Source organism: Rhinoraja longicauda, chromosome 25, assembly GCF_053455715.1.
Source record: "Rhinoraja longicauda isolate Sanriku21f chromosome 25, sRhiLon1.1, whole genome shotgun sequence".
Taxonomy (NCBI): Eukaryota; Metazoa; Chordata; class Chondrichthyes; order Rajiformes; family Arhynchobatidae; genus Rhinoraja; species Rhinoraja longicauda.
In genome coordinates this window covers 28,369,218-28,513,396 of record NC_135977.1, presented here as the reverse complement: position 1 = coordinate 28,513,396, position 144,179 = coordinate 28,369,218, and the positions used below count along the sequence as shown (strand labels likewise).

General features: G+C 43.0%; 1 protein-coding gene and 1 long non-coding RNA gene across 3 annotated transcripts; one reads left to right on the top strand and one right to left on the bottom strand.

Annotated features, from left to right (window-relative positions):
- Positions 1–40,957: 40,957 nt before the first annotated feature.
- Positions 40,958–120,231, bottom strand: LOC144605851 (uncharacterized). 2 transcript variants are annotated; one of them, XR_013548895.1, is made up of 3 exons: positions 120,105–120,231; positions 117,565–117,673; positions 40,958–41,409 (listed from the first exon to the last, which is right to left on the bottom strand). It is a non-coding gene; the product is annotated as an uncharacterized LOC144605851 (long non-coding RNA). The 2 variants fall into 2 exon arrangements; XR_013548894.1 differs by lacking the exon at positions 120,105–120,231 and adding an exon at positions 119,851–119,918.
- An 803-nt stretch (positions 120,232–121,034) lies between these two features.
- On the top strand, positions 121,035–129,734 carry tbx3a (T-box transcription factor 3a). Its single transcript, XM_078421735.1, has 7 exons — positions 121,035–121,696; positions 122,899–123,166; positions 124,290–124,436; positions 125,965–126,041; positions 126,432–126,595; positions 127,119–127,780; positions 128,529–129,734. The coding sequence occupies exons 1-7, from the start codon at positions 121,305–121,307 to the stop codon at positions 128,988–128,990; spliced, it is 2,172 nt and encodes a 723-aa protein (XP_078277861.1). The 5' UTR covers positions 121,035–121,304; the 3' UTR covers positions 128,991–129,734.
- Positions 129,735–144,179: the final 14,445 nt, after the last annotated feature.

Genomic DNA, 144,179 nt, shown 5'->3' with positions numbered 1-144,179 from the left:
ATTTTGGTCCTCTTACCCCAAAGCTATACTCTCCAGTCTTTGACTTTCCCACCCTGGGGAAAAAGGTTCCAACTCTCTACTCTATCTATACATCTCATAATTTGAGATACTACTGTCAGGTCTCCCCTCAGCTCCCGTCAATGCAGAGAAAACCATCCAAGTTTGTCCAATTTCACCTTATATCTGATACCCTCTAACTTCTGATAAACCTCTTCACCCCTTGCAAAGCTTCCACTTCCTCCCTTTAATCGGGAGATCAGAACTGGGCGGCACAGTGGTGCAGAGGTAGAGTTGCTGCCATACAGCCCCAGAGACCCGGGTTCGATCCCGACCATGGGTGCTGTTTGTACGGAGTTTGTATGATCTCCCCGTGACCACGTGGGTTTTCCCCAGGTGCTCCGGTTTCCTCCCACATTCTGAAGAAGTACAGGTTTGTAGGTTAAATTGGCTGCGGTGAAAAATGTAAATTGTCCCCAGTGTGTAGGATGGAACTAGTGTACGGGTGATCAATGATTGGCGCAGACCCGAGCTTCTTCACGGCATGGGGTGCGGCTCGGCCGCAGGGCCTTCCATCACCCGGTGCGGCTCGGCAGCTGGACTTTACACCGCTGGTGCGGCTCGGCCGCGGGGCCTTCCATCGCCCGGTGCAGCTAGGCCGCGGGACTTAACTGTGCCCGGTGCGCCTCGGCCGCGGGACTTTACATCGCTGGCGCGGCTCGGCCGCGGGACTTTACATCGCTGGCGCGGCTCGGCCGCGGGACTTTACATCGCCCGGTGCGGCTCGGCCGCGGGACCTAACATCGCCCGGTGCGGCTCGGCCGCGGGACCTAACATCGCCCGGTGCGGCTCGGCCGCGGGACTTAGCAGCGCACGGTACGGCCGCGGGACCTTCCATCGCCCGGCTCGGCCACGGGACGTTTCAGCACCCGGTACGGCTCGGCCGCGGGACCTTCCATCGCCCGGCTCGGCCACGGGACGTTTCGGCGCCTGGTACGGCTCGGCCGCGGGGACTTCCATCCCCTTGCGGGGACTGTGTGGGTCGGTCGGGGACGAGCTGTCTGTCCGTGGGCGTGGGGAAGAGAGTGGAAGTTTTGTTGCCTCCATCACAGTGAGGGGGTGTTTGGAGTCACTGTGATGGACGTTTGTGTTGGGGTCATGTGTCTTGTGTTCTTTTTTTTGTGTGACTGCTATGTAATTTCGTTCGGTACCTCGGTACCGAATGACAAATAAAGCTCTGTATTCTGAAGGGCTTGTTTCCGCACTGTCTCTCCAAACTAAACTAAACTGCACATAATACTCCAAAGATAGACACAAAATGCTGGAGTAACTCAGCGGGACAGGCAGCATCTCTGGAGAGAAGGAATGGGTGACGTTTCGTGTCGAGACCCTTCTTCAGACTTTCTGAAAAAAGGCCTCCTCCATTGTCAGAGTGACAACGCCTCACTCTGACAATGGAGGAGGCCGAGGACAGAAAGTCTGAAGGGTCTCTTCTCTCATTCCTTCTCTCCAGAGATGCTGCCTGCCCCGCTGAGTTACTCCAGCATTTTGAGTCTATCTTCGGTTTAAACCAGCAATTCCTTCCTACACATGATACCCCTAATGTTGCCCAACCGAAGTCCTATAAAAGCTGCATAAAGACGTATGGTATTGATCCCTCTGTTACTCTAAAATAGTTATTAGCCACCCAAAAGGAGGAAGTTGACAGGAGAAATTGCAAAGGAGATTTACCAGAACGCCACTAGGAGTGATAACTCAGCTGGAGAAGCTGGGAATGCTTTGCATGGGCAGGAGATTCAATAAAAATGTCCAATGTTATAAAAACTTTTCATTAAATAAGTAAATCAAAACTACTTCTGCTCATAGGGGAGTCGGTAACCGAAGAGCATAAGTTCAAAACAGCGGTAACAAATCTCAGGGATGGGAGCGAGTGTTATTAAGATGTGATAGAATGGATGAGGCAGATTCGAGATAGATGCAACAAGCTGGATTAACTCAGCGGGTCAGACAGCATCTCTGGAGAAAAGGAATTGGTGGCGTTTCGGGTCGAGACCCTTCTTCAGACGCAATAACGTCGTTCATAATCATATATCATCATATATCATATATCATATATATACAGCCGGAAACAGGCCTTTTCGGCCCTCCAAGTCCGTGCCGCCCAGTGATCCCCGCACATTAACACTATCCTACACCCACTAGGGACAATTTTTACATTTACCCAGCCAATTAACCTACATACCTGTACGTCTTTGGAGTGTGGGAGGAAACCGAAGATCTCGGAGAAAACCCACGCAGGTCACGGGGAGAACGTACAAACTCCTTACAGTGCAGCACCCGTAGTCAGGATCGAACCTGAGTCTCCGGCGCTGCATTCGCTGTAAAGCAGCAACTCTACCGCTGCGCTACCGTGCTACCCATGTTTGCATGACTACTGGTAAAGATTAGGGCATTAAACTAATTTACAGCTTTTTTTGGAGAGAGAGAGCTGGCACTTGGACAAGTGCATGTTTAATGTTGTCCCTTCCATGTTTAATGTTGTCCATGATTCTATGATTAAGGCAGCAAACAAAACAATGCTTTGAGATCGGCTGTTAATTTCACCCTGGTCAAATTCTAGCTTCCAGTTATTTCAATCCAAGGCTGAGGTGAATAAATTGTGGAAGGTTTTAGTGCAGAGTCACCAGGATTCCTGAAAAAGTTCAGCATGCGTCTGTCGCATTTCGCGATACAACTCTGCAATTTCAGAGCCTGTAAACGCTGTGCCGCATGTCGCTAAAGGTTCCCTTTCGTAATTGACATAACAAGGGGAATGAAGGCGGAATGAAAATGGATTCCAGTGGATGATTAGTGAAATTGGTCCACAGCGCCGTTCGCTTCTCGGGAGCATGACTGCTGTAAGCAATATCGAGAGAGCTCTGGGGAGCCGTTTAGAGTTTAATTTCTGGGAGACCCTCTGAGCAGGTGCCGGTGACAGGTAGTGAATGGGGATTTCTGCCAAAAACAGAAGTGGCCCTGTGGAGAGGTTCAACGGGCGAGGTCAGAGAGCAGCTTCACGGGTCAGCAAGCCAGAAGCCTCCGCTGTGGGAAGAAGAAGGGAAAGGTGTGTCATTGCCCTCGTGTGAAATACCGAATAAGGATGGGAGCAGCGGACTGCATCAGAGGGGGACTGGAGGACTGCAGGCCGCGGAGACCAGAGGTCACGGGAAGAGCAATTTGTAACAGAATTTCCTGGTATAATTGAGATATTACTTGTAAGAATTGACAGGTCCAGGATTGAAAGGCCAGTCGGAAAAACTGAGAAATGCAGAATTCAGAATAGATTCTGATGACTGAGGTTGAAAGATTTTTGTTCATCGTTATCCAAGATATAATGCGATAATGAAGTCTGAGATACTTACTTATCCCTCATTTTCCTTCAAGTATTTTCATTAATCCCTTTAAATCTCTTTTGATTTTCATGACGTATTAAACTCCGGGATCAAGCTGTTGGTAATACCTTCGATTCAACTGATGAGCATGGCAGTTAAAAGTGGTTTTATCCATGCTGTGCGTAGCCATATTTTGCACTCAATAATTGACCCTGATGGAAATTAGTATAATCCAGATCAATTTCTTCCATTAGCCTGCTATCCTCAGTCCTCTGACAAAGTAAAAGCACAGACATTTGATTTCCAGATGCGTAAAACCATCCTAATCTGGGTCCTACCTATTAAGATTTGTGACTAGCCAAAACCATGCCATTTCTCAATGCTGGTACAGATCCAGCACCAATTTTCCGGCAACTGATGGTCCTCTAATCTGGCCAAAATTACGAGAGCGCACTTGAAATCCCCTCCCAGAAATCCCCCTGAAAATGTGGCCCCCGGGCTGGGTGAGGTGGCCGATCTTGACCTCATCGGGATTTCTGCGCCGATCGGCGGGTCGAATTTGCTCCCTGCGGCCGGGCCTCTGGAACTCCGGCCCGGCCTGAGCTGGCAGATCCGTTGCCATGGTGGATTTAAGGGGCTGACTCTGCGAGCCAGCATCCCGGCTCTCGGCAGCCTAGGCGGAACATTCTAGTCGTGTTGGAGTCCTCCCCGAGGCCACAACCTTCTGTTGGTCTGGAAGCAAGGGTGCCGGAAATTCAGCGGTAGACCCGTATTAGAGAGCCATTGCACAGCATATCAAAGACCATTTCATTCGGGGCCTGCAGTATGAAGGATACTTTAAGAAGATAACTGCAGATGCTGGTACAAATCGAAGGTTTTTATTCACAAAATGCTGGAGTAATTCAGCAGGTCAGGCAGCATCTCGGGAGAGAAGGAATGGGTGACGTTTCGGGTCGAGACCCTTCTTCAGTCTGAAGAAGGGTCTCGACCCGAAACGTCACCCATTCCTTCTCTCCCGAGATGCTGCCTGACCTGCTGAGTTACTCCAGCATTTTGTGAATGAAGGATACTTTATTGTCACATGTACAGTACCTCTCTACAGTGAAAGTCATTGTTTTGCACAAAGTGTGCAAAGTGTAAGGCGTCGACGAAGTTACAAAAGTATTCATCACATTCCCGATAGTCTCTCTTTGTCCTCCCACGCACCCCCACGCCCGGATCTGTCTTTGTGTCGGTGGGAACTGCAGATGCTGGTTTAAATCGAAGATAGTCACAAAATGCTGGATTAACTCAGCGGGACAGGCAGCATCTCTGGAGAGAAGGAATGGGTGACGTTTCGGCTCAAGACCCCCCTTCAGACCGTTGTCAGGGGAGAGGGAGGTACAGAGATAAGGAAGTGCAAGGTGTGAAAATAGGACAAAGGGAATGGCGTTCAATAATGTGCCAGCCCACTAATTGAAAAAAACTAGGCATGTGAATTTAGACAATAGACAATGGACAATAGGTGCAGGAGGAGGCCATTCGGCCCTTCGAGCCAGGACCGCCATTCAATGTGATCATGGCTGATCATTCTCAAACAGTACTCCGTTCCTTCCTGTAGCATAAGAAAATAACTGCAGATGCTGGTACAAATCGATTTATTCACAAAATGCTGGAGTAACTCAGCAGGTCAGGCAGCATCTCGGGAGAGAAGGAATGGGGTACTCCGTTCCTGCCTTCTCCCCATACCCCCTGACTCTGCTATCCTTAAGAGCTCTATCTAGCTCTCTCTTGAATGCATTCAGTGAATTGGCCTCCACTGCCTTCTGAGGCAGAGAATTCCACAGATTCACAACTCTCTGACTGAAAAAGTTTTTCCTCATTTCTCGGACAAAGCGCTCACTTTCAGTTCCTTTTCCACTTTAACATGCTGAAGTGCATTAATAGCAGTCCCTTTACTTAGTCCAGTTGATTTAAGTGAGATACGTTAGTGCTGAGAAATGAAATATTTCCCATTTCGGATATGTCAGCTTTGGCAGCAAGCACTCGACTAAAAGATAAACCATGGCGAGAAGTCAATAAAAGCTCTCCTCCCTCTGCAGCAACCAACAATTTATAGTTCTTTGAACAGACGCACTGTGAAAATAAGTTTGAGAATGGGCTGCTCAACTCCCTCCTTCAATGGGTTTCCAGACACGGAGAGCAGGATAATCCCAGCTGCACTTCCCAGAATGTGCTGACTCGGGTGATTGACACCAGGATATCAGCAACAGTCTCACACGGTCTCCACAAATCATTCAATGAGTTCATCAAAGAGTAGGGAATAGTTCTGTAGCAAGGGGTGATTTGTTGAAACATTGTCACATGTTAACCACCTGCAGATCTGCCTCCCGTTGCACAAGGCAATGACAATATAGGCAGGGCTAAATACAGCAGTTCCTGCTAATGGGTGCGAGGAGTGCAATGTGCAGATTAACCCTTGACTGGTCAATGAAGTGTAGTCCAGCCTGCAACCTCAAGCTTCCAGCTAAAGAAAGACACGTGAAGAGGAAAAGATCAGTGAAGAATGAGAAGGCAGATTATTATCTGAATGGTGTCAAGTCCTATTCCATCAGTCACTGAAAGGAAGCATGCAGGTACAGCAGGCAGTGAAGAAAGCCAATGGAATGTTGGCCTTCATAACGAGAGGAGTTCAGTATAGGAGCAAAGAGGTCCTTCTGCAGTTGTACAGGGCTCTAGTGAGACCGCACCTGCAGTACTGTGTGCAGTTTTGGTCTCCAAATTTGAGGAAGGATATTCTTGCTATTGAGGGCGTGCAGCGTAGGTTTACTAGGTTAATTCCCGGAATGGCGGGACTGTCATATGTTGAAAGACTGGAGCGGCTAGGCTTGTATACACTGGAATTTAGAAGGATGAGAGGGGATCTTATCGATACATATAAGATTATTAAGGGGTTGGACACGTTAGAAGCAGGAAACATGTTCCCAATGTTGGGGGATTCCAGAACCAGGGGGCCACAGTTTAAAAATAAGGGGTAGGCCATTTAGAATGGAGATGAGAAAAAACTTTTTCAGTCAGAGAGTTGTAAATTTGTGGAATTCACTGCCTCAGAAGGCAGTGGAGGCCAATTCTCTGAATGCATTCAAGAGAGAGCTAGATAGAGCTCTTAAGGATAACGGAGTCAGGGGGTATGGGGAGAAGGCAGGAACGGGGTACTGATTGAGAATGATCAGCCATGATCACATTGAATGGTGGTGCTGGCTCGAAGGGCCGAATGGCCTACTCCTGCACCTATTGTCTATTGTCTATAAATGTAGGTCCCTTACAGTCAGAAACAGGTGAATTTATAATGGGAAACAAGGAAATGGCAGACCAGTTAAAAAAATACTAGAGGACTGAGGATCTAGTGGGAGGGAGGAACCGAAGGGAATCCACATTAGTCAGGAAATGGTGTTGGGTAAACTGTTGGGACTGAAGGCAGATAAATCCCCAGGGCCTGATGGTCTGCATCCCAGAGTGCTCAAGGAGGTGGCCCTATAAATCGCAGATGCATTGGTGATCATTTTCCAATGTGCCATAGAGACTCTGGATCAGTTCCTGTGACCTGCAGGGTAGCTAATGTTACCCCACTTTTTAAGAAAGGAGGGGGAGAGAAAACAGGGAATTATAGACGAGTTAGCCTTTCATCGGTAGTGGGGAAGATGCTTTAGTCGATTATTAAAGATATAATAGAACAGTGACAGGATTGGTCAAAGTCAGCATGGATTTATGAAGTGGAAATCATGCTTGACTAAGCTTCTGGAATTTTTTGAGGATATAACAAGTGGAATGGATAAGGGAGAGCCAGCGGATGTGGTGTATCTGGACTTTCAAAAAGTCTTTGACAAGGTCCCACACAAGAGATTAGTGTGCAAAATTACAGCACATGGTATTGGGGGTAGAGTATTGACATGGATAGAGAACTGGTTGGCAGACAGAAAGCAAAGAGTAGGAAAAGTAACTATTCATTTTCAGAATGGTGGCTAGTGGGGTGCCGCAAGGCTCAGTGCTGGGACCCCAGTTATTTTTACAATATATATTAATGATTTAGATGAGGGAATGAAATGTAACATCCCCAAGTTTGTGAATGACACAAAGCTGGGTGGCAGTGTGAGCTGCGAGGAGGATGCTATGAGACTGCAGGGTGACTTGGATAGGTTGGGTGAGTGGGCAGATGCATGGCAGATGCAGTATAATGGGCATAAATGTGAGGTAATCCACTTTAGTGGCAAGAACAGGAAGTCAGATTATTATCTGAATGGTGTCAGATTAGGAAAAGGGGAGGTACAATGAGACCTGGGTGTGCTTGTACATCAGTCACTAAAGGTAAGCCAGCAGGTATAGCAGGCAGTGAAGAATGCTCATGACATGTTGGCCTTCATTGCAAGAGGATTTGGGTTTAGGAGCAAGGAGGTCCTACTGCAGTTGAACAGGGCCCTGGCGAGACCACAACTGGAGTATTGTGTGCAGTTTTGGTCTTATTTGAGGAAGGATATTCTTACTATTGAGGGAATGCAACGTAGGTTCATCATGTTAATTCCTAGGATTGCGGGACTGACATATGATGAAAGAATGGTTCGACTGGGCATGTATTCATTGGAATTTAGAAGGATGAGAGGGGATCTTATAGAAACATGTAACATTCTTAAGGGATAGGACAGGCTAGATGCAGGAAAAAGATGTTGGGTGAGTCCAGAACCAAGGGTCATGGTTTAAGAATAAGATATAGGCTTTTTAGGACTGAGATGAGGAAAATCTTTATCAGCCAGAGATACTCCCGTGATGCTGCATGACCCGCTGAGTTACTCCTTGTGTCTATCTTTGGTATAAACCCACATCTGCAGTTCTTTGCTTCTACATACTGTGATGTCTTGAGAGGTCAGGAGCTTTTCTCTTGAAGGTTGGGAGGTGTGAATGCCGGAAATGAAGACAGAAAAGTTATTGTTTTCAAACTTAAATTCCATATATTTAGTCTTTTCCAAAAACAGGTAAACTTAATTGTTTGCACACAGGTACACAAAACCAAAACAGGTAGTTAAATCAAAACTGTAGCTTGCTGCCTTCTTACAAAATATAACTCAAACACTGCTTCTCTCCCTGTCTGCTCCAGTCGTTGTCTCCCTTTTTAAATACACTGCTCCCTTCCCTTTTAGCTCTCTCACTGAGGCAATCAGCTCATCTGGTTCAGCTGGGCAGCAATCAGTGTCAGCAGCAATCAGTATCAGCAGCAATCAGTGTCAGCAGCAATCAGTGTCAGCAGGGCAGGCAGCCCTGCTGACTATGGGTTTTGTAGTCTTTTGCTGGCAGCCATGATGGTTTGTAGTCCTTGTTGCATCCACCGGGAGGAAATGTATTTCCCCTCTATGACTCTACCTCTCATGATATCACAATACCTGGTAATTATAGTTTAGTTTAGTTTCGCTATGCAGGATGGAATCGGGATCGTCGACTCACCGAGTCCACATTGATCATCGGTCACCCATTCAATCTATGTTAACCCACTTCCTCGTCCTCTGTATACATTATGGATGATTTCACAGGGGCCGATTAAGCTACAAACACGCAGGTTTTTGTAAAGTAGGAGGAAATTGGAGCATCCAGAGGAACCCCACACGGTCACAGGGGGAATGTGCAAACTCCGCACCGATTGCTCCCAAGGTCAGGATCGAACCTGGGTCACTGGCGCAGTGAAGCAGCAGCTCTACCAGCTGCACTACCTTGCCATGCCTCTAAGAAAATGGAGGCTTGCGGCAACCTAATCATATTTCATTCCCGTCTGGAGACTGGAGCGACTAGGCTTGTATACACTGGAATTTAGAAGGATGAGAGGAGATCTTATCAAAACGTATAAGATTATTAAGGGGTTGGACACGTTAGAGGCAGGAAACATGTTCCCAATGTAGGGGGAGTCCAGAACAAGGGGCCACAGTTTAAGAATAAGGGGTAGGCCATTTAGAACTGAGATGAGGAAAAACGTTTTCAGTCAGAGAGTTGTGAATCTGTGGAATTCTCTGCCCCAGAAGGCAGTGGAGGCCAATTCTCTGAATGCATTCAAGAGAGAGCTGGATAGAGCTCTTAAGGATAGCGGAGTCAGGGGGTATGGGGAGAAGGCAGGAACGGGGTACTGATTGAGAATGATCAGCCATGATCACATTGAAAGGCGGTGCTGGCTCGAAGGGCCGAATGGCCTCCTCCTGCACCTATTGTCTATTGCCTATTGTCTCCAAACATTAATGAATAACGACCTCACAATACTGCTCATTGCTTTCTGTCCTTTGGATGGTAAACAGGCAGGAAGGACAGAATGCAGCAGATAGAAGCAATGCCACTGTTCCAAAAGCTGCACGAGGGAAGGTGGTGAGGAGATACCTAACGCCGGCAAGAGGCCGGGATACTTTCCAAACATACACCTGAAAGACAGTGTATTTCAAGTGCATGATGGTCCATGGCAGCTGATAACCATGGAGGTTGATACCAGGTAACATGTCCTGAGGGCCGGAGTACATCGCACAAGACGTTCGTTGATTTGGCAGGCATGGTCGAGGTCAGTGCACGTGATATGAAATGTCACATTGCACGTCTGTCCTCTCCACCTCCTCTGTGCCACACTTCGATGCGCAACCATTTCTCTCAAAATCCTGCCCAACTTTCTCCTCCCCCCCCCCCCCCCCCCCCCCCGCCCCCCATCTCCTTCCATGTATGTCCCTTCCTCTGGCTTCACATTTCATACAGAGAGTCATAGAGTCGTACAGTGTGGAAACAGGCACTTTGGTCCAACTTGCCCACACTGACCAACATGTCCCCATCTACACTAGTCCCACTTGCCTGCATTTGGCCCATATCCCTCTAAACTTGTCCTAACCAATGTAACTGACTAATTACTACTTAAAAGTTGCTATAGTCGCTGCCTCAACTACCTCCTCCGGCTGCTCGTTCCATACATCCACCACCCTTTGCATGAAAAAGTCACCCCTCTGACTCTGATAAAATCTTTCCCCCTTCACCTTAAACCTATGCCCTCTGGTTCTCGATTCCTCCACTCTGGGCAAGAGACTCTGCGCTTTCCTTTAACATAGTGCCCAGAACTGAACACAATTCACCAAATGCAACCTCACCAACGTCTTGTATAACTGCAACATGACCTCCCAACTTCTATACTCAATGCTCAGACTGATGAAGACCAATGTGCCGAAAGCCTTTATAACCACCCCACCTGCCTGTGATGCCAACTTCAAGGAACCATGTGCCTACACTCCCAGATCCCTCTGTTCTACAACACTGCCAGAGGCTGTCTAACACCTCACATTTCGCTGCTTTAAATTCCATCAACCATTCCTCAGCCCACCTGCCCAACAGATCAAGATCCTGCTGCAATTTTTGACAACCGTCTTCACTATCTGCAATGCCATCCAGTTTTGCAACATCTGCAAAACCTGTTAATCTTGCCATGTAAAATCCCATCCAAATAATTGATGATATATCATCTTCTCATCGGCTTAATTCTCAGACTTTTGTCTTTGGCCCTTTATTCACCCATCAGCCAAACTTGTACCCATCGATCACTTGCATGACTTTGTTTCGCCCCCTCCTCTCTTCCAGCTTTCCCGTCCCTACTACAATCAGACTGAAGAAGGCTCCTGACCCAAAATGTCGCGTATTCATATCCTCCAGGGATGCCGCCTGACCCGCTGAGTTACTCCAGCACTTCACGTCTTCTGTGTCTCACGTCTCATGCCTAGTGCAAACAGGTATCTACAGCCCCGTGTGCCTCTACGTGAAATGTCATTGTCAACTACTCCTCCGTTCTCAGGCATTGCTGAATGACCACATCCTCATAAACCAACAATCACCAACAATGAGGAATCCTGCGTACATTTGTATTCCCACCATTTCAAAACCAGAGGCCAAAATTACGTGAATTGTTTCAGTTGTCGCCGACGCGGTCGTAGCTTGTCGCAGGTAGACGTACGTTGACTTCAGTTGATGTAGGTTGTCGCCTGCGTAGTCGTAGGTTGTCGTAGGCGCGGTCGTAGGTGGATGTCCTAAGTCACGATAATTGGTTCGCCGGTTGTCGGTAGCTTGCCGTAGCTTGACATCGACTAGGTGGTAGGTTGTTGTAGCTTGTCGTAGACATTGCCGTAGGGGGGTCCAGTCACCGTTTTTTCGCCAACCTGCTACGACTATGACAGTCGCCGGCAGTCACCTAAAAAATCGCCCAAGTAGGACAGGCCCTTACTTTACTAACTATTATTCCTCCTCATGTTTGGGGAAATTAAGGATTATGCAGATATTAAGTAAAAATATTCCTCACATTTTTGTGCGTATTCTGCTTAACAATTGTTCAGGATTCATTCAAACAGAAAGATTGGATTGGTGAGGGACAAATGTTATTAAAGTATAGCTTGCTGGTTACACTCAATGTGAAATGCTTTCATTTTTTTGTTAGATGTTATTTAAGAAGAGTTGATAACCATGCTATTGCTTTTCAGCACGATCCGTGTGCCCATACTTCACATTCACAATGTCATGCTTGGGTGAATTCAACAGTGCATCCCTCCCCTCCTGTTCTCAACACACACCATCTGGCTTCTGAATTGCCTGGGTTGCTTCGGCCAAGGTTACGTGAAGAGGCATGTAAATCCTGACAACTCCACTATGCTGGAGCAGCTTAGAGGTCAGTGCGAGGCATGAAATCAGTTGAATCCTTTCAGACATCATTTCAAAAGCTGTAGGCGATGTCATGCTTATGCCATTATTTGTCATCCGCCGATGTGACTCAGATACATTCTCAGCAAGAGAACAGACTGGGATCTGAAGAGTTATGTCGAATGATACCCTCATCTATTTTTCAAAGATAGGTGTCGTTTTCATCTTAGTTAAGAAATCAAATTCACTTAATTTTCAAGTTGGTTATTAACATCAGTGGAGAAGCAGAAGACATTTGGAGGGCTTACAGCTAATTTAGAGAAAGTTAACAATGAGAAAACTCCGTTAAAAAGCTGAGGTAGGAAGAGCACACAAGTGCACTCAAGACTCAGGTTTTAACATTCCCAGTGTTAACATTCAGCTTTATATAAGGATTCTCTTTTTTTTGATACACAAAAGATTTATTCTCATCCTTTGAGCACAGCAACCTAGAATTAACGATCAAGAATTAATTGGCAGAATCACATCTCCCAATAAATATGTTACAAATATTGCAATGTAAATTATTCTTTCTTAATATTTTCTACGCTAGTAATGGGGAATTTCAACTTCCCCCTCACACATGCAATATGAGACAAAGGGGGTCGATCGGGGAATGGTTGAAGGCATAACTTATGTCTGTGGGAACGTCTATTAAGTGACTAAAGGTAAAATCACACTCATGCATGTCTTCTTAAACGACTTCCCTTTTATCTAACAAAGTGGAGAATGATAGGCCCATACCTTCCAGACAGTTTCATCTTTGTGGTCCCTGTGAATCATTTAACACCAGCTTCTTTCCACGATGTTAAATTCCTCGTGAAAACGTCCACGATTATTTTTCTGCATTTCATTATCATTCGAAGGAGGGAGGTGAATCCATGCTTCCTCTACTTTTGAAACGATTGTTCAGGTAATATAAAGCAACCTCAAAATGTACTTAATAATTATATTTACAAAATGATCACAGCATTTCAACCCTCATTATTGATGGATGTGATTCTGCCACTTAATTGTACTTGTTGGAAACACAAGAATCCATTTGTACATTTTGGATATTTCAAGATACGATAATACCTATATTATTAGTTTAGTTTATTGTCACGTGTACCGAGGTAATGTGAAAAGTTTTTTGTTGACTGCCATCCTGTGAGCGGAAAGACAATACATGATTACAATCAAGCCGTCCACAGTGCACAGATACAGGATAAAGGAAATGATTATCTCATGTTCTGTCCTTGAAATAGTAATAAGTATTGTGGAATAATTTACATTAATGCAGCCTAGACTGGTATCATAAACAAACATTATAGGTTGGCAATAATTGTATTCTGGAATACATTCTTCTCTGTTGAAAGAAGAAAGATTAAAGATTTTCAAAAATGGTGGTCATGGTGAACAAGAAAGCTCAGGTGAATTAAACATTTAAAATTATTAATTTGAAACTAAATCATCAAAGGGTGAGCTTTCAAATCATGGGTTAACTCTATGGTCAAACGCCCATGCATTAGTTGGGAAGTTCCATTTGTTTAGGACATTTTTCATTTCAAAAAGAAACTTTACTTGTAATAAAACCTATACACAAAGTATAGGAACCATGCAAAACTCTTAATGCATCCCTTGTGCCTATACATTCAATATTGTTAGTGTCCTGCTCAGTGGTGTCAGCACTTCCCCTTTTCTTTACATATAACACCATTGCCATTGATGTGGCCTTTGTGAGATGGTAGCCCTTCCCTGTTTAAGGGGTGTCCCCACTGGACTCACGCCCCTCAATACCCAGTAGTAGAAGGACCCTAGACTGTGTATCTCCCCGCAGAGCCTTCACGTTGGCTGTGCCGAACTTCAGTACGTCCCTCAGCACAGGCTCCACGTTTAATTCACCCGAGCTTTCTAGTTCACGTTGAACACCAATTTTGATTACCTTTCCACTTTCAACGGAGAAGAATGAATCCAGAATACAATTATTGCCAACCTATAATTTTTGTAAAAATAATAGGCTGCATTAATGTAAATTATTCCACAATACTTTTCACTGCACGTAACAATAAAATGTTTTATTACGAATAACGTTTATTTTTTAAATGAAAAAGTCCTAAACAAATGGAACTGAAACCAAAGGTCTGGAACGGGCAAGTCAGCAGCACTTCCTCACAGACATCTCGTTGTGCTGGTGGATCAGCGAGTTTCGGGCAGACCAAAGAGCATTTGTTCAGGACATCAATACAATACAATATAATACAATATATCTTTATTGTCATTGTACAGGGGTACAACGAGATTGGGAATGCGCCTCCCATACGATGCAATCAATTAATTAGCTAGTCAGTATTGATTTGAACAACCCAATGAAACAAATTGTAACAGTTTTAAAACAGAATAAAGTGCAAGTAGATCTGTGCCGGTTCACTGTGCGATGTGACCATCCGGCTCAACAGGACCGGTTCATAGCAGCTGTTTTGACATTCCTTGGTTACTGTGTGCAGCTGAGCACTGGATACCAATTGACTGCAGGCATATCTTACAGCTCACGGCAGAGGCAGAGATTAACCTGTTTTTGTGGTTTATATGGACTACAGGGAAAAGACTGTTTTGAAACATTTGTGAGCATTTTCTCCTTGCATTTTAATCTAACCTGTAGCTTGGATTTGTGTTTTCCTTATATATCACTGATCATAAAAGCTCTCTATAAACAAGTTTACACCCCAGCGGTATGAACATTGACTTTTCCAACTTCAGATAGTTCCTCTGTCCCTCTCTATCCCCTCCCCCTTCCAGTTCTCCCACTGTCTTCCTGTCTCCTACTACATCCCATCTTTGTCCCACCCCCTCCCCTGACATCAGTCTAAAGAAGGGTCTCGACCCGAAACGTCTCCCATTCCTTCTCTCCCGAGATGCTGCCTGACCCGCTGAGTTACTCCAGCATTTTGTGTCGACCTTCAATTTGAATCAGCATCTGCAGGTATTTTCCTACACATCACAAAATCCATTATCATTTGAGTACTGCACCATTCACCATAGTGCTGGCGTTGAGGCATAGTTGATAGAGCTATGCTTCACAGCTTTAGTAACCCAGGTTCAATGCTGATCCTGAGTGCATCCGTGTGGAGTTTACACAATCTCCTGTAAAGTTTCCTCTGGGTGTCTCAGTTTTCTTCGCGTGTTCCTAAGACATGTGGGAAAGGAAAGAAAATGGGAATTTATGTAGGATCAGTGCAAGTGGCTGCTTGATGGTTGGCAAGGACTCAGTGGGCCGAAGGGCCTGTCTACATACTGTGCAGCTCCAGCTCCCTGTAAACAAGTGCAGACCTTGAAATACCCCTGCTCCATTCAGTGGGTTGATTAGGTTTGACATCCGGTTGCAATCACTGAGTTTCCCGTGTACCCATCTGCCTTATCCAGTGAGGGTGGACGGGATATCATTTGCCAAAGAATTTTGTGAAATGTTAAATCTATATACTAAAACTCTTGTTTGTTTGTTTATTTGTGATCGAACTACAGCCAAAAATGTACACGATAGCTTGACAATTTTAGGCCCACCTTACTCACCGTTGCCGCTTTAATGGTAAAGCAAGTAGTTTTATTGAAATCGGTGTTATATTTTTAAAGTTATTCACATTTTAAAGTTTAATCTATCTCCTAGGGAGGGAGGGGGAGGGAGGGAGGTGGATAAAGGGGGGTTGAGGAGGATGGAGAGGGGGAAGGGGAAGTGGGGAGGGGAGGGGGAGGGGGAGGGGGGAGGGGAGGGGGGGAGGGGGAGGGGAGGGGGAGGGGGAGGGAGGGAGGTGGATAAAGGGGGGGTTGAGGAGGATGGAGAGGGGAAGGGGAAGTGGGGAGGGGGGGGGAGGGAGGGGGGGAGGGGAGGGGGAGGGGGAGGGGGGAGGGGGAGGGGAGGGGGAGGGGGAGGGAGGGAGATGGATAAAGGGGGGTTGAGGAGGATGGAGAGGGGGAAGGGGAAGTGGGGAGGGGAGGGGGAGGGGGGGGGGGAGGGGGAGGGGGGAGGGGGAGGGGAGGGGGAGGGGGAGGGAGGGAGGTGGATAAAGGGGGGTTGAAGGAGATGGAGAGGGGGAAGGGGAAGTGGAGGGGGGAGGGGGAGGGGAGGGGGGAGGGGGAGGAGGGAGGGGATAAAGGGGGGTTGAGGAGGATGGAGAGGGGGAAGGGGAAGTGGGGAGGGGAGGGGGGAGGGGGAGGGGGAGGGGAGGGGGGAGGGGGAGGGGGAGGGGGAGGGGGAGGGGAGGAGGAGGGGGAGGGGAGGGGGAGGGGTAGGGAGAGGGTGCAGCACCAATGCAGGAGAGGTTTGGGTCTAACGGTCCACTTGATCTTAGTACCTTCTAAATGGTACCTTCTAAATGGTGTTGGTGATTAAATGATCTCTTTAGTTGAGTTTATAGATACAGTAGAGAAACAGGCCCTTAGGCCCACCGTGTCCGTGCTGGCCAACGATCCCTGTGCACTTGCATTATCCTACACACCAGGGGACAATTTTTACCAGGGCCGATTAACCCTACAAACTTGTACGTCTTTGGAGTGTGGGGGGAAACCGGAGCACCTGGAGAAAACGCAAGCACTCACGGAGAGAACGTCCAAACTTCCTGCAGACAGCACCCCGCAGTCAGGTGCTGTAAGGCAGCAACACCACCTCTGCGCCACCATGCTATCTCTGGGACTAGTGTAGATGGGCCATGTTGGCCGTTTGGGCAAGTTGGGCTGAAGGACCCTGTTTCCATGCTATCTCTTGTTGAAGGTAGTCTTTTTTTGGCACTTGTGTGTTCTCCAGTCACAAAGATGGTGCAAAAGTGGTACGACACCAAGATCCTGTGCGATTCTTTTATCATGCTTCTTGTGGCAATTTGAAAGAGTAGTTTTTCAACAGCTTTCAGTCCAACAGCTGATTGCTGTGTATCCGTCTCCTAATTTATGGCACAGACTGACAATTTTCTCTGTGTTATTGGCACTTTGATGAGGATTTGTCCAGTTGCTCCATTGTTCTGTTTATCCTCATCGACACTCATTTGGATCCTTTTGAAATTGCTTTATTAGAATAAATGTATCTCTTCTGAAGGTCTAAATGCATTTCATCTGTAAGTTTATAAAGCCAGCTTCAATTCTCATTTGAATCTGTCATCACTGCAGACAGCCAGATCTGATCACAGATTTATTATCACAGTTTTAACACAACAGCATGGATGTAGATAGCATCAACATCTCTATTTCAAACTCCTTAAATTATAAATGTGTTTGACACAAATTGTGGGCCCTGGAGCAGTAACCACGAAAAGAAAATGATTGTTATCTTAGAACTCTGAGATAAAAATTGGCAATAATACATTGTCCTGCTAATCATAAAATACCATATTTATAAATATTTATTTTATTGGATCAATTAACATTAACTGATATGTTTATCAAAAACACTGGGTGATTTTAACACATAACGTGATTTTGTTTCAAAGTAGTTTCTGTCAAGATTCTGTGTTGTATAAGATAGGACCGACCACCCTGCATGGAGTTCCTGGGAAGTGGGACAGCTGATTGTGTGGTTTGGAAATGAAAACACCATTGATCTTTCCTGGAACAACATTAGTTGCATATGATGCATGTTCCAACCCGTATACATGTCTTTGATAAGATGAGATTTCCGCAGGAGTGGAAAAGCCATGACGAAAGTACCTTCCAGTTGCGCTTTCTAAATATTTTTTAAAAGAAAACCGAGAGTAATTGAACTAAAACGTCACGACTTAAGATTTATACTTTGAGTTGTAAATTCATTCGGCACAGAATGGTTCCTCCATACCCATTGCGTCATGCTGATCATTTTTGCCCATCTATACCAAATCCTTATGGGCGCACGGTGACGCAGCGGTAGAAATTACTACCTTGCAGCACCGGAGACACGGGTTTGATCCTGACTACGGGTGCTGCCTGTACACAGTTTGTACGTTCTCCCCGTGACCGCTTGGGTTTTCTCCGAGATCGTCAGTTTTCTCCCCACACTCCAAAGACGTACAGGTTTGTAGGTTGATTGGCTTGGGTTTGTGTATACTTAGTATAAAGTGTAATTTGTGTAGGATAGTGTAATGTGTGGGGATCACTGGTCGGCGCGGACTCGTGGGGCGAAGCGGCCTGATTCGGCGCTGTATCTCTAAAACTAAAGCAAACTAAAACTATTTGCCCCACATTAGGACCATATCTTTATAATCCTTGCCTAGTACAGTGCTGTCTAAATACATCTTGGTTGCAGCAATTGTATCTGATACCACTACCTCTTCTGGCAGTGCGTTCTAGATATGAGCCACTTTCTGTGTGAAAGAATTTACCCCTCAGATCGCCTTTTTAAAACTCTTTCCTCTCATCTTATTTTTGATACCCACCACTATGGTAAAAATATTTTGACTATCTACCCTATCTATGTTTCTTGTAAACAAGCCCAGTCTGTCCAATCTCTCTCCATACCTAAAGTACTCTCACCAGTGCAAGTACATCCTTCGAAGAAAAGGGAATAGGTGATGTTTTCAGATTTAGATTTTTTAGAGATACAGCGCGGAAACAGGCCCTTCGGCCCACCGAGTCAGTGCCGCCCAGTGATCCCCGCACATTAACACTATCCTACACACACTAGGGACAATTTTTACATTTACCCAGTCCAATTAACCTAATACCTGTACGTCTTTGGAGTGTGGGAGGAAACCGAAGATCTCGGAGGAAAACCCACGCAGGTCACAGGGAGAACGTATAAACTCCGTACAGATGGCGCCCATAGTCAGGGATCGAACCTGAGTCTCCGGCGCTGCATTCGCTGTAAGGCAGCAACTCTACCGCTGCGCCACCGTTTTGGGTCGAGAGCCTTCTTCAGACCTGAAATGTCACCTATTCCTTTTCTCCAGAGTTGCTTCTTGACCCGCTGAGTTACTCCAGCCTTTTGTGTCTGCCTTCGGTTTAAGCCAGCATCTGCAGTTCCTTCCCTACACAAGTACATCCTTCCTGGATGTGTGCGACCAGAACTGCGCACAATACTCCAAATGTGGCCGAACCAGTGTTTGTAAAATTGCAAAATAACATCCCAACTCTAAAGCTCTATGCTCACCCTATGAAGCCAAGCATTACATCTGACCTCTTCATGAACTTGAGTTTCGTTTCGTTTCGTTCAGAGATACAGTGTCGGGAACAGGCCCTTCGGCCGGCCGAGTCGCTGATCGCCACACACTACCACTATCCAACACACACTAGGGACAATTTACAATTTACCAAGTCAATTAACCTGCAAACCTGTACGCCTTTGGAGTGTGGAAGAAAAACCAGAGCTCCCAGAGAAAACTTATGTAGATCACAGGGAGGACGTACAAACTCCGTACAGACAGTGCCTGTAGTCAGGATCGAAAGCTGGGTCTCTGGCGCTGTAAGGCAGCAACTCTATCGCTACGCCACCATGCTGCTTTTATCCTCATAACTCTTATCCTATGTTGCCACTTTCATGAAACTATGGAAGATCTCTTTATTGATCAATATGCCTTGTGCTCTAACATTTGCTGTATATACCGTAATCCGACACCTATTTGTTTTCCCACAATGCAATCTCCTCGCACTTGATATTAAATTCCATTTGTCACCTCTCCACCTGATCTCTATCCTGCTGTAGCCTTAGCCAACCCTCCTTGATACCGGCATCATCACCAATTTTTGCGTCATCTGCAAACGTAATAATCATGCCTCCTGCATTCACGTCCTGTTTGCTAATACAAATCACAAACAGCAAATGTTGCAAAAGCAATCTCCGCAATACACTGCCTGGTATTTCACTGCCACTTCCAATCGGTGAAATTTCCTTCCCCCACAATCCTCTGCCTCCTATCCAAGCCAATTTTGAATCCAGATTCAGACTGAAGAAGGGTCTCGGCCTGAAACGTCACCCATCCCTTCTCTCCAGAGATGCTGCCTGTCCCACTGAGTTACTCCAACATTTTGTGTCTAACTTCGGTTTAAACCAGCATCTGCAGTTCCTTCCTACACATTTAAATCCAATTTGCCAGTTCATCTTGGATCACATATGCCTTCTGGACCAGCTACCAAGTGGTACCTTGTCAAATGCTTTCTTGAAGTCCATGTAGGCAACATCTACCATTTTCCCTTCAACTAATCCTTTTTGTTACCTCCTCTAAAAACTCAATCAAATTTGGGAGACAGGATTTCTCCTACACTAAGGTATGCCGATTATCTGTCATGAGATAAAACATCGGATAAGTGCTGAGTAATCGGTGGGTCAGGTAGCATCTCTGGAAGAAACGAATAAACAATGTTTCAGGTTGTGGCCTTTCATCAGACCCAGTCTTACCAAGTCTACGACTACATTTTATCTCTGTTTACTATGTTGTTACCTTCTCCCAGCGAACAATGCTATATTTTCCTTGATCTCCATTCCCTTTGTCCTCTTTTGACACCTTACACTTCCTTATCTATTTATCTCCCTCTCCCCTGACGTCAGTCTGTAGAAGGGTCTCGACCCGAAACGTTACCCATTCCTTTTCTCCAGAGATGCTGGCTGTCCCACTGAGTTACCCCACCATTTTGTGTCTATCTACAGTCTTACCAAAAGTACATATAATGTCTTCTCAAAAATGTTCTCCCATAATGTCCCTACTACTGACGTATGGCTTACCAACCTGTAGTAGATCCTTCTCCCCTTTGTCCCTCTGGTACCTCACCCATGGCTAATGAAGGTACAAAAATCTCTGCCAGAGACCTAGCAATCTCCACCCAATGCATTCCAAGAGATGGCCATTCAGCCCTGAGGTTGTATCCACCCTTATGTGTTCTAAGACATCTAACACCCATGCCTCCTTAATACTACCAAGTTGACAAATGAAGGCGTGGCTGAATACTTATTTAAATATTGAAAAAAAATCTTCAGAATCTTCGTAGCAGGAGGATTTGAGTATAGAAGCAACACCTGGAGTATTGCGTGCAATGTTGGGGGAGTCCAGAACCAGGGGCCACAGTTTAAGAATAAGGGGTAGGCCATTTAGAACGGAGATGAGGAAAAACTTTTTCAGTCAGAGAGTTGTAAATCTGTGGAATTCTCTGAAATTCTCTGAATTCTCTGAAATCCAAGACAGCTCTTAGGGCTAACAGAATCAAGGGATATGGGAGAAAGTAGGAACGGGGTACTGATTTTGGATGATCCGCCATGATCATATTGTATGGCGTTGCAGGCTCGAAGGACCGAATGGCCTACTCCAGCACTTATTTTCTATGTTTCTATGTTTCTATAAAGGTCTCAGTCTGAAGAAGGGTCTCGACCCGAAACATTACCTATTCCTTTTCTCCAGAGATGCTACCTGACGCGCTGAATTACTCCAGCATTTTGCGTCCACAAAGCAGATTAGTTAGGCTTGTTTTTTACACAGAGAGTGATGGGTGGCTGGAATGTGTTATGTGGAGTAGTGGTGGAGGCAGGCACGATAGTGGCTTTTAAGAAGCTTTGAGACAGGCACATGGATATGCAGAACATGAAGAGATATGAATCATGTGCAGGCAGATGAGATTAGTTTACCTTGGCATCATGATCAGCAAAAACACTGTGAGCCCAAGGGCCTGTGCCTGTGCTCACTGTTCAATGTCCTACACTCCCTCACTCAAAATTGTGGGCCCATAACTTAGGCGTGCACCCGAATGCTCGATTTGATTTCAGAAGCCGACACTGGGAGTACAAAATACAGAAGTTAACAGGGCATACTCAACTCTCCTAGAAACCGAATACTGTACGTTCTCCCCGTGACCTGCGTGGGTTTTCTCCGAGATCTTCGGTTTCCTCCCACACAGTCCAGAACAAGGGGCCACAGTTTAAGAATAAGGGGTAGGCCATTTAGAACGGAGATGAGGAAAAAAAAATTCAGTCAGAGAGTTGTAAATCTGTGGAATTCTCTGCCTCAGAAGGCAGTGGAGGCCAATTCTCTGAATGCATTTCAAGAGAGAGCTAGATAGAGCTCTTAAGGATAGCGGAGTCAGGGGGTATGGGGAGAAGGCAGGAACGGGGTACTGATTGAGAATGATCAGCCATGATCACATTGAATGGCGGTGCTGGCTCGAAGGGCTGAATGGCCTCTTCCTGCACCTATTGCCTATTGTCTATTGTCTATCTCCTTATGAACGAGGAGACACAACCACTCTTTCACTGGCAGACCAGCCATGCTGAAGGTGCAAGATGTTACAACAGTATTAGTGTGCTTTGGGATCAGATATGATATAACTGGTATCATGCAGGTGTCCATTTAATGCTGGAGCTCATAGATTTTAAATTTAGAGATACAGTGCAGAAACAGGCCCTTCGGCCCACTGAGTCCGCGCCGCCCAGCGATCCCCGCACATTAACACTATCCTACACCCTAGGGACAATTTCTTTTACATTTACCCAGCCAATTAACCTACAAACCTGTACGTCTTTGGAGTGTGGGAGGAAACCGAAGATCTCGGAGAAAACCCACGCAGGTCACGGGGAGAACGTACAAACTCCGTACAGACAGCACCCGTAGTCAGGATCGAATCTGAGTCTCCGGCGCTGCATTCGCTGTAAAGCAGCAACTCTACCGCTGCGCCACCGTGCCGCTGATGATGGAGGCTTTTGTTTGAAAAAGCTCTTCTGAATATCCTATTCCTTCGGAGAGCTACTGCAGTGCTTCATACTGACGACAAACTATGTCTTCATTCTGAATTCACACCAATGGAATGTCCACACGTGGCAGAGAGTGTAGGAAGGAACTGCAGATGCTGGTTTATATTGTAAACAGACACAAAGTGCTGGAGTAACTCAACGGGTCAGGCAGCATCTCTGGAGAAAAAGGATGAGAAACGTTTTGGGTCGGAATCCTTCTTCAGATTGAAAGTAGTGGGGCAGGATGGAAACTGTACGTCGGAAAGGTCAGAACAAATCAGACCCGGCAACCTTTTCCCCAGCCAACAGGGCCCTAGTGAGACCGCACCTGGAGTACTGTGTGCAGTTTTGGTCTCCAAATTTGAGGAAGGACATTCTTGCTATTGAGGGCGTGCAGCGTAGGTTTACTAGGTTAATTCCCGGAATGGCGGGACAATTATATGTTGAAAGACTGGAGCGACTAGGCTTGTATACACTGGAATTTAGAAGGATGAGAGGAGATCTTATCGAAACGTATAAGATTATTAAGGGCTTGGACACGTTAGAGGCAGGAAACATGTTCCCAATGTTGGGGGAGTCCAGAACAAGGGGCCACAGTTTAAGAATAAGGGGTAGGCCATTTAGAACTGAGATGAGGAAAAACTTTTTCAGTCAGAGTTGCGAATCTGTGGAATTCTCTGCCTCAGAAGGCAGTGGGGGCCAATTCTCTGAATGCATTCAAGAGAGAGCTAGATAGAGCTCTTAAGGATAGCGGAGTCAGGGGGTATGGGGAGAAGGCAGGAACGGGGTACTGATTGAGAATGATCAGCCATGATCACATTGAATGGTGGTGCTGGCTCGAAGGGCCGAATGGCCTCCTCCTGCACCTATTGTCTATTGTCTATTGACTAACAAAGGGCCATTATGGGTGACAACTGCTGAGCCAAGGCTGACAGGTTGCATTCGCCGAGCCCCATGTGCTTTATCTCCATTTCTCACTTGTTTTAATTTGGCTTGGGTTTATAAAGTGCTAACGGCTTTTAAAGGTCCCTGAATACTTTTCAAGCCTAACTTGATGTGATACCGAAATTGTTCTGTGCAACACCAAGTCTTCTCTGAGGGGATCTCAAAACAATTCACTCAGGAGTCAAACTGAGTCTTGACACCAATGTTAATCTGTCACTTTTAATTGTGCTGCAGTGTGAATACTTAGCTACAAGGATGTGTTATTGTACTACAGTGTCATTATGTGTAATTGTACTATGGTGATAAGACTTAGCTACAAGGATGTATTATTATAACTGTATGCCCCATTGTGAATATAGTAAAGAATTATATACTTATAATAAAGAATTATATACTTACGCAAATAAAAGGCATTGATTATTAAAAAAATGCCTGCCAAATATTTTATTTTGCAATTCCTATTCCTACCCAAGCATTTCCCGAAGAAGGGTCTGAACCCGAAACGTCACCCATTCCTTCTCTCCAGAGATGAAGGGTCTCGACCTGACACGTCACCTATTCCTTTTCTCCAGAGATGCTGCCTGTCCCGCTGAGTTACTCCAGCATTTTGTGTCTCTCTTCGGTTTAAACCAGCATCTGCAGTTCCTTCCTACACATTTCCTATATAATATGGTGTTTTATTTTATTTTTAGTGATTACTTTCAATCATGGAAAGTCTAAACTTTATGATACTTCTTGAAGTGAGCTTATTCAGCAGTAATTAATGGCAGGCTTTTGTTGCTTTTTTGCAGCAAATACAGACAAATAAGCCAGTCTGAAGAAGGGTCTCGACCCGAAACGTCACCCATTCCTTCTCTCCTGAGATGCTGCCTGACCTGCTGAGTTACTCCAGCATTTTGTGAATAAATACCTTTGACTTGTACCAGCATCTGCAGTTATTTTCTTACACACCATTGTTTCTCTCTGGCAAAAGGATTAATGCAGATTTTCTTCTTTCAAATTACTTGGCTTGAGCTCGATGGTTTAATAATTTTTATCAAATTAATGCTCACAGTACATTTACATTAGCTCATGAACTTTGTCATTGTAAAAAAATGCCAAAAAATTATTTAATTTAAATACATATTTGGAACCAGTAACAGTCAATGAGAAAATATTTGATATGGAATCCCTGAATACTTGAGTCAGAGAATAATCTCTCTCTACACAGCGAATAATGTGCAGGAAGGAACTGCAGATGCTGGATTACACCGAATATAGACACAAAGTGCTGGAGTAACTCAGCAGGACAGGTAGCATCTCTAGATAGAAGGGATGGGTGACTCTTTAGGTTGAGACCTTTCTTCAAACATCAGAGAACAACTAGACCAAGTGGACCCGTTGGGCCCAAATCTCTCCTGCATTGGTTCAGCACCCACTCCTCCCCCCTTCCCGCCTCCCGCCTTCCCCTCCCCTCTCGCCCCCTCACCCCCTCACCTCCCCCTCCCCTCCTCTCCCTCCTCTCCCCTCTCCCCACCCCCTCCCTCCTACCCCCTCCCTCCCCTCCCTCCTCCCTTCCCCCCTCCCCTCCCCCTCCCCCTCCCTCCACCCCTCCCCCTCCCCTCCCCCTCCCCCTTCCCCTCCCCCTTCCCCTCCCCTCCACTCCACCCCCCTCAATCCCCCCTTATCCCCCTCCCCCTCCCTCCACCCCCCTCCCTCTCTCCCCCCTCCCTCCCTAGGAGATAGATTTAAACTTTAAAATGTGAATAACTTTAAAATATAACACCGATGTCAATGAAACTTCTTCCATTAGCACCAAAGGGACGACGCTGAGTAAGGTGGGCCTAAAATTGTCGCGATATCGTGTACCGTTTTGGCTGTAGTTCAGGAACAATCAAACAAACAAACGAGATTTTTAGCATATAGATGTGCTGAATGTGACTACCACTAAGAAAACATATCTTCTCAACTTTTAATTTAGGCACATTCCATAATTTGAAGTGCATTTTTATTACCTTGTCTTAATAAGGTTGTGAATATCCTACAATGTTTTTTTGTACACATTATATCATACAAACACATTTCATTAGTTAATTGGTGTCATTGATTGTAATTCTGAGGTTAAAATAAACTGGGATCAGCAATATCACAGTGCAATACAAGGTATTTCGTAGCGTTATTTCAAGTGAGAGCTAGATTCAGCTCTTAGGGTAACGGAATCAAGGGATATGGGGAAAAAAGCAGAAACGGGGTACTGATTTTGGATGATCAGCCATGATCATATTGAATGGTGGTGCTGGCTCGAAGGGCCGAATGGCCTCCTCCTGCACGAATTTTCTATGTTTCTATGTTATTGATCAACTTGATGCAATACGATGATTGCAACCACTAATTCTTCTGAAAATATCATGAAAAAGACTTTACATTTGAGACAACTGCTGTGAGCCTTTGATAATGTTGTTCCATAGCCTGGGTGCTTTTGTGCTCCATAAATAACATCATTGGTGCACAAGGGAAGTAAATTTGCCTTCTGCTCGGTGACAAGCTTCAATATCACCATGAATTCTGGTTACTCAGTCTGCATTAGTCTTGCATTTATCATCCATCATGCACACTCTTTGCTTTGCCAAGGGTCACAACTAAACATAGCACAAAAAGTAAGGAAATTTGTGTTTGGTAGATTATTTCTTTGTTGTAACAATGCTTCTTGGCAATAAATCTTATACCGTTGGAAAGCCTGTTTATTTCCCTTTTAAATGGTGCCACATTTGTAAGGAACATGCATTTGTGGGATGAGCAGCAGAGCTGAGTATATGGGTTGCGCCCATGAAAAATTTGCCAAATCTTCTCTGCCGATGCCAAACAGCTTATTCTGCCATTGACTCTTGTTCGGTGTTGTTTGGTGGATTGGATGATTGAAGTCTGAAGAAACAAGACATATTGGCAATTTAACAATTTATTCATTTAATAAACAGGAGCCACAGTAGCGTGTGGAAGAACCATACACAGCCATAACAGCCTGGCACCTCCTCCTCATGCTGGTCACCAGCCTGGTCACACACTGTTGTGGGATGGCATCCCATTCTTGTCAGCACCTGGGGGTACCAGAAGCTCAAAACAAGAGTCAATAGCAACAGCAGAATAAGCTGTTTGGCATTGGCAGAGAAGATTTGGCAAAATTTTCATGGGCGCAACCCATATACTCAGCTCTGCTGCTCATCCCACAAATGCATGTTCCTTACAAATGTGGCACCATTTAAAAGGGAAATAAACAGGCTTTCCAACGGTATAAGATTTATTGCCAAGAAGCATTGTTACAACAAAGAAATAATCTACCAAACACAAATTTCCTTACTTTTTGTGCTATGTTTTATTTGCATTGCAAGGATAGAATCTTCAACCAAAACTGCAGTGTTTTAAAAGGTTTTGTGGGATTTTGCAATGAATTATTTTGTCCTTGTTTTAAGATGAGTGTTAGTTAGTACTGGACAGTAAAATTCTGAGAGAGTGGATGAAAGTCCATATGTGTCCCCACATGAAATACATTCAAGATCATAAACTAAATCGATCTCCTTCTCTTCCAGAACAGTCTAATAATGGAAAAACCAGGAAATACGTATTTACTCTCAATCTTTTACCTAAATGGAAGAAAAAATATGTACAGGTACTGTTTGAATTTATTTCTTGGGACAGTATCAACTTTCCTCCTGTCAAGAAAATGAGGGAATAGATCATTCTCATAATTTCAACCATAGGGGATACCACTGTTTACTGAATGTCATCTTTCCAAGGAATGACTTAAGGGCCTGCCCCACTTAGGCAATTTTAAGACGACTGCCGGCGACTAGGCTGTCGCCGACAGTTCGCCGGGGTGTCGCGGGCATGATCGTGAGGAGTCTTCCAAAGATCGTAGTGGATCTCGGCGCGTCGCTGAGAAATCATCCGGTTTGAAATTTCTCGGCGACAGCTGGCTTGTCGCCAGGTATTGTTGCTTATTGCGGGCGCTGTCGCATGCTGTCCCCAGGTTTGATAGGTTCTCTTAGATGCATTTAGAAACACATAATGTGAAAATAAGTAAAGTAATTTCAAAATACCATAAAATGCCTGTGTTTAACCAATTTATTTACCATCAGGACATTTGACAGGTAGATTGGAGGCAACAGTTTGACGGTCAGGTAAGCGTGGGAATTTTCGCGATGTTTATGGCCATCAGCCATTACATTTAAAGTGGGCTCCCAACCCAGATATGCAACCCAGAAACCAGATATGCATCTCCCTTACATTTTCAAAGAATGCCCACACACTTTTCACAAAAATCCACTTAACCACTTAAAAAAAATTTTTTTTTAATACTGCTATTAGTAAACTGGAAGTAAATCCAGTTTATGCCTTGTCACGGTGAAGCTTGGTTTTTAAGTAACCCGGGCAAGATGTTATATTTCAAAACTCTCAAGTACCTACCGACTTGTCAGTGATTTCAACGAAAAGTACGACGCCGGAGAAGCATTGACAGCATGGGAATTTCGCGATGTTTCCGAAGACGCTGTAATATCGACCTGACTCGGCATTGTCGTGGTCATTGTCGTTGGGTAAAAGAAAAGTTTGGCAATCTACTACGACTTTGACAGTCGCCGAAAGTCGCCAAAAAAATCGCCGAAGTGGGACAGGCCCTTTAGAACTGAGATCGGGAAACAGCTCACAGATGCACTCAATGCGGCAAAATGCAGACAATGGCAGGAGCTAATAGAAACAACAGACCTACGACACAGTAGCAGGAAGGCACGGGCGACACTGAGACGTCTCGGTAATGACACCACCCACAATGAACCACGTGGAAATGTGACTGCTAACCAGGTTGCCCACCAGTTATTGTGAAATGACAAGAGTAGTGGTAAAAAACCTCCACCCCCAAAGGTGGCTGATGGCAACAACCGAAACGACAGATGGTACACTCAACCTTTCACCATGGACAAACTCAACAAAGCCCTGAAAGTGATGAAACCTAACAAGGCAACTGGCTTAGACAACATCAGAACTGAGATGCTGCAACATCTGGGTCCCAGAGCATGAGAATAGACAATAGACAATAGACAATAGGTGCAGGAGGAGGCCATTCGGCCCTTCGAGCCAGCACTGCCATTCAATGTGATCATGGCTGATCATTCTCAATCGGTACCCCGTTCCTGCCTTCTCCCCATACCCCCTGACTCCGCTATCCTTAAGAGCTCTATCCAGCTCTCTCTTGAATGCATTCAGAGAATTGGCCTCCACTGCCCTCTGAGGCAGAGAATTCCACAGATTCACAACTCTCTGACTGAAAAAGTTTTTCCTCATCTCAGTTCTAAATGGCCTACCCCTTATTCTTAAACTGTGGCCCCTTGTTCTGGACTCCCCCAACATTGGGAACATGTTTCCTGCCTCTAACGTGTCCAACCCCTTAATAATCTTATACGTTTCGATAAGATCTCCTCTCATCCTTCTAAATTCCAGTGTATACAAGCCTAGTCGCTCCAGTCTTTCAACATATGATAGTCCCGCCATTCCGGGAAATAACCTAGAAATAACCTAGTAAACCTACGCTGCACGCCCTGCTGGAGATGTGTGACACCTGCATAGCAACCAACTCCATTCCACGTGTCTGGCGGTTACCAAAACCAGGCAAAGATGCCAATCTTCCCAGCAGCTATGGCCTATACCCTTGCTGTGCCACCCATACAAGCTGATGGAAAGATGCACACTGAACCGCATCACACTAGATGCAGACGATTCCTGATACCTGAACAGGCTGGGTTCCTCTACGGAAAGTCAACAACAGGACAACGGCTGAACCTCACTCAGCACATTGAAGATGGCTTTGAGTGGAAGCTGATCACAGGTGCAGTATTCGTAGACTTCTCTGCAGCATATGACACTGGAAACCACCGTACCATGAAAGCCAAACTGCGACAAACACTACAGGACTCTCATCTTGTCCAGTTCCTCATGACAATGATGGAGAACCGCCACTTCTCCGTATGCCTGAATGGTCATAACAGCTGCTGGAGTCGCCAAAGGAATGGTCTACCATGGGGCAATGTCCTTGACCCAACGTTGTTCAATATATACACCAATGTCCAAAACTAGGTTGTTTCCGTATGCCAATGACTTATGCATCGCAACGCAATCCTCAAACTTCAACCAAATTGAGACCGTACTGGAGGCTGCTCTGCAGAATATCACAACATGCCACCAACAGAATTCCCTGCGTCCAAACACAACAAAAATGCAAAGCGCAGCTTTCCACCTCCGGAACCGGGATGCGAAACGTCAACTGCAGGTGCGATGGAACGATGTCCTGTTGGAACACTGCAAAGCCCCAAGGTACCCAGGTGTGGTCCTCGATCGCACGTTATCATATCGCCAACATGTTGAGAAAACCAAGGCAAAGCTCAACACCCGGAACAATGTCATCGAAAAACTGGCAAACAGCTCATTTGGAAGTGACCCAACAACAATCCTCACGGCAGCCCTGGGGCTCTGTCTCTCAGTGGCAGAATATGCAAGCCCCCTCTGGAGCCACTCTCAACATGCACGCAAGGTGGACTCTGCATTCAACACTGCCTGCAGGATAATCACAGGATGCCTGAAGCCGATATCTGAAAATCTGTACGAGCTGGCTGGCATCGACGAACCAACTCGAAGACGAGATCGGGCAGCTGCAGTAGAACGCTTCAATGCGGACACAGATCCCCATCACCCTTTGCACAATCACCAACATGCCAAGAAACGCTTGAAGAGTCGGAACAGCTTCATGGAACTAGTGCCAACCATGCCAGGTACCAAAACCAAACAACAGATGGCACCAGGGCACCACCTGCCTTGTACTACCTGGAAAGCCCTAAACCACCTTCGCACTGCAGTGGGACGTTGTGGACTCAACCTGAAGAAGTGGGGCTTCTCAGACTCTGACAAATGCAACTGTGGAGAGGTACAGACAATGGCCCACCTACTGACTTGCTGCGGAGAGGCATGCACTGCGGACGTTCTCCGCAGAGGCACAGATGTGGCACTGGCTGTGGCAAAGCGATGGCAGAACGTCATATGACACACGAGCCATCGAACTCAGAACTTATCATCGGTCTAATCTGAAGATAGACACAAAATGTTGGAGTAACTCAACGGGGCAGGCAGCATCTCTGGAGAGAAGCAATGGAAGACGTTTCAGGTCGAGACCCTTCTACAGACTGAGAGTCAGGGGGGAGAGGGAGACTAGAGATATGGAGAGTTGAGGTGTGAAGATCAGGTGAGCCTGCAAAACCATCATCAAGGGCAGAACATTTGCAATAGATGCTCTGGAATCAGTTAGCTCTAAAATAACCCTTCAATATGTTCTGAATTTATCTCTCTGTTGGTTTACCATATAACGATAGCAATTGACACATCCACAACACTGTAGCAGGTGAGGTGAGAGAGCTCCTGAGGGTCATCACGCTGGCGTTGAGTTTTTCAAAAGTATGTCAGATACAATGTTAGGATGAGTTTCAAGTCACCATCCCTCTGTTAGACAAGACCTAATAAATATGTTTTCTCACTCCTGTCTCTTGGATCGAGCAACCTCTGTTCTATCCAAGTTGGCCATTGTTTCTACCTATAAAACAAATGACTGCTCTTCAATGCGACAGCCATGAAGCCACACCAACCTCTCCTCTGAGGAGACTGAGGACATTTGGCAAGTCCTCTGCGATTCTTACAAACGTCTACAGATGCCCATAGAAAGCATATTATCGGCTTGCATCGCATATTAGTTTGAGAACAGCTCCACCCAAGACCACAATCTCCATCTACACTTCATGCTGCTTTGAAAAAACAGCCAACATAATGAAAGATTTGTCCCACCCAGGCCATTCCATCTTCTCCTTGCTCCCGTCCAGCAGTTCATAAGTGATAGGAGCAGAATTAGGCCGTTAGACAATAGACAATAGACAATAGACAATAGGTGCAGGAGTAGGCCATTCAGCCCTTCGAGCCAGCACCGCCATTCAATGCGATCATGGCTGTTCACTCTCAATCAGTACCCCATTCCTGCCTTCTCCCCATACCCCCTCACTCCGCTATCCTTAAGAGCTCTATCCAGCTCTCTCTTGAAAGCATCCAACGAACTGGCCTCCACTGCCTTCTGAGGCAGAGAATTCCACACCTTCACCACTCTCTGACTGAAAAAGTTCTTCCTCATCTCCGTTCTAAATGGCCTACCCCTTATTCTTAAACTGTGGCCCCTTGTTCTGGACTCCCCCAACATTGGGAACATGTTTCCTGCCTCTAATGTGTCCAATCCCCTAATTATCTTATATGTTTCAATAAGATCCCCCCTCATCCTTCTAAATTCCAGTGTATACAAGCCCAATCGCTCCAGCCTTTCAACATACGACAGTCCCGCCATTCCGGGAATTAACCTAGTGAACCTACGCTGCACGCCCTCCATAGCAAGAATATCCTTCCTCAAATTCGACCCAACAATTCTACATCCGCCATTCGATTTATCTTTCCCTCTCAACTCCATTCTCCTGCCTACCTCCCATAACCCCTGACATTTGTACCAATCAAGACTATCTCTGCCTTAAAAATGTCCATCAACTTGGCCTCCACAGCCTTCTGTGGTACAGAAGGTTGAGAACATTCACAACCAGTCTCAGGAACAGCTTCTCTGTGATCAGGCTTCTGAATGGTTCTTCCATAAACCAGGTTACTGTCCAATTCACCTCTACTCCAATGAGGACATTGGACTTTGTCTATGGAACTGATGCACTATAATGAGCTACAAAGCTGACAATTATATTGTGCTCAGTATCTTTCCCTTTTGCTCTATCTATTGCACTTGAGTTTGACTTGATTGGATTTATGTCCGCTATATCTGATCTGTTTGGATAGCATCCAAAACAAAGCCTTTCACTGTACCTCAGTACATGTGACAATAATAATAATCCTAAACCCATTAGTTGTGAAATTCTGAAGTTGTGAAAAGTATATAAATACAGCTTAAAATATGGAAGTAGATGCATGTAATTCAGTTGAAGATAGTTTGATAGTTTGTTGTTGGAAACTCTTACTGAAATGCTGCATTGTTTTTCCATCAATTACAACTTGATTAATTTAAAATAAAGTGTAAAAGAAGCAGAACAACTTCCAATCTTTATCTGAATGAAATAGTAACAAAAGAACATCTGATAAAATACCTTTCCAGCTGAAACGATCAGTCATGTGATGCTGGTCAGGCCAAAGGAGAACAGAAGCCAACAGTGCTACTGAAAAAAAAGCTTGTTTAACTTGAACATAATTTTTCTTCAGACAGATTTGGGCGGCACGGTGGCGCAGCAGTAGAGTTGCTGCCTTACAGCGAATGCAGCACCGGTGACCCGGGTTCGATCCTAAATAAGGCAGCTGTCTGTACAGAGTTTGTACGTTCTCCCCGTGACCTGTGTGGGTTTCCTCCGAGATCATTGGTTTCCTCTCACACTCCAAAGACGTACAGGTATGTAGGTTAATCGGCTTGGTAAATGTAAAAACATTGTCCGTAGTGGGTATAGGATAGTGTTAATGTGCGGGGATCGCTGGTCGGCATGGACCCGGTGGGCCGAAAGGGCCTGTTTCCGCGCTGTATCTCTAAACTAAACTAAATTTAAAACTTAATGCCTTCTTAATTAGGCCCACTCCAATCCCATCATTGAATCCAAAATGAATTTTGAGCAAAATCTACATTACAGTGTATGAGTGTTTCCACTGTCTGATGTGGAACTCATCACTGAGCTAAGGACCGAAGCCAACAGTGTTACTGAGCAAAAAGAAGATAGACACAAAATGCTGGAGTAACTCAGCGGGACAGGCAGCATCTCTGGAGAGAAGGAATCGGTGATGTTTCTTCAGCCTGAGATTCAGGGGAAAGGGAAAAAAGAGATATAGATGATGACGTAGAGAGATATAGAACAAATGAATAAAAGATATGCAGAAAGTAACGATGATAAAGGAAACAAGCCATTGTTAGCTGTTTGCTATTGTGAGAATGAGAAGCTGATGCAATTTGGGTGGGGGAGGGATAGAGAGAGTGTGGTTATTTGAAGTTAGATAAGTCAATATTCATAATACGTTGTAAGCTGCCCAAGCGAAATATGAGATGCTGTTCCTCCAATTTGCATTTAGCCTCACTCTGACAATGGAGGAGGCCTGGGACAGAAAGGTCAGTGTGGGAATGGGAAGGGGAATTAAAATGTTTGGCAACCGGGAGATCGGGTAGGTCCAGATGGACTGAGCGAAGGTATTCAGCAAAACAATCATCCAGTCTACGTTTGGTCTCGCCAATGTACAGTGTGAGAGTCATATCTTGAACAACAGATACAGTAGATGAGGTTGGAGGAGGTGCAAGTGAACCTCTGCCTAACCTGAGAGGACTGTCGGGGTCCCTGGACAGAGTCGAGGGAGGAGGTATAGGGACAGGTGTTGCATCTCCTGCGGTTGCTGGGGTAGGTAACTGGGAAAGGGGGGGGGGGGGGGGTGGGTGGGAAGGGATGAGTTTGTTTAACAAAGCTAACATGATTTAGCAAATAAAAGCTTGTTTAACTTGAACAGAATTTTTCTTCAGACAAAACCTAATGCCTTCTTAATTAGCTCCACTCCAACCCCATCACTGAATGCAAAATTAATGCCGCGCAAAATCTACATTACAGTGAATGAGTGTTTACATTGTCTGAAGTGGAACTCATCACTAAACTAAGGACTGGGATTTGCAGCGGGCTGGTGGCCTTGAGGTCACTGAAATATAAATTGGTCTGACAAAAATGTTAAATGTTGGAGCCCCAGGATTTGTTAACTTGTTATTACCATGTGGAGATCTTCATTGTGACGAGCAAGCCTGCTTTAGTCATAATTAAAAATAAAACGCTGAAATATATCACATTTTTCTAGAAGCCAAGAAAGTGGTTAAGATAAGCATGATTCCTTACCCTTGCTGAAGTGTGGAATGTAGCATTGTCATTTATTTTAACACAGAACATGGAACAGTACAGCACAAGAATAGGTTCTTCGGCCCACAATGACTGTGCCAAACCTGATGCCAAGAGACTCACTTATCTACCTGGACATTACCGATATGCCTTCACTTCCTGCTTATCCACATGCCTATCCAAAAGTTCTTTAAATGCCACTAATGTATCTGCTTACCTTGCCAGGGGTGTTTTCCGGATGCTATCTCCGGTCGCTCTGCGGCCTAACATCGTGGAGCTGGAGGCCTTGCTCGAGACTGACTTTGAGCCCCACCGTGGGGCCGTGGACTTACCGCCGGAGCCGATTCCTTGCCTGGGATCGACGCTCCAACCGCGCTGTGGACTTTAACATCCAGGAGCTCGCAGTCTCGGGTTGAGACCGACGTCGGGAAGATCCAAAGCCGCACGAGCTTCGACTAGCCCCGATCCAGGGTAGATTGCCCGGCGCGGGGGAGCTGAGATCCCCCCGCGATGTAAGGACTTGACCCCCCCCTGACGAGGAAGACCCGACCACCGGCTACGGGAGTCAAGATTGTCCCATCAATGGAAGATTAGAGGCCCCCGACCGCTGGAGGACAAAGAAGGGAAGAGATTGAACATTCTATCGCCTTCCATCATGATGAGGAATGTGGAGGAGTCACTGTGGTGGATGTTCATGTTAAAATGTATTTTATGTGTTCTGGTGCTTTTTATTGGCATGACTGTGTGGCAAATAAAATTCCTCGTATGTTGAAAACATACTTGGCTAATAAAGTATGATTATAATTATGATGATGATTATGATTATGATGATGAAGCTTTAGCCACCACGTTCCAGGCACTTACCACCCTCTGTGAAAAAAAAAAACTTGCCCCACATATCTACTCTAAACAGCCCCTCTCATATTAAAATAGGACGTACAGGGTAAATGGTAGGGAATTGAGGAATGCAGTGGAACAGAGGGATCTGGGAATAACTGTGCATTGTTCCCTGAAGGTGGAATCTCATGTGGATAGGGTGGTGAAGAAGGCGTTTGGTATGCTTGCCTTTATAAATCAGAGCATTGAATATAGAAGTTGGGATGTAATGTTGAAATTGTACAGGGCATTGGTGAGGCCGAATCTGGAGTATGGTGTGCAGTTCTGGTCGCCAAATTATAGGAAGGATGTCGACAAAATGGAAAGGGTACAGAGGAGATTTACTAGAATGTTGCCTGGGTTTCAGCACTTAAGCTACAGAGAGAGGTTGTGCGTAGAAGGTTTAGGGGGGACTTGATAGAGGTTTTTTAAATTTTAAGAGGGACGGACAGAGTTGACGTGGGTAGGCTTTTCCCTTTGAGAGTGGGGAAGATTCCAACAAGGGGACATAACTTCAGAATTAAGGGACAAAAGTTTAGGGGTAACATGAGGGGTAACTTCTTTACTCAGAGGGTGGTGGCTGTGTGGAATGAGCTTCCGGTGGAAGTGGTGGAGGCAGGCTCGATTTTATTATTTAAGAGTAAATTGGATAGGTATATGGATGGGAGGGGATCAGAGAAAGTGGTCGGCGTGGACTGGTAGGGCAGAATGTGCCTGTTTCCGTGCTGTAATTGTTATATGGTTATATGGTTATAAAGCTATGCCCTCTAGTATTTGATTCTTCCATCCTGGGGAAAAGATTCTGACTGTCTACCCTATCCATGCCTCTCATCATTTTATATGCCTCTATCGGCCCTCTCCCAACCTCCGACGTTCCATGTCTCTCCACCCTCTGCGGCTGATATTACCTAAACCATGAGTCACCCTGGTAAACTTCCTCTACAACATTTCCAAAGTCTCCACAACCTTCGTATAATGGGGTGTATGCTTTAGAAAGGGTGGAGAGATTTAACATAATGATGCCTGGATTAGAGGATATAATAAGAACATCGACTTCTCCAACTTTAGATAGTTCCTCTGTCCCTCTCTTCCCCTCCCCCTTCCCAGATCTCCCTCTATCTTCCTGTCTCCACCTATATCCTTCCTTTATCCCGCCCCCCTGACATCAGTCGGAAGAAGGGTCTCGACCCGAAACGTTGCCCATTCCTTCTCTCCCGAGATGCTGCCTGACCTGCTGAGTTACTCCAGCATTTTGTGAATAAATACCTGGATTAGAGGGTATTAGTTGCAGGATTTGAGTTGGATTGGATTTTGGCCCCTTCCGAAGCATTTCTTACAGTTCACCACCAATTTTCCAGCACTCTTGGTCCGAGGGTCTTGCTGGATTATCCATTCTGGCGGACTAACATGGCCTCTGAATGGAGTCGAACGGTACCAGAACAGTCTGCCTGGGCCGCTGGGGGGCCCAGATGCCAGCCTGTAAAGTCGGCCTCAGAAGTCGGCTCTGGGAACGGATCTGCCGGCTCTGGCTGGGCCGGAGTTCCAAAGTCCCAACTGCAGGGGGGGCAAATTAGACCCGCCGATCAGTCGCAGACGTCCCAATGTGATTGAGAACAGCCTCCTCACGCGGCCTAGGTGCCATATTTTAGGGGGGAGTTCTGGGCAGGATTTCAAGTGTGCTCTCGTAATTTTGTCCAGATTAAAGGAGGTACCGGACCATCAGGACGTAGCGGTAGAGATACTGCCTTACAGCGCCAGCGAACCGGTTTCAGCTGCTTGTCTATACGCAGTTTATACATTATCCCTGCGTGGGTTTTCTCTGAGATCTTCGGTTTCCTCCCTCACTCCAAAGACGTACAGGTTTGTAGTTAATTGGCTTGGTATTAAGTTAAATCATCTCTAGTGTGTGTAGGATAGTGTTAGCGTGTGTGGATTACTGGTTGGTACGGACTCGTTGGGCCAAAGGGCCTGTTTCCGCGCTGCATCTCTAAACTAAACTAAACTAATCTAAACTAATCAGTTGCAGGGAAATTTGGTGGAGGACCTGCATTTATGTAAATCGGCTATCTACGTACGGATTTTGAACCCAAACTGAATCTCAACTTTGTCATCGAGTAGAACATACAAATGCAAGATGGTAGTTTTGCATCTTCGATCTGCATTACCAAATTAATCTTCAAAATTTACATCTGTAAATCGAAATTATAATGCCCAACAAAACAGAACATTGGAACCACTCAGCACATCTGGCAGCATCTGTGGAATGAGAAACAGAGTTAAGATTTCAGGCCCAATACCCTTCCTCAGAACCAAGCATCTCAGACCTGAAATATTAACTCATTGTTCGCTTTCCATGATTCAGTATTTTCCATTTTGATTTCAGGTTTCGAACATCTGCAGCTTCTTTTATTTTCACGGGGCGGCACAGTGGCGCAGCGGTGGAGTTACTGCCTTACAGCGCCAGAGACCCGGGTTTGATATTGATTTAGTGTGCTGTCTGTACAGAGTTTGTACGTTCTCCCTCAGACCGCGTGGGTTTTCTCTGGGTGCTCCAGTTTCCTCCCACATTCCAAAGAAGTACAGGTTTGTACGTTAATTGGCTTCAGTAAAATTGTATATTGCCCCTAGTCGCTGGGGATCGCTGGTCGGCGCGGCTCAGTGGGCCAAAGGGCCTGTTCCTGCGCTGTACCTCTAAAGTCTAAAGTCCAAAGACTTAGTGCATTGCCGTATATATTGATAATGTTACTTTATGTTCAGCGATCATTACATGTTATCCAGATCAGCAAGTTATTTTAGTTTCATGCATTGCTGACTTAAAATATGCCCATAAAATACTGCAGGGTTTACCATAATCATTAATTATGTAACAGTTTGCACAAAGTGCAATTTCAGAAGCCTATACCTTTCCCAGAAAACAGACGACTATTGACTATTGACCTATAGAACAGGGCTGTTGGGCTGTGTGCTTAACATCTGTTTATTGTTCCTGTCACTAGGTGGGGAGACAATACATAACAGAGGATATTAATTAGCACTTGGTGATTTCCTGGAACAGTTCCAATCATTTTTGGTGGGAGAGTTCCTGTTTTATTATTACCATTGTTGGTCTGCTTTTTAAAAATCTGTGTACAAGTCTATCCCTGGAGATTACATGTCTCTTTGGGTAGGGTGCCAAGTGTCAGCATTATGATGATGAGTTGTGTTGAGCAGGCAGGATGAATCAGAAGGTCTTTTCCCATGTTCATTGTTCATAAAGCCAGTAAAACAGGTTAATGCCTGCTGAAGGTGGAATGCAGAAAGGCAGGAGATAAAGATTCCGGCTGCAAAACTGAATTGCATAATGCCACATTTTTGTGGATGACACAATTTAATTTTATAAAAATCAAAGATGAAAGAATTACACAAAGTTCACTGTGTTCCTTCCATTTCCTGAAACTCGCGTCTAGGATTTTGATCCATATATGTTTGGGCACAGATAGGTTGGTCTGCACACCAGCGATGGGGGGTCACCATCAACATTACTGAAAGGTGGACCTGCCTGGTTGCATCACGGCCTGGTTCAGCAGCTTAAACACTCAGGGACGGGCGGCACAATGGCGCAGGGGGAGAGTTGCTGCCTTGTCGCGCCATAGATCTGGGTTCGATCCTGACCACGGGTGCTGTCCGTACGTTCTCCCTGTGACCGCGTGGGTTTTCTACGGGTGCTCCGGTTCCCTCCCACACTCCAAAGACAGACAGGTTTATGGGACAATTGGCTTCGGCAAAATTGTAAACTGTCCGTAGTGTGTAGGATGGTGCTGGTGTACGTGGTAGTCGCTGGTTGGCCCAGAATTGATGGGCTGAAGGGCCTTGTTGCCCCGCGGTATCTCTAAAGAATGACGGAGATTATGGAGAGTGATAGACACTTTCTGGTCCATCACAGATACTGACCTCCCCATCATTTTAGGGATTCCTAGAATGTGCTGCCCCAAAAAGGCTACCCAGGTGATCGAAGACCCACACCACCCTGGCCACCAGGGCCGTTTTTACAGCATTATGGGCCCCCGGGCAAAGCAGTGTACTGGGGCCCCTACTGTTACTCTCCCCCACCCCCCTTTCCCTACCAGCCCCCCCCTGTCGTGCCGGCGAAAAGCACTTACCGAAAAGCACTTAGCGATGGACTTAGGGTACTACATTGTTGCGAAAAGCACTTACAGATCGCTGTGAGAAGCAATTAGTGACTGAAAAAAGCACTTATTGAACCTACATTTTTAAAGTAGTATTTATTTATTGCAAGTCACTTAACATACACAGATCAGCATGGGGCCCCTATGCTCGTGGGCCCCCGGGCAAGTGCCCATCAGGCCCATGCGTTAAGACGGCCCTGCTGGCCACGCTCTCATTTCACTCCTACCATCGGGGAAAAAGGTCCAGGAGCCTGTAAAACATGACCATTAGATTCAAGAATAGCTTCTTCCCTGCAACCATCAAGCTCTTGAACACCACACAACACTAACCTCAGCAACTATAAACTTCTATGGACCATGTTTTTGTTTGCAGTATGGACTTTTTTTGCACTAGTATTATGGTTATTAATGTATTAAATTGTTTTTTGATTATTATATTTATTTGTGCATTGTGTTGTATGTGCCTGTTAAGATGCTGCAAGTAAGAATTTCATTGTTCTCTTGTCAGTAAAAATGCCAATTAAACATTTGTGACTCGTGTCTTCAAATATAGGACCACTTTATATTTACGTAGCCAGCTCATCCTCTGTAGTCTCACCACAGTTATGACCCCTCTACACCAGAACAGACCTTCGTCAAACACCAGGACCCAGACTTGATGTTCTCCAAAATGGCAAGATGCACAAAGAAATGATCAGGAATTCAGAAAAGAAATGATCTTCAATCTCTTGAATCGTGCATGAGCAAATCCTTGAATAAAATCATCAATGCATTAACCAGCCCCATTCAATTTCTGGACAATTTGCAGTCCCTGTGATGTTACAATTATGTCAACAGTAAAAGTCACAGAGGACGTAACGTTGGAAGCAACTGGACAGCTTAGTGGTGCAACTGGTAGAGCTGCTGCCTCACAGCACCAGAGACCCAGGTTCAATCCTGACCTTGGGTGCTGTCTGTGTGAAGTTTGCACGTTCCCCCTGTGACCGCGCAGGATTCCTCCAGCTGCTCTGGAATGCGTCCACATCCCAAAGACGTGGGGGTTTGTAGATTACTTGTCCCCTTTAATTTAGCCCCAGTGCGTGGGGAGTGGATGCAAAATTGGGATAACATGGAACTAGACTGAGTGATTGACTCTGTGGGCCGATTCGTCCAGGTGTCAAGGGTTATGGGGAGAAAGTAGGAGAATGGGGTTAAGAAGGAGAGATAGATCAGACGTGAAGGAACGGCGGAGTGGACTTGATGGGCCGAATGGCCTAATTCTGCTCCTATCACTTATGACCTGATGACTTTATGAAGGCCCTGTTTCCACGCTGTATCTCTAAACTGGAACTTACTGCATAAGAAATGAAGATTAATGTAACAAATTGTCAAAGCAATTGCAGAGTGCGTAGAGGTTGTATTTATGCTGCACACTGACTCGCCAGAATATTACAACAGCATTAATATGTTCTGAATTAATAAGCAGCTGGATTAGGACAAGTGCATGTTATTAAGTAAGAGGATCTCATATCGTAATTTGACAGAAGTTGGATTTGCAACTTACATGCAAGCATATGCTTGTTTACTGGTAGTATGATATTTTTTTATTTTTAACGAAAATCAAATGAACGACAATGGTGCTTTGAGCCGCTGTCATTTCCCTGGCGAGCGTTTGCCTTTCCCCTTGGGGCATTCATCGCTTCAGCTGTCCCGCTTGGTGTCATTCAATCGTCCACATACGAGAATTGCTTTGATGTGCGACGTGTTCGAAGGAGCTGGAAAAAAAATGTTGTGCGAAGCTCAATTAAATCACGATGGATAGGGGTGGAGTTCAACGGAACAGATCTCCAGCACAGACGTGGCCTTTAAAAAATCCACCTCAAAGGGAAAGACATCCATGTTCACCAAAATATGTCATACTCCTTGGTTCTTACTCCAAATGATTGAGCTAGGATGTGCCATACTTTTAACAATTTACAATTGGACAATCTAAATGCATATTAGTCACTCCACCTGGTGCTTTCTGTGTATATTAGGAATTCCGGGGCAGATGTAAGTGCCATGGAGAATTTTCCCTCCAAACCGTGATGAGCAATTTCTTTAGTCAGGTTGTGGTGAATCTGTGGAATTCTTTGCCACAGAAAGTTGTGGGGGCCAAGCCAATAAATATTTTTAAGGCAGAGGATAGATAGATCCTTGATTAGTACGGGTGTCAGGGGTTATGAGGAGAATGCAGGAGAATGGGGGTTAGGATGGAGAGATAGATCAGCCGTGATTGAATGGCAGAGTAGACTTGATGGGGCTGAATAGCCTAATTCTGCTCCAGTCACTTATGACATGACCATATTGCCGACAAATGTTACACAACGGTTGCTTGGCACACAATGCTTTGTCATCTTACATGTTACATCACATTTTTCACAATGTAATAAACAAGGCCCCTGAAAATAAGGTCACTATTAAATGAATTTAAGTTATAACATCAATTTTGGGATGATGTGTCAGCTTGTAAGGCAGCCAAAAGGATGTCATCTTTTTTAGTTTATTTCAATTTAGAGATATGGTGCAGAAACAGGACAATGGACAATAGACAATAGGTGCAGGGGTAGGCCATTCGGCCCTTCGAGCCAGCACCACCATTCAATGTGATCATGGCTGATCATTCTCAATCAGTCCCCCGATCCTGCCTCCTCCCCATACCCCCTGACTCCGCTATCCTTAAGAGTATCTAGCTCTCTCTTGAATGCATTCAGAGAATTGGCCTCCACTGTCTTCTGAGGCAGAGAACTCCACAGATTCACAACTCTTTGACTGAAAGAGTTTTTCCTCGTCTCCGTTCTAAATGGGACCTTTGACCCCACCGACCAACAATCTCAATACACTAGTTCAATCCTACACACTAGGGACAATTTACAGAAGCTAATTAACCTAGAAACCGGCATATGTTTGGAGGATGGGAGGAAACCGGAGCACCCGGAGAAAACCCAGGAGGTCACAGGGAGAACGTACAAACTCCGTGCAGTCAGCACCCAGAGTTAGGATTGAACCCGGGTCTCTGGCGCTGTAAGCCAGCATGCCCACTTAAGCAGGCAACTTTGGTAGGCAAGTTTGTTCTTTTCCCCTTGAACTATGTTGAAAAGGTTCAACACGGGTACCACCTACTGATGAACAATGGTGTGAAGTGCTTGGTCAGTGGCACAATTGCCAGAGAGATATGGGATCATCTGATGAACCAAGTTGCTCGCAACACAACACTGACATTTTCTCAAACTTTCCCACCAATTTGCACAATTTCTTTGAATTTACAGCAGTTTGAAAGGGACAACAAATTTGTTTTTAAATTTTAGATGCAAAAGGACACAAACACATAAGGCAATTTAATAATATGGGTTTTTTTAAATACTAATTGAAACGTAATTTCTGTACTTATGAATTATTTTGATAGCTGGTCAGCATGGACTTGGTGGGCCGAAGGGCCTGTTTCCAAGCTGGATCTCTTAACTAAGCTACATTAAACCACCTTTCTCTGGGTATATTCATTCTACAATCAGTCTGAATAATGGTCCTGACCTGAAACATCACCTATCCATGTTTTCCAGAGATGCTGCCTGGCCTGCTGAGTTACTTCAGCACTTTGTGTCTTTCCTTGAAGTCACCATTGACCTGAAGATGACCAGCCATATCAATACCATAGTTATAAGAGAAAGTCAGAGGAATGTATACCACCCCACCCCAGATATAAGAGAAAGTCAGAGATATCTATGCCCCCCATCCTCAGCCAAATGCTGTAGGTGGATTAGAATCATTTTATACTCTCTCTTCCTCAGTTCTGATGACCTGATACAGTTAATATACACAACGTGCTGGAGTAACTCAGTGGGTCAGGCTGCATTTCTGGAGAAAAGGGATGGGTGACATTTCGTGTCGGTACCCTTCTTCAGAGTGAAAGTAGAGGGGAGGGAACTAGAGGTAAGAAAAGACCAGATCAAAGCAGGGCCGGCAACAGATGAGCAAGGAAGGGTGGAGCCCCATAATGGCCCTTTGTTGGCTGGGGTAGAGGTGATAACGGAGGGATACAAGGAAGCCAAGAGTAAAACCAGTAGCATGACTAGGATGTGGCCCATACAGTAACTCTATTTCTCTTTACACAGATCCTGTCTGATCTACTCAGTGTTTCTGGGACTTTTTGCTTTTGTCTCAGAGGATGGTTATCTGACACCACAATCCTTGGCATTTATTCACAAAATGCTGGAGTAACTCAGCAGGTCAGGCAGCATCTCAGGAGAGAAGGAATGGGTGACGTTTCGGGTCGAGACCCTTCTTCAGTCTGAAGAAGGGTCTCGACCCGAAACGTCACCCATTCCTTCTCTCCTGAGATGCTGCCTGACCTGCTGAGTTACTTCAGCATTTTGTGAATAAATACCTTCGATTTGTACCAGCATCTGCAGTTATTTTCTTATACCACAATCCTTGGCCATCATCTACAAAACACAAGTCACAAGTGTGATGGGATATTCTCCACTTACCTGTTTGAGTGCAACTCCAACAGTTTTCAAGAAGCTTAGCATCACTTACCATGTTTGATTAGCATTCTATCCAGCACCCTAAGCATTGATTCCTTCCACCACCAATTCAAAGTGGCTGCGATGATTTTATCATCTGAAAATGCACTGCAGTTCATCGCCTGGGACACTCTGATACTATCTCATTCTTGACCAAGAGGACAAGGGTAGCAGACTCATGGCAACCATACCCTCTATAGGTTCCCCTCCAACTCATACACTGTCCCATTTGGAAGTATACCACCAATCCAACCTCCATCCACAAAAGCACTCTCAGTGGACTTTCACAATCAAGACTACAGAAGCTCAAGATGGTGATTTATCATCTTTTCACAGGCAATTAGGGGTGGGGATAAAATGTTGGCTTTGCCAGGAACATCCAGGGTCTGAGCCATGATTAAATTAATGGCCCATTCCAGACTGCAGGAATACGTGCTGCGGGATGCACCGAACCTTGGTGCTGCCAACGCCAAGGGTCTGTGGAGAGTACCACAGACATGGGTCTTCTGCTGCTGGACATTGAGGAGCAAAGTCAAAGGGGACAATCCTTAAAATCCTTAAACAAGGGAAGCACTATCACCCCTACTTGAATGGCAAAAGTGTTTTGTTTAAAGACAGGTGCGAACACAATTGGGTATGATGCTACTGAACGTACGAATGTATAGACACTGAAAATGCATGAAGACTTTTTGCACAGTTTTTGTTTTGTATGTATTTTAATTCTGAATAAACTTTCTTTTAGAAATTAAAAAAAGTGACAAAAAATAATCTGTTCTTTGTGGAATCCAGTTGCACACAAATTGGCTGCTGTATTTCCAACCTCATATCAATGACAACAGCTCAAATGTATTCCAGGTCAGGAAAAGTTGGTTTATTAATGCAATTCAGTCTCGTTTTCTTTCTTTCAAGCAGCTCTTGCTGGCAAGGCTGAGTTCAATTAGTAATTGATGATAGGAAAATGGGAGATGGCAATTAAGATACAGACAAAGGTGGAAATGTACAATGTACTGCTTGGGGGAACATAGTTTGATTTGTTTGGAATGCTGACAGCAAAATGTTCACGGAAAAAATCTGAGGCAGTCGTTTGCAGATCAGTCTGGAGCTGATGGCAAAAAATCGTGGGTAAAGGAGAATAAATCAGGGGAAACAAAGCCTGGTGTGCTTAAACCTGGCCAGGTAAAAGCACAGGGATTAATATATCATGGGTGAGGAGCAGAAAATGACAATCGAAGAGAAACAATTCAAATAGAGATGAGATAACACCTTGGAACACTGGAGACCTAGATGATGGTGAGTGTGGACTTGATGGGCCAAAGGACCTATTTCTAAGCTGTATCTTTCAATCAATCAATTAATCAATCAATCAACCTCTTTCTAATCATCTAATTTGCATTGTCTGGGTCTTTTTAACAGTCTTTATCTTTTTACTGTCTTAGACAATAGACAATAGGTGCAGGAGTAGGCCATTCGGCCCTTTGAGCCAGCACCACCATTCAATGGGATCATGGCTGATCATTCACAATCAGTACCCCATTCCTGCCTTCTCCCCATAACCCCTGACTCCGCTATCTTTAAGAGCTCTATCTAGCTCTCTCTTGAAAGCATCCAGAGAATTAGCCTCCACTGCCTTCAGAGGCAGAGAATTCCACAGATTTACAACTCTCTGAGTGAAAATGTTTTTCGTCATCTCCATTCTAAATGGCCTACCTCTTATTCTTAAACTGTGCCCCCTGGTTCTGGACTCCCCCAACATTGGGAACATGTTTTCTGCCTCTAATGTGTCCAATCCCTCAATAATCTTAAATGTTTCAATAAGATGTAGGTTAATTGACTGGGTAAATGTAAAAATTGTCCCTAGTGTGTGTAGGATAGTGTTAATATTCGGGGATCGCTGGGCGGCGCGGACTTGGTGGGCCGAAAAGGCCTGTTTCCGTGCTGTATCTGAAATATGAAATAATAAAATAATATGAATAAGATTCCCTCTCATCCTTCTAAATTCCAGCGTAAACAAGCCTAGTCGCTCCAGTCTTTCAACATACGACAGTCCCGCCATTCCTGGAATTAACCCAGTGAACCTATGCTGCACGCCCTCAATAGCAAGAATATCCTTCCTCAAATTTGGAGATCAAAACTGCACACAGTAGCCCAGGTGTGGTCTCACTAGGGCCCTGTACAACTGCAGAAGGACCTCTTTGCTCCTATACTCGACTCCACTTGTCATAAAGGCCAACATGCCATTAGCTTTCTTCACTGCCTGCTGTACCTGCAAGCTACCTTTAAGTGACTGGTGAACAAGCACACCCAGATCTCTTTGTACTTCCCCATTTCCTAACTTGACACCATTCAGATAATAATCTGCCTTCCTGTTCTGTCCATCAACGTGGATAACCTCACACTTATCCACATTAAACTGCATCTGCCATGCATCTGCCCACTCACACAACCTGTCCAAGTCACCCTGCAACCTCATAGCATCCACCTCACAGTTCACACTACCACCCAGCTTTGTGTCAGCCGCAAACTTGCTAATGTTACTTTTAATGTTAAAGAAGTAATGCTAATTCTTGTCGCATTTATGTGCAAATTATGTACAGTTTACTTATAATTTACATTTTTGGGTGTTGTCTGAGTCAACGTCCTTTGATCTGCTTTAAGCTGGATTTGCATTGAACCTGTACCTCACTGTATGGCGACATAATGCAAGAAATTCAACTTGGCTTGAATATATTGTCATGGTAAACCTAAGGCAGGTTTCTAACCTGAGACGATTAGAAAGAGGTTGATTGATTGATTGATTAATTGATTGATTGATTAATTGATTGATTGAAAGATTCAGCGTAGAAATAGGCCCTTTGGCCCATCAAGCCCACACTCACCATCATCTAGGTCTCCAGTGTTCCTAGGTGTTATCTTATCTCTATTTGAATTGTTTCTCTTCAATTGTCATTTTCTGCTCCTCACCCATGATATATTAATCCCTGAGCTTTTACCTGACTGCACCTGGACTACTATGTGCTGTGGTAAACCAAAGGAAATTAGAGAGCAGGAAAGCTGGAGGCCCAGATGGTATATCTGGGCGAGTACTAAAGTCTTGTGCTACTCAGCTTGCTCCAGTGCTCACCACAATATTCAACCTCTCCTTGGCAAAGTCCGTGGTCCCTGCATGCTTCAAAAGATCCATCATTGTACCGGTGCCAAAGAATGCCTCTCCAGCGTGTTTAAATTACTACCGACCGGTGGCCCTCACCTCGGTTGTCATGAAATGCTTTGAGAGGCTAGTCAAGAAACACATCTGCGCCCTCCTTCCTCGCAACATGGACCCACTACAGTTCGCATACCGTCCGAACAGGTCCACGGATGATGCGGTCTCCCAGGTTCTACACACCGCTCTCTCTCATCTGGACAACCAGGGGGGCTATGTGAGGATGCTGTTCATTGACTTTAGTTCAGCATTCAACACAATAGTCCCCAGCAGACTGGTTGAGAAGCTGCGGGAACTGGGGCTTAGCACCCCTCTGTGTGCCTGGGTCCTGGACTTTCTCACTGCCAGGCCCCAAGTGGTCAGGATGGGGGAACACACATCTAGCTCCCTCACCCTGAACATAGGATCCCCCCAGGGTTGCGTCCTTAACCCCCTACTGTACTCCCTGTACACACATGACTGTGGGGCCAGGTTCAGCTCAAACTCCATCATCAAGTTTGCTGATGACACTGTGGTGGTGGGCCGGATCTCCAACAACGATGAGAAGGCCTACCGGGAGGAGGTGGCTGATCTGGCACTCTGGTGTCAGGACAATAGCCTCCTCTTGAATGTCACTAAAACAAAGGAGCTGATTGTGGACTTCAGAAGGGCTAAACATCCAAGGACGTACACGCCACTGGAGATAAATGGGTCTATTGTGGATAGGCTGAGCAGTTTTAAATACTTGGGAGTCCGCATCGCAGAGGATCTGACATGGGCAACGCACATTGCCGCACTGGTGGGTAAGGCTAAGCAGCGCCTTTACCACCTTAGACAACTGAGGAAATTCAGAGTGTCTCTGAGGATCCTTCATTGCTTCTACTCTGGGGCTGTAGAGAGCATCCTGTCCGGCAACATTACAGTCTGGTTTGGGAACAGCTCTGCCCAGGACAGGATGGCCCTGCAGAGAGTAGTGCGTTCGGCAGAACGCACCATGGGAACTACACTCGTCCCCCTGCAGGACCTATACATCAAGAGGTGCAGATCCAGAGCAAGCAAGATCATGAGGGACCCCTGCCACCTCAGTAACGGACTGTTCCAGATGCTACGATCAGGCAAACGCTTCCGCTGTCACGCTGTGAAAATGGAGAGGATGAGACGGAGCTTCTTCCCACAGGCCATCAGGACTGTCAACTTTTATAACCCCAGAGACTAAATTTTTGTCGACACTAATAGTAACTTATTAACTTTATTTATATGCTGTAACTGTAATTCTTTTTGTGCACAACCCGCAGGCATTGCCACTTTCATTTCACTGCACATCGTGTATGTGTATGTGACAAATAAATTTGACTTGACTTGACTTGACTAAGCAAGATACTTTTCAGTTGGATGGCTATAAATGGTGGGGTGGTAGGGATGGATGCTAAGGATCCATCTGCTCACACATTATCCGAATGACTTGGACTGGGGCATCATATGTAACACATCTAAATTTGCTGATGGTACAAAGTGAGGAGGAAGCAGGGGTTAAAATTGTGAGGTCATACAAGTTGATAGAAAAAATAGGAAGGTAGAGTGTTTTTTTCAGTGGCAAGAGATTAAAAGCTATTGGTATTCAAAGGGATTTGGGTGTCCTTGTACACGAATCAATGTAAATTAATATACAGGTTCAGCCACATTCCACTAATGTAACAATGAAATTCTGAATGGTATGGTGGCCTTGGATGCAAGAGGATTTGATATAAGTGCAGTGACATTAGCGATCCTGTATCTGGAACATTGTGCAGAGATATGAGTTCCCATTCTAAGAAGAAATATATGAGTGTTTGGAGAGAGTGCAGTGAAGATTCACCAGATTGATTCCTTGGATGGCAGAATTAATTTGCGATGAGAGCATAGCAGGCTACGCCTGTACTCCCTTGAATTGAGATGAACAAAAGCCGATCTCATTAAAGCCTCCACAATTCTTGAGAGGCTTGTCAAGATAGTTGCAAAGTTGTTCTTTCGCCTGCCTTGAGTGTAGAACTGGTTGAGAACGAGAAACCACAAATCTCAGAATGTCACTGGCCATTCAGGTTGGAAAAGAAAATATATTACTTCAGGTAGACAGCCACCTTTTTCCCAGGTTGGAAATGTCCAACACTAGAGAGCATAGCTATAAGGCGGAACTTAAGTTGAGAGGGGTAATTAGCTAGAAGGTGAGAGGGGTAAGTTTAATGGAGATGTGCGGGACAGGTTTTTCACAGAGAGAGTGGTGGGGGCCTGGAACGCATTGCCTGGGGTGGCGGTGAAGGCAGATATGACAGTGGAGATTTAAGAGGCTTTTAGATAGGCACATGAAAGTGGCGGGGTGAGAGGGATGTGGATCATATGCAGGCAGATGAGATGAGTTTAACGTGAGATCATATTCGGCACAAACATTGTGGGCCGAAGGGTCCATTCTTGTGCTGTACTGTTCTATGTTCTATGTTCTAAACCAGTTGTTAAGAGCCATTTCAGAATCGGAAATTGGAGGAACAGCACCTCATATTTCGCCTGGGCAGCTTGCAGCCCAGCGGTATGAACATCGACTTCTCCAACTTTAGATAGTTCCTCTGTCCCTCTCTTTCCCTTCCCCTTCCCAGATCTCCCTCTATCTTCCTGTCTCCACCTATATCCTTCCTTTGTCCCGCCCCCCTGACATCAGTCTGAAGAAGGGTCTCGACCTGAAACGCCACCCATTCCTTCTCTCCTGAGATGCTGCCTGATCTGCTGAGTTACTCTGGCATTTTGTGAATAAATACCTTTGATTTGTACCAGCATCTGCAGTTATTTTCTTTCATTACATTTCAGAATAGGAAGCAATTGTTGGGTGAAGGTCATAAAAAAAATTTTAAATCACAAAGACACCAGAGAAAGGAATCGTTCTGTTCACTTTATTGCCAAAACAGTTGAACAACCAGCTTGACAAGTTGCAGCATTTTGCAATTGGTTGTGAAACTTAATATTAAAAAGACAGCTTTTTATGCAACAATTAAAAAAAGGCGCATGAAAGTAAATGAAAACATACACCCCAGGAAAGTTGCAATTCATGTTATAAATACACAGTGCGAAAGACTCTGATATTTAGCACCAGTGATAAAGTACCATAAAAGAAGAATAAAGGACAATTAAAATTCTCACGCACCACACCATCAAAAATAGCAAGTGATTGCAATACAAAACTATTGGTGTCTTTTTATTCTTTTTCCATCAGGAGCTCATTGTACTTTATTCTTCTTACCCACAACAGTAGTCTCCCACTTTACAATTACATCAGATAATGCACTTAATTGGACATTCTTAAAATGACCTTGAAATGTACATAATACATTCATAGAATATTTGAACAAGCTCTTAAGGATAGAGCTCTTAAGGATAGCGGAGTGAGGGGGTATGGGGAGAAGGCAGGAACGGGGTACTGATTGAGAGTGATCAGCCATGATCACATTGAATGGCGGTGCTGGCTCGAAGGGCTGAATGGCCTACTCCTGCACCTATTGTCTATTGTCTATTGTTTCACTGGAGGTGGTCTTTTTATTTTTATTTTTTATTTTTATTTTATTTTTTTACATTTCATCGGACTTTTATTTTACAGAACAAGTTGTGCACATTTACTGAGGTTGTCCACGACCACGGCCAAATCCACCTCTAAACTGGAATTCTGTGGCTGCACCTGCACCAGCTTCAGCCTTCTTGTCTGATCCAAGTGGAGTTGCCCGCCTGTAACTGTCTCTGTCAGATTCGTCTCAGAGGGGAGGATGCTCCTCAAACTGCTGAGCATCTGGGACAATACAGCTCACCCCCTCCGTGACACGCTGGTCAACCTGAGGAGCACCTTCAGCAACAGACTGGTTCCACCGAGATGCAGCTCCGAACGCCTCAGGAGATCCTTCTTCCCTGCGGAGATCAAACATAGAAACATAGAATAATAGAAAATAGGTGCAGGAGTAGGCCATTCGGCCCTTCGAGCCTGCACCGCCATTCAATATGATCATGGCTGATCATCCAACTCAGTATCCCGTACCTGCCTTCTCTCCATACCCCCTGATCCCTTGAGCCACAAGGGCCACATCTAACTCCCTCTTAAATATAGCCAATGAACTGGCCTCAACTACCTTCTGTGCAGAGAATTCCACAGATTCACCACTCTCTGTGTGAAGAAAAAAAATCTCATCTCGGTCCTAATAGACTTCCCCCTTATCCTTAAACTGTGACCCCTTGTTCTGGACATCCCCAACATCGGGAACAATCTTCCTGCATCTAGTCTCTCCAACCCCTTAAACAGTACAACTCCTTCCCCCTTTTGTCGTGGGGTAGACTAAGCCCCCTTATTCCCCCTCCCCCCCCCCAACCTCCTCACCTCCCCAATCATTTCCTGGAATTTCCACTCGTCATTTTAATTTCATTTTCATGTATCTTGTTGTGTTTCATGCCTGTCGGCAGACCAATTTCCCTCCTGGGTAAATAAAGTTCTATCGTATCGTATCATCTCGTATCGTATTGTATCGTATCGTATTCCAATGTTCATCCTTGATACGATTCCCTTTCTTCATCTTGATACGATTCCCTTTCTTCACCCTTTCTTAACATCCTTTCATTCAATCCCCCTTCGCTACCAACAGCCACCAGCCTCCACTCTCATCTATCTCTGCCTAATTGTTTAATTTTGTTTGACAATCCGTCCTCCACATCCGACTCATTCTCTGGACAAAACTGATTCTCCTTGATTACACTGACTCAGGATCAACCGGCCAAACTTCGATGAAAGATCAAACATGAAAAATAATGCTCAATAAAAGTAAACCCCTGTGCTCTTTGTGACTGCAAAGATGTCCCAGGCTGACCACAATGTGTAATATGGTATACAGTTTGTTTGTTTTTTCAGCAACTATTTTAAGTCCCAGTCTTTTGATCAATGCAGAAATCAATGTATTTACAGCGAATCCATTTTATAAAATGTTCTGCCGCAGTCACAGGATTTGATTATTGTTAGAAAGATAAAACGTTTCCTTGAGTAAATAAAACATTGCACTTTACTTTGGAATAGGTTAAAATAGGAGCTTTACTTTTAGGTTGCTATTATTTTAAGCTTTACCCACTTTTAAACTCCTGAAGGCATGGCAACATCAAAGATGCTACAAGGCAATTCTCTTCTATCTTTGACACGGATGCAAAATATGCCTTGGTGTTATTTAGACAATAGACAATAGGTGCAGGAGTAGGCCATTCGGCCCTTCGAGCCAGCACCGCCATTCAATGTGATCATGGCTGATCATTCTCAATCAGTACCCCGTTCCTGCCTTCTCCCCATACCCCCATACTCTGCTATCCTTAAGAGCTCGATCTAGCTCTCTCTTGAATGCATTCAGAGAATTGATCTCCACTGCCTTCTGAGGCAGAAAATTCCACAGATTTACAACTCTCTGACTGAAAAAGTTTTTCCTCATCTCCATTCTAAATGGCCTACCTCTTATTCTTAAACTGTGGCCCCTGGTTCTGGATTCCCCCAACATTGGGAACATGTTTCCTGCCTCTAACGTGTCCAACCCCTTAATAATCTTATATGTTTCGATAAGATCCCCTCTCATCCTTCTAAATTCCAGTGTATACCAACAAGCCTTGTCGCTTCAGTCTTTCAACATATGACAGTCCTGCCATTCCGGGAATTAACCTAGTAAACCTACGCTGCATGCCCTCAATAGCAAGAATATCCTTCCTCAAATTTGGAGACCAAAACTGCACACAGTACTCCAGGTGCGGTCTCACTAGGGCCCTGTACAACTGCAGAAGGACCTCTTTGCTCCTATACTCAACTCCTCTTGTTATGAAGGCCAACATTCCATTGGCTTTCTTCACTGCCTGCTGTACCTGCATGCTTCCTTTCAGTGACTGATGCACTAGGACACCCAGATCTCATTGTACATCCCCTTTTCCTAACTTGACACCATTCAGATAATAATCTGCCTTCCTATTCTTACCACCAAAGTGGATAACCTCACACTTATCCACATTAAACTGCATCTGCCATGCATCTGCCCACTCACACAACCTGTCCAAGTCACCCTGCAACCTCATAGCATCTTCCTCCCAGTTCACACTACCACCCAGCTTTGTATCATCTGCAAATTTGCTAATGGTACTTTTAATCCCTTCATCCAAGTCATTAATGTATATTGTAAATAGCTGTGGTCCCAGCACCGAGCCTTGCGGTACCCCACTAGTTACTGCCTGCCATTCTGAAAGGGACTCATTTATCCCCACTCTTTGCTTTCTGTCTGTCAACCAATTTTCTATCCATGTCAGTACCCTACCCCCAATACCATGTGCTCTAATTTTGCCCACTAATCTCCTATGTGAAGGCTTTCTGAAAGTCGAGGTACACCACATCCACCGGCTCTCCCCTGTCAATTTTCCTGGTTACATCCTCAAAAAATTCCAGAAGATTAGTCAAGCATGATTTCCCCTTTGTAAATCCATGCTGGCTCGGAACGATCCTGTTACGTCTTTCGTCTTTTATAATTGACTCCAGCATCTTCCTCACCACTGATGTCAGACTAACTGGTGGCTGTGAAGTAATGATTCATTTCCCAGCTAAGTTCCACCCTAATACACTGTGTCCTTCAGGCATTCTCCAGCTCACACAGTTTCTGCGGTGCGGTACTTTACCTGTGCTTTGCATCAGCCCTTGGCATGGCATTTGGAAACACAAAGGCTGCAATGCTATTTTATATTTTGAACGTGAAAAATTGAGGGATGCCTTTGTATATTTGCAGTGAATTTTTGGAAGCTTTGTACTCTCACATTCACAGTTAACTGGTTGTTGGATTGACTAGAATTGAAAGCAGTTCATTCAGTAAAGAATATTGTACTGAGCAGGGTTGGAATTCATCAGGTCCTCCTGAATTTGAGCAACTAAATTGCAATTCTTTGACAATATTATTAGCCAGAACTGCGGGAAACTATTTTTTCAACCAATAATTTATGAATTTAATATTGTGCCATTTAAAGCAGCCGCTTAAATGTGGTTACAAAATGGCTGGTAAACAGCTCTTTGTTTCATGTCAGTATAGATTTATGAACCCGGACTTGGTTCAATGGTGATATTAGTGACAGACGCTATTAAATTGGACTGTAGGGCTCCTTAATCCTCCAGCGGTAAGTTTATGCCATAATTTTCTGGGAATATAACAAGGAAATGTTTAGGGAGTGTAATGACAGATCAAGAGGACAATGGACAAAGGAAAAGTCAAGTGAAGTTGCATACCATTCAGACCTGGTTATGTTTAGAATAGACCTTTGAAGACTGAATTAATGGGCAGAAAAACAGCATACATTCAAATTATAAAGAATTGGTATGCCTTGAGAACTCTTTTGATATCTGTCTGGTTCGTTCATTAGATGGAACTTCAACCCTTCCAATTCCCATTGAGGATGAATTAGAAACACAGGAACCAAAGCCTTTTCGTTTTCATTTTCTCAAGCCGTCTCTAATCCCAGAGCTATTTTTGATTTACTACTTCGATCTTAATAAAGTGTAAATTGCCATATTTTGATCACAAACACCTATGATTAATAATTGGAATCACAAGAAAAGAGTGCGTAGGATGGTAATTGAAGGCAAGGAACCAGTAATCCATTTGTACTCACGATTATACTCATGTATATGATTTCTTGTTTTTTACCAGTGACCCCAAACATTGTTGAACTGCACTCACGAAAAATCACATGAGGTACATAAGCACTAAATATCTCTCTATTCAGATAATAATCTATGATTCCTATGAAAGCCCCAAATACATTGAGCCAGCTCTTGGTCACTCACATTATAATTTCCCCTAATTTTCCCATCATAACTGTAGTACAGATGTACCATCATTGGGGTGAAAATTCTCAATTAATTTTTAACCAATAATTAGTCTCAACCCAAGAATAGGTGCTTGGATACCCCAGTTTTTGGGAAACAAGTATATTATTAAAAACTGAAATCAAAGAACCATTTCTAAACAGAAAAGAACACAAAAATTCAGAATTATTGACTAAAATGTGTAATGTAATGACTGTGAGACTACCAAATGGTTCTCTCCCAAGCTGAAGATGTTGAGCTGATCTTCCAGCCTCCTAATTGCACCTCGTGGACTTTTTTATCTTATCTGCACTTTCCCTGTAGTTGTAACACTAAAATGCTGCAACACTATGCACTGCACTCTTGATAGTTTTTCTCCTTGTCCTACCTGCTCTGCTCGTGCATGACTTAATTGGACTCGGGAATCGTATGATATAACAAGACAGCGGGCAGGCAAGCTTTTTCACATGTGCCAATAATAACCCAATGCATATTGTATGTGTGTGCTTGTATGTATGCACATACACGCATGTGCACGCACACACACACACACACACACATATATGTATATATATATGTGTGTGTGTGTGTGTATGTACATATGAGCAAGGTATGCACAAGCAAAAGATACATACTGGTGAATTTTTAGGAAAATAATTGCAGATACTGGTTTTATAAAAAAATAACTGCAGATGCTGGTCCAAATCGAAGGTATTTATTCACAAAATGCTGGAGTAACTCAGCAGATACTGGTTTAGTCTGAAGAAGGGTCTCGACCCGAAATATCACCCATTTCTTCTCTCCTGAGATGCTGCCTGACCCGCTGAGTTACTCCAGCATTTTGTGTCGACCTGGTGAATGTTTAGCTCTTTTTCGGATTTATTACACACATTGTGGAACTACTTGTGACACCTGGGATTTCTTAATTATATCTTTTTTTGCATTTACACTTTAAATCGGTGGTGTTAATTACTGTTTAATGTTGATGTACCTAATTTGAGGCACATCTTATTCCTTCTTGGAGCCCTGGATACTTGGATAGCAGAGGTGATGTGGGAGATAGACCACAGATTCTCACTCTAACTGGAGTCCTTGGAAATTATAAGGAGTTCTAAGGAAGTGAGAGCAGAACTGAGGATTTGCAGGGAATTTTAAAAAAACGCAGATGTCAGAACTGAAGCAGAGAAAGGGTGGCACGGTGGCGCAGCAGTAGAGATGCTGCCTTACAGCGGCAGAGACCCGGGTTCGATCCTGAATACGGGTGCTTGTCTCTACGGAGTTTATACGTTCTCCCCGTGACCTGCGTGAGTTTTCTCCAGGAACTCCAGTTTCCTCCCACACTCCAAAGACGTACAGGTTTGCAGGCTAATTGATTTCGGTAAAATTGCAAAATTGTCCGTCGTGTGCGTAGGATAGTGTTAGTGTGCAGACAGCACCAGTAGTCGGGATCAAACCCGGGTCTCCGGTGCTGCAAACACCGTAAGGCAGCAACTCTACCGCTGCGCCACCGTGCCAACCTGAGGAGATGTTTGCAAGAAATAATCAGATTGAAAGTAACAACGTAGGTCTCTGGAGTATCAGTGGGTCACACCTGTGAGAGTTGTCTTGTGTCCGAGTTTAAAGTCCCGTCATTCACTTAATGAAGACAAATGTTGCAACTTACAATCCTCTCTCCTGAAAACTGAAAGCACAATTAAGTGAAATACCCTGAAGATAGGTTGTGCTGGTGGGTCCAAACCATGACCCCCCCATGTGACTAGCCCTGCAACAGCGAAAGAGGTAGAGTCTCGTGCCTGGAAATAGGAAGAAAAATAGACCGTCTGTTAGTCTGCCTACCTGCAGCAGGTTTATTGGTTTTTGGTCGAACAAAATAAAGGCAAACGTCTCTGAGTCTTAAAATGCATGCCACTGATTGGAAAGAGAGCGCTATCTTAACAAAATGTGCATCGGACAAACCCATTCATAGACATTTAAAATACATTTCAATGTAGAAGCTTTAAACAACGTTGATTATATTTCCAGGGTTCCACAACTAACTGTAGGTTGCTAAGTTAATTAGCTCCCAAATAAAGATGCAGAGAACATGCTGCAAGCCTTCTTCATTCCACTTGCTCACCACAGTTACGTCTGCGTTCAACAGCCCTTTTGTTGCTTGGCTAGGAGCATCATTTGAGGTCACCACACTCTAACTCTGTGGCACCAGGTAAATCTCACTGGCACTGGTTAAAGCTAGTTGGCAGTCCATCAAAGGGAGGTGATGCAGATATTGCAAGTCATGCAGGAAGTAAAAGTCACCTGGGAATAGTTAACAAAAGCACAACATATGTGAGTGAGTTCTGGATGTTGAACAGAAGGCTTTATGCCCATAAATTCATGTTACGGGAGAGGAATTTGGCCATTCGGCCTATTAAGTTTACTCCGCCATTCAATCATGGCTGTTCTATCTTTCTCTCTTAACTCCATTCCCTTGCCTTCTCCCCATAACCCCTGACACCCGTACTAATCAAGAATCTATCTATCCCCACCTTAAAAATATCCATTGACTTGGACTCCACAGCCTTCTGTGGCAATGATCCACAGATTCACCACACTCTAGAACCATAGAAACATATAAAATAGGTGCAGGAGGAGGCCAGTTGGCCCTTAGAACCAGCACCGCCATTCATTGTGATCATGGCTGATCATCTACAATCACTAAACTGTGCCTGCCTTCTCCCCATATCCCTTGATTCCACTAGCCCCTAGAGCTCTATCTAACTCTCTTTTAAATTCATCCAGTGAATTTGCCTCCACTGCCTTCTGTGGCAGAGAATTCCACAAATTCACAACTCTCTGGATGAAAAAGTTTCTTCTCACCTCAGTTTTAAATGGCCTCCCCTTTATTCTTAGACTGTGTCCCCTGGTTCTGGACTCCCCCAACATTGGAAACAACATCTAGCTTGTCTAGTCCTTTTATGATTTTATACGTCTCTATAAGATCCCCTCTCGTCTGACAAAAGAAATTCCTCCTCGTCTCCTTTCTAAAGGTACGCAAAATGCTTTTATGGAGGACGTTCAAGAAAACAAGGATGTCCTGTGTCTGCAATGGACCAAGAGACCCATTGCTTGTGCAGCTCACAACTCCGCGGGATCAATTCTGATTTCTCTCACTTCAAGTAACCCCTGCATTCCCTCTCTATCCATCTCTCCCCTGCCCATGTCACACCAGCTTCTCGTTCTCACCTAACAAACATGGCTAGGTGAGAATGGCCTGTTTCCTTTATCATCGTTACTTTTTTCCACATCTTTCATTCATTTGTTCTATATCTCTCTCCCTCATCGTCTACATCTCTCGTTTCCCTTTCCGGTGACTCTCAGTCTGAAGGAGTGCCTCGATCCGAAACGTTACCCGTTCCTTCACTCCAGAGAAGCTGCCTGTCCCGCTGAGTTACTCCAGCATTCCGTGTCTATCTTTGGTTTAAACCCGCATCTGCAGTTCCTTCCTACATGTTCTCAGTGAGGACATCCGTATTAAAATGCAAACAGCTCACATTTTGTCCCACGTTGAGATTGATGAAGGAGAATGGGCATCTGGACATTTGTGAAATCTGGCCACCTGCTGAAATCCTTCACCCCACACCTCATTGAACACCTTCAAGCAGCCTTTCTGCCTGTGTTCATTCTCTCAATCATACTGTGTTGCATGGAAGAATTTTTTTGTACAAATATTGCTGTACAACAGGTTAAAAACTCACCAGATGCCATTTTAATGTATGTTCTTCATAGTTAAGTAATGGGGACAAATATTTATCTCAGACCTCCATGTCCATAAAAGGACACAAATTGTTGGAGGAACTCAGCAGCTCAGGTAGCATCCCTGGAGGACATGGATAGGTGAGGTTTCAGGTCGAGGCCCATCCTCAGGCTTTGGTGCATTAACCAGCATCTGCAGTTCTTTGATTTTACATTCCTCCTCTTTGTCCATAGTTCTCCCATTGACTCCATTACTGCAACGGTGACAAAGTCATGGATGTATCACTATGCATCTACGGCAAAGGAAATCTATCCTTCCTCGTCTTTCTGGACAAGCACGCAGAATTTCAGACCTGGCAATATCTGTCTGCTTCACCCGTTGGAATGCGACCGTACTTGCCTGCTTCCATTCTAATCCAACCAGTCACCATCAGAGAATTATTAGCAGTGGCTCATAAACCCTGCCCATGTTATGTCTGGTGTCCTTCAAGCCACATTCCCACCCTTCCCTCTAATATTTCTCATCCGCATGCTGTCCCTAGGGGCTATTATCCATAAACAGTTTTAAGCTTCCACCCTTGGCAGTTGTGCATTGAACAGGGGAGGATCTAACTCTGAAACTCCTTCACTTAAACCTTGCTGCTCCACCACCTCAATGGTTCAGTTTCTTCATTGTATGTGCACCAGGTGCAGTGGATTATATTTTCTGCATACAGCTCTGCAAGGTGACATAAGCACATCCCCAGGTTAGTTCAGTATGTACAGAACAGCCCACTGTTCACACAGCCCACTAGTTTAGAAATACAGCGCGGAAACAAGCCCTTTGGCCCACCGAGTCCGTGCCGACTAGCGATCCCCGCACACTTACGCTACCCTGCACACACCAGGGACAATTTACATTGATACCAAGCCAATTAAGCTACAAACATGCACGTCTTTGGAGTGTGGGAGGAAACCGAAGATCTCAGAGAAAACCCACGCAGGTCATGGGGAGAACGTACAAACTTTGTACAGCCAGCACCAGTAGTCAGGATCGAACCCGGGTCTCTGGTGCTGTAAGGCAGCAACTCTACCACTGCGCCATCATGCACCTCAGTGCACCTGGCAATAACAAACCTAAACCTGATGTCATTTTTTAAAGAGGCCAATCAGCCTGTGTTTCAGATCAATCATAGTTCCAATCTTTTCTCTATTCTCTCTCACATGTTTGACACCACCCCTGCTCCACTCCCCACCTGCCACTCATTCTCCCACCACTCATTTGAATACCCACACGTCTTTGGGAGGCCGGAAGGAACTGGTGGAGCTACGCAGTCGCAAAGAGCAAAGGAGGTGGGGATTGAACTCTGCTCATTGGAGCTCAGAGGCACCACTCTAATCCAGTGGTGCCACTGTGCCACTAAGCCACATCATCAACATTTCATAAATTAACCTCAACTGTTAAACCCAGTCCTCCTTCCTCTGAGATTGGAGCAGGTATGTTGCAAAATAACCTGCTTGGTTCAGTGTAAAACATTTATTGCCCAACCTAATTTGCAATCCAATGTGACATTTGACTTTCCTTCTAGCTATCAATCTTCAGAATTGCATCTATTTTAGCTCAATAAATGGCGGCCCGACAGGTTGAAGTGAACCATTTGTGACTATTGTGCGGCACAGTGGCACAGAGCTATTGCCTCACAGCGCCAGACACTGAGATTTAATCCTGACCTCAGTTGCTGCCCGTGTGGAGTTTGTACATTCTCCCTGTGACCACGTGGGTTTCCTCTAGGTGTTTGGTTTCATCCCACATCCCAAAGACCTGCAGGTTTGTAGTTTAATTGGTTCCTGCAGAATTGCCCCCAATGTGTTAAGACTGTATGAGAAAGTTGGATAACAAAGGACTAATGTGAACGGATGATCGATGGTTGATGTGGACTCAGTGGGCAGAAGGGCTTGTTTCCATGCTGTATCTCGAAACTAAGCTAAATTACACACAGTAGAAATCTCAGATAAGCAGTCTTATTGTTGAGCCAGTTTTGCTATTGTAGAAGCTTTGTGATTCAAATCAAAGCTGGCACAAGAGTAGATTAAGTTCTTGAAAAATACCTCTCACCCATGATGCCAAGACCTACCTACATACTAAGGAAGTATCATTTCAAGGTCATCCCAAAAAAAGGAATTGGCATTTATATGTTCTCTTTCATGTTTTCAGCATGTCTAAAAGCATTGCAGATCCAACATGATATGTCTGAAGTGTGGCCTTGGTTGTAAGAAAGAAAATGCAGTAACTCAGCAAGTTGCCACACACAGCCATAAAATATGATCAGAAAAATCTGTTTCAGTTGTAATGATGGATAGGGAGATCTTATCTGTAATACTGGGCAGGGTTCCATGTTCCTTTCATGAAACACAAATAGGAAAGACTGGGAACAATCAGCAGGTCAGGCTGTAGCTGTGGGGAGAGAAAATGAATTAACATTTCAGGTCAAAGATGCTTCATTAGAACTGTGAAAGAGAAAAAAAAAACAAGTCAAGTCAAGTCAAGTCAAGTCAATTTTATTTGTATAGCACATTTAAAAACAACCCACGTTGACCAAAGTGCTGCACATCTGATTAAGAAAAAAAAAGAAACATACAGTGGCAGGCAGCCAAACACAACGGCGCGGCCATCTTGAACAAAATGTTTAACTAAAGCAGAATGGTGTCCCGCGGCCGCGCCGCACCGAGCGATGGAAGGCCCCGCGGCCGAGCCGCACCGGGCGCTGTTCAGTCCCGCGGCCGGACAATGTTCATGCCGCTGGGGTGTAAACTACCCAAGCGAAATATGAGGTGAGTTGCAAGTTGCTGGCTGGGTGGAAGAGTGTGGAATGAACAAATGGAATATCTCCGATAGCATTACATCTAGGTTGCTATGGTGATATTATGTTGATGAGGCTATTTGATTGATATATTAATGAGGGAAGTTAGTGTGAGAGAGCGAGAGAGAGAGAGACAATAACAGAGGATTAAGGGTAATATCTCATCCTTTGTATGTTGCAAACTATTAAATTCAAACATGAGTACGCCCAACTCATCCATGCTAAACCAGATGCTTACCTGACCTAGTCACATTTACCTAGGTGTGGTCCATATCCCTCTAAAGTTTTTTTGTAGAAAGGAACTGCAGATGCTGGTATATATCGAAAAAAAGACACAAAGTCCTGGAGTAGCTCAGCGGGTCAGGCAGTATCACTGGAGACAAAGGATGGGTGACGTCACGGGTCGGGACCCTTCTTCAGACTGGAAAACCCGACCCAAAACGTCACCCACCCTTTTTCTCCAGAGATGCCGCCTGACCCGCTGAGTTACTCCAGCACTTTGCGCGTCACTCCCTCTAAACCTTTCCTATCTGTGTGTCTAACCAAATAACTTTTAAACGTTGCAATTGTACCTACTTCCACCACTTCCTTTGATAACTCATTTCATATATTCTCTGTCTCCTTGGGTCCACTTTAAATCCTCCCCCTCTAACTTTAATATCAATATTATATTCCGCAGTTTCATCTAACTTATTTTCTCTGTTTGATACAAACAGATACAAGCAGATCCAAATAGACCAACTCTGCTGTAGATTATTCATCTGTAATATTAACTTACTTCTCTCCTCTGAACCTGGCTGATCTGCTGATAACGTTCTACAACTCTGACCTGCAATTCACAGGTCTTATCTATCAATCTCTCTCTCTCTCTCTCTCTCTCTCTCTCTCTCTCTCTCTCTCTCTCTCTCTCTCTCTCTCTCTCTCTCTCTCTCTCTCTCTCCCCCTCTCGCTTGCTCCATCCCTCTCCCTCGCACTCCCACTCCCTCTCCCTCCCTCCCATCCTCTCCCTCCTACCCTTCCCTCCCTCTCCCCTCCCTCCCTCTCCCCCTCTCCCTCCCTCCCTCCCTCCCTCTCCCCCTCTCCCTCCCTCCCTCCCTCTCCCCCTCTCCCTCCCTCCCTCTCCCCCTCTCCATCCCTCCCTCCCTCTCCCCCTCTCCCTCCCTCCCTCTCCCCCTCTCCCTCCCTCCCTCTCTCTCCCCCTCAACCCTCCCTCCCTTCCTTCCTCCCTCCCTCCCTCCCTCCCTCCCTCCCTCTCTCCCTCTCCCTCCTTCCCTCCCTCCCTCTTTTTCTATCTATCTCTATACCTCTCTCTACTCTCCCTCTCTCCCTCTCTCTCTCTCTCTTTCTCTCCCACCCTCCCCCCATTCTCTTATTAATCTATCAGCAAAATCTTATCACCATGGCAACCTTGGCTTCAACCTATCGAGGAAACTCGTTTTATCCTACCCATCTCTTATAAATCATCTCTGCAATATTTTCTATCTTCTCCAGTCCTGACAAAAGATGTTCAACTGGAAACATTAATGCTGTTTCTCCTTGCATCGACACCGACTTTCTGAGTGTTTACAGCATTTTTAGTTGTTTTATTTCTGATTTCCGGCATTTTATTTTTTGACTTCCTTTCTCCTTATTGAGGTCTCATGCGATCTGTAATGGCTACTGGGGTGAGAAAACCCAGTTTTGCTTTAAAGATTAATCTCCATGAAAACAACTGCCTAGATTGCGTGCTTAAGTTTCTCGGGGTAGGACTTGAATGTTCTCATCATGAACGGAGGCAATGTGGCCAAGAGTGCCCTCCAGCAGTGTTATGTGTAAAACCACACAGGGAAGCTGGATGCGAGTCATGTAGGTGCATTTCATAATTATGACTCAGGACAAATGTCACACCTCTGAAAGTGTTGTTATTGAGCTACTGGATAACAACAATTCAGAAAATCCAGTTTCACATCCTGGCGATCATATAGCAGGGTTAAGCACAGAAACAATGAATGTTTCTTCCATATTCCCAGGAGTTTACCAACCTCCTCTGCAAGTCATTCCAATGTTGTCGTTCCACTTCATGTACTAAATGCTACTCACGTTATTCCCTTTATCAAAGGTAGACACAAAATGCTGGAGTAACTCAGCGAGTCAGGCAGCATCTCAGGAGAGAAGGAATGGGTGACGTTTCGGGTCGAGACCCTTCTTCAGACTGATGTCAGGGGAGGGGGCGGGACAAATATCGGATGTGGTAGGAGACAGGAAGACAGTGGGAGAACTGGGAAGGGGGAGGGGAAAGACAGGGACAGAGGAACTATCTGAAGTTGGAGAAGTCAATGTTCGTACCGCTGGGGTGTAAACTGCCCAAGCGAAATTCCCTTTATCATGTATCTGTAAACTGTGGACGGCTCGATTGTAATCATGTATTATCATTCTTCTGACTGGTTAGCACACAACAAAAGCTTTTCACTGTACCTCGGTCGGTATACGTGACAAGAAACTGAACTCAACTCAACTCGAGTTCAATTAAACAACTAATGATAATATGAAATATGTTGTAAATACACAAGGGACAATTATAGCAAGACAACTATGTTAAGTATATTTATAGCTGTATTAGCAAACTGTTTGGTTGGCATGGTGGCACAGCGGTAGTTGCTGCCTTACTGCGCCAGAGACCCAGCTTTGATCCTCGCTACATGTGCTGTTTGTATGGAGTTTTACGTTCTCCCTGTGACCGATGTGGACTTGCTCCAGCAGCTCTGGTTTCCTCCCACACTCCAATGACAAACAGGGTTGGCAACGAATTGACTTGGTAAAATTGTAAATTGTCCCTAGTGATAGTGCCAATGTGCAGGGATCGCTGGTCGGTACGGACTCGGTGGGCCGAAGGGCCTGTTTCCGCACTGCGTCTCTAAACTGACCACTGGGTGGTGCCATCAATGGCTGCCTCGCCAACAGTCTGTCTGTCCTTTCCTTCTTTGTGTTTAAATAGTATATGTTAAATGTATGTTTTTAATGTTCTTTAGCTTGTTTTATTAGGGGGGGGGGGTTGGGGGAAACTTTTCTAATCTCTTACCTCAACGGAGATGGGATTTTTTTTTTCCGAATCGTATCTCTGTCCGCACTGCGGCCTAACATCGAGGAGTTGGTGGCCTTTGCTGGAGACCTGTTGAGAGCTCCGCCGTGGATGCCTACGGGACTTTCACATCGCAGAGCCCGCGATCCCTTTGCCAGGGATCAACCTCGGAGCCTTAAACATGGGTGCTTGCGAAGTTAACATCACGGAGCCCGCAGTTTCTAGTCAGAGACCGAAATAGGACCGACATAACTTCAAGCCGCTGGAGTTCCGATCACCCCGACACGGGACGTTCGATCGCCCCCACGCGGGAGCTTCAACAACTATTTAAACACAAGGTGGCGCAGCGGTAGAGTTGCTGCCTTACAGCGAATGCAGCGCCGGAGACTCAGGTTCGATCCTGACTATGGGCGCCGTCTGTACGGAGTTTGTACGTTCTCCCCGTGACCTGTGTGGGTTTTCTCCGAGATCTTCGGTTTCTTCCCACACTCCAAAGACGTACAGGTATGCAGGTTAATTGACAGGGTAAATGTAAAAATTGTCTCTAGTGTGTGTAGGATAGTGTTAATATGCGGGGATCGCTGGGCGGCGCGGACTCGGTGGGCCGAAGGGCCTGTTTCCACGCTGTATCTCTAAAAAACGTTTTTTTAAAATAAGCTGGCTGCGGGAGTTTTGATCGCCCCGACCGCGGGAGAAATAAAGAGGAAGGAGATTGGACTTTTTTGCCTTCCATCTCAGTGAGGAATGTGGGGAATCCGCTGCGGTGGATGTTTGTGTTAACTGTTATCTACTTGTGTGTCTTGTTGCTTCTTTTTTCATATGGCTGTATGGTAATTCGCATATCACTGTACCTTAATTGGTACACGTGACAATAAAAGACCTTTGATACCTTTGGCCTTTGAACTAAACTAAACTAACCTAAATTAAACTGAAAGTTGCCACTGAACAACTAAAAAAACCTTTATTTTTTGTCATGCAAGAAAAAAAGCAAAGGCACCTAAAAGCTACCAACTTCTGAGAAATGAAGCAAGCTCATTATCTTCCCTGTCACTGAGGTGCATCACAGATAACTGCCAGGAATAGAGTAGCAGGGGTTTCGCAGTCAGACTGAACCTCCTTGCATTCTTTTTTACCTCACCAGTTTTACTAGAATTTAGAAGGATGAGAGGAGATCTTATCGAAACTTATAAGATTATTAAGGGGTTGGACACGTTAGAGGCAGGAAACATGTTCCCCATGTTGGGGGAGTCCAGAACAAGGGGCTACAGTTTAAAAATAAGGGGTAGGCCATTTAGAACTGAGATGAGGAAAAACTTTTTCAGTCAGAGAGTTGTGAATCTGTGGAATTCTCTGCCTCAGAAGGCAGTGGAGGCCAATTCTCTGAATGCATTCAAGAGAGAGCTAGATAGAGCTCTTAAGGATAGTGGACTCAGGGGGTATGGGGAGAAGGCAGGAACGGGGTACTGATTGAGAATGATCAGCCATGATCACATTGAATGGCGGTGCGTACAGGCTCGAAGGGCCGAATGGCCTCCTCCTGCACCTATTGTCTATTGTCTATTGTCTACTCCACTTACTGCCAGAGGTCATACCTGTTGCTCACCCTGTGTGGGATTTGTAGGCACCACTCAAGTTTTCCTCAGGTAAGATTACTAAACATTGCCTTCCCTTGCCACGGAGGCAGTAATATACGATACGATGCGATATGGTACGATACAATAGAACTTTATTGAACCCATGAGGAAAATTGATCTGCCAACAGTCATCAAACACAAAATACATGAAAAATGAAATTAAAGTGATGATTGGAAAGGATTGGGGAATGTGCAAAATTGGTGAGGGGTGGGGGGGGGAGTCAGTCTACCCCATTTATTGAACTTATCAAAAAATGTTAGACACAAAATGCGATTTAGACACAATTTAGACACAAGGAGTAACTCAGCGGAACAGGCAGCATCTCAGGAGAGAAGGAATGGATGACGTTTCTGGTCGAGACCCTTCTTCAGACTGCATATGCTGCAGATGCTGGTTTAAACCGAAGATAGACACAAAATGCTGGAGTAACTCAGCGGGACAGGCAGCAGCTCTGGAGAGAAGGAATGGATGACGTTTCGGGTCGAGACCCTGCTTCAGACTTCAGAAAAAGTTAACCTAGAGTAAAATATTAGTTTTTTAAGTATCTTTACAATTCTGAAGTGCACCTCAATATCCTTTATTTAAAACAGTTTATTAGTATTATTCATTCTTACATTTGACAATTATTTTACATTGGACTATTGGGAATCCATAGAACAATACATGAACAAATGGTTCATTTCCAAACATTATTTAACCCTTTTTTTTTCATTAAGATAAGTCTTCAGTGGATTTACTAGAATGAGTAATCAAATAGTCTTTTCATTGATTTCACTTGTTGAGAGTACTTGTTGATGCCACCTTTGGCAATGAGGGAAGCATTTTGAATAAGCCCAGGGAAAGTCAGAAAATACCTCAGATATTTTCAGTAAATGAGGTAAAATCTATGCAGTGTGTAAGATGAATACTATAGGAGAAAAGGGAAATTTTCTTCCTATTTTTCTTTGAAACAAATAAGAAACTACTAGACCAAGTGGACCCGTTGGGCCCAAACCTCTCCTGCAATGGTGCAGCACCCTCTCCTCCCCCTCCCCTCTTTCCCCTCTCCCCCCACTTCCCCCCCTTCCACCCCTCCCCCATACCCCCTCCTCCCCCTCCCTCCTCCCCTCCCCATCCCTCCCCTCCACCCCCCCTTCCCCTCCCCCCTACTCCATCCCCCTCAACCCTCCTTATCCTCCTTCCTCCCCTCCCTCCCTCCACCTCCCTCCTTCTCCCCCTCCCTCCCTAGGAGATAGATTTAAACTTTAAAATGTAAATAACTTAAAAAATATAACACTGATTTCAATGAAACTTCTTCCATTAGCACCAAAAGGACGACGGTGAGTAAGGTGGGCCTAAATTTGTCATGCTGTCGTGTACCGTTTTGGCTGTAGTTCAGGAACAAACAAACAAACAAACGAGAGTTTTAGCATATAGATTCAATGATTCCATGATAATTCATTGTCACATGTATCTAGATACAGTGAAACTCTTTGTTTCTGTATACAATCCTGTAAAATCATACATCAGACTTCACCTGGGCAGCACCCAAAGTGTCACCACTTCTCTGGCCTAGACAAAATTTCAAAGGTTCTTCGTACAGTCTTATCTTCTCGCAGACCAGGCTAGGCCTGCTAAGAGAATTATTTGATCACATCTTCCTCTTGGTTTCACTTTAATGCATTGGTGAGTTTAAATAACATTTCTGATGGTTCGGTGGGAAAAAAAATCTTCCTCCTATCTAGAATTTGATGATAGTGTTCTCTACCCCTACCTACTGTTTGAATTTCTATTTGGGTCAATTTGTGATATTCTTAGAGAAGTCTTGAGAAGGGGAATGTTGGTGGGAGTGCAGTAATCTCAATTTTCATATTTTGTGCTCATTGTTTGAACCTTTACTCAATTATGAAGTTCTACTGGGTTACGGGGGGGGACATATTTTTGATTGAAGATATATTACATGTAATATATCTATATCTTATATAAATGGTCATGGTAAGAAAAGGCCAGAACAAAGCAGGGCCGGCAACAGATGACCAAGGAAAGGTGCAGCCCATCATGGCCCATTGTTGGCTGAGGAAGACAAGGTAATCAAGAGATAGAAAGATGTCAACAGTGGTACGATGACAGGGGGGAGGGAGGGAGGGAGGGAGGGAGGGAGGGAGGGAGGGAGGGAGGGAGGGAGGGAGGGAGGGAGGGAGGGAGGGAGGGAGGGAGGGAGGGAGGGAGGGAGGGAGGGAGGGAGGGAGGGAGGGCGGCAAAAGATAGATAGGTCAACAATAGCTTGAAATTGTTTGATTAAAAGCAGGAATATTGCACTTTGGGAAGCAATTCTTAAGCAAAAACTCAATCTTACGATTTATATTTCAAGTGATAACTCCCTGGTATGAAATGTTGAAATATTTGTATTCTCTTTCTTTCTCTTGCTTTAATACAGATTCTGTCTTTCTCTGCACCTACAGAGTTTCATGCCTGTCGAATGTTCCCAAGTCTTTAATGGCACTGCTCTTCAAGTGGTCACAATGAAGGAAGTGACAAAGATTCAGAGTCAATTAATTCTCCGGCTTCCTTCCTGCCTTGAAAAGGGTCCACTGTTCCTTGCTACGCTTTGAGAAGCAAGCAGAAACCACACGTTCACTTAATGGCACACTTCATTGCTACCACAATAACTCATCTATCACATTTACAGGGTTTTTTTTTTCCAAAGAGAGCACGTTAAGAAAAGTCTGCGCAATTAGGCATTAATTCAGATTTTTATTAAAATGCAAAAATCCAGAAAATTTAATTTTCCAAAAGAATTACATTGAAGGTTTAGTTTCACTCATTCTTGTATGCCTGCTGCTCACACCTTCTCTTTGGTTTTACACTAGCAGCCAAAATGAAACGCAAAGCGGGAACAAAATATGCCTGTTCGATTTCAGAAATTCCAGCCTGCTATACATTTCTGTTTCTGTACGCTGGATGCCAACTAAAACTGAAGCAAAACTTGTGGCAATATCTGCAGCTTTGTTTGGCTGACCCAGCTCTACTCAGGAGCAAAACGTCCTTGCAAGAAAAATATTGGCGTGGAAACAGTTGAAGGAATAAAAAAGAATTGGAATGGAGACCATGGCATCAGATGGACTTGGATCCGCTAGAAAATAAGACAGCTAGTAAAGGGATAGGTGATGATAGGAAATGTCACCTGTTCCTTTTCTCCAGAGATGCTGTCTGACCAGTTGAGTTATTCCAGCTTTTTGTGTCGATATTCGGTTTAAACCAGCATCTGCAGTTCCTTAGATAGACACGGAGAGAAGGAATTGGTCTGCAATTGCTTCCTGCACAGCTAGTAAAGGGACATGTTACCACTTGTTACATTAAATGAATGAAAAATGCGATCAGGTAGTTTTCCATATATTTTGGTTGATATCCCTTAAATCATTTCTTTTGTCTGTGTAAATCTGTCAGCAGTGCCAACATCTTTGAAGATCAACTACAAAGTGTGCTACAAACATTTCTGCCACAGGAACAATGCATTCAACACAAAAGGCAACAAATTGCCAGACTGCATGACCTATTGTCTTATCCAATGCAAATGGAAGAAGCTTTGAGCACTATCTTCAAGCAGAAAACTTCATATTGAAAAGGAAAATTTGAAGGTGAACAAAATCATCATTCTTTCAAAGATTATTTGCCTATTTGCCTACTTGTAATGGTTAGATGGAGATTTGTACACTTCTGAGAAAGCATTTGAAAAATCCTAGCTATTTTGCAAGTAAGAAAGCATTCTTTGTAGCTTTGCATTGTATTTTTTATGCCGCTGCCATAACAAATGCCAATACTATAATTTCTTCACCACACTGAATGTCAAACATTGGTATTTTGCAATCAAAGATAAATTTGGAGCACATTTTGCAAGAAGAAAGGCAGATTAAGAAATGATCTATTAATGTTTATACATAGAAATCATGACACTACGGAAACATTCACAGCCCTTCCTCCCCCACTGGCATTTCATAATAATAATAATAATAATTCAATAACTAGTTCAGCTGTAACTTCAGCAGAACTGCATTGCTTTGTGGTCACATCTATATTCTAAAACTCTCGTTTGTTTGTTTGTTTGTTCCTGAACTACAGCCAAAACAGTACACAATAGCACGGCGGTTTTAGGCCCATCTTACTCACCGTTGTCCCTTTGGTGCTAATGGAAGAAGTTTCATTGAAATCGGTGTTATATTTCTAAAGTTATTCACATTTTAACGTTTAAATCTATCTCCTAGGGAGGGAGGGAATGAGGTGGAGGGAGGGGGGAGGGAGGGAGGGGGAGGAGGGAGGATAAGGGGGGTTGAGGGGGATGGAGTGGGGGGAAGGGGGAGAGAAGGGGGAGGGGAGGGGGAGGGAGGGGGGAGGGGAGAGGAGGGGGGATGGGGGAGTGGGGGAGAGGGGAGAGGGAGGAGAGGGTGCTGCACCAATGCAGGAGAGGTTTGCACACTTGGTCTAGTTGTACTTTATTATGCAAAATCCCAAATAACATTTGTTCAGTTTAGTTTATTGTCATGTGTACCGAGGAACAGTGAAAAGCTTTTGTTGCGTGCTATCCAGTCAGCGGAAAGACAATACGTGATTACAATCGAGCCAGTTACAGTGTATAGATACACGATAAGGGGATAATGTTTAATGCAAGATAATGCCAGCAAAGTCTAATCAAAGATAGTCCAACGGTTACCAATGAAGTAGATAACAGTTCAGAACTGCTCTCCAGTTGTGGTAGGATGATTCAGTTGTCTGATAACAGCTGGGAAGAAACTGTCCCTGAATCTGGAGGTGTGCGTTTTCGCACTTTGTGACATGTGTCAACTATCATAAAAGTTTTCATTGAACTTAAAGATCAATTTAAAGTTTAAATTGATGCATTTTACATCATTTTAAATCTCCAATCCATGTGAGTGCAGAAGTGTTTTGTAAATTCAAACTAGAAAATTAATTGACATTCCTATTTTTGTTGCAACTTGTGTAATTCTACATGTTGGACAAAATGCTATGTGGCTTGTATGGCTACAAAATTGTGCTGCATTTTTTGCAAGTCACATGTTGGAGTAGGTTCATTACTTATGTTTCACCCAGTTTTCTCGTGGCTGGGACTGGATTTCAAAAGCGTTAACAAACATCCAGACCTTCACTTAAATAGTCTCACATTCACACACTGTGAGTATTGGCAAGGCCATTCCCCTTGGTGGTATTATAGGAAAACCTGATCCGGCTACCACAAGGTATTTCCACATGCATGCTACTGCTGTTGGCACTGCCTGCAAGTCCCAGGTGACTCTTTTTCTCCCAGGTTCAGCGGTAATAGCTGTAATTTTAACTGACTGCGTCAATGAGGAATCCCACAAGATTAAATTTGGTCTGAACTGTACCTACTATTGCTCCCCAATGATTTCAAAGATCAGTAAAATTGTGCTTGCACTATTGCACCTGATTTTATTCGTTTCCTAAAGATTCATTCGGTCAGATTGGCTCTCTCTTTTTAATGCTTGTAAACTTAGATTAGGTTAGGTTAAGTTTATTATTGTCATGTGTACTAAGGTACAGTGAAAAGCTTTGTTTAACGTGCTATCCAGTGAAATTATGTAATACTACGCGCAAGTACAATCAAGTACAATGGCACGGCATGGTGGCACAATGGTAGAGTTGCTGCATTACAGCGCCAGAGACCCAGGTTTGATCCTGTCTATGGTTGCTGAATGGATGGAGTTTGTATGTTCTTCCCATGACCACATGGGTTTCCCCCGGGTGCTCCAGTTTCCTCCCACATTCCAAAGACGTACAAGTTTGTAGATCTGAAGAAGTCTGAAGAAGGGTCTCGACCCGATATGTCACCCATTCCTTCTCTGCCTGTCCCACGGAGTTACTCCCACACTTTGTGTCTATTTTCAGGTTTGTATGTTAATTGGCTTCAGTAAAGATTGTAAATTGTCCCCAATGTGTAGGATATTGCTAGTGTCTGGGGATCGCTGGTCGGCACAGACTCGGTGGGCCAAAGGGCCTGTTTCCACGCTGTATCTCTAAACTAAACATGGTTCTGCAGCAGCGGCTCACCGGCAGTCTCTCTGTCTTTTTTTTTTTTTTTTTTGGTCTATTGTTATCGTTTAAATGTATCTTTTGATTTATTTTTAACTCTGTATATGTGGGGGGTGGTGGGGGGGTGGGGGAAACCTTTTTTTCCAATCACCTCCTCAACGGAGATGCGACCTTTATCGTGTCGTATCTCCGTTCGCGCTACGGCCTAACACCGTGGAGTCGGCGGCCTCCAGCTGGGATCGACCTTGAAGACTCCGGTCGCAGGGCCTGGACTTACCATCTCGGAGGCTTCGGCCGTGGGCCCTGCAGACCGCAACATCGGGAGTCCCTGGCTGGCGACCGGCATTCGGGAGCTCCAGCCGTAGCAGCTTCGACCACCCCGAAGCGCGAGGTTTGATTGACCCGCTCGCAGGCCCTTCATCGCCCTGCGTGGTCTGGCCGCAGCACTTTCCATCGCCCGGTGGGGGCTCAGGACCTTCATCGGCCTGCTCGGCTCGGCCTGGGACTTTCCATCGCCCGGTAGGGGCTTCAAAAGTTGGGAGCCTCGATCGCCTCGTGGCACCAGGGGAGAAGAATGAGGAGGAGATAAGACTTTTCTTTACCTTCCATCACAGTGAGGGTGTGTCTGGAGCAATCACTGTGATGGCTGTTTGTGTTAAAAATTGTAATTGTGTTCTTTATTGTTTACTGCCGGACCCTGACGTGAGAGGACGCTGGCGCTATTTGTTCACCGCTTCTCCATCAGGATAGTTCGTTTGTTTGTTTTTATGTCTTGACTGTTTTTGTAAAGCGTCTTTGAGCATTTGGAAAAGCGCTATAAAAAATAAATGTTTATTATTATTATTATTAAACTAAACTACACTACCACCCTTGGCCAAGCTGGGATTTGTTAATTTACTGAAGATCAGAAATAAGGTTGTGATAGACTGTGAGATCTAGCATGACATCAGGCAGGTATTGTACGATACCATTGAACAATCTTGAAGGAGAAATAAGCTTTAAAGCCAATTAATATTAAAATCACTTTGTTCCTGTCAAGGAATAAATCTGATCCTTGCAGGTCTCATTAGAATGGGTTACAATTCATGTTTCATCACCAATGGATTTAACAAGGAGAACTGATCTTATTACCCATAAAAAGCTGTTAGGTCAACAGCCTGAAAAAAAGATCAAAGTGCCATTATGACCGTGTTTATCAGGGCTGTTGTCTGGTGCCTAACTGTAGCAAGAGTGCAATGTACAGTAAAATACATTTAACAGAATGCAAATAACATTATATAACCAGGTCACACTGTGCCTCGGTTTTCTTACATTTGAACCAATAATTATTTTCATACTGGCACAAAGGGAGCATTTCTTCATTACAACGGATATTAATAGAAAATTGTGGGCAAAATGAAAGAAACAAAAAGCTGTTTATTCATCTCACACTAAAAGGAAAGTTCACATTTTGAGCAGGAGGCTGACCACACTTCAAGGGTCTCATTCGCATATGACCAGATAATTAGAAGACAGTATTTCTAAATGAAAGAGACCATGGAAAACGTTGGCCTTTGGATTGAAAACGATTTTGCAATACTCTTCACGATTTTGTTCTCTGCTCAACAAAACACCCTCTCAACCCTGGTCTGAACGGCATCATATGCTCATGATTAGCTCTTGATCAATAATATCCAAATCTTGATGCAAAGGCGAGACATAAGTGCACTTTGTCGCTCCCTGGGTCTTCAGGCAACCCAGAACCCCTCATGAATCCATGTGCTTGCTCAGTTTGCCACTCCCTGCACTAGAGAAAAACAATGAGGATTCTCTCCCATGAATAAAGCACATCATGACATCCATATACTGCAACCAGCAGCAAGCATACGGGCATTGATTACAACATCGAAGTCAGACAAAAGATGCTAGAGTAACTCAGTGGGCCAGGAAGCATCTCTGGAGAGAAGGAATGGGTGACTTTTCGGGTTGAGACCCTTCTTCAGACTTGATTACATGGCGTGCCTACGATGAACAGAGACTAAAAAGTTCAGAGTAAGTTTGACCTTGACTCCAGGCAACCCAGACTAGCCCAGTTTATGCTGGAACACTGTCCACAGTAACTTATAGATTTGTGTACCCTCTTGACTTCAAAAACCTTAGCCTTCAGATATTCTGCTTCTTGGAGAACTGGCAGTGGGATCTATAACCCTTGGTGACGGGGGGTCTATGAATATGAGCTCATTGTCCCCATTTTCTGGATCCCGGACATGTCTGTTCGTGTGTGTTGCTCCAGATATTGCAAGATTGAACCCCACACGACAAAGACAAGAAATGACAGTCGCAATAACATGAATAAAACATATCATGATATCCATATACTGCACCCAGCACCAAGCTTAATGGTAGATAGACACAAAAAGCTGGAGTAACTCAGCAGGTCAGACAGCATCTCCGAAGAAAAGGAATAAGTGACCTTTCAGGTCAAGACCCCTCCTCAGACAGAGAGTCAGAGGAAAGGGAAACGAGAGATGTAGACGGTGATATAGAGAGATATAGAACAAATGAATGAAAGATATGCAAAGGAGCTATGCCGATTAAGGAAACAGACCATTGTTAGCTGTGGGCTAGGTGAAAATGAGTTACAGCCAATGAGACTCAATATGACAAGCTTAATGGTATTGATCGCATGGCACTGCAAGGGGCATGGTGGTGCAGCGGTAGGGTTGCTGCCTTACTGCGCCAGAGACGCGGATTCGATCGTCAGGGTGCTGTCTGCATGGAGGTTTGTATGTTTGTACTAGGTTAATTCCCGGAATGGCGGGACTGTCATATGTTGAAAGACTGGAGCGACTAGGCTTGTATACACTGGAATTTAGAAGGATGAGAGGGGATCTTATCGAAACATATCAGATTATTAAGGGGTTGGACACGTTAGAGTCAGGAAACATGTTCCCAATGTTGGGGGAGTCCAGAACCAGGGGCCACAGTTTAAGAATAAGGGGTAGGCCATTTAGAACTGAGATGAGGAAAAACCTTTTCAGTCAGAGAGTTGTGAATCTGTGGAATTCTCTGCCTCAGAAGGCAGTGGAGGCCAATTCTCTGAATGCATTCAAGAGAGAGCTAGATAGAGCTCTTAAGGATAGCGGAGTCAGAGGGTATGGGGAGAAGGTAGGAACGGGGCTGGCTCGAAGGGCCGAATGGCCTCCTCCTGCACCTATTGTCTATTGTTCCCCATGTGACCACATGGGTTTTTGCCAGGTGCTCCAGTTTCCTCCTACGCTCCAAAGACGTACAGGTTTGTAGGTTAATTGGCTTGTGATGATAGCTGGTCGACATGGTCTCAGTGGGCCGAAGGACCCGTTTACACACTGTATCTCTAAACTAAACTAACTAAACTAAACTAAACTAAACTAACATGGTTGTGGCTTCAACACACACCCCGTGGTTCCTTGGGATCTCCAATCGCAGTGCAAAAGAGGTTTGTGAAAAGTGTTTGAATAACTATTTAAATATTTCAACTGGAAGAATATTTGGCATTAAAGATTCTTCTCTGTGGTGCCCTAAGTTCAGCTGCTACGAGGCAAGACTTGTGCAATGAATATTGTTAATGAGCTCTAATGTGCCGCACACGTCAAAGTTGGACATGTGCTGTCAAGAACAGCACACACACAAGTGCCAAGTCCAATTTCTCAGCTTGCACAATTTGAATGGAAGACTACATTTCTTTCAGGGATGTATAAAACCATCAAAGTTCGCCACTGCAGCAACAAACGCTCCAACTTGAATGATCTTCTTGGAGCAAAGAGCTGCTTTGAAAAGCGCAGCACGGTGGCACAGCGGTCGAGATGCTGCCATACAGCACCAGTGACCCGGGTTTGATCCAGACCATGGCTGCTGTCCGTACAGAGTTTGTGCGTTGTCACCGTGATCTGTGCGGGTTTTCTTCGGGAGCTCTCGTTTCCTTCCACACTCCAAAGACGTATAGGTATGTAGGCTAATTGGCTTGTTAAAATTGTAAATTGTCCCTAGTGTGTGTGGGTTGGTGTTAGTGTGCAGAGATCGCTGGTCAGCATGAACTCAGTGGGCCGAAGGTCCTGTTTCCACGCTGTATCTCTAAGCTACACTAAACTAATCTAAACATTCTGGAGAACTGCATGCTATTCATGTTTTGAGAGAAGATCCGAATTTTTAAACAAATTAATGCATATATTTAATTAAAATCATTTTGCTGTTGCCAAATATTGCTACCATGACATTTCTCACTTTTTAGTACATTCACTCCCATCTTGAACAGGTGGGCAGTAAATGTGAAAGTTTGATTTCCGTATTATGAGAAAAGATTATTTATTCATGCAATTGTGGTTTTTAGGCATGTGTGTAACTAGTTTCATTGGTTAATAAAAACATATTTTCCTGAAACCAATCCAAAAATAACTGTACCATCACTGTAAGGCTCCCCTTCCATAATGTTTTGGTGGAAATGATTTTTTAAAGTATGAGCCAAGAATTTCCACAAAGTCTTGGCCTGATCTGTGAAAAAATCTTCAAAGTAAACAGATGAAAGTTAAAGGTTTTTTTTAAAAACCCACTATATATATATATATATATACATATAAAGCTACAAATGTAACTGAGGCATAAAGCAGAATGTCCTTCTTGTCCTCTGAAAAAGACAATAGAGCATTGGATTTATCAGCTTTTGCGAAGCCGATTATTAACAACACATCTCCTTGGAATATTAAAGGCTTCTTCATGAATTCTCACAATAGAAATGCAAGCCTTACTCCAGAATTAATCTTCCAGAACCCCATTTGTAAACACTAGCTCTACGTTCTATAATGTGGAACTTTGCAATAAGTTTATATAGGAAGGAACTGTAGATGCCGGTGAAAACTGAAGATAGACACAAAAAGCTGGAGTAACTCAGCAGGACAGGCAGTATGTCTGAATGGGTGACGTTTCGGGTCGAGACCCTTCTTCAAACTTTTAGGTTTGCCATGAATTGTTTCCCTTATTGTTGCTGGCCCTGTCATGGCATACATGTCAGGTGAGTTGGTGTCAGTTATCACTTCATATCTGAGTGTTGGCCAGAAATTGGTCCACACAAACCATGAAGGGCTTCTTTACCCGTGCAGATACTATGACGAGTAGCAGCATTCCAACAGGACAAAGGCTTACCTACAGATAATCCTTCAAACAGGGGCTAAATCAGAGATCATGCAGAAATGGAGAAATGTTTTAGTCAGTCTATTGAAGATACTCTCAAATAGTTAGGATCTTCAGAGAATTATCTCGAAAGACTATAGAAAGACTAGTGTGAATTGGTGATTGATGGTCAGCATGGACTCGATGGGCCGAAGGACTTGTTTCCAAGCTATATCCTTCAATTCAATTCAATAAGTGCTCATTCCAGTTGACTCTCAAGTCATTCCTATCAGTCCTATTTTTGCACTTACTCACTCACATATATTTACTGTGAATGGTCCAATCAATTTATCATCAAGTGACTGTCCCTAGTTTATTTTTATGAAAATAAGTTTTATTTTTATAAAATTGGCTTTACCCCAGCTCTGAATGTTTTACGCTTGCTTTGTTTTTGTCCTTTGTGGAAATTTTGTTCAAAGTAACTCACTGCTGCCTCAAATGCTCTTCCACTGCCATCTTATCCATTTACCCTGGTCCACTCTCTAAAACTAAATACATTTCCATCCCATGTACTCTTAGTTTTGATATATGTTGAATAAAAAAATTCTCTTCAATGCTTTTCAAGAGCTTGACACCTTTAGACAATAGACAATAGACAATAGACAATAGGTGCAGGAGTAGGCCATTCAGCCCTTCGAGCCAGCACCGCCATTCAATGCGATCATGGCTGATCACTCTCAATCAGTACCCCGTTCCTGCCTTCTCCCCATACCCCCTCACTCCGCTATCCTTAAGAGCTCTATCCAGCTCTCTCTTGAAAGCATCCAACGAACTGGCCTCCACTGCCTTCTGAGGCAGAGAAATCCACACCTTCACCACTCTCTGTCTGAAAAAGTTCTTCCTCATCTCCGTTCTAAATGGCCTACCCCTTATTCTTAAACTGTGGCCCCTTGTTCTGGACTCCCCCAACATTGGGAACATGTTTCCTGCCTCTAATGTGTCCAATCCCCTAATTATCTTATATGTTTCAATAAGATCCCCCCTCATCCTTCTAAATTCCAGTGTATACAAGCCCAATCGCTCCAGCCTTTCAACATACGACAGTCCCGCCTTTCCGGGAATTAACCTAGTGAACCTACGCTGCACGCCCTCCATAGCAAGAATATCCTTCCTCAAATTTGGAGACCAAAACTGCACACAGTACTCCAGGTGCGGTCTCACCAGGGCCCGGTACAACTGCAGAAGGACCTCTTTGCTCCTATACTCAACTCCTCTTGTTATGAAGGCCAACATTCCATTGGCTTTCTTCACTGCCTGCTGTACCTGCATGCTTCCTTTCATTGACTGATGCACTAGGACACCCAGATCTCGTTGAACTCCCCTTCCTCCTAACTTGACACCATTCAGATAATAATCTGCCTTTCTATTCTTACTTCCAAAGTGAATAACCTCACACTTATCTACATTAAACTGCATCTGCCATGTATCCGCCCACTCACACAACCTGTCCAAGTCACCCTGCAGCCTTATTGTATCTTCCTCACAATTCACACTACCCCCCAGCTTAGTATCATCTGCAAATTTGCTAATGGTACTTTTAATCCCTTCGTCTAAGTCATTAATGTATATCGTAAATAGCTTTAATATCTTTTAATCCTGTTGCTCTTCCAGTCAATTGGCTGGAAACACTCACATGAATGAGTAACAGGAGTAACCAGATTCAGCTCTCTGAACCTGCTCCCAATTGTCGATATCCCCCGATAGTCGTCTTATTTCTATTGAACTTCTCGGGAACTTGCTTGCTTATTTGCTCTTCTCTGCGTCCGATTATCTGCCAACCAATGAAACACACAAAGCAATGTAATTGTTCCGTCTTTGTTCTTGAGTTAAACCCATTGTTGATCTTTCTATATTATCCCTTCTCACGGCTGTGATTGTTTGCTTCACCAATATTGTGCACACACACTATTTCCCCTTCCCTCTTCTCGATCTCATGTAAATAACTGCGTAATCAGGAATGTTGAGCTCCCACCTCTATTCAATTTCAAGCCATGTTTCAGTGATAACTATAACTTTGTGCTTTCACATCCAACTTCATACCTCCTGTGCTCCTTCAGTTCACCGCCTTTATTTCTGAGATTCATTGCTTTAAAGAGTATACCATCAAAGCACAGTAGCACAGTAGCACAGCTGGTAGAGCTGACGTCTCATAGTGCCAGAGACCCAGGTTCGATCCTGACCTCGGGTGTTGTCTGTGTGGAGTTTGCACGTTCTCCCTATAGCTCCATGGATTTCCTCCTGGTGCTCCGGTTTCCTCTCATCCCAAAGATGTGCAGGTTTCTAGGTAATTTGGCTTCTATAAAATTGCTCATAATGTATAGGGAGTGGATGTGAAAGTGGGATAGCATGGAACTAGTGTGAAGGGGTGATCAATGCTCGCTGTGGGCTCGGTGGGGGAAAGGGCCTTTGAGCATGTTGTATCTCTAAAATAAACTAAACTAACTCCTTGCCGAAGAAGTCTGGAATGGAGAATCTGGGAGAAGGGACACAGACACTGGTTGGAAGATCTGTTAATGGATATGGCTGCAAGCAATGGTAACTGAGGTGATAATTGAGTAGGACATGTTGGCACGACTAATGTGTTTAAAACAACGATTGTTGAAGGAACTCTGAAAATCAGTTTAATTCAAACTACCACGCATCTCCTGAGAGTTAGTTTTGATCATTCATTGGGTGGAGAAAATAACCGAGACAATGTTAAATCTGAGAAGGAAGAACAGTATGACGTCATGCATCTCCTGCAGATCAACAAAACATTTGTTTATTGGTTCCTCGTCCTCTCTTCCAACTTCAGACATTTTGATTTAATCACAAGTTCTGTGCCCTGATTGATTAGAACAGATGCGAACTTGAAACACTTGTTGCAAATTAACGAGATCCGTAACTGAATTCATTCAGTCAAAATGGAAAACATAACATCTGATTAAATGACTGCACAATCCTTTGTTTATTGTCTAAGATGTTTTTTTTCTACCATGATTGGAAAAGTGATGTGCACATTTTAAAAATAACTAACATTTTCAGGAAGGAAGAATACATAATGGCACTTTTGGCATGAATTAATATCTAATATCTGTTCATGGCTGAATCTGTCAGCTGTCCGATTTTCTAAAATGTCCCTATTTGAAGTGGACACTTTTATAGAATAACTATAGAACCCTAAAAAAAAATAAAGTCAAAGAACACATAAAACTGCAAGCATTGTAAAAAAATTTAAGTCTGCCTTCAATGAGAAGTAAAATTTAGCAGAGTATAAAACACGTGCTTATTTTGATCCTATCAGCTTTCAAACATGTGGGTTACATTAAAATTATTCCTATATTGTAGCAAGATAACCTTTTCATATTACATAATACTTTCTTGGAACTATACATGGCATTTGATATAAATCATTAGAGCTGTGCACAGCTCAAAACAATATCATAAATTGAAATATCTATGCATACATTTATCATTTTGCACAAGGGGTTTCATGGTAAATAACAATGAGTGTGATTTTAAGGTCAGAAAGACTGCATTAAAAAGACTTGGTAACACAGTTTAAATTTCCCTTATACATTGAACTGAGTGCATACACGGAAGAACTAAGACAATGTTCTGTGGAAGCTTTTACTGATTAACTTGTTTTTTGAAGGATCAACAAAATAACCCCCTTCAGTTTGTTTCAAATGAAGCACCTCATCTAATGTATTGGAGATAATACAAGGTTCAAGTAAATTCATTCATGTATGTAAATTCATGCATTATTGTACTCGAAAGATCATTGAAGGTATTTCATTTATACTTTGGACAACAAGATAATTTCATTAACTAATGGAACAATTTTAAATGAAGTGCCAAGATAGAGAGACCCTATTTTTTAGGTGGCAGGACATATGAGGAACTTTTTCAAATGGTAAATAGAGGCCTTTGTTTCATAGATAGAAACAGAATTTAAAAGCAGGGAAGTTCTCAATCTTCACTATATAACGACTAGGTCTCTGCCTTGCTTCCAGGGCAATTTATGAAGTAGTCAAAGTCTTAGAATGGGAGCAAAGGAGAATTAATAGAAACCATTTGAGTTTTATAAAATTCATATTACATTGAGAGACCACAGAAAGAGTCATTCTTTTTGGAATGGAAAGGGGAAAGTTTGAAAGAAGTGTTCAAACCCTATGAAAGTTTTAATAAATGAAAAATAATGATTGTCACTGGCAGAAAGGTAAGTAACCGAGGGACATGCATTGAATGTGACAAGCAAAAAAAGAGGCTTATGTTGAATTTTGTTTTAATTAGATAAATTATTTTGACAGGAATTATTAATCCTTATTGATGATAAAGATAAATCTGACATCTATACAATAAGTATCAAGAACCAGACATGTCACCCAGTCCCTTTCACCTGACAACTAGCTGCTTAATTATGGCAATCCAACTTAATCCCCAAGGTTTGTGTCTGCAGAGAAATCTGCACATATTTTAATTTTAAATGAGCGTTATACCTTGCGTGATGTGAATGATGTGAAGGGCTGGGGGTGGGAGCTATTCATCAGCCCCCAAATCTTTTGAGTTCAGCTGAGCTCAATGCAACTGTTATTCCATTCCTTGCCTTCTAACTGATTATTTCTCAGGTCAACTTGCTCATTTATTCTCAAAACCACTAAACTGCACATCGAACTGTTGAGTTATGAACTTGTTAAATTTTTTCATTTCAAATATTTGAAATCTATTTATTTAATATTAGTATATAAATATACTAATTTATTCGAAAAACTAATAAAAGATGGCAAGGTGACGCAGCGGTAGAGTCGCCAGAGATTCGGGTTCGATCCTGATGCAGGTGCTGTCTGAATGGAGTTTGTACGTTCTTCCCATGAGCGGCGTGGGTTTTCTCCGGGTGCTCTGGTTTGGCCCACACTCCAAAGACGTACAGGTTTATTGGCTAATTGGCTTTGTTAAAATTGTAAATGGTCCCTGGTGTGTGTGTCAGTGTGTGGGGATCGCTGGTCGGCGTGGACTCAGTTGACCAAAAGGCTGTTTTCGCACTGTATCTCTAAGCTAAACTAAACTAAACTAAACTTTTGTTTCTGAAGATTGGTGATATTAGCACAAATCATTATTCCAAATGCTGTTAATTCTCTAACAGTTTTCACTTTGTTCAAATGATACGAAAATGTGCCTGAAGACCTAAAAATAAAAACTTATCTTTTCTGCTGCCAACGTTTCTTCACGTGTAATTGCGTAGATTCTCCCTTGGGTAGCAATCAACAATTCTAGCTTAAATTGTGCCCAAAATTGCATCTATTTAATGTTTTATCCCAAATTTCCACTCAAAAGCATTTTGTTGAACGCAAAATCTGCTTTTAACCAGCGTAATCAAGAAGTAACTCCAGGCTGTAAGCTGTCTGTAAACGATGAGTGAAAGATACTGAAATATTTGGGGGGAAAAAAAATACATGTATACCATACAATGCATACAGTACTTTTTAAACTCATCAACTTAAAAGGGCAAAGATAAACATATTTTGTTTCTTGAGTAGTTTTCCATTGATTGATTGGAACCTGAATATTTGAAATTTATATCATTGGAGTGTTGGTCGTACATATTACATCTCGTCTTTCACTATAAAGAGTTTTTTGAAACATGCCAAATTGATGTCAGCCAGAACCAGGAAACGAACAAGTGATCCATGAAAAATCTGACTAGAGAAAAGCCCATCTGCTCCTTATATTTATATCCGTAGTCCCACAGAGACTCTTGTAACATTATTGTGATCTGTTTTCAGTCCTACTGCCAAACATTATTTTGTATTCATACAGAAAGCTTCAACATCGAGCTTTGGAGAGAACATCAGAATGTCGTCAAGGAAGTATCTTGGTAATCTAATTAATATTGACATTTATGTTTAAGTATTTTGTTGCATTAAACTGCTGCAGCAAGCATTTCAATTTTACCTGCTCCCATAAGACTGCACAGAGTTAGTTCTAATTTTGAAATTTTCAACATTGTATTAAGCACAAAATTATGTTTTAGATATTTTATTCAAAAATTATACAGTATACTTGTGAATTTTTAAGATCTATTTGTCAACTTGAAGTGTGTCACAGATAGTGAATAAATTAATTACCTTAAATAGTAAGAATTTGAAGATTAATTCTAAATGAGCTATTAATAAAAACCTACTAAGATAATATACACATGCAGTATTAAACAGAAAAGACACAAAGATGAAACCAGATTTAAATCATTATGTTGCACAGGTAAGGACAGAAAACGTTATTGCTCCCACAATACGATACAGATCCTTTATTTTACTTTCTGCATAGACTTCATGTACAGCTTAGTCTGTGGAATTAACATATCATGACTCTGGCTTTAATCTGATTTATGCATCACTTGAGCAATTAAAACATCCATGAAAGTTCCCGTGTCGAGGAACGAGTCTTTGATCTGAAATTACACTCTCCACGGATGTTGCCTGACCTGCTGGGTATTTCCAGCTTTTTCTGTTTTTTTAACTTCAGATTTCAAGGAAGCACAGTTTTGTTTTGCTCGGTTAGCTGCAATAAAGTTTATTTATCAGGTTCTTAGGGTAACATCTTTAAAAAAGTGTTTTGGGAATGTGGATATTACCTGAAGACTAACATTCAATTATCTGTCTATTATTCAAGAGAGAGCTAGATAGAGCTCTTAAGGATAGCGGAGTCAGGGGGTATGGGGAGAAGGCAGGAACGGGATACTGATTGAGAATGATCAGCCATGATCACATTGAATGGCGGTGCTGGCTCGAAGGGCCGAATGGCCTCCTCCTGCACCTATTGTCTATTGTCTATTTATTGCCACTCTCTAAATGGCCTTCTGTAACTGGTGGTATCCATGCGGTAAAGCTGCTACCATAGTGCTGATGGGTAGGGTTTGGTCTGGGATCATTGATGAGTGAACAGCAATGCAGTTCCAAAGCCAGTTGGTGTGTAACTTACAGCCAAGTTTGGAAGCTCTGTTGGACACATGTACCCATTGTTTTACTACTACTGGGCGTTTGAAGCCCTGAGTATCAGAAATGCTGTGAAACCTTTGGCACGTTGCTGCAATGTGTCATGCCTACCATGATAAAATAATGGGGCAGGACATGCTCATTAAGGAGATAAGCAGGTTGCCAAACATACGGGAGGCTCGGAACTGGACATGTTAAGTTCTTAAATAATAACAGTTGCAATCGTCTAGGTATTCCACAACTCTCCATACTTCTGCCCCACAGGTACAAAGTCAGGTGGCAAACACCTCACCTCAGAATATTTTACTTCAGACTTACCCTTAGGGCCAAAATAATTGATTTGGTTAGTTGACATCGACTCCCCAAATAGTGACAATGAAATGTCAAAGACGACATAGCTTTAAGGTGAAAGGTTCAAAGTTTAAAGGAGATATGCGGGGCAATTTTTTAATACCGAGAATGGTGGGTTCCTGAAACACGCTGCATTCGGTGGTGGTGGTGGTGGAGGTGGAGGCAGACATGATAGTGATGTTTTTGAGGCTTTTAGATAGACACATGGAATGGAGGGATATTGGTCATGTGTGTGGAGGCAGTAAAGGTTAGTTTATCATGTTCAGCACAGATATTGTGGACTATCAGGCCCGTTCCTGTGCTGTAAGTTTCTATGTTCTACAATAAGGAACTTAGCAATAGGTTTGCTATTAATTGTCATGGGTAGATGGACAGATTTCCCCTTATTGTTGGTGGCCATTTCATGGCAAATGTGTCAGTTATCAGTGCATATCAGAGTATTGGCTAGAAAGTGATCTGTATAGGAATGCACAGCTTCATTACTTGTACAGATACAGAGACATGCAAGCGCTGTGTTACCATCATGAAATATGCTTCTGCCTTCATTGTGGAAGTACGTTCTTGGATGAAGTAAATGAAAATGGTTGCTTCCAGGACTCTGTTCCAGGGATGTCCTGCAGCTTCGTCCTGGAATTGAGATCATTTGCTGACAAGCACAGCAGCTTCATTTTGCAAATTATTATTCCTCGCAGTAAAGTGTTTTCTTCTTGATTTCTATTAACTTTAATCATATCATATCATATCATATATATACAGCCAGAAACAGGCCTTTTCGGCCCTCCAAGTCCGTGCCGCCCAGTGATCCCCGTACATTAACACTATCCTACACCCATTAGGGACAATTTTTACATTTACCCAGCCAATTAACCTACATACCTGTACGTCTTTGGAGTGTGGGAGGAAACCGAAGATCTCGGAGAAAACCCACGCAGGTCATGGGGAGAACGTACAAACTCCTTACAGTGCAGCACCCGTAGTCAGGATCGAACCTGAGTCTCCGGCGCTGCATTCGCTGTAAAGCAGCAACTCTACCGCTGCGCTGCGCTACCGTGCCGCTAATCTTGTGAGGATTCCATGTTGCTACACACGCACACACACAGGTGCACACATACACACATACGTACACGGGCACATGTTCCCACACACACGCACATGCACACACTCTCTCACGCACACACACGCACACGGGCACATGCTCCCACGCACACACACGCACACGGGCACATGCTCCCACACACATGCACACACTCTCTCACACACACGTGCGCACATCCATGTGTAGGTGTTTGCGCATGTGTGTGTGCATGAGTGTGTCTGTATGCACACACACATGCGCCCACGCACACACCACACACACTCACACACACGTGCAAGCACACATGCACGCACGCGCACGCACGCACAGGCACACACACACACACACACACACACACACACACACACACACACACACACACACACACACACACACACACACACACACACACACACACACACACACACACTCAAGTCTCAGCTCTGGAGTTCAGTTCTTCTATTCATGGTTGGACCAGAGCTGTAATGATGTCTGGGGTTGATTATACTCAGCAAATTCCACCAGCACATCAGTGAGCAGTAAATGATACGCAAGTGCTACCTTAAAGCAAATGTCAGTGACTCCTTCCATGTCTTTGCTGTGAATGAAGAACACACTGATGTTTACCCATCAACATCTGATCATTAATGCTCAATTTCAGTTCCACCAGGATCATTTCCTTCAAACCTTTATCTTTAGCTTTATTGTCACCTGTACTGAGGTACAGTGACAAGCTTTGTTTTGCATGCTATCCAAACAGCTCAGATATACCGCAAATACAATGTTCAAACTGAAGTAGAATAGAGCAGGGGATGTTCTTTTAAGTTTAGTTTTTTTTTATTGTCATGTGTACAAAGGTACAGTGATAAGCATTGTTTCGCATGCTATCTCATCAAATCAGTTAATACTATAGCAAAATATAATTGTCAGACTCAAGTACAATAGATAAAGTGGAAGATACAGAGTGCAGAATATAGCTCTCAGCACTGCAATGCACCAGTTCCATCCATCATGTCAGTTAGAATATGTAACCCTGACAATATGTTAGGAGTGTTGGCCTGCAAAATGTCAACGTAATTAGGAAGCATTTTGATACACTGTTTTTCAGTCCATTACAAGGAGATGACAGAATTCTGGACAAATGCACATGCACACTTATCAGTCAAAAAGCAGATGCTACAAATCTGGAACCAAAACCATTCAGATGTGGTCCCTTCAACAAAACTGGAACTGATTTTCTAGAGAAGGATCCACTCCCAAGATGTTAACTGATCCTTTCTTGTCTAACTCACTTAGTGCTCCCGAGGCTTCTGACTTTGGTTCAAGTCTCCTACAATATCCATTATTTGGGGAAAGGAAACTTGCAACATCGTCAATTCTTTCCAGCAGTGCCAAAAAAAACATGTAGCAAGGAACTGCAGATGCTGGTTTAAACCGAGGATAGATACAAAAAGCTGGAGTAACTCAGTGGGTCAGACAGCGTCCCTGGACAAAAGGAATAGGTGATGTTTCGGGTCTGAAGAAGGGTCTCGACCCGAAACATCACCTATTCCTTTTCTCCAGAGATGCTGTCTGACCCATTGATTCACTCCAACTGACTGTGAATATCTTCAAAAAAAATAAAATGATTACCTGTACTACTAATATTTTTGGTGAAGTTGAAATCAAGCAGATTTACCTGGCGTCAGTCATTCTACTTTTAAGGAAAAGGTCTGGTTAAGAGAAAAGACTACACCTACACAACAATATATTTCTCAAGTGAATTCTAAGCTGGATTCTAATTGGAATAAACTGTATAATAAACAAGGCTCTGATTATTTAAGAAATACTTCCTTCTAATTCAAAGCGTGCTATTTGGCTCCCTTTTCATGAACTCAAGAAAGTGAACACATGTGTAGGAAGTCTGAAGAAGGTCTCGACCCGAAACGTCACCCATTCCTTCTCTCCTGAGATGCTGCCTGACCTGCTGAGTTACTCCAGCATTTTGTGAATAAATACCTTTGAATGCACCAGCATCTGCAGTTATAGAAACATAGAAACATAGAAAATAGGTGCAGGAGTAGGCCATTCGGCCCTTCGAGCCTGCACCGCCATTCAATATGATCATGGCTGATCATCCAACTCAGTATCCCGTACCTGCCTTCTCTCCATACCCCCTGATCCCAGAGCCACATCTAACTATCTTCTTACACATGTGTAGGAAGGAACTGCAGATGCTGGTTTACACCGAAGATAGACACCAAATTCTGGAGTAACTCAGCGGGTCAGGCAGTATCGCTGCAGAGAAGGAATAGGTGACATGTCAGGTCGAGACCCTTCTTCAGACTACATGGTGGTTGCGAAAAGTACTATTTAATTTTCCTGCTCTTCTGCTCACCAAACAAGGAACACAAATTGAGTGGGAAATATTCCCCATTTTGTTGCTCAGGCAACATCGATGAACTAATAAGCAGAGTTAAGATTTCCAGATCAATGATATTTCATCAGAATATCCTGATGAAAGGTCATGACTTTCATCATTAATTCTGTTTCTGTCTGCGTACATGTGGCCAGAGTCGCTGACTGTTCCCTGCATTTCTGGGTTTTTTAATTCATGACTGTCAGCAGTCACACAATTCTAATTTTGTGGGTGTCCTTTCGCCTTTGGCCTGCGATACCTCGGATTGTGGAGAAAACCATGTTTGTTACACGTGAACATAAATGCAAAGTTTGTGCAATAAATAATGCACTGCAGGTTTAGCACTGGACACAAACCTCAACAAAGGTTCACCATGTTCCTGTCACATAAAGAGCCAATGACATTTGTTAGGTTCTCTTAGATATATAAATTACCACTTAACATTTATTTCTGATACAAGACCATTCTACAGATGATTCGTTGTTTCTAGAGATAACTGGTAATAACATATATTGACAATTGCAATGGTTTCTTTGCTCCTGGTATCTTTTCAATGCTGATACTTGAGGTGCCATTCTTATTATTAAGATAATGTTGTCGCTATGCAGGCAAACATACAGAAAATACCAAGTGCAAAATAACTTACAATCCTCACACCGTAGACCTTCCAAAGAGATTGTGTCCCAGAAATCATGACTTTGATTTTTGTTTAATGCAAAGTCTTTGGGAATGAGTAGGTTTCGCATAGTAGTTAAGTTACAGGATATGCATCCTGACGCCCGGACTATTTATCCAGAGGCAAGTGTTCGAATCCCAAAAAGGCCTTGGGGAATTTAACCCAAGTTATTAAATATATCTAGAATTATAAACACAACCTCAGTAAACATAGAAAAAGCATAGAAAATAGGTGCAGGAGTAGGCCATTCGGTACCGCCAATCAATATGATCATGGTTAATGCAACCGCACGAGATGCAACACCTGTCCCTTTACCTCCCCCCTCAACTCCATCCAAGGACCCAAACAATCTTTCCAGGTGAGAACAGAGGTTCACCTGCACCTCCTCCATCCTCATCTATTGCATCCGCTGCTCCAGATGTCAACTTATTTACATCGGCGAAACCAAGCGCAGGCTCGGCGATCGCTTCGCTCAACACCTGCGCTCGGTCCGCGTTGGCCAAACTGGTCTCCCGGTGGCCGAGCACTTCAACTCCCCCTCCCATTCCCAGTCTGACCTTTCTGTCATGGGCCTCCTCCAGTGCCATAGTGAGTCCCACCGGAAATTGGAGGAACAGCACCTCATATTTTGCCTGGGCAGCTTGGAGCCCAGTGGTATGAACATCGACTTCTCCAACTTTAGATAGGTCTTCTGTCCCTCTCTTCCCCTCCTCCTTCCCAGTTCTCCCTCTATCTTCCTGTCTCCACCTATATCCTTCCTTTGTCCCGCCCCCTGACATCAGTCTGAAGAAGGTTCTTGACCCGAAACGTCACCCATTCCTTCCCTACTGAGGTGCTGCCTGACCTGCAGAGTTACTCCAGCATTTTGTGAATTAATATGATCATGGTTGATCATCCAAAATCAGTACCCTGTTCCTGCTTTCTCACCATGTCCCTTGATTCCATTAGCCCTAAGAGCTATATCTAACTCTCTCTTGAATACATACTTGAAAACATAACTAGGAAGGTACTAGATTGTTGAGCAAACCCATTAGGTTAACCAAGATACCTTCAGGGAGAGTAAAGCAACCGTTACTCCCTCTACCAGACCATTTATTTAATGCTGGCCCCTTCATAAAGGTAACAGAATAATGTCAAAACAGGACACCACTAAGATAGGAGGTATATGAGGGATGGCTTGTAACAATGGTAAAAGTGAAACTTGCACCCAAGCTCGAAAATATTTGTACAGCAGGGCATTTACAGAAACATTAACATGTTTAAAATCTTCTTTAAAACAACGAGGTGAAGACTATAAATACATTAACAATTTGTCTGCTAATAACATTTGTTACGATTACTTTTGATGATGCCTTTGGTGTTTCTTTAGGTTGATTTATAATCTTCATAAGATAGTCAGGTTCTGGTGTTAATTTTGTTCTACTTTTTATTTATATTTTGTACTCTCCATATATGAAGCTTTGAAAGAACGCCTTCTGTAAACCAGAAGTCAATCACATTATTTCACGAAGCACACGTGAAACATAAAATCAAAAGCATACGGATTTGTTTGCATTCAGAGACCACGGTATTAAATGTGGTCACTTATAAGCACATATGTGTGCATGAATTTTAGTTTCTGTTCTTTATTTTGATGCATTTACTATCTGTAGGAAAGTTCAAGGTAAATAGTACATGCAGGAATTTGGGTATTTAGGTATGCATATAATACATATGAAATTACAGAAGTAATTCATTCTGTGGAGATAATATGATAATATTTTCTTTAATGAAGGAATGCATGAAGAAGCAGATATTTAAATTTTACTTTTTGGACTGTTTCAATGAAAGATTCTATTTGACTTCATGAGCCGAGTTTTAAGTGGTGTGATATTAATTAAACTTTTTCTCGAAATTTTTGGAAAAAATCCTTATTCATTCAAACGTCTCAGATCTTGTGAGGACCCAATGGACCCTTTTGTATTCCCAATAGCAGACCCATTTTAAAGAAACACTTCACATTGCCAGGATTCAGGTGTCTACCACATGCCATGACTGAAGCAAAAGCAAGCCACTTATACTAATTCTCCATGACACACTGGTCAACCTAAGGAGTACCTTCAGCAACAGACTGGTTCCACCAAGATGCAGGACAGAACGCCACAGGAGATCATTCTTCCCTGTGGCTGTCAAACTTTACAACTCCTCCACCTTTTGTCGTAGGGTAGACTGAGACTGAGACTGACCCCCACCCCCCCCCCCACCCCCCTCCATCTTTGCACATCCCCCAAGACTTTCCACTCATCACTTTAATTTCATGTTTCATGTATTTTGTGTTTTGTGTATTTTGTGTCTTTATGACTGTGGGCGGATCGATTTCCCTTCTGGGATAAATAAAGTTCTATCATATCGTATCGTATCGTAATTGACATGACACATGACACTTTTTTTTATTTTGAGGATGACAGATCTTTGATGAGATAACATAAAATTATCATGGTGATGTAGAAGGAATCATGCTGTTTAAATCTGGGCATGTATACTTAAGCTTCCCATTTTCCCTATGTTTTGTTCACACTAATTCATGCTGGGGACTACTGTGATGGACATGTATGTTGTAAATTTATAAAGGTCTGCATTAAAAAATTCCTGTTATTTCAATTGATTTTAAACGTACAATGAAAAATAGGAACTTAAAGAAAATTCCTGACCATTATCTAATACGTGTATAATTATATCTTGATAATAAATATAAACTTGCAAATTCTGGCTTGACAGGTAGAATAGTGCTTCACGTTTTCAATTTATCTGTAAAGGTATTGGGCATGCTGGTGCGCAATGCTTAAATCCTACTTTCTATCTTTCTTGCTCTTACTTTTTGTGTTTGTTCATGCTTCTCCATGTGTTTTCTGCCTGTTATTTCCACATTCCTGTTTCTGACTTTGATCATCCTTTTATTTTCTGTTTCTGCAAAACAAGGGATTTGATCCTTTGGAACAAGTATGAAATTATATGACTTTGATCCGGCTAAGAAGTCACAACGCCAGTGGTTACGTTTTTTCAGAAAATGTTCTTTTTTGGAGCCAAATCTTCACATAAATCTAGAGGTGGCACATTAAAACCTAGTCTAAACCTGAGCTGTTTTCTGCAGGATTTACTGGAGGATCAAGTAAAACATCCCTGAAGCTCTTCTGTGTGAAACTAATGTCTTGCAGCATTAGCCGCTAGTCTGTGTGTTTATATATCACTGCACCCAATACTTCAGTCCCTGGCATCTTTCCATCATTTGTCAGACTGCAGGGTATGTTATCCGCTCGTTGTTTCTTACGGTATTCATTTTGAAAGTCTGAAGACCCGAAACGTCACCTATTCCTTTTCCCCAGAGATGCTGTATGACTCCGGATTTTTGTGTTTCTCTTCGGTTTAAACCAGCGTCTGCAGTTCCTTCTTGCACAGTATTAATTTATGTTTCTGCTTTCCATTTATCAGATGTATTGAAATATCTGAGTTATTTCCCAAGAGCACTAAATGTTGCCTCCCATTTAAGAAGTATCCCTGGAGAACACGGATAAGCAACCTTTTCAGGTCGGGACCCTTGTTCTGACTGATTGTAGCAGGGGATTGTGGTCCCCTCACTACCACAATCAGTCTGAGGAAGGGCCCCAACCCTAAACATCAATTGTTCGTACTCTCCAGAGATGCTGCCTGACTCATTGAGTTAATCCAGCACTTTGTGTCTTTTATTTTGTAAACCAGCATCTGCAGTTGCTTGTGCCTACGAGATGATCACCATTCCTCTTCTTGTGTGTAGACGGGCAGCACAAAATTGCTACTACTGTGATTTCTTGACGGCAAAATAAATATTTTAATGTAAAAAGGGAATATTATCTGTCAAAAAAATAGTATTCAATAAATGTTTAAGGATCAAACAAAAAGGATTTTTTTCCTCTAAACTGAGAAAGTAATGATGGGCTGCTGGATTAAATGAGCTAATACACATCATTAGAAAATAAGATTTGTTTAATTTTGCCTTAGGAAAATAAATGAAATCAATCTTACGTTGCATATTTGTTATTACCTGAATTATTTTAAGAGACGGTCAGTTGTGCCCTAACTGCTCAGGAGGCCATCATTTATCTTGTTTTAGAGGATTATATATCCTGGATATTTGCATTATTTATTCATCACCTAACACCGGCTCAAATGTTCAGAAAGTTGCCCTTGATTTTAACGGGTTGAAAGTTTCAACTTTGGTTCATATTCTGCAGCTTTGTAGCTGGAATAAAAATAGCTCAATCAACTTGGGAAAGCATAATGTTACTTTAATGTACATTTCCTGTAATTATGATTTTCTATTTAAATTATTCACATCAGCAAATAAATATGCAAGATTTCTCCCCTAAACTTCACTATTTAAAAGTTACATTTGTTGTTGTGGACTGTGTGCTGGCAGTTCATCCCTGGTAAGTGACTGAAGGTAGAGGGTACAAATTACAAGTAGTTCTCGAGTAAGAATGTAATGTTTATATTTTATGTTTGGAAACATCTTGGTTGTGCAATTACTCCATCAAAAAGTTTTGATTAAACCAAGCCTTCTCCAGGCATGTGGTATCATGTGCCATTAAATCTGATAAAAGAGTACTGTTCATGATTACTTTATGAGGTTCATGAATTGTTAAGTGGCTCTGGGCCGCAAGGTTATCATATCAAAAATATATACACACCAGTCTATATTTGGACTTTCGACAGAGAGAAGTGTATGTAAATAATTATGGATTTGACGGGTGTGTTCGTTATGCGTTTGACTTATATAATTGTGAAAATTCACATGCACGGTTCCAATACAGCCCCGGGTAGTCTGGTGATTTGTTACAACTGATTTATTTGGAATGGCCACGACATCTTCGACTCGATGTCCAATCGTCCGGGTCGGATAGGTGCCTTTTACGTTCTACAAATGTTGCTGAAATTAACCTGCCGTGTGTAAACGATCTACCAAAAAGGCGCTTTTCTGAATAGAGAAAACTATTCTAGACAAGTGGCCGTACATAGACTCAGCCATGCAGGTTTGAACAGCATTATTGGGTGCCAAAGAGATGTTACCTCGGGAAATTTTCAAAAATAAAAAAAAATAAAAAAATCTTGTCAGTGCCCCTCGGAAAAGGAAGATTTATGGTCGGCTCGGCACATACTTGGAGAACTTGACTGAGAACGCACAGTCTCGGTCTCAGCTAAATCGGGTTACGGTATTTCATTAACAGTTTCGCATCGGTTTCCAAAAGTCATGAAGGACAGGTCATGTTTGCTTCTGGTATTTCCCCCATTAGCAATGCTGGCACCCGAAACTAGACAGAGATGTGAAAATGACTATAAATGATTTGCAGACTAGCCGTTCTGCAGAAGCCCAAATTAATAAATAAGGGTCGTGCCAGAGGAAGAAGGTGCAATAATAAGCCGTGGTCGGTCACTTGGCCGGGTGGGTGGTGGGTTTGGAAGAATGGAGTAAGATAGATGCAGAGGGATTTAGTGATGAATTCTTAAACGTGGGAACTCAGGTGGCTAAAAGCAAGTCAGTCCTTCTCACGAAAGTGTAGTCCGAGCATGGAGACATTACAGCGAGCACAAGTAAAGTTTATACACACTGACTAGCAAGAGCAAGTGAGGTAAGGTCAACCATTCAAGAAATACACACCGGCGCATAGAACCTTGTTTTGCTTCCCATTGATTCTTTCGAGCCGAGACCCTTCTTCAGTCTGAAGAGGGGTCTCGACCCGAAACGTCACCCATTCCTTCTCTCCTGAGATGCTGCCTGACCTGCTGAGTTACTCCAGCATTTTGTGAATAAATAACTTCGATTTGTACCAGCATCTGCAGTTATTTTCTTATACGATTCTTTCGAGCTGGTCATTTTCTAGCCGTGTACTTTTGAGATCAGTCTGAACATTTAATATTTAGCAGGATCGCCACACTTGTTAATCGGATTATCACCTTTAACATAATGTCAGAAGATCAGCAGAAATTTTTTAAAAAACACATTTATAGATCATAAAAAGCAGATTGTTGTTTTAAAACAGCCGCATATCTGAACCTGCAAACGGGCTGCAAAATCATTAAAGATGGGGAGCTTCTGGTGACTATTCTGTTGATTAAATACCTGGACTCGAACATGTTACCTCCGGTACAGTCTTGTGACCACCTCCATCCAGCGGGGTCGGGCCGGGGCGGGTGAGGGGGGGGGGGGGGGGGTCAGTTTGTATGACCTTGTTGAGAGTTTATTGATGACACTTAAATCAGCTCGAAAAAGTCTGCATTTTTTAACTGTCAGGGCCGGGTACAGATATGGTCGCGATCAAAGGCGTGTACATTTATAGCAGTCCAGGGGAACAATACCAAACATTATCCCGAGGAAATATATGTCTCAGATAGAAAACGGCGAGTCAGAAGTTATTTCTATTTGAAGAATATTCTTTTTTTTGGATCGAATTACATCCCCTCCCCCCCAAAAAAAATCGGTGGAAAAAGCTTTCAGCGTTAACGAAGAATTGTATTAGACACAAATTAAATTCTCCGCCCGCGACAGGACCTGTTTCGCGAATCGGAAGAAATGTCTTTCAATTTAATTATCAGAAACCGGGGACCTGAAACCTCGCGGTAGATTAAAGAGGCACGGATGTTGTCTGATAGGTTGTGTGGATGGTTGTGTGGAAATCGAAGGTGGTTCCTGGGCAGAAGCGGCGGGTCTGAACTCACTCGAGTGTCTAACTCGCTACGGGCAACGGTGCAAAGTAATCTTTGCATGGGCAGGGGTTATAAATTAAATGTGCAGAACAGCGTTTCATTTGCTACTGTAGCTCGATACTCGATGTTAGCTGTTCATCGTCAGAGGGCAAAACCTTTTTTTTTGTTTTGTTTTAACTACATTATCAGCCCGGATATCAGCGTTAGTTTTAAAAATACTCTCAGATGAGTATAAACTAAAATTTCTTCTGATCATCGACACGGAAACTCCAATTTATCTCAGCGCCCCGGTTGAACTGATCATTCTCCAAATAAAAAGTGTGTTTATTTTGTGTTTTATTCCTGATTCGGGATCCAGGATTGCTCGAAGGGCAAACAGCTAGCAGATTTCCGAAGCAGATTTCAAATCGCACAAGATGAATCCAGCAAGTCAATAACCGGACTTAGCAAGATGCAGAGGGTCCATTAGGTAATAGGTTTGGAAGAATAATGCCTTTAACAATCCATTAATGTCCCGTCACTCTTAAATAAACTGCGACTCAACTGAAATAATTACACCCATTCTCTCTTTCAGATACCGGCCGATCTGCTGTGAAATTGAGACTGCTTTCCAACCCATCCCATTCATTTAATTCGACTTAAAGACTTGTGTCCTTAACCTCCTCGGTACTTTGGTGAGTTGACTTGGGAGGAGAGCGATACGTTAAAATGAAGAGGAAAAATAACTGCAGGTGCTGGTTTAAATCGAAGGGAGACACAAAATGCTGGAGTAACTCAGCGGGTCAGGCAGCATCTCTGGAGAGAAGGAATGGGTTGCGTTTCGGGTCGAGACCCTTCTTCAGACTGAAAGTAAAATGAAAGTAATCACGTCTTAATTTTGCGCACAATTCGCCATGTCTTTCTTTCTCACCCCCACAATTCTTGCGGGGACCGTAGGGAAAAAAAGCACTGCCTGCGATATTTGTTTTCAATTGGACTAATTTCCAATCCATCAACAGGTTGTTGAAATTAAAACATATATTTTTTGGTTAATAATTTACTGGTGTTGTTACCACTTACCAGTGAGAAAGTGCATTGTGATTGTTGTGTAAAAAGAAAAGAAAATTCACCACATCCGAGTAAAGGGCCGAATGGCCTCCTCCTGCACCTATTTTCTATGTTTCTAAATTCGAGCTGTACAACTTCGATACTCCTTGATGTTTGTGAATAAAGCTATACCATCTAGCTTGGCATACGCTGTGCGTGTGACAAGCAGTCTGAAGAAGGGTCTCGACCCGAAACGTCACCCATTCCTTCTCTCCTGAGATGCTGCCTGACCCGCTGAGTTACTCCAGCATTTTGTGAATAAATACCTTCGATTTGTACCAGCATCTGCAGTTATTTTCTTACACTATATATATTCCTCCCCACACTGCTCCACTGGCAGGGGGTGTCAAAATAAGATTGAGAAGAATTCTCAATCTTTGATAAGAGCCCTGACATGCAAAATCACTGAAGCGCAAGTGTGTGGGGTCGCTGGGAGAACTGTTCCTCCACACCCCCACCACCCTGCCATCCTCTGTTGGGTGCGTGAGGTATTGCCAGCTGAGGCCTAGCCGATGTTGAAAATGTACCAGGATGGCAGAAGCCCGAGAGAAATTGTTGAGTTCGAGAGAAAACATTGGCTTTTTGAACCCCGACCAGTTCCAACATTTTTTTTCAAATATAAAACAAACCTTCTAATTTTCTGGGGTTTTTTTTCCCTTGTGGGATGTCAAAGGTGCTCTGCCTTCTGGAGTGTTGATAAAAGGTTCACGCACACTAGCCTGAGGACGATCAGGAGAGCTATCTGTGTGTAAGGGAGTGTTCTGGCCAATGTTCAGCACTCGACCAACACGGCTCAGCACGCCATTGACACATTGCCGTCAGTGGGAGCTGGTTGTGTGTAAAATGGCTGACATATTCTTTCATTTGCTAGCTTTCTTCATCCCAAAATCCGCTGAGTTGACCACGGAGCGCTATGACATGAAGAAAGCCAGCAAAACGCGCTTCACAATGGCAGTCTACAACAATATTGTTCATTACACTACCAAAATACCCCAAAAAATATCACCTATGCTCACATTTGTCATTGTTCCTTCCATACTGACTGTTTCCCAAAAGAACAGCACAGTGGCTATTTATTAATGTCCACCTTCCTCTGTGTGACAATATTCAATGCACCGCTCAACGCAAGGTAGCCGTGGTTTGACTGCAAGCAAGAAAGGGAGGGATTGCCGCTGTTTCACAACACCAGAGTCGCTTCTGCGGCTAAATACGTGGTCTTAATGTAGGAAAATACGGTTGAACCCTTGCAATTCTTAATTGTACCCGCTAGATGCTGCTCCGAGATCCTGTGTGTTCGAGGGGAGGACAGGGGTGGGCGGCACGGTAGCGCAGCGGTAGAGTTGCTGCTTTACAGCGAATGCAGCGCCGGAGACTCAGGTTCGATCCTGACTACGGGTGCTGCACTGTAAGGAGTTTGTACGTTCTCCCCGTGACCTGCGTGGGTTTTCTCCGAGATCTTCGGTTTCCTCCCACACTCCAAAGACGTACAGGTATGTAGGTTAATTGGCTGGGTAAATGTAAAAATTGTCCCTAGTGGGTGTAGGATAGTGTTAATGTGCGGGGATCGCTGGGCGGCACGGACTTGGAGGGCCGAAAAGGCCTGTTTCCGGCTGTATATATATGATGATGATGATGATGAGGGCGGAATGCCTCACCGACACCTCAACTCCATCGAACTGTCGAACGGGGAGAGCGTGAAAACACAACCCCAACGAGTTTCAGGCAGAGCAAGATATTTTATGGCAAGCCAAAACAATTACAAATAGCAAGAGGGTGAAAGGATTTGACAGGAAATGCCTGCGATTATAGTTACAACTTAAACATAGAAACTTCTTTATATTATAAAGCTGAAGAAGTCTAATATTTAGAAGTAGGTGGTGTTAAGTGCTTTGCTGGCATCGGGAAAATATTAAAGCTGTTTCTATATGTAATGATGGGGCAAGGCAGCGTCCTTCGGGAAAAGAAGTCTAGAAACCACTGAAATGTATTTGCCACAACAGAACATATGGGATAGCTGACATATAGAGCTGGATATTCATTGTCTTAAATTGATTATACGCTTAACTAAATAGCTTCCATACATTCAGAGACCTTAAAACCATCTTCGACCTGTATTCCCAACTAGTGTGTGTGCTAATGGCCACAGCGATGCTCTTGAGAAACTGTTTGCTTTATAACGCAAAGCATGGGGTGTATTGCCCAATATTGAATTATTTATGCTTTCCAACGTTAAGATAGATTTGCAAACGTATGTAATACCCTGAGACCGCTCTTTCAAATCTTTCTGATTGGATGCAATGATCAACCGACCTTATTATTGTAGATACATCCATTCGGGATATAACTAATTACCTTTGGTGCCAAAGGGAGCCACGTCAATATTGGTTACCAATAACAGCATCTGGCAATTTACTTAAGTATTAAAGTTCTTGCTTTTTCTACGCTGTCATCTTGTTTATAAATTCCAATTATACCAGCGACCACCGGAATGTGTACTTCCATATATATGAATATATAAAGTAGATAAAAGAACACACACCCATACTGAAGATATATATATATATATATATATATATGTGTGTGTGTGTGTGTGTGTGTGTGTGTATGCATACATATATATATATGCACAAACACACACACACACACATGTATATATATATATATATATATATATATATATATATATATGTATATATATATATATATATATATATACATATATATATATATATATACACATATATCATATTCGGTATGATAGACACAAAATGCTGGAGTAACTCAGCAGGACAGGCAGCATCTCTGGAATGGGTGACATTTCGGGTCGAGACCCTTCTTCAGACTGAAGGTCTGACTGAAAGGTGTTCTTCATGATGAGGAAGGGTCTCGGCCCGAAACGTCATCCATTATTTCCCTCCAGAGATGCTCCCTGTCCCGCTGAGTTACTCCAGCATTTCTTGTCTATCTTCGGTGTAAATCAGCATCTGCAGTTCCTTCCAACACACACAACACACACACGCGCTCATATATATATATATATATATATATATATATATATATATATATCATGTATTCATCAAACTTCCGACATAGCACATTAATCGTGTATATTTCAAGTTCATAGCTCACGAAACCCTGTACTGATTTTGTTTTCCGCGCGGCAGGTGACATATATTTACCGCATCAATGACATTGCTGGAAGCACATGATACAACGGAGTATGATACAAAATTCCGCATATCGTGGTTGAAGGGGAAATTTGAATGAGAGCTATGTTTAAAAATATGGCAAGAGAATATAAAAGTTTTGTATTGGCAATAAAAGTATATATATATATATATATATATATGTGTGTGTGTGTGTATGTGTGTGTGTGTGTGTGTGTGTGTATGTGTGTGTGTGTGTGTGTGTAGAACTGCAGATGCTGATTTATACTGATTATATATATATATATATATATATATATAGTAAATAGCTCTCATTCCAAATTCCCCTTCCACCACCCGCGGAATGTTGTAGCCTACTCCTTTGTACCATGTGCTTCCAACAATATCATTGATGCGGTAAATATATGTCACCTGTCCCACGGAAAACAAGATCAGTACCCGACATATATAAACGATTAATGTGCTATGTCGGAGGTTTGATGAATGTATGATTTTCCCAAATAAATACGTGGAAATAGCGTTAACAAACAAACGGTGAACAATTAATGCCACTGCCGGGTGCACAATCTACCATTTATTCCTTCATTGCATGTAACATACTGGAAACGATTCCTCCCAACATTTCTGAGAAAATATCGGTGGATTTTATTCATGTTTGAGACAGGCTAGTTTAAGATGTTCAATCACACCACAGACTAACAACTTCAGAAGTATTCAGAGGTTGACAGTTTTCCCCAGGATATATAGAAAGCGATGAGCTTATCCAGAGGCAGGGCGCGGGACAAACTTGCAAGCAGCAATTTCCAGGTGCACCTTCCAAGACTTGCCGTTTCTAGTCCCTTATTTTGTCTCTGTGTCTCGTGTCAGTTCTTAAAGGTTTAAAATATCCACTCTGCCCTGTTGATTTTGGGACCTGGCATTTGATTGAGATTGTATCGAAGATCCACAGCGACGAAACATGGCACTATTCGTCAAATGTCAAGTTCAAAGATGACGGCAGGGAAATGTGCTCCTCTTGCTCCTCTTGCTCCTTTGAACAAGAACTTTCAGTGAATGATGTTCCCCGCCGAGAGATTAGAACACGCGATGAAAGTATTTGTTATATACTTCACACGACATTTACTTTTCTGCTTAAAGTAATACTGAAGGGGAAAAGGTGAGACGTTTGCGTTTTAAACCAAGATTCCTGTACACGCGGGTAAACATATGAACCGATTTCAACTTCTGACGCCAATGTTATTCCAGTAAAAAATGTGAACTTTTGACCCTCCCCCCCACCTCCCACGCGTACACCTGAAATATTTCATTTTTGTTTCGCGTTCAGTGATCCTTTACTTGTTTTACTGAGGTAAACATTATTGCAGAGTTTACTTCAAGCACGCTTTGGGGGCAAGTCTGTATCGCTCAGTACATAAACTTTGTTGCGTTTGGAGATCACCAGAGTTGGCTGAGTTCTGAGGTTGGCTTGTGTGTGTTATCCCGAGGAAACCTTTCCAGTAAATATCCCTCAGCTTTGCTTCTGGCGAAACAACTAATAAGCACACTTAAAATTTCGTCAGTAATTACGGACAACGCATTTTTCACATACTACACACAATGCTCATGGAATCCCTTTCCTTAACAAAACTCCACGTTTCCTTACTCCGGTGGCGTGTTAACACTCCAAGTCAAGATTTTTACATTGATTCTTATAACTGGCAGCGGCAAATCACCGACGGACCAATTTATCTAATACACAGGGAGAAATTATTCTGTCACGACGAAGAAAACTGGAGAAGGGTCTCGACCCGAAACGTCACCCATTCCTTCTCTCCAGAGATGCTGCCTGACCCGCTGAGTTACTCCAGCTTTTTGTGAATAAATACTTTCGACAAGTAGTTCTAGAGTAAGAATGTAATGTTTATATTTTATGTTTGGAAACATCTTGGTTGTGCAATTACTCCATCAAAAAGTTTTGATTAAACCAACCATTCTCCAGGCATGGAGATACTGCCTGACCCGCTGAGTTACTCCAGCTTTTTGAGCCCATCTTCGGTTTAAACCAGCATCTGCAGTTCCTTCTTACACAAGAAGAAAACAATGATAGCTTCAACTGTACACAAGACTCAGTATGATCGTAGCATAGCAATGTGATCACGACTCACACAGGACGATATTCACGGTGTGTTATTATTTTAAAGGTGGTACATGGGATTTTAGTTACAATAATCTGAAATGTTCTCCAGATAGTAAGATAGCACATGTACGGAAATCTAACTCGGAATTGCTTCCAAAAGACTTCGTGTTGCAACTCTCTATGTCGTAGAGGCCTTATCAGGCTTAGCGCAATGAACTATTACAATGTTCTGGCCATTGACGACTATTGCACTGAGCCACGCACCACCCTTTCTCAAAGCGATGCTGTCGAGTATGTTTGGTGGCTGTAGGCAAGGCGGTTGTTTGCGTGCTTTGCGGGGCAGACGGCTTCCTTCGTGTTGCACAGAAACACGCATCAGTCATATTGCCAAAACATGGCAGTGAGGAACGCGTGAGGCAAGAGGTGGGGGGGGGGGGGGGGGGGGGGGGGGTATTGCATGTCGAGGAAACTCCAGCAGTTGCTGTTGTCGACCACAACTCATTCGCCATGCGAATGTGTGACCTCTGTTTCACATCCCGGGCGTGGATGATCAAACGAGGCTGATGTGACCCGCGCGTACACGTTTCCCCATACTTTCCCAGTGTTATCCTTACTCTTGAACCCAGGACTGCTTGAGCAGTGGCAGGGTTAATAAGAACAGACGTTGCTCTGGAATACTGATTTTAGTCTGCAAGCGCTTAAAAGTTTAAAAGGTGATATATGTTGTAACGATGCTGTGATGTAAGCCGAAACAAAAAGCCTGCACGCACAACAAATTGTATATCAAAGTCGCAACCAGAAACGACTGGGTCTCTAAACTGTGCAACCATCGATTTTCACAGTAGTGATACTCTAACATACACGCCTGTTCAAAGTCTTACTAGTGAGTGAATGGCATATGTCAGTTAACAGTTGGCTCCATGAAAAACTAGATGAGACCAATAAATCAATGAAATCGGGACACTTCATTGCGCGGGAGGTCTCCTTTCTGATTATTTTTTTTTGTGCTACCCAGTAAACCATTAGTACAAACCCAGAGGGTCTGCATTTCTATGCGACATCGCCAGTTGTTAGAGAAACAAATCATAAAATCGTGACTCTCGGAGATCAATTTGCAGAAACGCTTATAAACCTTTCCTTTGCTATACTGGCAGTGCAATGGACAACTGGTTCAGGATATCTGTGATGTAATGTGATCCCGTCTTTGCACAGGTCGCCATCCAAATACTTGCATGAAAAGACAACGAATGCCTAAGACAAATCCCTAAGTGCAAAACCCCATGGCAAGCACGTTTCCATCTTTGAACCGTGCTTAATGCAATAATAATTTCTAATTCATCAGTTCTTGAATTACAGCAACGACGCCATCTAATAGTTTAAACAAATTCGTGGTGTTATGAAGTTTAACCGACCGTGGGTAAAAAGGCAACCCTTTTATAAAAATCCGGTTTTCATTCTTGTGGAATTAAATTTTATAGAGAGGCGAGGAATATATGAATGTGATGTTTCAGTAGCCCAAGACTTGTGACATAGAAATCTATGGAGGGATCGCACAAATTGGACACTGGAGCCAGTTTGCCAGTTAATAATTGATTGGACAGTATATTAGTTCGGAGCCAGGAATTGCTGCCCGACGACATCTTCACTGCGTCTAAACTGGTCAACCCTCTCTCTTCCTATGTGTCTCTGTTTATCCCTCTGTCTGACACCCTGTCTCCTTGTCTGCCCCTCTCTCTCTTTCGCTCTGTCTTATGAGAGAACGGGGAAGGGACGCCGACGGGAGGGTCCCAAAGGTCAGCCAAATTATGTTTTCTCCGCTGAGACCATTAAATCTGTGTATGGTTTAATAATGATTTGAATGGTTAGTGGAAGCCTTAAGTGCCAGTTCCAACATCCGATTACTTTGAACGACGTGCATTAAAATATCACAGAATTACATGTACAAACCAGGCAGCTCAGAGGGTACTTTATGTTTCTGGTACATAACACATATTCGGCAAGCTTCTGCGATAGCGTCTCATTTGAGACGGAAACCTTTTAAAGCTTGGTATAATTGAAATCTCACCCCCCCCCCCCCCCCCCCCCCCCCCCTTCAAATTAACTACATATTCAGGACGAAGTACTATTTCTTTGATGGACACAAACTGCTGGAGTAACTCGGCGGCTCAGGCAACATCTCTGGAGAGAAGGAATGTGTGACATTTCGGGTCGAGACCCTTCTTCAGACTCGAAACGTCACCTATTCTTTCTCTTCGGAGATGCTGGCTGACCGTTGAGTTACTCGAGCGTGTTCTGTCTATCTTCAGTGTAAACCAGCTTCTGCAGTTCCTCCCGCACTATTCCTTTGAGTTGAGGTTGAAACCTTTAATTCCATCCAATTTGAACATGTAATATATATCCCAACGAGTCATACTTTACATGCCATTTTCTCAACAGCTTTATTCTGAGAGATTCCTGGCTGCTGAGTGGAAGAAATTGGGCTGAATTGAAATATGTTAAAGTAAACATGGCGAGTAATGGGATAGCAACTCGTCGCAAAAGCCAAATGCGAATTAGGGAGGGGTCACTGCCAACGAACGCAGCGCAGGGCACCAAAGACCGAAGCCACCCGTCAAAGCCATGTATCATATCAACTCGAAATACGATGTTAAGTGTGGAATCCGAATGGCGGTTCTGTTAGTTTCAATTGGAAGCAATGTTTATGGGAACCACTCAAAACAGACCCCAGAGTTATCCCTTCTCCCCTTCCATCAACTGTCATTCAGTTGCATTCTCTAATTATATATCTTATTTCAAGTATCGTCTAAACTCCAGGGCACCCACGTGCGTTGAAGGGACGGGTCGTCAGAAAGAGACAAGCCGAACAGAATCTGCTATAGGTTTCTCTCGCGGCCAAGATTCACATCAATTCAAATTTGATGATCTCCTTCTGGTGGACTGTTGCTAGCCTGTGCATTCTCATTCGTTCACGTTCGCCTTCAGTAGTAACTCGTTTCGCAGTCTCTGATTCCCCTTTCCCCCTTCCATCAACTATCATCCAGTTGCATTCTCTAATTCTATATTTTATTTTTTAAAGGGGTTTTAAAACTTTTAGAACCCTGTTCTAATTATCCTCGATTAACTCGATTAACTTGTTCATCGACACCGTGAGGTTTACTGTTTGTTGTCACGTGCATAGCTTGAAAGTTACCGGTCCGCCTACCGAGGACTCTTACCAAATAGGGCGCCTACTGAATGCGCCTTTGTAACTTTGAACTTTGTACAAGACAACGATTATCATGCCTCCACTGTCAATTTCAAAATCAAGAGGCTTAGACTCTGATAAATACAAGAAACAAAACTAAATGGTCAAAAATGAAATATTTCTCACAATCTACCCCCTGAGTGATTGTGTTGTTTAAACCATTTTAGTGAAACTTTGAGTAACGTGTGGCTGTTTTAGGATTTTTAAAAGGCCACGAAACAGATGTGTAAAGATTTAATAATGCCAGGATTTTGAAGATGTTACTCCTCACTGAACATAAAACATCAAAGGTTCGTTCTAACAATGTCCACTCGCAATAACGTGTAGGACTTATTATGCTTCTTTACGGATTTGAGCTTTTTACGCACAAAAATAAAACCTTGGCCCTCGACGTTGGTCTTCAAATAAGGGCGTTCAATAGATTGGACTAGTTAATAAGTTTTGGATTAAACGGCGGATTTTAATTTGTTCTGTTGAAATTGCCTTATCATGTTCCACTCTGTCGAGACTCGTGTGCCTTGCTTGTCCCTCCCACATATTCGTCAGCACAAAAAGTCACTTTATCTAGTGGGATGGATGTGAAGCGTGCATTCCCTTGCATGTTGCGTTTCTTTATCTTGGGGGCGTGTCTCTCTTCAGCTCCCCCAGTGGGGGAGGGGGAAGGGGAGGAGTGGGTGGGGTGACAAGGTGCCATGTGGCAGACTGGAAGGGCGGAGTTTGCCATGACTAGACGGCAGCACAAAAATATAGCAACATATCCGCAGTTGTCTATTTTCAGTAAACCAATATCACCAGCATTTGAAATGACCATCCTCAAATAAAGGTTTGTACTGAATAAAGAATCCCCGCTATTTCTTTGTACGCAAAATGCCAGTACGCTCCTCAGAATACTTAACAAAACAAACCTAAAATAAGCATTAGCGGCGAAGATAGACATAAATGCTGGAGTAACTCAGCGGGACAGGCGGCATCTCTGGAAGGAAGGAATGGGCGACGTTTCGGGTCGAGACCCTGCTTCAGACTGAGAGTCAGGGGAAAGAGAACCGAGAGATATAGATAGCAATGTAGAGAGATATAGACGAAATGAATTAAAGATATGCAAAAAAGTAACGATGTGACCCGAAACGTCACCATTCCTTCTCTCCAGAGATGCTGCCTGCCCACTGAGTTACTCAGCATTCCGTGTCTATCTTCGGTATAAACCAGCATCTGCAGTTCCTTGCTACACTCCTAAACATTAGCGGCGAATGAAGATAACGCTCTGATGTTACTTGAAGCATCAAACACTTGAGCAAAATGCAGCATTTGACGTTAAAAATACAGCAGTTGATTTGCAAGTTTCAATTTATTAACGTATCGATCTGCAGAAGCACTTAGGTGATGTCATACCATGTTAGTTATTTCGTTAAACTATTTTGGTTAAGATGTAAAAATCCTTATGAGGTAGAACTGCGAGGTGCAAAAATGCAGATTCCTTTCGATTAAACTATGCAATTTCACAAAGACCAAAACGAGGTCTGTATTCCTGATAAAAACGTGATATTCTAAATTATTTAGCAGAAAATGCACCCATCTCTTTTTGACAGCTATACCATTCTAAATAGCGATTTTTCTAAAAATGGTTTGAGAGTATATTTATGAATTAATAGCTTAACAGTAGCAACCTCTTTGGAGGGCCCGAACAACTTTTGTACAGTTGGATAGATGCTTATACTTATATGCAGCCCTGATTTAACCCAAAGAATGATAATGAATGGTATTCTAGTCACAGGTTTACTCTCAATGTGAGGGTGACTGCAATAAGGAATCATTTTGCAAATAAGACCTGTCCTTCTAATTGGCTTGGGGTGAGGCGTGGGGCAGGGAAGACAGTGAATTCTCAAATGCTGCACTTGCAATATATATAAATGAAGCTGGTCGGTTATATCATTGTTGTTCTCAAGGAACACAGTTCACAGGCTGCAGCATATCTGTGAAGAAGCCATGAATGTGACTGTGTGTGCAGGAAAATAACTGCAGGTGCTGGTACAAATCGAAGGTATCACAAAATGCTGGAGTAACTCAGCGGGTCAGGCAGCATCTCAGGAGAGAGTGAATGGGTGGCGTTCTTCAGTCTGAAGAAGGGTCTCGACCCCGAAACGTCACCCATTCCTTCTCTCCTGAGATGCTGCCTGACCCGCTGAGTTACTCCAGCATTTTGTGATACATGATGTTACTATAGTCAAGTACTTTCACGTTCTCGTGTGTGTGCGTTAGTGCGTGTTTGCGTGTGTGTGTGTGTGTGTGTGTGTGTGTGTGTGTGTGTGTGAGTGTGTGTGTGTGTGTGTTATAGATCTTGATTACGGGATACAAGAGGAAGTTTACCGGACAGTAGCGTTTCTCTTTAAAGCTCCTTTTTATGTAATTTCTGCAGAACCAGAAACATGTTAGAAGTGAATGTTTTGAAGTCAAAATGGTGCTAAGAAGTTAATATCAATAAATTACCTTTGTGGTTGACCAGTAGGTGGAAACGTGTTAATTCTTTGAAATCAAAGCAACACCACTACAAGGCTATCTGGGTTTCTTTACATCAGTTTAATAAAATGGCAATTTACTAATGGCTTTTTCTACTTTTTAAGAATCTATTATCAACACCTCGCTTAAAATTCCACGCTTGAATGTTGCGAATACTTAGTTGCTTTTGCCAACGTTTGTCCACATGATTTAGCCCTTTGATGTGGCTTGGTAACGACATCGTGTGCAATACAATGTCCGCTCTGCTTTGATATTTGCCACATCCAATCTTGGCATTGGAGTATTCTCTATTATTTATTTCAAAAGCACAGCGTTGCTGGCCCAGTATCACATTCAACGGTTATGCAAACATTGGTAATTGTTCCATCGATATGCAATAAGCTGAAAATACTGTTTTCTCCATTGTAACAGCATTAATATTTCAACCAAAGCTAAATAATAACTGGAGGCTGATGATTATTTTCTCCATTGGAGGGACACAAATTAGAAATAAAACCGTCGAAATTCCCGATCGAGATATCTATTACTTATAAATTACGTTTCCTATGGTTTTCTAGCGATAAACTTTGCCGTACTTTTTGTGGGCATGTTTGATATAGTGGATATTTACCACAAAAATATATGTCGCTGGTTTATAGCAGTTGCCTCTTTTCCGCTCGCCCCCATTCACCATACAAACACACGCACAGATATACACATATATACGTGCAATTTATCCAAGAGACGTGATTTATAAACCTTCCATTCCTTTGTCATAGAACCTCGAAAGGTAGTTTTTTAAAGCTGAATTCATCATTAACACATTGTAGCCTGATTTTTATTAATAATCTATAATATAAAAATAAATTAAGCCCCCTTTCATGAACAAAGTAAAATACGCATTTGTTTTTTTTTTTACTGGACTATCAGTCTTTAAAAGCTGACTAACTTGTATTTACTAGTTTACGGTCAGCCGGTAGATTGCTGGTTGTTCTGTTTAAGCCTTTAAGTTGGTATGAAACAGTGACGTCGTGTGAGTATAAATATTGATTTGTATTGAATGTATAGGTGGATCAGCCTAGTGACATTATCAGAGAAAATAGAGCAGCCTTTCCTAGGATGAGAGGAAAGATATCTTTATCGCTGCAAATTCCAAAGCGAATTGCTTTCTTTGGTGAAAGTGGTGAGCAGAGTTTGGTCAGAATGGAAGGGCAGAAGGGAGTACTTGGAAATGGGTTTCGGGGAACACATTTCTCAAACGATCAGATATTTACGAGGACACATCATTGTTGAAAAATAGCTTTGAAACTAAATCATTCAGTGCGTTCTCGTGGAAAAGCAAGCTGTCCTTCGAATTTGAGTGTCTTGGTAAATATTTGACGGGAACGTTTCAAAAGGTGTAAAGCAGTTAAATAAATATAAAGCGTTTTATGAGATTATGGCTACTCGCGCTGGTCAAAAGACAAGTCATGAATGTTTGCTGAAGACTTATGGTGTAATGTCGGGTGTTGTTCTCTGAATTTCTTAAACTGTTCTCTTGAATTTCTTAAACGACGGTGACAGTGGCACATTAGTTTCTCTAGCCCCTCATGTGCTCACTGATCCGGAACGGTCTGGTCTCGCCTCTAATGGAATCATTAGGCTACCTGTGTGTGAATACGGTGGCTGAGTGGCCTGGCTCCACTCTGACCAATATGATGAATGTTTTCAGCAGCCTTGCGGGATGGTAATAGCCCTTGCGTGCACTGCTCACAGCAGATGCGACCCTTTCGATCTGCAGTTGAACAGGATTCCTTTGGCGTCTGGTTAATATCTGTCACTGAACTGTCCAATGATCTGAGCTTTGGGGTGATTGTGTACGAGTTATTTGTTTGGGGTAGCTTTAACATAGATCACTATTGATGTTGTCGAAACAAACGCCCGCTCACTGGTAATAATGATTTAGCTACATCCCTTCAGCATTCACGAACTATGGTAAAAAAAACACACAATTATGGCACGCATTTAAACATAAATATTAGTTTCTTTCGTTGATTTAGTTCCTGGTGATAAAACGATACGCGTGTCATTAGGTTGTTTTGATCATCTCGTCCATTTAAACTTACAAAGTAAGGCTGATGAGTCCCAGACAGACTGGCACCAGTGGTCATCTCTGTAGGCAATAGTGCTGTCAATTCGAGCCATCGGACAGGTGTAAATCTAGCTGACATTCCACATTTCCAACCTGGGTCCTTCCTTACCTGAAGCTAATCTCATTTATTACTGGGAGCGAAACGACTACATTTTTAACACGTTAATCACGAGAAGCACTCCACATGGTGATAGTAAAGCCTGTCTCCATGCGAAAGGCAGCGTTGATGATTGCGGCCCGGCTGCACCTAGGACCGGTTACCTGTGCAACCGATCACCCGCTTTAACCTGGAATGACACATTAACGACCAATAGTAAAACTCATTGTTTTCCTTCTTGCTAATACAGCGTTGGATAGATTCTTGTTGTTCTTTACAGACATGGAATTCATCAGTGGTTTTTTTTGCAGAATAAAAAGTAAATAACATTTCGGGGAATTCAAGTACTCACTTTACAGAATCCAAATGTTAACTTTATTTGGAGTTAATGCGCTTTTTCAAGGCTGCTATCCAAAATGATTTCCTTTTTTCATCTGTACACCATTTTCCAACTAGAAAATACTAAAATGTTTAATGTTTTCTGATGCCTTTTATTTGATTATTTAGCTTGAATTAAAAACGTGGCTTTAAAAGTAATGATTTTCCTAAATAAATTATTATTTTATTATTAAATTATTTTAACTTTATTTTCTGTCTTCTTTTGGTTTTTTTACATCTGAGATAGTTCAGTATTGGGGCAGTTTGTTACACAAAGTAACTTTCATAATAATGTCCCGAGTTATATTCTGTGGTTAGGACAACGTCTATTTATAGAAAGTTATATAAGAAAATAACTGCAGATGCTGGTATACTTCGAAGAAGGGTCTCGACCCGAAACGTCACCCATTCCTTCTCTCCCGAGATGCTGCCTGACCTGGTGAGTTACTCCAGCATTTTGTGAATATATAGAAAGTTATATGTCTCTAACATTTATCACTCTCGTTATTAGATTCTCAACTATTGTTGTTACCTTATGGGCCTCTTCTCCCCTCTTCACCATCGATTCACCCTCCCCCCCCCCCCCACCCACCCTCACCCGTCCTCAAACACGCCACCCTTCCCCAAATTATCCCCCCCCCCTCCCCCCCCCCCCCCCCCCCCATCCATCCCCGTGGAGCTGGCCGTCTCACGTGCATTTATCTGAAATAGGTCACACCTTAGCCATAATACATTGTGATCAGCAAAGCATGGAACGTTGCACCAGACCTTGGCTAATGTTGGATTACAAACAAGAGTCTAATTACATCTCTGATACAAACAACGCACATGTATCAGGGCACAAGATCCCTACAAGTCCACTGCATAAAACCGTTGGGGAAAATATGTATATCTTTACGCTCTAGAAATGAGTAGTTGGCGAAAAAAAAGGTTAAAAGAAATTCAAGTTGAACTGCAAAAAAAAAGTCTTTATTTTAATCAAGTTACTTTGCTCTGAAAGAAAACCTTAACCACGAGTGCAAGCGTTGAGAGTGCCGATGTTGATTATGAATCGTTCTCAAAGATGTGCTCAGACATGAGATAATGAGGGCCGTGATCGCCCAGATCCCTTTACCTTTTCCCGAGATTGAAGCTGTCGCCAATGTACAAAACGACAGTGTAACAGTGCACCACGCTACTCACATCCAATTTGTTCTGTACAAAAGCTGATCCCCAAATCCGCACTAACAAAGCGGTACTCGGAGACAAATCATATAATGTTCAATTTTATTCATTTTATACTAATTAACTGGAATCCCACCTTTTCTCATATAGTCTCCAATTAATTTGCAATGTATGTCAGAGGTCGTTAGACTTCCAGTAAACCTTTGTTGAGATTTTGGCTCCCTCTCTATATTGATCTTATTAAGGCATTTCTTCTTCGCGCAGAAGGCCGTAAAGAGATTTGCTTTCCCCCCACTGCCTCGGTCTTTAACTTGAAGCGTTGATAATAGGATTCGTGTCTGGGCTCAAAGTTTAAAGCAATGTCGTGGTTGTTTGCTGGGTAGGTCAAAATACAGCACTGCAGAGTAATTTGCCATTCGGATAATATCCGGTACAGGCAAACAATTTTAATTTGAAGCAAATCTAATTAACACGGAGATAATTTAGATTCGACCATACGAGTATAAAATATTATTTATGTTACATTTGCCTTATGAGCCACAATACCAACGCATTTAATTAGCACAAATATACAGTCGAACACGCTTCAAACTCAGCTTTGCCTTGAATGTCGTATGTTCTTCTAATTAACAGGAGGCTGGTAGCTAAATCTGTATGTAGGAGGAATGAAACAACACAATTTGTTTCAAAATCATTTTTCGTGGCGAGGTTACAGTTATAGAAAAGCACCACTGGGGAAATTGAGACAGTGTTTTTTTTCTCTATTTTATCCTTTCAACAATCGGGCCTGTCTAACGTTGTAAAATAGATTTTCCAGACTGCCCTGACTTTAGATTGAGAGCGGACGACCTTTGAATTGATTAAGGCTAACCCGACGAAAATGACATTACGGAGGCTATTCGATCAGTTTTGCTTCTAATGCACAAGAAATCTACCAAACAAAAAAAGCCAGCACGTCAGGACTAAATAAATGACCGTGTACTAGTCAGTAGCCGCTAGTCAGTAGCCTGACTTCACTAATAGTGGGATTTAAGACTTCACTTTGAAACTGTTGCCGGTCAGGATTCCAAGCTACGAAAACCATGGAAGGTTTAATTACAATGCTATAATTTGAGGTGTTGAAGCCGCCAGCCTCTACTTTAAACATTTCAATTGAAACTGTTACAAAAATATAATTAATCAGTTTGATTGACGCTCATATATCATCGGTGCAACCAAAATAGCCCCATGGAAATTATTGTCACACTGGCGAAAGGCGAACCTACAACATAGAAAGTGAACTTCGGGTGAACTTTTTTTTTGTACAGAATGAGCCCTTGCATTAAACGAGAACCCGTACGTAGAACAAGCCTGACACGGATAGTGCACACTGTGGACAGTAGCTAGATGAAAGTGCTGATTTGGGGGTTTATTTTTCTCTCGCTCCAGTTTAATTGACAAAATTGGGTAAAAAAATTGGATATTTTGCAAATACTTTTTTTTTAAATCCAATATTATACCGATCGGATATAAGTTTTTTTTTTCAGACTAATGGCAGGAATGGTTGTTTAAGTCAGAGCGTAGAAGTAAATCTACCTTACGCCTGTGTTGAGAAAACAGGAAACTTCAAGACAGCGCCATCAAGCGATAGGCGGCTGATATTTCTCAAGGGAGCAATTTGGCCTACGCCGTGGCTAGAAGGGTATCACAGGATATTTTAGAGTTGTTATTTGCATCAGGAGATTTAAAGCGACCCCCCCCCCCCCAATTTACCCAAGCAAGCATACTCCCGTTTACCAATAATTTGTACCTGAGAGATTATTTCAATATATTGTTTAAAATCACCGAATCAGTAGAAATAGTTCCAATACGTCATTTTAGGACTTCCCGGTTAATATTTGCATTCCTTTCAACCAGAAAAAAAACCCCATTCTTAACCTTTCCTAATATGGCGGCGACATGCTTTTGTTCTCACTGGCTACAACTATTTTAGTCGTGCAAACTCGACTCGAGGTGTTTTTTTTCCAGCAACACACCACGACCTGGTACACTACACACAGAAGTGTGCAGTTATATATGTCACACATCTAAACGACCTATATTTACACCTGCCGAGTGATGATGGACTTAAGTGCATTGCAATTATGGGAATTGTAAATCTTTTCCGTATGTTTTAAAAACAGGAGCATCATCTGTGTTTAATAAACCCCAACAACACGCCCTGCTGCAAACACCGATCACCTTGTTTTAGGCAATTTGCGTAAAGAAAGATATTGACGGTCAGTGCTGAAAAGGGAAGCAGAACGTGTAATCTTCGTGGGTTTTGGGCGTGTGAATTCCGGCAAAGGCCTCGTCCAATATGTCCAGTCTTCCCGATTTCACAAAGTTATCCATGATAGCAGTTAGAAATTCGCCCTAACCTCATCAGTGAACTCGTCTCTCCTTTTCCCTCTCCCCCACTGCATTCAACACTTCAACATTTCGCACAATACAGATGCTTCAGTAGGTCACTGTTAAAGTTAGCACCGTCTTTAAATGGTGTTAATATATTCAGCACGCGCGCTAATTCGTTCTGGGAATTAGGAGTTAATGGTCAGTAAAAGGTATACAATGTCCCCTTCCCTTGCTTACGCGAGACACCCTCTTGCCTACTTGCATTGTGAGCGGGAGATTGTAGTTAAAAGCTCGTTTAGATCATATTCGCATGTTTACTTAAATTAAAGCACATGAATTACCGCCCTATTTGTGTCCTGCCTTTCTCCGTGGTTAGTGGGTACACCGGGTACACAGCGCGGCCAAATCATGTTAGCAGTATATTTCAGCTCAATTTGTGCTAACTGACAAACGGCATTGAAGTAGCAACTGATAATGTTGTGATACACTCTCCTCTCGCTCGGTGCAAGCGCTGCAATATACTCCCAACGTCAGTACTTATGATATGAACAGAGAGAGGTGGTGTCAAAATGTAAACAATCAGGAGTGGACTGCACTGATCCTGGCTGTTTAGTCATTTTCTTAGATTTATTTTAATCTTTGCAATCATCTGATGATATTATTGAAATTGGCGAATGGAGGCTTTACTCGGTAAACGGGCGGTGTAAAACGGAACAAAATGCCTATCAGGTGCAAGGAAAAAAAATGCATCAATTATCCAGGCAGCTCAAGTCAGGGCAGAGCCAGATATCACCTCTGGTCACAACTGGTCAAAATATATCTTAAATACTCCAAATCTCTCTGTGCAAGACAAATTGACTCATTTCACAAGTTGTTCAAATATTCCCAAGCATTTTCTTATTTATTATTATCACATATTTATTAAACCTGATATATTATTTGTGGATTCTGAAAATCCATGTATTTCCCTACTTGTTGATATTTAAAGGCACTATAATCCCATAATAAAATTCATGTTTAAATACTCAAGGTAATAAGGAGGAATGCTTCAAATTTGCAGATTGTAATATTAGTAGGTTTATTTGCTCATTCACTCCATAAAAAGTAAAATTGGGTAATATTTATCCAAACAAATTAAACACAACCTGCACTATTTGATGCTATCCAATTATTCAGTCATATTTGTCTTCAAATTACGGTAGACAAAAGGAAATCCAGCATTCTGTGTCTATCTTGTGTATTTATGCTATCTGACTTCAATAAACTGTTCCGAATTAATTAACATATATATTTATTTAAAAATCTTTGATACGTGTTGCATGTTCTTAGCCATTTACTGTATCATAAATACAAGAATTATTAATTGATGATGTGCAGAGGATTAATAAAGGATGCGCCAAAAATCTTTTACTTAAAAAATATCTGAAGTACGTTTTTATTTTGTTGGTTTTGCCTCTAATTAATTATCATTAATTCTACCTCAGTTGCACCAACAGGCATTCCAACAATTACAGCAATGTCAAACGATGTCACACTGGTAGAAGCAGTTTATTCCCTTATGTGCTTGGAACACATAGAGGCTCAACACATATCACAACATTGTAAATAAATGGACAGAGGTAAGTGTAGAGAGACAGGGAGGGAGAGAGGGAGAGAGAGAGAGTGGGGGGGAAGAGAGAGAGAGACAGAGAGAGAGAGAGAGACAGAGAGAGAGAGAGAGAGAGAGAGAGAGAGGAGAGAGAGAGAGAGAGAGAGAGAGAGAGAGAGAGAGAGAGAGAGAGAGAGAGAGAGAGAGAGAGAGAGAGAGAGAGAGAGAGAGAGAGAGAGAGAGAGAGAGAGAGAGAGAGAGAGGGTAAGATATATTTTCACTGTTGATATATATATTATCCAACTAAATACAGTTAGAAAATCACCTTACATGAGATTAAAGCAAATGAGTGGTTTCACCTTTCATTGCCATTGCCATTTCTTAAATAAATGTCAGACTTTTTGCAGCAAAGCTTCCTACGAAGAATACTAGTGGCAATGCAGGTGTTACCACAGATGTCAAAATAGTGAACAATGCTACCTGTCCAGTGCAAGCATTTGAATGAGACATGTAACGAGTCCCATTGCAAGCTTTCTGGTGCATGGATATGTTCAGAAATATCTGAATATCATTCTTCATCTTGCTGTTGACAAATGTTTACAAGATGATATGTTATTTACATTATATGTTGGAAAGTAAGATGAACTTACTTCCTTGAAGAAGGGCATTAATACTAGAGGGGAACCAGTGATTCTTTCTTTAATCAAGCTCATATTCGATTGTATAAGAAATTGACACAGATACGAGGCACTTGCAAGATGAGCTTGCCTCAATAACTTTACTTGAGCTATTATTCCTTACATTTTTAGGATAAATAATAATATTTATCAGGGTTGATACCTTGTTGCTAATTTTCTTCACCAGTTGAACAGAGAGGGTAGGTTTGATTAAGGTATCATACTTGCTTATTATCAGGGCATCAAGTTTAAATAACATGATCTTGATCTTAGTATATGCCAAGAGACCTTATGAGTACTTGGAATAAAATAGATTTGATTTTTTTCTTACACAGGATAAGATCCAGTGCACACATTTTGGATATGGGGCTCCTTGCTTTTGCATCAACTCCATTAGATGGGTTGCTTACATTTCCAGACATGCAATAGTCAGAAGGAGATAATATTTCAACATTCGCAAGGTTTAATTGCCGAAGCTTCTGTGAGAAGCTGCTGAGAACGGTTGCAAGTGTCAGGCAGGGTGATTCAGTGAACAGACAAACATGTACAAGGTTTGGTGGAACTGAAATCAGAGGCAAACTCCACAAAGTAATATGCAATTACAAAGCGTGCTATCGGAAAACAAAACTGCAAATACATACTGAGGTAAAAAATGAAAAAATAAGTTAACTATTTACCAATCACATAAATTATTGCTGGTAAACCCACACCAAACACCAGTTACTCTGTCTGCACTTATTACGCCCTTTTGCTGTAAGATGACTCGGTTGAAAAAAATACATCTATTGATCCCTATAGCATGTAAAACATCTGCTTAAAATTTGCTTAGTTAAAAACAATCACCAATAATTGCTGTCAGTTCCAAACCTGCAAGGCCATGTGTACCTCTGAGCTGCCCCGTGCAAGTAACTATATTACGAAATACTTATCAGAGAAGGTTTGTTTCAATCTCTACCGCATCACGAAAACACCGCAAAAGATTACTTTATAAGTTCACTGCATATGTGTGCTTGTGTGAGTTCTGTCACCACTTACCTTCGAAAAATCAATCTAAGAATTTCAACACAAGCTGATTGGTGCGATTATAAAACACAATTTGATGGTAAAATGAGATAGAAAGTCACCTTGCTGTTTAAAGTGGTAGGTCTTGTCATACTCGATCTACGAGAAAGGCATCAGCAAAAATGTTGCCGGCAGTTCTTAATGTATCATCCCTTTCTTTGCACAGCGTTTCTGTAGCAAAAAGCACACAAAGAAAGCATTGATACAGTAGTTAGTTACCTAGAATAAGTTACGCACGGAAACTCCAATTAGTTTAATTTCTCCACAAGAAAAAAAAAATTTCAACTGAGATCACATCACAATGTCCAAATCATTATTTGGTTTAAAACGTAATTAGAACTGTAATGCTTAGATAAAAGGACGTTGGTCATTATCCAAAGGCTACTTAGATATTTCGCCAGAAAACATGTTCCTAAATGAAAATTGACAAACGGATGATCACACGGTTTGTGAAAGGCTTAAACCAGCTGGCGCCAACGTCCGTCTATAGCCCCAAAATAATGCAGTCTGCAACGTGAGACAACTGTTGACGATTGGGACAAAATTCGTGCCTTGCCACTAAATTGGTTGATCGATAATTGAAGTGGCTGTCAAGGGAACAGCCAGCTCGGGTCGAGCGTCGTTTCTTTTTTAATGATGATCCCGAGGAGAACTTCTGCTCGCAGAAGTTAGAAATTAAGTTCACGAACTTTATCATAACTGTGTTGGAAAGAACCAGGAAGCCACGGCGGTGCGTTTCGTCGTCGGGGAAGGACACACACGGGTTAAACGATCAGCAGGGGAGATGTGGGGTCACTTGGACGATGAATTGATAAGGGGAAGGGGAAAAGTGCAGTAAATGGCGAGTGGTAGTAAGGAGGGCAGTGGGAGCATGAAAAAGACAACCAGATTAACAGGCTGAAGACAGAAAGTATTGTCGGCAACAATAAAAATGTTCAAAGATGAAGGCCAACTCCGAGCTGCATGTAAACTGCCATTTATTATGCAATACGGCAGATGCCGCTCCAATGTGTTGTAACAGCCATTACTGTTGCCTTTAGTTAAAAGCAGGGCATGAAGTACGTGTATGAAAAAATAGTTCTTTCAAAGGACAACCGGTAGAGAATATCTACAATAAATTATTACTGACAGACGTCCCAATGTAGTATAAACAAGTGTGCTGATTACATCTTTTTTTGCTGCCTTGCAACACAATTTCTCAGACTTCCAGCGTATACACGTTGATTACATACACATCTATAATTTGGCGGGTCATCGGTTTAATATGAACTTTGCAATAATTACGCGGATGCTAAAACTAAGTTGTTTTTACTGGTGTGAATTGGCCTTTATTTTAATATTTGGATTGTCGCCACCCGCTAGAGTATTCTCGCACCTGCATTGATCCAGGATCACAATAGCGGTCAGTTCATTACAAACGGCCGTCAGCAGAATCACAAAAGGCGCCGCAGTGTAAACTTATTTGGTAACACGTTCGGTTCGATTGGAATGGGTCGCGAATGGACTGAAAAGTTTCGGAAGGAATAAGCATGTCATCGGCACTAGCTGGACCTCACACACACCAACAGAATATTTACAAGAAACTTGCCAATGTAAACGTGACCGCTCTGCCAGATAAACAGTAATCAACAAACCTCTGTATCATTTCGGGCTATAGCTCTGTCTGCCTATAGTTAATGATGTGAGGTGTCTGGTTGACCAGCCACTTCAGAGCCGTTCGGTGCTGGCGTAAATGCTTTCAAAGCCCATTTTAATTTTCACATCAGTGCACTTACTACGTTTAAAGCTCTGACGGCTAACAAGTAGCTTGCGGTATTGGCGAATGTTTAACTAAGATGGCTAGCCATCAATTCCCTTTTGTTTGCTTGCAAATTAATCATCCAATACGTAGTTGGCGCCAGTGTAGATTTATCACACACAGGAGGGTGAATGAGTCGGGCGAGGAGAGACAAAGGGAGTTCGCACCTTCCTGCTTTTGATCCGAGATTAGTCCACCCTAACGCTTCATAATACGAGTCTCCAGAGTGCTCAGACTGGGAGGTCAGCCATAATTGGCGGAAGTTAGAGCAAACGTTTTAAAACGTTACATTATAACGCATATTTCATAAATATTTATAACTTCGACTGACTCACTTCCAACACAATATTCTAGAAATAATCATCAATTTGTAAAGACTACATCCCCAACACGATCCGATCTCTTTTGATTTTGGCCATGAAACTGTTATGTGGAATGTTTAAAACGGTGATTATAAGTTAAAAGAAAGCAGAGATCCGAGCAGAAACCTCTCTTTGTCAAGATGTCAAACAACAATGCGCACGCCATAGATAGGTTCAGGGGAACTCGCCTTGAAGAGACCCTGACGGCATCCAATTCTCCACAGGTCAGACAAGTGCCGTGCCTTAGACATCCGCGGCAGAAGGAAGGAGCCAAAGGGCTCACAACACCACAGAAGCGGAGAGAGAGAGGGAGGGAGGGAGAGAGAGAGAGAGAGAGAGAGCAAAACAGATCCGGGAAGCAAATAAAACGACGTTCGATCGCTGGCTACAACGGCGGAGGATGTTGGCGGTCAGAGCGAGCTAATCGTCAGGGTATACTCACAGATTAGGGAGGCGATATTTGGGGGATTTTAAAGCGAAAAGTGATACGCGACGGTAGTTACAACTCGACGTCAGCGAGCTGGCGCCGAGCGCCCTTAAACATGTGCGTCCAAAATGCAATGTTGCAAGAGCTAATCACTTTAGATGTTCCGCTCCTATCTCCGCGCGGTTAGCCGATGGGATTGCTTAGCAGTTACAATATCTTTTTTTGCAGCAGCAGCAGCACTCCGAGAGAGCGAAAGAAAGAGAGAGGGAGAGAGAGAGAGAGAGAGAGAGAGAGAGAGAGAGCCCTTGGTCTTTTAGCAAGTGCAGCCCATTAGGCGCCATGTCCTGATAATTAAATCACCTCGTTAAATGAGGCTTTTTGTTGTTGTTTGAAAGCGTGGCCAATAAATAAATAAAATCTAAGCACTGCGGCCTTGCTTGCTTTTGTTAAAGCACACTGAAGTGCATAGATCGCTCTCTGCCGCACAGGCCCGGGGGAAGAGGATGAAGCGGCAGAAAAAAAATATATTTAAAAAAAAACCCAATGTTGAATATAAATAAAATGGTAATGGCCCAAGTAGGCATTTGTAGGCGGCAGATTGGTGTGGAGGGAGCGGTGATGTTTCCGAAGCAAGGGGCCGGTTGACCCGCTGATTTACTCCAGCTTTTGGAGTCTGTCTCTGAGCCGGGATTGCCTGTGAACACACAAATGATTTCTTGTCGATTTCCTGGTACTCGGTGGCGAGTACAGGGCACCTGGGGCGGCACAAGGCACTCCCATTGGTTATGGCCCTCTCCATTACCCCCCCCCCCCCCCCCCCCACACACACACACACACCCACCCTCCCATAATGATGTTGACATATTCACACGGCTGAAGTAGTGATGCTCACTGTACGTTAGAGTTTCCGACACCTTCTTTTTATAACTCATCTATCCCCGGCTTTAGTTGTCAAAACCACGCCTATGGAGCCACACAATTGGTCCGAAAGCGTCAAATAGCCAATCAACAGGGCTCAGCTATTCGCAACACGCACACATACACACACACACATAGAGAAAGATCAGAGTGGAGTGTTTGGAGAGATGAGTCTCGGCTCCGCCACCGCCAACCAGTCTTTTACTTTCTGTTAATGTGAAGAAAAGAAACAATAATATTATCAACAAAAAAATGCCCTGCTTATAAGTGACCGTGCGCCAGAGATCTGAGGAGTGGATGAATTTACCGATGAGAGAGCCAGTCATTCCGGGGACAAGTATGGCTTATCATCCGTTCTTAGCTCACCGGGCACCGGACTTTGCCTTGAGCGCTGCGTTGGGACATCAGCCTTCGTTCTTCCCGGCACTCGCCCTGCCGCCGGGCGCTGCGGCCTCGCTAACACTCCCGGGCATACTTAACAAGCCCATCGTGGATCAGCTTGTCAGCGCAGCTGAGGCTGGGCTCGCTATATCGGCAATGGGCCATCAGCCCTCGCATCTGAGGCCTCTTAAGACTCTGGAGCCCGAAGAAGAGGTGGAAGACGATCCAAAAGTTATACTCGAAGCCAAAGATTTGTGGGACCAGTTTCACAAACGCGGCACTGAAATGGTCATCACCAAATCTGGAAGGTACAGCGCTTTTTATCCATCGAAGACACGAGTGGTCAGCCTTTCCGGCTGGAAATCATACTTTTTTTTTTTTTTAATTCACTCGCGTGTAATTGTGGCGCAATATAATATGTGCATCTTACTTGGTTCTAGGTTTTAAGAACGCAAGATAATGTTTAATTGAGAAAAATGGCCAATGTCCTTAGCGTGTAATCTGACAAGGGGGGTTTCTAACACTTGGACTGAAAATGCTTCCTGAATAATGATCCATTTTGGTGACACGGTTTGGCTCGACAGTTAGTTGCTCGATATCTGGAGTCGTTTATTCATTGGATTAGTGTAGCGAGATGCTCCGAGCCCTTTCATCTGCATCTTTGGGGGGTTTTTTGTTTTGAGAAGCGACAATTTTAGATCGTTAGACCGAGAAAGAAATTAAACCCGGCCAAATTTTTGATTTTAGCGAATTGTAATGAATTTAATTTAACTAGGTTCTTCCCTGTGATGGGACGAGGGTCACATGTGATCTGCGGGGAGCCTATTGAGGAATCTGACTTTGCGAACTTTTATTTATTCATTCATTTGATCGGGGCAAACGCGGTAGTAATAAGCAGCTGTATCCTTAGTAACATGCACCGGTTGCACGGCTAACGTCCCAATCCAGACGTAGATCCTAAAAGAGGGATTACAATTTATCTCGAAGGAAAGGGAATGGTAGATTATTTCTACGACACCTGCGAGAGTAACATTTTAACTCACGCAGTTTTTTTATGACACCAATTGGAGATTATAAAACCATAAATGTTAGTTGCGGCCTTACCCAGGTACCAGGCTGACATATGACATACGTTGGACAAGGGTTGTTGAATCTTATTTTTTTATTATTTCAATCAATTACACTAGGCATCTCGAGAATTAAGTTGAAATATCGCCAGTGAAATCCTATTGCTTCGACATTCATATGCATCTTTTATAATAAACAGTATTTTCTATATGGTAAACATGATCACAAAGCTTCCACGGATCTCTGGCAGTGTCGTTTCACTTTTCCAAAAAGTGACACCACTGAGATTTGTTGTCTCAAATATTGCATAGACAGGCTTACCTGCGAGTCTAAACTCCAGCCAAATAAATTGCATTGAAATTAACGTTGATTTTGCAGTAGAGGTTTAAGGGACTGGCAATTTGCTGCTTTTAAAAAAAGTCAACTTCATGTTTTCTTTCAGGAGAATGTTCCCGCCATTTAAAGTTAGGTGCACGGGACTGGATAAGAAGGCCAAGTATATTTTGTTAATGGATATTGTGGCGGCAGATGACTGTAGGTACAAATTCCACAACTCACGCTGGATGGTAGCTGGGAAAGCTGACCCTGAGATGCCAAAGCGAATGTACATCCACCCCGATAGCCCAGCTACTGGTGACCAATGGATGTCCAAAGTCGTCACTTTTCACAAGCTGAAACTGACAAACAACATTTCCGATAAGCATGGATTTGTAAGTTTAATATTTTATTCTGAATTAATCTCAATTAATCAGATCGAGTGATTTAAATATATAAATTCCAGTGTATGATGTGTTTATTTAGCAACCGTAGTTTAAGGTGGTAGACCAGATAAAAAAATATAATTTCAATGTTTACAAAACGTACAAGCGTCTCTCGGCATCAGGACGATGCGGGGATTTTACTTTTAATTTTTTTCCCCCGGCGTTTTATGATTGTTCTCATAACCTGGGGTATTGTGTTGATCGGCCATTTTAGGTATCAGAGATTGCAAGTATTTGATCATAAGGGGCATATTTGCCAATTTGTTTTATCAGAACCAAAAAGTGACAAGGCATAGGTTTAACTTCCTCAATTCTCTGATTCGTCAACCTGGAAGCAATGGACAATGTCTTGCAAAGCAAACATATTTAAAATACGTTTTATTTTTGCTAAAGCTGCCTTGAATTAAGCATTGTGCTTGCTGGAAAAGGCACAAGAATCCAGCCACTGTAATAACAATGACGATAGCAGGAGCCCCTGCAATCAACACATTTTAAAGTGACATTCAAAAAGCGATGCACTGACAAGTCAGAAAATCCTTAGGCTTACTTAAAAATCACTATCTACTTAACTCATTCCAAGGCTCGGATTATTTTAAAGTACGTGGTGGTTTTGTTTATAAATTATGGTGCAGATTAGCTACATCTGTACGAACAAGTACACATTTCTGTAAATAAAAATTAAAGGTGTAGAATAGTTCGTAACGATATATTTAGAAATAGCTTCAGGAAAAATATTTAGAAATCAGCCCCGCATGAATTTTGTTAGCACTTTAAGCGGTGGGGAAGGCTATACTGTTGATGTTACCTCGCCGTCAGTTCACGCAGATGGTGGGATTTACATTTCTGCTGAAATCTGTCCTTTCATGTCGAAAAAAAAAATGACTGCCCATTAGTTTATATTATTGCTGAACAACCATTAATGAGCAGTGTGCGTTCAAAGAGTAAAATGATATTATACTAAATTTAGCAACAGCAATCCAAGGGTCAGTCTGGCCAACACCGACAGCATTGGCAGACTCTGTGGAGCTGAGGTCGCTTTGAGAATAATAATTGTTTGATTTATTCTCTTCAGACGATCTTGAATTCCATGCACAAGTACCAACCTAGATTTCACATTGTTCGTGCGAACGACATTTTGAAACTTCCTTACAGTACTTTCCGGACCTACGTTTTCCCAGAAACAGATTTCATAGCTGTAACTGCATATCAAAATGATAAGGTGAGTAAGAAATATGGCAGTTTGCCACTTGTGTATAAAAACAGCTTGTTTGATTGCATTAGGTTTGCTCAGTAACATAAAACACCCTTTACGCTTGAAAGTTTAAAAGGCCAAGTTTTAGTGAAACTCTTTTCTTTGCCTGCATCTCAGGTTATACTGGTCAATTGGAGTTTTAATAGAAGGCGACGGGTAGTGATTCAATTTACAAGATTGCATGTTCAATATTCTGCCTACAATGTGGCGTAATTAGGTTTTATGCTTCGTTTTGTAACATGGATGAAATTATACACCAGTGGAGACAACTCTTCTGAATACATACGTTTGCATGGGTCGTGCCTTTATAACAACACCGCACCACTAAGTGGTGGGCTTCAATAGATTTCCAAACTGTTCACAACATGTAAGCGTTTAAAAGCAAGTGGCACATTTTGCACTGTGTTTGGGAATTATACGAATGCATAGTGTTTAAGTCAAAAAAGTTGTAATGGTATGTTGTTCTTGCACAGGTATCAAGCTTATCAGGATGATCAATTAATTGTAATTACAGCTGGGTACTTTATTCCAATAGTTTAAAATAATATCAAACTGTCCTGTTAGTATCTAACTCAACATCGCACTTCTAACTGGTCAGAAGTTGTTTTTTTTATTGCGAGTCTTAATATTGCGGTGCCCTAAATCATTTTTGTTCACCGCATTGTTGACTGAGAGGAGCGTCATTTCAGAGAGCATGTAGATAGTATAAGGACGAATTATGAAACGGTTGTTAACTTGGCATGAGAAAAAAACATGACCAAAATTCCTCTTCTGACTTTTGGGGTTTCGGTTTCTTGCACTCCTGGAATATTATCTCCAGACCATTATTAAAATGACAGCGATCTTTAAATTCTCTACCTCCATTGAAATGAAAACGACGTGACAATAACGTTCGTGTTGACTTTGTTGTCAAGAGAGGGCGAGGGCGACGCCAGATCAGCTTCACTCTTCTCCCTCGTAAATATCTGCTTATCTTGCACCAGCTCACCCGGGATTATCATGAAAGCAGCGTGGTTTTATTTGAGGGCAGTTATGTGATTTGTACCGAGGATCTATCTCCATTTAATGAAATAAATACTCCGCATTAAACACTGGACAACGGAGTTTATGTCACTGTGCAAAAATAATGCTAATCATATCATCGCTATTCCCACCCTCATGTCTTCTTACAATTCGGTTGTGTTCCGTCTTGGCCTTATATTTAAGACCTGGGGTGCAATTAAAACACAGGAAATGTTGCAGCAACGCATCATGTAGTGACAGAAAATAAGCTGTCTTTCAACTATTGATGCATTGACATTTGTCGTATACAATGCGGCGGTGGATTGTCCACAATTTGTAATAAAGTAAAATATTAATATAACAGTAACTCCACGCAGTGTCTTCGCGTAAAACGTTCGCCTTGAGCCTGAAAACTTGTAATGACAATTGCTGTTAATGTGTTGTGTGGCAGAACACGGGGGGAGAATTAAACCTTTTATTTTTTTACGTCTAGATAACTCAGTTGAAAATCGACCATAACCCGTTCGCCAAAGGCTTTCGCGACACGGGGAATGGGAGGAGAGAGAAACGGTGAGATTGGTTGAGTTTAAGTCTATTTTGTCCGTGCGTGTGTCTAGTTATCTTCCTGATATTTAACGTGGCGGTGTTGCAATGTCAGTCATGCAGACTGGGAGATTATTGATTGTTTTGTTTGCTCGTTACATTCTGAGAGAGAGTCGTAACTTTCATCCTAACCTTTGATGTTGGCGTTGGGTAGTGTCATTTTAGAATAATTTCTAGAAGAAAATGGGAAGGAGAGAGGGGGGCAGAGGGCATCTATCAAATGAAATCACCCTGGACTTTAATTGATGATTTTAAACGTGTTCGGTTTCCAGAGTGGAATAAACTGAAATAAAACAGAGCAGTTATTGAATGAGTCTAATCGTTGCCATTGTTCATTTTCTTAAAAAAATAAAACAGAAAACAGTTGGCAATCCAATCTTTGCGAGTTTACGAAGATCAGCAGAAGGGGTCCAAAGAGAATGGGACATCGGACGATTCATCCAACGAACAGGCCACTTTCAAATGCTTCGGTCCGTCCGTCTCTCCCGCTGCTTCCACACCAGGGACCGCCAACTTAAAAGGTTATTATTTTGTGGTCTACACAAGGGCCAGTTCGCTCTTTTTTTAATATAAAGCGCGACTAAGTCAGTGTGTTTTTTTTTCCTCTCTCGCCCATTATTTGGGAGATGTTTGTATTAAAGATCCTAATCACTTCACACCACCAGTAAAGTCAGGACACCACGCAGTGTTATTCTGACAAAACCCCCATTCCACTGGAATACGAGTTAATCGTCTAAAAATATCTTTCGGGGACACCGCCAGATTTGTGGGTGTTTTAAACAAACAAAGAACTGTTTACTGGAAGCATCGAATTTGTACTTAACATAGCCAATGAAAGTGACCGTGCAGAAATAATAACGAGAGAAGTCGGGTGCCTCCCTCGTGATTGTTGGTGTCCGGCCGAGTAAGGTCTTGACTCGGTCTTGATGACCCGGGACTCTCGCACGGCGCCAAGTCATGGATTTTTAATGGGGGGGGGGGGGGAAGATGGCTTTAGATTGCTTTCTCCGCACTATCCAATTTTTAAAATGTTCTTTTCTCCAGGTAACCCGCAAAGCGATGGAGAAGAGAGCGATATGGACACTAAGGATGACCCGATCGAAGGGGAGACGGATTCAGAGAAGTTCTCCGCGACCACCGAGCTGCGAAAAGACGAGCGCAGTTCTGTCAAGCCGCACCGGCGCCCGTCTGACACAGGGAGCAGAATCCGAGAACATGAAAGCTCAAGGACTGATAAGAGTTTAGCGGATTTGCAGCACAGCCCGACAACTGCTTCGTCCCGCACTGTCGTCCTTAATGGCGCGGGATCGGCGATCAAAAGTCCAGCCAGAGACCATCAGAAAGGGGACGAATCGAGCGCGTTGAATAAAGATTCCTATTCACCCCTGACCGTGCAGACGGATGGCATTTCGCACTTGAACCACGGACATTTACAGAACTTCGCCTTTTCTCACAACTTGTCCGGCCAGCACTTCTTCAGCCCGTTTGGTGCCGGGCACCCCCTTCTGTTGCACCCTGGCCAGTTTGCTATGGGTGGGGCTTTCCCTAATATGGCAGCCGGTATGGGTCACCTTCTGGCCTCCATGTCGGCGTCCACAGGCGGGATCGGCAGTCTGGACCCCCTGGCTACTTCACAGCAGGGATTACCCGGCGGGTCGGCGGCGGCTCTACCCTATCACCTCCAGCAACAGGTCCTGGCCTCACAGGTACGCCTCTTTTTAAAACATTCCTCTCACCGCAGCCACAACCCCTCTTGCATGTGGACTCAGATCTCAAATTCAGCTTGATTATTTTAAATAAGGCACTCTGCTTAGAGTGAAGTTAAATGCCATCTAGTGCTTATAGTGAAGTTAAATGCCATCTAGTGCTTATAGTGAAGTTAAATGCCATCTAGAAGAACTTAAAGATACTTTGAATATTTAAAAAAAAGATTAAGAAATGAGAAAACTATACACATGTATTATCTTTATTAAATAACTTGCAAAATGCACCTGCAGTCATAAATAGTGGAGAGGTCTACTCTGCTGTGAATTTTCTGCCATTCTGTGGGACATTGAGTTGGATCACTCTGGCTGGAAGCAGGGCTACTCTATTGCTTGCTGTGTTTTACACTGTATATCTTACAGTGTATATTTTACTGCAGTGAATATTTCACATTTGTCCGCTGGAATGTTGTCAGTGCAGTGAGGATATAATGGCGATATTTATGATTAATTTTAATAAGGGCCGCACCCGGTCCATGTTCCAAATGCGTGTCTTTTTGCCGAGGCTGCCATGCATTTACACGGTGCTAGGTTTCATTCATTAATTTCCATTAGTGCAAGCTGCTGTAGGAAGTTACATTATCTCGCTTTAGAATCTTGGAACGTTGGTCTATTGTTAAATGCAGCATTGCAGTCTGATGCATCCAGCGTGCTCGGTGATTATAAACGACTTTTCTTGTTACATTGGCAGGGTCTTGCGATGTCACCGTTTGGTAGTCTATTTCCTTACCCTTACACCTACATGGCAGCAGCAGCGGCGGCCTCGATGCCCGCCGGAGCCCCTACATCCATCGCATCCTCCTTACATCGCCACCCATTCCTCAGTGCCGTCCGCCCTCGCTTGAGGTACAGCCCTTACACGTTCTCCATGCCGGGGATGGACAGTAGCGGCTTGCTGACCACCGCCATGTCGTCTATGTCCACCCCAGCAGAGGCGAAGGTCAGCAGAATGGCAACCAGCCCCGTGTCAGCGGGCCTGGACTCGGGGTCAGAGCTGAACAGCAGGTCCTCGACTCTGTCCTCGGGCTCCGTCTCCCTGTCTCCGAAACAGTGTTCAGTGAAAGAAACGTCCAGCGAGCTTCAGAACATCCAGCGCCTGGTCAGTGGACTGGAAACCAAACAGGATCGATCAACGAGGAGCAGCTCCCCCTGATAGGATGGTGATGGCCGAAAGCCACAAGGCTTTGCATGTCACACACGTATTATCTGGTTTCTTTTTTTAATGTTATCGTAGAGCCTTGATCATATCGAGTTTCCCAGGTTAGCGACAAAAAGTAGCCGAACAGTGGAAGATGGGAGTTTCAGGCCACCATTGGTAGCTGGGTTGTAGATGTCAAACTGCTTTTCATATATATGCAATAACAGAAGGAAACGGAGACTATTATAAAGTATTTATGTAATTATTTGATAACATGTAAATATACTGAAATTAGAATACTCAAAATTATTCTTTAATTTATTGTTGTTGTACATAAATCTGTATATAAGGCTCCAAGCCTTTATTTGTTAGTCATACCCATTTCAGTACAACTCCCTGTTAAGCAGAATGCCGGCATTGTTACCACTATTTTACCTAGTAATGTGTTACCTTCCAACATTAAAAACAAAACCTTTGTAGAGTACAAGATGTGCCATTTTTAGCTTTTATCATTGTTTCAGTGTTAAAGTGCTACTGTCTTTACAGTTTAGAGTAACAAAAAAATACACAAGCTCACCTGTTGCTTGAAAAGTAATGAAGATGCTTTTGTGGGAGGGTGGGTTACTTGGTGTGTCGAACGGAATGGAAATTTTATGCTTACAGCTTGAAAGTGCCGAGAGTTAAAATAAATAAATGAAGGTATATTTTGTGTTATAAAATATTGAATTTTCTTGGTTTTCTTGTACTATTTGTTTTGCTTTGAAGTTCTCATAAAATGTTTCAATAAATTTTTATCCAAGTCTCTTGTACCTGTTATTCTGATCAAACCTCCATACAATCGTACAGCCCCCTGCAGATGAGTTTTGTGAGATCACTATTTTATTTGACAATTAATCCTCAAATTTAAATTGGTTCATCCTTGCTGTCCGGATATGCAATTTCTCACAAGTAGTTTTGTGAATTTCAGGCTACTGATCACAGAGATTTATTGTTCCCATTGTTGCCCATTGTTCTTGCTACATTATCCACTGTGTTATCTGTCCTTAGTTACCTCACTCTCCATTAAACTATCTCCCTTCTTACCTCACCACACAATGTCCCTTTTCAACTGTTAATTTATCTTACCCACTGTCTCATTTAAACCTACTTTGCAGTTTGTTAAATAGCCCCCGAATATATTTTATGTTTGCAATGTACGATATCACCCCACGCTATGTTCTATAAACCTATTCTCAATCTTAAATATGATCGCATCCTCTGTATTACACAGTCAGAGGATGGCTTATGTATCCTCCCCATTGTAGTGCACCAATTTCCCACTGTAAAATATTCTTCCCACTGTACTGTGTGTACTGGGCATTCACACTTTGCCATGTAACCTTCCAATTGTATTTTGCTTCCTCAATATGCTTCTGCATTACTCCTGCTAAACTGCTTTGAGTGTCATTTAACCAAACCCTACACACATCTATTTCCCACTTTCAAACACCACCCATCATTCCCACTGTGAAGGTCGTGGAGTATTTGCCACAGTAACTTTCTACCATCCCATATGTTTGTGGTACATAAGCTCATTTGTTATGAAGCCGCAATTTGGTTCACCAAAGCATCAGTGGACATGAAACAAAGCGGTATTTCTCCGCTGGAGAATGCAGTGTTATATTTTAAAGGAATTGGGTAGCATTATTGATCAAAATTACCTCACACCCCTCTTGATATCAGGATATCAGATCTGAGATCTCGAGGTTAGAATTCGTAAACCATCAGACCACATGATACGATCGCGAGGGCTCATTTAATCTCGCCTAACAGACAGACAGTGGAATCTACATTGTGTTTCCCCCCCCCCCCCCCCCAACAAAAGATCAGGGGCCTTGCGGCATTCTCAATACCACGTTTCTGGAAATACAAATGTGTTTTTTGACCTTAATGAACGAGGGGGCTAATTAAAATGTTGTGGTCACATAAAGAAACATATGTAATGTCAGTTACATGGAGAGAAGGCAAACCCCGAGAGCGAAAGGGCAGCCGGGTTGCAGACTGCGTTGGTTGTTTTCTTATTTATGATGACATGCAACTCGTCCTAATTTTTTGTTTCATTTTAAATCCAATTGGTGGATGGCAACCCGCGATTGTCTTAAGCAACTAACGAAACTTGTTTTGAAAACGTAACCTTTTCAAAACGCCATCCCTCGAAAACTTATGACATGTCCATAAAGTGCTATTTTCTTTTAATTTTAAAGTCAACTTTTTAAGCCGAAGATGACGCGGGAACAATGTCCGCTGACCTGTTGACGGTGATGTTAATAAATAACCTCGGCGGCGCTCCTGTATCAAGGTAAACAATGTGCACTCCGCTCGTTTTTTTTATCACAGTGTATCAACTCACCTGGCGCCTCCGTTGATCCAGCTTGTGATTCCAACAGCTTGGGACTTTACCCTGGTCGCTGAGCGCCATCTAGGGGTTAGCACTCTCGATCATCTCAGTGACCCGGGCAGAGTGTAAAGGTCAGTCTGCCTAAAATTAATCACAGGCTCGCCTGTCTAGATATGTAATTGAAAATCGTTTCATTACCCTTTTATTTGCGGGGTGGGGGGAATTATTGGGATAGAACGTGCAGCATAACCATTGCGTTGTTCCCCTGGCAATATCTCCCCCCCAAAGAAAACTGGCCTGAAGCTGAGATTAGTTATTTTATAAAGTTACATTTTTTTTTAATGCACAATTTCCCTTCATAACTCCAGTAACTGCAATATTAAAAACGAAGAACGATTGAAAATATATTTCAAAATAACTCAGCCCCTATTTGAAATTTATTTTTTTGGAGGGGGAGGGGAAACGCGATTTAGAATGAATTATTTAGAATGAATATAATATATTTTCAAATTTTCTGTGGTCTGGAGAAGATCAAATTAATACGGTGGTGTGGTTTGATGGCTCAATATATAGGTCCTGCAAGTCACAGAGGAGGTATTCTATGAATTGAGGCCATTTAATTTCCCGTAGGACCCTTTTTATTTAATTATTGAGCGCACTGCCAAGATATTGAATAATTCTAGTTATTTTGTAGCTTTGCATTCACAACCGTTTAAATAACAGTAAACGCAAGGAAAATAAGTTTTATTTATTTACAGAACTGTTCTTTATCCGCTGAGATACCTTATTTTTGTATATCTCACATAAGTCACGATAATTTTTACTTTTCAATTATATTCTACCGCAACCTTACAGGTTGGATTCTTGGCCTGACGTCGAGATCAAGAGAAAGCCCACGTTCAAATTATATATAAGAAAATAATTGCAGATGCTGGTACAAATCGAAGGTATTTATTCACAAGATGCTGGAGTAACTCAGCAGGTCAGGCAGCATCTCGGGAGAGAAGGAATGGGTGACGTTTCGGATCGAGACCCTTCTTCAGACCCTTCGTCTGAAGAAGGGTCTCGACCCGAAACGTCGCCAATTCCTTCTCTCTCTCGAGATGCTGCCTGACCTGCTGAGTTACTCCAGCGTTTTGTGAATAAATACCCACGTTCAAATTAGTCTGATGTGCCGCTTTGATGCGAAGGTGGGCTAGGCGGACAGGTGAAGATTCTAACCGGTAGAATTGCAGAGGAAAAAAACCCAAAATACAATTTAAAAAAAAATATCAGCAAGGGAAACAATTCTGAAACAATTTCCTCCTAAAAATTAAATTGATTGGAAATTTGCCAAACAAGATAAACAAACGGTAACTCGTGCAAATTGAAGTAATACGACGTCTACCGAGCAGGTCGGCAAGCCCACTGGTGGAGTACATTCGACGATAATGATCAAATTCAGAGGACCACGCGTAGTTAATAAATGTCGATGAGGTGTGTGTTCTCCTCAGCCTCCTTGTATTACTCAGCCGGGTCAGAGAACCGGCCGGCAGATTTACTGCAGCCGATGAAGCGTGAGGCGCCATCTATAGGGAGGTGTCAATTAGTGTTTCAGCCGGAGCGACAAGCCCTTTCCTTTTGGCAACCGGTTCGCTTGACAGACGACTGACGCCGGGGTGTCCAGCCGCGCTGACCCTTTCCACACCTCGGAACAATGGCCCGCCTTGCCTTGCCTTGCCTGCGGGGCTTGAATGTGCACACACTGGGCGCGGCGCACCCACCAAACGCCAGCTCCGAGGGGCACAGCTTCACGGAGGCCAGCCGGGGACCACGGAGCGCTCTCCACAAATTGGCTCTGGTCATAACAAAGAGGCTGCCCGATCCCACTCTCAGTGCGTGCATTTGGCCAGGCGAGGTGAATGCTCGCATACATTCCACTTGGCGGAGCTCCAGTACCAGAGGTGATATAAGAAAATAACTGCAGATGCTGGTACAAATCGAAGGTGTTTATTTCACAAAATGCTGGAGTAACTCAGCAGGTCAGGCAGCATCTCAGGAGAGAAGGAATGGGTGACGTTTCGGGTCGAGACCCTTCTTCAGTCTGAACCCGAAACGTCACCCATTCCTTCTCTCCTGAGATGCTGCCTGACCTGCTGAGTTACTCCAGCATTTTGTGAAATAAAAACCTCCATAGGTGATCTGCTAAAGCGTTCAGGGCGATGCAGAAGGGAGGGAGGGAGGGAGGGAGGGAGGGGGATCCTGGACGGGTCTATCCCATTGGCAGAAAATAATAAACCGACTCCCTTCATACAGCCCGCAGTTGGAAACATCATGAAAAGACGGCAGAATATAAAGCGCCCGCTAACGTATCTTTCATCATCGCTTGGACCACTCTTTCATTTAGCGCTGCGTCCTGTGTAAACAGCTGTGTTCAGATTGCTCGATAAATGTGAAGTTGGTTTGAAGCGCAGGATGGCAGTTCACAATGTAATTATCTGATGCATCTCTCTTCCGTTGACGGGATGTTGACTTTAAAAAAAAACGATTTTGAAAAACTAGCATCAGCCCTATTGAAGGGCACGAGAAGCGAGTGGCGATTTTCCGTCTTGCCCCCTGACTCTCAGTCTGAAGAAGGGTCCCGACCCGAAGCGTTACTCCTTCCTTCTCTCCAGAGATGCTGCCTGGCCAGCACTTTGTGTCAATCTTCAGAGCAAATCTCAAGTTCGACGCACGTTTACAATCTGGTGGGTTTTAGTTCTAGGTCGTAAAATGCCCTTTGGAGAGATAGGGGCACACAAAATACTGCAGGTGTGGGAGTTCTCGACCCTTAAAGTCATTTGTCGATTGGGTTTTACAGATACTGTTGAATTCCTCTAACAGTCTGGTTTGTTTTTTTTTGCTCGATATACAGTGAGTTTTTTTTGTTTAATATATTAGCACCTGAGGCGCTGTTCAGCAGGTCGTGCAGACGCTGGGAGTTTCTATTTTAATGCACTTGATACCCTCAATAAGCTGCACCAGCATCTGCGAAGAGTTGTCTCCAAAGCGCAGACGTGTCTCCTGGTGGCTAATTCAGATCAAACGCCATCCTCGCTCGGGTTAACGCGCAACAACCTGCCTACCTGCAGCACTTTGACTGCAGTGATACCTCCCAAGATAATTAACAGGCGAAGGGAGAAATTCACGGGGCCTTGCCTGCCAAGATCATCGGTGCAGATGGGTTAATTAAACCGCGATTTAAAAAAAAAATCAAATCGTGCAGATGCCGGAAATCAGAAATAAAAAGAGAAAATGTGCCGGAAACACAAAGTACATCTGGAGGCATTTGTGGGGAACCTGAGTGGAGCGTGTGGAATCGTCAATCTGAATGGGGAAAGTCTAATATGTTTTAAATGGTGGAGAGGGAGGTGGAGTGATGGAAAGAACAAAGGGATGGATCCACCTGGTTGGGTTGGTGAGTTGGTTGGTAATGGATACTGTCCGCGACGATTCACGCGTGTCAAGGACGAGGTAGGGAGATGGAAAGGTTGATGGCAATATTCCTGAACCTTTTGATGTTGTAAAGCGATGAGGAATGGACCAACACCAAGATGCAGGAATATCAGTGGGGTTTCAGTCTGGAGAAGGTACAGAAACTGGGTTAGTTAAATGCATTGCATTCATCAAAAATATGTAATATTTAAGTTTTATAGTTAAGATTTAATATTAATGTGTGAGTTATTGTCAAATGTTGCACGCTTTTATCCTCCACTTGGATTGTTTAAAGCGTCTGCGACCTTTCTTCCCCTTCTTCGGCAGTCCTGTAACTTTGAGGATGAGTTACTCTCACTCAGTCCTTTTGGATTCTCAGGTGCCTGATGAGGTTGTTGTAGCCTGCTCTGGGACCGACGGTGGCCAAACAGGGTGGGAGAGCGTTTGGTTTCCCAGGTTGACATCTCCTTCTGTCGCTCACACAAGACTTTGTTGTGCTCCTGATGCATGACCTCACAGTTCTCAATACCATCCTGACTGATTCTTCTCCACTTTAAATGGTTATGGACCTGAGATTCACAGAGGTCAGTGGGGAATGGTGCATTTCCTATTCTTTTGAATCTTTCCTTCTGTCTGCCTGGTAATCTCTTCCCGTGACAGATCTTGGCGTGGTGTAGAAGTTTAGGGAGCCTAGTGTCAGGAAACTGGCACAGACAACATCGTATAACCAGGGGCTCGTTACAGGGAAAACAGTAGCCTGGAAGGGGACACCCATTTTGGTTCACTTGCCCTTTTAGTGAGCAACTGCCAATGGTCCATACAAGGACGGCATCAGCTGCTGCCCTCTGTTAGGCAACACTGATCCCATGCATGACACATATCCCATAACAGGTAAGTTAGGTTCTGCAATGTATTTATCGGGTAATGTGAGCATAGTTGTTTATATGAGATAAAATGCAAAATAAAAAAATTGTTATGGCAACGCTGGTAAAATTATTATTGGAGACTGTATGTTCAACTTATCCTTTGTGGTGTGCCCTATGTTGAACCATTGCTTGAATACTCTTATAGCAGTGCGACCAATGCATGGAAACACTAAGGTGGCCATATACGTACAAAGTGTATTGGAGTACAATAGATTTTAGTAGGTAACACACCATGGCTTTCTTGGCACACACAAGGTCGACTCCCACTATTAGGCTATTAATAAGAGTGAGCAAGTGAGAACTGGAAGAACTAGGTGTCACAACCTTCCTGCACCTTCTGCAAATAAACATAGGCAATTCTAACTTGCCAAAATGTGCACAAATAGAAGTCAATAGGCTCTAAGTTGGGTTAATGTACTTTTCATCGCAAATGCCACTTTCTATTGTTACTAGATGCCCACTTATGTGCAGCCAAGGCTGCTGTCTACCTTCAGATCAGGTGCCTTTTTTATACAGCATTTAGGATCAATATGTGTGTGATACCTCAGCAGAGCATCTCAGCATCTGAGGATGGGAATAGATATCATCAGCAACACAGTTGCAGCCGTACAGAGCCAGAGATCGGGGTTTGATCCTGACAACGGGGGCTGCCTGTACAGAGTTTGCACATTCTCCTTGTGACCGTGTGAGGTTTCTCCAGGTGCTCTGGTTTCCTCCCACATTCCAAAGACATGCAGGTTAATTGGATGGGAGTCCATACCATCAGCTCATTGACCAGAATTGCAGGTGAAAAAAATGAACAGATCACAAAAAGAAACATTTTAAACCGATTTGGAGGTGGGTGCAAGGTTGATGGAGGGGAGGTACATGTGTCAGGAAACAAATTAATGCTCCATGATCCCTCAATACACTGCAGTCTACTGCTGATATTATTCTCACCACATACCCCACCACCCCATTATCACCTCTGATATCTACACAATCATGAACTCAGGACCCTCCATTGGCCTCAACCTACTGTGACAGGACTCCACCAGCTTTCCTGACGTCGTAACTGATAATATCAGATCAACAAAGGTAAAACGAAGATTGTGTGGAGTGATAAAGCCATCATTTATTACATTGATGACACTAATCTGCACAGGCATATGGGCAAAGATGGTGGGTCAATGCTCAGGGTGTACAATAAATCATCTGGCATTTAGGCCACAGTGATATTATCAGTCAGTACTGCCAGAGAATAGGTTCTTTTGACATCTATGAAACAAAATTATGTCATGTGATGCAACAAAGGATGCAATTACATTTTCTGACTTTATGTATGTATGCATGAAGGAATTTGTTTGATTTGGGTGTTTAAGTATCAGAACAAAAAAACAGGACTTTCCTGCTTGAATATCATCAAGGAAACACACCCAAAAAAAAACATAAAACATATGATCGATGAAGTAAAGAGCCTTTCCTATTTGATACATGGATAGACTGAGGAATTATTTCTTCTGTTCCTTTTGTACAGATATGCAACTTGACGTTTTGACAAAAGCTTTTGAAAGAAAAATTGTATCGCCCAAAACACCTTCCAGGAAGTAGTTTGCACGGACTTTCTCAAATTTGTTGGATACTTCACTATCCAGCATTTACTAAAATACACAAATTTAATGATTACTTCCATCTGTTATGTGGCTTTGAAACGGCACATATACTGATGGTCTATGAAGATAAAGACTGAGAATCACCCATAGAGATGATTTTGTGAAGGCCTTAGGTGCTTAAAAAGCCTTGGGCTTAAAATGATGCTGTGAAAATATTAATGTACTAACACTATGAGATTCTGTTGTTTGCTATATTAACAAAGCAGTAATCTATTTAATGTGAAGATGTTAAGTGGTTTGGTAATAGTAAGTATTTGCTTAGTGTAATTTCAAGTGCCTAATTTTGAACATTAGATCAATTCTTCTATGTTTATATTCAGTTACTTTGCAAAATAGGTTTATTTGATTAAACATTAACTACTGGTACAGTAAAAGACTTTAGATATCCAATTATCAGACAGACATAAATCTGTATTAAGTTTGACACTTTTTGACTTGCAACCTGGGGTAAGACTGTCATTGTAAATCAACTGTCCCTTGTGAAATCTCCATAATTTTCATTTCTATTAAAATCAGGTGAATTGAATAGTCTGTATATTCTACAATAGATGACAATTCCAGTTTCAGACGACAAATTCAAAATCAATCTTGGTATTTCAGTCTCATGGTGTATATGATCATAAAACTTGATAAAGCATTTAACATCACGATTATTTGGTACTACATATAAATAAAAACTTTTTCAGACAGTGAAAGAGATTTTTGTTTGTTTATAGGGTAATTGCTGAGTATAAACCATTCACATGCTCAAAATATTAGCACGTAAATGCTCAATATTTAAAATTTAAAATTATTGTATGCACATGATTAATGTCTAAAAAAGCCATTAACCTGTTTGCTCTAAATGGATTACTGCTCTGTAAAGGATAAAAGAGCTTGATATATGCAAATTAAATGTTCATACTGTAATATTCACAAAGATTAATTTCAAGGCCATAGTCATTTAAAAACAAAATCCTTTTCTAAATTATCTTTTATTATAATCCGTCGCACATATTCAATCAACAGTCTTGAGTTTGTTCAGAAACTATTCGCTGCCCATGATCTTACAGTGATATATGTCATGTGCTTCTGGTCTGAGACCAGGAGCTGTAGACCTGAATCAGAGGGCGTTTGTTCACTTCCTATACTGTGATTCTAACTTTTAGGGGGAGGTTAAGTGTGTTGCCAATGCTGATAAAGCTTAAATATTATGAATGTAGAAAGGAGGATCCACTTTGTCCATTCAAAAATATATATATATTGTTATTGGAAGCAATTTAATTAATAGATTTTAACCATACATATTACACTCTATATACCTGTACATCTAAGGCAGCATACACGCAAAACCATTTCAGGTTTTGATTCCATGGCACTTATGGGAAGAGTCCATGGAGATTTTTTGGCTTCATTATTTGCTGCAGGGGATTATTTAGCCTCTACAGGCCCAATGCATTGCATTGTGCAGCTGCAGTATTATAACATGTCTATCACTATTTCACAGCATACCACACCTCTCCATTTGAACACTTAACCTTTATGTAACTGAAACAGCTGCTACTCAAAATCGCGACAACGCATAAAAAAATGTCTCGCCCCAAATATTAGTGATATATCTGTAACTCAACAATAATCAGTCCAGTTCACTCAAACTTAATCCATGGCCGACGACGCTAAAGGCAAGATTTATTATTTAAGGTAACACTGGAGATATTTCGCACATAAAGGGGAAAAAACTGTTGTCATTTCTTTATTTGGTGCCTGATCAAACATACGAGTATGTAGTATACAAATCATTAAAGTATTCAGCACAGGAATACACTGTTCAGCTTAAGATACGCCAAAATTATGCTCTCCTCTAACCTCCGCTTAACTTCCTTTGCGACATATTTTATCACAATTGATCCCCCTCTTTAAGTATCCTTATCCAACCTTCCCTTTACATCTTCTCAATAAATAGCCAGTTCTATGTTCACACATTCAATGGAAGAATCTTTCTTTTTCTCTGAATTCCCCACTGAAAACCTTCTTAATTTCTTTCAATAAATTTGGACATACTATCTCTTCATCTAAGAAGGACACAAAATGCTGGAGTAACTCAGCAGGACAGGCAGCATCTCTGGAGAAAAGGAATAGATGACATTTCGAGTCAAGACCCTCTGAAGAAGCAGTAATTTCCAATCATACATTTAATCATAAACAGCTATTTTTCAGATTGGAGAAACAGCATGGAAGGAGTCCCTTCAGCCCACACCAACCATTGATCTGTTCACACAAGTTCTATGTTACCCTACATTCGCAAACACTCCTTACACACTTGACAGAGGTCAATTAACCTATAAACGCACATGTCTTTGAGATTGCCCAGAGTAGGTGAATCGAGGACCAGAGGACATAACTTTAAGGTGAAGGGGAAAAGATTTAATAGGAATCTGAGGTGTAACTTTTTCACACGAAGGATGGTGGGTGTATGGAACAAGCTGCCAGAAGAGGTCGTTGAGGCAGGGATTATCCCCGAGATTTAAGAAGCAGTTAGACAGGTAATGTTTGGCATGATGGGTTTGGAGGGATACGGGCCAAATGTGGGCAGGTGGGACTAGTGTAGCTGGGACATGTTGGCTGGTGTAGGCAGGTTGGGCCGAAGGGCCTGTTTCCATGCTGTATCACTCTTTGGCTCTATGTGGGAGGAAACCAGAGTACCTGGACGAAACCCACAAGGTCACGGGGAGAACATGCAAATTCCACACAGACAGCACCCAAGGTCAGGCTTGAACCTGGGGCAATGTGGCAGCAGCTCTACCAGCTGTGCCACTGTGTTGTTCCTTCTGCAAAGAGGCAAAGCAACAGCAAATCCCAGAGTAAATAAGTCACAGGGCTAATTGCTTTGTACTTTATGTGCATGATAAGCAAACTAAAAATATTAAATATGTCTAACATTGTGCCTGTCCAATATAATAACCTTTTTATATATTGCCTTTAATGTGGGATACAAACCCAAGTGTTTCATAAAACAAAACAATTAAAATGAAGGCTTGGTGAGTTAAAACAATTGAAAAATGATTTCTAAGCAGGTGGAAAGGGAAGAGTCTTCTTCTTGCGTTTGAGGCAGCAGAAGTTATGAAGCTGCTTCTGCTTCTGCTGCCTCTGTTTGTTGTCGTTCGCCTGACTGAGGTCAGTTAACAGGGCTCACCATGAGGAGGTCGACAACGTGAGCCCCAGGGAAGAGTCAAAGAGATTTAAAAGAAGAGATCTTTAGGGTTAACGCATTTGAAAGCATTCGCAACAACGGTGGGAAAATAAATATAGATGAGAAGGAAGTGGGTTGGGTTCATAGAAGTACAGAGTCAAAGAACAAAAGCAATGAAACTCTACATTATAATAAAATATTTGCACTAAGCAGATGACTCATACATTCTCGTGCAGTTGTATGTTTTGCAAATTAGCAAAGCTGGGATAAAGTATGATGAGAAATATTTATTCATTTACTAGACCAAGTGGATCCAGAACCAGGGGTCACAGCTTAAGGATAAGGGGGAAGTCTTTTAGGACCGAGATGAGAAAACATTTCTTCACAAAGAGAGTGGTGAGTCTGTGGAATTCTCTGCCACAGAAGGTAGTTGAGGCCAGTTCATTGGCTATACTTAAGAGGGAGTTAGATGTGGCCCTTATGGCTAAAGGGATCAGGGGGTATGGAGAGAAGGCAGGTACAGGTTACTGATCTGGATGATCAGCCATGATCATATTGAATGGTGGTGCAGGCTCGAAGGGCCGAATGGCCTACACCTGCACCTATTTTCTATGTTTCTATGTTTCTATGACCCATTGGGCCCAAACCTCTCCTGCATTGGTGCAGCACCCTCCACTCCCTCCACCCCTCCTCCCTCCACCCTTCCCCTTCCCCTCCCCCCCACTCCATCCCCCTCATCCCCTCCCTTATCCTCCCTCCTTCCTCCTCCCTCCACCCCACTCCCTCCCTTGGAGATGGATTTAAACTTTAGAATGTGAATAATTTAAAAATATAACACCGATTTCAATGAAACTTCTTCCATTAGCTCCAAAGGGACGACGGTGAGTAAGGTGGGCCCAGGAGATCACACAAACCGTCCTCCCTTCTATTGACTCCACTTATACCTCACACTGCCTCGGCAAGGCCAGCAGCATAATCAAGGACGAGTCGCACCCTGGCCACTCCCTCTCCTCCCCTCTCCCATCAGTCATAAATAAAGAAGTGTGAAACTGCACACCTCCAGATTCAGGGACAGTTTCTTCCCAGCTGTTATCAGGCAACCGAATGATCCTACCACAACCAGAGAGCAGTGCTGAATTACTACCTACCTCTTTGACGACCTTCGGACTATATTTGACCGGACTTTGCTGGCTTTACCTTGCACTAAACGTCATTCCCTTATCATGCATCTATACACTGTAAATGGATTGATTGTATTCAAGTATTGTCTTTCTGCTGACCTAGCATGCAACAAAAAGATTTTCACTGTACCTCGATACGCATGACAATAAACTAAACTGAAACTGAAACACCTTCCTGAAATGAATTTTTTTAGGCATTTAAGGGATGGTTGGTAATTAATTTGTTAGCAGGATGGGCATTAGGATGAACCAATGCAGGCTGGAATATACTCATTTCTAGCCAGCAATTCCACACAGAGCGGTTGGCTAAGTTCAATAGTTTGTTCAGCTTGTTCCTGCCTTTTTCATCGGCACATTACAACAACAAACTGGAGTTCAGATCCCAGTGCATCTGACATCCCAGAAACCAAGGGCCTGGCACAAAGTTTAATTTATTGTCACATGTGCCGAGGGACAGTGAAAAGCTTTTGTTGCGTGCAAACCAGCCAGCGGAAAGAAAATGCATGATTGCAATCGAGCCATGCACAGTGTACGGATACACAATAAGGGAATAACGGTTAGTGCAAGGTAAAACCAATAAAGTCCAATCAAAGATAGTCCAAAGGTCCCTGATGAGGGAGATCGTAGTTCAGCACTGCTCTCTGGTTGCAGTAGGATGGTTCAGTTGCCAGATAACAGCTGGGAAGAAACTGTCCCTGAATCCAGAGGCCTGCATTTTCACACTTCTATAACCTTTGCCCAATGAGAGAAAAGTTGTGGCACTTTGTATCTGCCCCGAACGATGTAAGCCTGCAATGGATGTCAAACGCTTCACAACCCAATTGTTTTCAATGACAATAGACAATAGACAATAGACAATAGGTGCAGGAGTAGGCCATTCAGCCCTTCGAGCCAGCACTGCCATTCAATGCGATCATGGCTGATCACTCTCAATCAGTACCCCGTTCCTGCCTTCTCCCCATACCCCCTCACTCCGCTATCCTTAAGAGCTCTATCCAGCTCTCTCTTGAAAGCATCCAACGAACTGGCCTCCACTGCCTTCTGAGGCAGAGAATTCCACACTTTCACCACTCTCTGACTGAAAAAGTTCTTCCTCATCGGTCTAAATGGCCTACCCCTTATTCTTAAACTGTGTCCCCTTGTTCTGGACTCCCCCAACATTGGGAACATGTTTCCTGCCTCTAATGTGTCCAATCCCCTAATTATCTTATATGTTTCAATAAGATCCCACCTCATCCTTCTAAATTCCAGTGTATACAAGCCTAATTGCTCCAGCCTTTCAACATACGACAGTCCCGCCATTCCGGGAATTAACCTAGTGAACCTACGCTGCACGCCCTCAGTTCAATGAGTCAATGAGTTCAGTGACCTTGACTATAAAGGTAGGTGTTCGGTTGATGGGACTTTACCTGACCTAATTATATGGGTGAGTGATGGTCAGCATGGACTCAGTGGGCCGAAGGGCCTCTTTCCATGCAGTATCTTTCAATCAATCAATAAATAATGATTTTACTTAATTTTTACACTTACAGATGATAGGAAGTAAACGTATTACTTTGTAACATTCTACTGATTTTGATGTTCTGAAATTATAATGTCATAGACATTTAAAAGTAAATCTGGGGTCTGTGACAGCAACGAGCTGTCAGGAATCTGCCAGGAAATGTGGGCATGCTACCACTGTCCAAGGCCTACTAATCTGTACTCCATGTAATGGGATGGTTATGACAACAAGGACACCACAGTGCCTCAAAGGTTACAGCCAGCTACAGGACTTGCACAGGTAACAGTCTGGAACTAGCAAGTCTGTTGCATTTGAATATAGGAGTAGGTACGCAGAGACCTGAGAGAGAAAATGTTACCAGACTAAAGAGTTAAGGCATTGGCATATGCAGCCTCTAACATACGATCGGACTGCATGAGTATACCTACAAAATAGTTTCGTTTAGAAATACAACGTGAAAACAGGCCCTTTGGCCCACTGAGTCCACATCGATCAGTGATCCCCGCACATTATCACTATCCTATACACACTGGGGACCATTTACATTCAAACCAAGCCAATTAATCCACAAACCTGTACGTCTTTAGAGTGTGGGAGGAACCTGAAGAACTCGGAGAAAACCCACATGGTCATGGGGAGAATGTATAAACTCCGTACAGACAGCACCCGTAGTCGGAATCGAACCTGGGTTTCTGGCACTGTAAGCGATGTAAGGCAGCAACTCTACTGCTGCGCCACTAAGCCACCCCTACATGTGGTAAATAAGATTGTTAAACCTCTCCTCCCCACACCTCCCCCCCCCCCCACAACTGAATCCAGATGAAACCAGAGAACATAGGGGAAGACATGAAGAGGGAATACGAGGCCGACCTTCTGCACCGAGGGTGGTAAGTACTGGGAAAGCATTGTCTGGAAGCATGTTTGAAGCTTGATCACTGATGA

Coding starts and splice junctions, on each gene's coding strand:
- tbx3a (XM_078421735.1), top strand. CDS start 121,305: ATGAATTTACCGATGAGAGAGCCAGTCATTCCGGGGACAAGTATGGCT. Junction 126,042..126,431: donor AATGGGAGGAGAGAGAAACG/GTGAGATTGGTT, acceptor AAAATAAAACAG/AAAACAGTTGGCAATCCAAT. Junction 127,781..128,528: donor AACAGGTCCTGGCCTCACAG/GTACGCCTCTTT, acceptor TTACATTGGCAG/GGTCTTGCGATGTCACCGTT.